Genomic DNA, 143375 nt, shown 5'->3' with positions numbered 1-143375 from the left:
TCATAACGGTTAAATGAACAGAACTCAAGAGCCTATACACTGACTTGTGATTTGAAAATGAAATATGAGCTATTTTATATACACAGCCAAGTCAAATGTAAGCTCAAGCCATTAAATAGTCTAGTTACACAACATTAAAGTGGTGACAATCTGCCATCTTCCGAAGTCTGAAGTATCTTCTCTTCAAAATCAGCCTAGTCTAGCCCTGGCTACCTTTGTCTGTGAGTGACATGAGCTCAGATGTCAACTGCCAGGTGCTGACATACCCTTATCAGAGTATTCTGGTCAATTGACATCCATTTACTAAACATCACCAGCCTGATATAGAGGGACATGGTTCCATCCTAGAGGCTGTGGGAATCCCTACCTAGTTGTGCTGGTTAGTGAAAGCCTGCCCAGGGCAGCAAGCAGTTGCTGAAGAAGTTGAAAAGGCAGACTGTGTTAGGGGCACTCCCTGGGCTGGACACACGGGGCAGTTAGCGTGGCCCCTTGGTTTCATGCAGGAATGAGTAGGTAGCTCAAAGGTCAAACACTGTGAGTCCCTGCAACAGGTCCACATGCAACAGCAGCCCTGGGAGAGGCTCTTCGTGGAAGGCAGGGAGGAAGTGCGTGTGGTATATGACTTCAAAGATGTCGTAACTCTGGGAGGGAGAGAAAACAAGCGCTTGATTATTCTACCAGAAAAAATGTCAATAACAGCAGCCATCCTTGAGAGAACATTCAGTATGAGCTTGGTGCTCTGCTAAGTTCTTGTCATACACCCGCCACATGTCAAGCTGTGCGTTGCTTTCTCATTGCCATTACTGAGGCTGTGAGAGGCCAGCTCATGGTTAAGAATAACAACTTATAAGGATCCTATTTAAGGTTCAAATCAAGGCCTGTCCTTTGCACAGCCTGTGCGCTTAACGTTTGCCCTGCACCTAGACCAGAGGCATAAAAGAGATGGTTGGGGGTGTTGGGAATGGAGAGAACGTCTATAGTGAGGCTGAGCTAGCTCTGAGATGTGGAATGGAGTTTGTGTAGTATTGTGGGAGCTTATCTTAGGAAGTGATGGTCAAGAATAGTGATAGGAAAGGGACCAAATGAGGGTGCACAGTCAGGCAGCTTCCCTATGGGTAACGAGCTGTGCATTCTACTGGGGACTTGAGGAGGACTGTGTCTTAGTGGGAAGGAGCTGTGGATATTTAATACCACACCTATCACTGGCCACCAGCTGGGGGCTGCTTCCAGGGGCTCCAGTTCACAGGAATACTGGCTTGCCTGTGTACTGGCCAAGCCTGCCCCAGCCCTTAGTAGGATGCTGGACAGCAGGCAGTCTCAGAGCTCTCGTTAGCAGTATCATGCAGGAGGCTCTGTGTTCATCTAAGTATCTCCCAGAGTCTGTGTCCCTGGTGATAGAGCTCCAAGGTCTGCAGAGAAAGACATGGCAACCTTTGTCCCCTTACTATGCCTGAGAGGTACATGCTGCTAACCTCTTTTAGTAATGGCAGATCTTTAGACTCCATCGTGGTAAACCTAAGCCTAGACACAGGGAGCCTCTTATCCATAGAGGACTGTGGGTACTTGGCAAGCCTTTCTCCATTGACGAGAGTGCTGGATGCCTGCCCTAGCCACTTGTGATCACCAAGCCATCGTGTAGGTAGTAAACTGGTGTAAAAGGGTTTTGCCTGTGAGTTGTTAAGCCATGTTGGACTCAGGGCAGTATTTCCAGCTGGATTTGAATCAGCTTTGCTCTGGCTATGTTGTAGTTCTGCAACTTTGGGGTCGTTTAACTTCCTCAAGTGTTACTTTTCTTCTTGTTTAAAGGGACTCTCATCGGAGCCAGCCCAGCCCACCCCGCCCCAGGTCCCTGTTGACTGGTTTTCCAGCAGCACCAAGATTCACCAGCATAGCTCTTGAGGCATGGGGGCCGATGACCTGCTGTTGAAGCTCTCTTCAGTTCTTGCATAGGGCGGTCAGCTTGAGGCTGCCCAAGTCAGTATCCTGGCTCTGGCTCCTGTCAACGGAAAAGCCAGGCTGGACCTAGTAGTGGGTAAGAGCATGGTCCTTGTGATCTATGGAGTAGAGTTTTGTCTCTGCAGCTTACTGACCGGCTCATTCCAAGCAAACCACTCATCCAGTTCCCTCACTTTTAAGATAGAGCTAAAAAAATCACTCAATTCTTAGTGCTGCCGAGAGTTAAGCCTAACTGAGCAAGCATAGCCTTTGAGATGATGAGGACTTAGTTAATATAAGCGTCCTGTTGTTATCATCTATCTCAGTGTTGATCCTGTTCCCACTCAGAGAGCTAGGAAGGGATGCTGGGTGCCCTCAGCCACCCAGAACCCCCATGTCACGGGAGCAGATGGTTCATTGCCTGTCTCTGTGATTGTCAGGCTTTGTTCCCTTCCACAATTAGATGTATCAGGTTCAAAAGGCACATTGTTTCTCCCTAATGAATAGATTAACAACCTCCCTCCCCAGATTCAGGTCTTTATCAACCTCTTGAAATGCTGAGTATCTCAGAGTAGGAGCTACAAGGAAATACCAATCCACCCAGGTATATCACAGTCCCTGTTTGCGGGAGGTAGCAGGGATCATGTAGCCAAGGCAATGTGACCTGGCTTGAGGCTCAGCCAGGGGACACATGGTGTGGGTGACCACATGGGCTGGTCCCAACCAACTATATAGGGAAAGATGAAGTCTTGACCCTAAAGTCAGAAGGTATAGTGAGAAGGAGCTAAAGACAGGAAATGGAATATCAAGCTTGCAATGTGTGAGTGTTGTAGACAAGCCTGGGACCAGCAGGATGCCAGGTCGGCTCTGACCTGGAGCTGGGAGGCTCTCCTCAGTGCGGTTCCAATGGACTCTATGCTAACTCCTGCTTACACAGGAGGCTCTGTAGCAGGCCGGCTGTGCCGCTCTTTCCTGACTTCAGGTGAGATCTAATCTTCTGTCCTTCATCCAAGGGCCCTTTGTTTCCTTTGTCTTTGAAGCACATCCCAGGTGGCTGATGCTCAGGGCAGGCCCCCACCCATTAGCCAGCATCCTCTGCCCCCACCTGCTGGGGAGCCCCACCTTGTCAGCTGCTGCTGAGACTTTCCCTGCAGGAGGCCAGCAGCCTATGGAGGAAGCAGGACTAATTTAGGGGAAAGATGTTTCTAAAACAAACATTGAGAGGCAGCAGTCTGAACAACCACTGAATTTCACATTTACCCCTTTGCTTTTGTAATGAATTTGACCTACTCTGGCATGAACTCTTAAAATAACTTGTCAGCTTTTCCTCTCCTCCAAATTAACATTAAAACTTTTGAGATAGAGTGAAAGAAAAACACTGGGACCAAAGTATCCAGTGTTTTCAGAGAAGCCCCTCAGCCCTGGCTTGGTCAGTTTGTAGGAAGTAGCCTTCCCAGGGGGATCAGAAGTCTGAACAAAGCCAACCACGAGCTTCTAAATTGATTTTCAAACCAAAATTGGAACAGTTCTCGAATGCTCCCAGGACTTGGGGCTATTAATACCGAAGAACAAGAAGGAGAAACTGAGTGTGTATGCGGTGATTTATGAGCAAAAGGAAGTTGCGAGCTTGGAAACTTGTATGTAACCCAATCATAGCCCCCTCTGGAGATGTGCCAGGGAAGAGAAGGAGACTGTAAAGGAAGAGGGTTTCTCAGGGCTGTGGATGCATACGGGGTGGGGGGTGTCATATGGGCTTGAGGCCTAGAATGAGCGAGCAAGATGCTGACCGTGGTGAACTTCTCATAAGCCCGGCAGCATCTGTATATACAGCTGTCAGCGGTGCCTGAGACACACCACTTAGCCCTTTCTTTCTTTCTTTCTTTTATTTATTTCTCACATTATTTTCTGTCACTGTGCAGTCTAAATGACAGGAAGAGCGTTTCCCCACCAGAGTGTGGGACTGTGGCCACCGCTGCTGCAGCCTATGGTCTTGTTTCAGGTGTCAAGTTCTGAAGTGTTAAGGTCACAGATCCAGCTGCTAACCGGTGAGACTAGCCACGGTCTGGTTGGAGCAGTGTAACATGGGGAAGTGAGGGTGGCCAGTCAGATTCTAGCAGGTGTTCTGGGAGCGGACACCCGATCTCATCCTTTATTTCTTATGGCTTTGCAAAAGTTATCATTACTCACAACTTCATTGAGTATATGTGCACTAAATACTCACATTTGAAGCATGCGGTTTGATGAATTTTGGTGTATGTGTATACCAATGAAAACCACAACGACTACAAACAAGTAAAAAACATAGGGGCTGACCAGATGGCTCAGTGGTTAAGACCACTCACTGCCTTTGCAGAGGGCCTGGATTCTGTTCTCAATACCAACCCCAGGCAACTCACAACTGCATGTAATTCTTGTCCCAGGGGATCCTGCACCCTCTGCTGGTCTCAGTGGACATTTGCATGAAAGTAGTGCATATAAACTCACGCACATACATACAAATAAATAAATATTTTTTTAAGGTAACAATTATACTCTTTAATCCTCAGAGTTCTTTCAGGGCCTTGTAAATATCTCCCCCCAACTCACTACCCCCGGGCAATAAAACCTGGTTTCTGTCTCTAGAGATGAATTTGAGTTTTGTAGAATGATTAATAAATGGAATCATTCAGGACATAGCTTTGTTGATCTGGCTTCTTTCAGCGTAATTATGTTGACGCTCACCCATGCTGTTGCACGTACCCAGAGTTGTTCCTTTTGAGTCATATTCCATTATGTGACTATTCCACAATGTTCATTCATTTGCCTGTTGATGGGTGTTTGGGTTATTTCCAACTTGGGACTACTACAGATAAAACTGTAATGAATGTTGTCTTAGGGTTTTATTGCTGTGAAGAGACCATGACCACCGAAACTCTTATGAAGGAAAACATTTAATTGGGGCTGGCTTACAGTTTCAGAGTTTTAGTCCATTTTCAGCATGGTGGGAAACATGGCAGCATGCAGGCAGACATGATGCTGGAAAAGGAGCTGATAGCTCTGCATCCAGATTGGCTGTGGATGTGACACACATTCTCCAACAAGACCACACCTCCTAATAGTACCACTCCCTATGGGCCTGCTGGGCCATTTTTTTGTTCAAACCACCACAAACTCCATGGGGAAGTCTTTTTGTGGAAGTGGGCTTTTGTTTCTCTTTGGATGAAACTGTTAGTTCTGAGGTCCTGAGAAATTGTTCAGCTGTGGTTTAAAGCATCCTGCACCATACTGTCCCCCACCTGAAATGCATGGGGATGTTAGTTACTTGCACAGTCATTAAAGCCTGGTGTGAACACTTTACTTTTAGCCATTCTGGCGGAGTAACAGCCTATTGAGATTTCCTCTTCTGTTTCTCTAATGACTAACATTGTCGGTATCTTGTCATGTGTTTGGCATTTCTTTAGTGAAATGCTGGCTCAAACCCATCCTTATTTGAAGCTGGATTCTCTTTTTATTGCTAAATTCTGAGAATTCTTTATATTTTCTATGTAGAAGTCAGATGTTTGCATTTTTTTTAAATTTATAGATTGCCTCTTTTATTTCCATAAAGAGATCTGTTAGTAAGCAAATACTTTAAATTTTGATGCAGTCCTATTTATTTATAAAAATGGCTTATGGTCTTTGTGTTGTGTTTAAGTAGTGCCCCCCAAGTCCAGAGTCATTCAGATTTTTTTGAAATTGTCTTCCATAGATTTTATGGTGTTAGCTCTTGTATTTGGGTCTGTTATGAGTTGGGATTAACTTCTGTGCCTGGTGAGAGGTTAGCATGAAAGCTTTGCTGTTGTTTCACCCATGGCTGTCTGTTCTCGTGTGACCTGTGGCAGGGCTCCCTTCCCTCACTGGATTGCTCTTCATCTTCATCAAAAGTGCATCAGTGGTACATATGGAGGTCTGTGTTTGGATATTTTATGCTTCACTTCTTGGTATATCTATATCTACCTTATGTAAACACCATACTGCCTGATAGGTATACAATTATATCTTGAAATTAGGTGGCGTAAGGTTTCCAATATTGAGCTTTCTCAAAGTTTTTGATAGTGTAGGCCCTTTGCATTTCTATACATACTTAACAGTTCCTACCCTGGAAATTTTTTTGAAAATTTGACAAGGATTAAAATGAATTTATAAATGAATTCATCATACAATTCAGAAAATTTAAAATATTCTCTTCCAGTGTTTTTGGTTTGTTTGTTTTCTTTGTTGTCTTTCTGGAACTACAGTTGCATATTCTCAGCCACGAAAGCTGTCTCACAACTCTGTGATTCCTACCTTTTCCCAGGCCCTTTCCCTCTGTTTCCCTTTTGATACTTTCAACTGGTGTGTCTTCAAGTTCACTAACCCTTCCTTTTGTACTTTTTCCCATTACTAGAGAATGAACTTAGACCTCACATACACAGGCAAGTTATGGTCATTGCCCTGTGGTGTCTCTTTTCTGTTGGCCTTATCCAGCATATTTATTCAAGGCAATTTCTTGGTACTTTCCAACTTGGTCAAGGATGAGGCATGGGAACGGCATCTGTGTTTCTATTTGTATGGACATGCATGATGGCTATATTTGTGTGCATATCTGTGTGTGAACAACACTAACCTACAGTTTCCATTTATCAATCATGGAGAAATAAAATGTGGATCCCAATGAAAATTTACTACAATTAAAAATATTTTTGGCCTCAAAATGGCCTAGTGAATGTCTCCTTCTAACACAGACAGAATTAATGCAGTCTGGAGCATAGGGATAAGGTGTCTAAACAAAGTTTGCCCTGGCACAGTTTTTCATATGAAACATGTGTGTCTAACCGTGATCTCATAGAGAGATGTAACATGCCTATATTGTTAGTATGATTGCTGTGATCACCAGTTATGTGCCCTGCTACTTTGAAATCACTTTATGGTTGAGTAGGAGGAAGCAGAGAGAGAGTCTGGTCACTGGTTGGTTGTGGCTGCTCCTAAGAGCTGACATCCTTTTGAGGAAGTCCTTGAAGGGTGGACCAAGGAATCCTCACACTGCTAACATTGCTTGCATTCACAGGATTGGTGTCAGGTCTCCATGGGCCTAGCCAGGCCTCCTGATAACACACATTGCTATCAACTAGGCAGGAATGGAGAAAGTACTGTGTGTGGGATCAGCGCTGGCCAAGGAATGGAGTGCAAAGAGGCAGGGGCCCAAAGGTCTGGGAACGAGGCAAACTCTAGTAACTGAAGAGACAAGTTTCTTAAAGACATCTTACATGTGGTCAGGAGCAGAATTGGAGTTTACTGCCCCCCAAACCCCACCCTGAGAAGCCAGAAAGTGCCTCCACACCCAACCTCGCCTTTGGCCAACTAGCATTCTTGATAACTGAGCAGTTTTGAGAAATTCTGCTCTTGGAACATTTCAATTCTATAGCCACAAAGGGGATAAGGAAGAAATTTCTAGAAGCAAAGGCTTGGCAGGTTGTGAAGGCAGCAATTCTGGTTTGGAAGAGACTCTGGAAGAACACATACCTGCCAAGTATGTGCTGACGGGCTGGGCGGTCAGCAGCGGCACAGCCGGGCAGGGCCAGGCTTCCAGTACCCTCCCAGAAGCTGGCCTCATGGGAGGGTCAGTCCGTCATCTCCCAGTGCTCCCGGCCAGAGGACCTTCTACCATCCTTTCCATTCCTCTATAATGGGAATGTGGGTTTTCACTGAGGCCCAAGGTTCCTCCATCAGCTTGGATTTTGGAAACATCCCTGTGGATTGCCCAGATAGAGAAATCCTGTGGGAACCCTTTCTTAATCATAGCCTGGCTTGACCCAGAATGTCCCTTAGGTTTAGCAACAGACAAGAAAGAAAAGAAAACATTTTTCTTGCATTGTCAGCAGCAGGTGGTGGATGACCATGACCTCTGGCTTCAGAGCCATGACCTGGATGTCACCTTGCAGAGGTTTATGCTGCCGGCCTGTGGGAGAGACCTAATGGCTTTGTGAGTGTCCTTTACCTTCACTTCTTTTTACATTAAAAAAAAGTGTGTGTGTGTGTGTGCGCGCACGTGCGTGCATGTGTGTGTATGTTTGTGTGTGCATGCACGTGCATGCCATGGTATGTAAATGTCAGAAGACAACTCATGGAAGTCGATTCTCTCCACCATGTAGGTGCCAGTTACCAAACTCTGGTCCTCAGGCTTAGAGGCAAGTGCTTTTACCTACTGAGCCATCTTGCTGGCTCCCCAATATTTTGATTTCTGTGACTTATTTATTTCACTTGGTGTAATATCCTCCAGTTTTATCCTTGCCAAGATAGGATTCTCTTCTTTTTGCAGCAGACTAATATTCTGTTGTTCACATGTACAATGTTTTATTTATCATTTATTCACCAATAGAAGTCTCGGTTGATTCCATATTTTTGGTCAAACCAACGTCCTCTTTTTACGTACTAGGCAAGTGCTCTACCACTGTGTTGTATCCTCGGCCCCTCAGATGTCTCCTTGACATACGGAGTTCATTTCCTTTGGACACACACTCAGTAGTGGCCTGTCTGGATCTCATGACAGCTGTGTTCCTAGTGTTCTGAACACCTGTCACCGTGCTGCCCACTATGGCCGTACTGATGACATCCCCACAGCAGTGCTGGGGAGCTTCACTCCCTCTGCATCATCTCATGTTTTATCTTTAATGTTGCTCTCCTTTGTTAAACAGCACCATGGATGCAAGTCCCAATTCCAATACTGGTTTGCCATGATAAACCAACGTTTCCTCCTGAGCTCTTGATTCTGGGAGGACTTTGCCGTGTAGCCTTGTAGGAAATGGTATCTGTTTTGCTTTTGTTAATGATTCTTCTCCTTGCAGTTTTTATTGCATGCCCCTGGTTGAATATCTGCCTTTACCCTGAGTGGGGCTTATTGTGTATGGATTTCCTGATAACTACTTCAAGACTCCTTTCCATTTTAATTGCAATAAAACCCACATACTACAAAATTTACCACATTAACTATTTCAAGTGTGCAGGACAGTGGTGTTAAATATAGTATACAACCATCTTTCTCCATCTTCACCATCCATCTCTACTTCCAACTCCACCATCCATCTCTATAGTTCATCTCTACCACCCATCTCCACCATCCAACTCACCATCCATCTCCACTATTCATCTCCACCATCCATCTTTACAATCCATCTCTATCATCCAACTCACTCACCATCTATATCCACCATCCATCTCTACCATCCATCTCTACTTCCATCTCCACCATTCATCTCTACAATCCATCTCCACCATCCAACTCACCATCTATCTCCACCATCCATCTCTACCATCCAACTTACCATCTATCTCCATTTCCATCTCCACCATCTACTTCTTTAACTCCTTGAAGCTTTAGGAAATTGTTATATCTCCATCTAACACCAACTCTTCATTTGCCCTGCTTCAGCTCCTTGTCACCACCATTTTACTTTCTCCTTACGAATTTGTCTCTTCTCAGTGTCCCAGGTAAGGGCACATAGCTTTTCTCTTGGCATACTGTGCTTGAGGCTCATCCACACTGTAGCATGCTTCAGACTTCCCTTCTCCCTAAGATGGGTTCCACTTAATGTAAGGTCCTCTTCTTATCCATCCATTTTCAGTGACTGTGTGATTTCTGTGTTTCTCTGTGGCTTTTTATAGTCTCTGTACCTAGTTGAAAGGTTGGCCTTATGGAGTCTGCATAACCCAGACATTCCTGTGGGAGACATGACTTTGGAACCCAGTACTCCTGACTATGCCTGGGACTGTATGAGTGAGTGTGAAGAGGTCCGGACACAGTACAGAAACCTGCCAGGGATAGATCTGCTGCTCTGCTGCAGCCGGGCCACATTCACACACAACTGAAAGGACCACTCAGGAGCTGATGCTGGGAGGGACCTAGGGATCACTACCCAGGGACTATGATTCCAATGCTCTGCTTGACTCCCAGTGTGGAAGCTGATGCTCAACCCACACAATGGAAGCTCAGAAATGAACATGTTTCTGTGGCTGACCTGAGTCCTTGGAGAGCCATCCCAGCTGTCACGGGCACAACGAGGTGGACAGCATGGGGGCAGTAGATAGGCACTCTCTGTGTCCGCCACTGCCACCTGCATCTGGCTGAGTTCTCTCGGAGTCAAGGCCACCTGGAGCTGATTGGTCCAGGCCCCACACCTGGTGGGTTTGCCCAGCTCCACTGTGAACCTACCCGGGCAGCACTGATGCTGACTTCTGCCCTTGTGAAATCAGAGAAACAAGGCAGATGCTCTCCCACTGTCCTTTGGCAGCAAGAAACTGAGGGCTCCAGAGTCCCCAGGGTCATCCCCCGTCCTCTCTGTCCAAAGGTGGGCCCACCCAAGTCTTAGTAAGGTGGCCTTTTAGCTGCACCCTGGGTAGCCATTGTGCCCACCCCCTCGCTGCTCATGGTTGTGGAAGAGAAGTGGTCAACGGAGGTTTGTTCTCAGTGGTACCCGCCCCTGGTGGCAGCATACGTACCCACATATTGAACAAACCTAAACTACCAAAGGGCCGAGGCAGCCATGCCAACTCAACTCCATGTCTTCTTCCATCGTGAAGGCTCGTCTCTGTTGATAAGAGGAAGAGATGTTCTCTGAAGGCTGCTCTCTCCATGCAGGATCGTGCCTTACAATGGGGCAAGGGCTGCCAGCTAGGTCATTAAAGGTGAAGATTCTGTGTTTTATTCAGAGCAGCATTATCTCCTCCCCAGCCTGTCTGGGTCCCCTCTGGCCTGGCTTCTGTCAAAACGGCGAAAATGGCAAAGCTTTAAGACTTAGCTGCTGTTCTTGGGAGTCCAGGTCTGCCCTGAACACGGCAGCAGAAGAGTGAGGAGAGGAACCAGGAGTGCTGGGGAAGGACCTGCTCATTCAGACGCCGACGGCCACCTGTCTGGGCTTGTGGATGGAGAGGCATCTCGGAAACCAGGCTTTGTGTGCTGGCACCAGGAAGTTTCTGCCAAAACACAGATCAGATGGGTCACTGTAGAAGGTTCAGAGCCTTTTTCCTTAGCTGCAAAAATGAGACAATGGTAGCGAACTCCCGAGGCTAACACAGGAGAGGACCATATAGAAGGACAGGAATCATCTGGGTTGGAACATTCTGAAGATGCACAGAAGGAGAATCACACAGGGTTAAGGAACACATCACAGAACAAAGCCAACATGAGGCAAGGGGACTTGAGGGAGGCTACCTGGGAGCCAGTGTACTCCGAGGTCCAAACCCTCGTGACTGTATAGGTGTAAAACAAGAGTAGCTGAAGAAATGACTGTCTCCACTTCAACTTGAGTTCTGCAGGGCTCAGCTACTGCTGGGCTATGCCTTCAGGACCCCCAGCTTTGGCCCCACTTTGGTCCCCTCTTTTCCTAGGATTCAGCATCCCTCCCCCAAACACCTGCTCATTAACTGATCACCAGCCCCTCCTCATGAGAGGTGTCTGGTGAGCCAGGATTAGGGAGGCTTAAGCTCAGAGAGGTTAAGTGACTTGCCAAGAATCACCCAGCAGATCAATTTTGAATCCAGAAACAGGAACCAGATGTCTACACCTTACGCTATGCTTGCTTTAGAGGGAGGAGGTGGGACTGGGAGCCCCCAAAGAGGGGCTAGACTACTTTGGAGGAGTCTAAGAGTTACAAGTCATTGTGTGACTTATGCTCAAGAGTTAGGGGCTCAAGGACAGCTCCAGTTTGCAGCTTTTGCTAGGGCACAAGTCTCTATAGGAAAAGATGCTGCAGAGAATGAATGAAATGAATGAGTGAAGGATTTGGCACAGGCTGTATCAAGTATCAAGTAATGAGCTTTCCATTTCCAGTCACACAGTCAATGTTTCTCAATTCAGCCAAAATTGGCAAGAGCAGAGCTGGTTATTAAAGGAAGGCTGGAAAAGGCAATTAAGTGCTCCTGGGGTTAAAAGGCTGAATCCAGTGGAGACAGGGCTCGTAAATTCTACTCACAGATATCCCTATTGCTCAGAGGCTATGGCTCTGAAGAGGAGCAGTGTGAGGCAGAGGGCTCTTCACCCAGGGCTGAATTCTGCCAGGTTTGCTTGCCTGACGGTCTTGCATGGTGCCCAGCACTAGGGTTGGGCTTCGGCAGGGCAGAGGGTCTGGAGACCCTTGAGTTGTTCCAGGTCCACCCTGAGAAATGCCACACTGTGAGGAGGGCTCTGTGCCTCTGCCTTCTTGGCTATTTAGACAGTCTCAACAGCTGTCCCAGTTTGCCCAGGCCTGGAGGGTATCCTAAGGTGTGCAATTCCTACTATAGAAACGAAGAAAGACCCAGGCAAGCTGAGATAGGCTGACCTAATTTCTAGCTTCTTAAGGTGAGGGCCACAGCCTCATATGGGGTCATGTAACTGAGTGTGGGGGTGGTGACAAAATTGATGGCAGGAAAATGGTTTAAACACACAGCATATAAAACTCCTAGTACATAATGAATGCTAGATGTTTCCATCAGTGTTCACCTGTGTTGCAGTAGGAGACATCACTACAGCCTCCTGTGTGTGCAGCAGGTTCACGTTGCACTGTGTGCCACACAAGCCAGAGAGGCTGACTGAAACAGACTCACCACTATTGTGTGTTACGCACTGAGATTTTTTTTTAATATACTTCTAGGTTTTTATAAATTTAGTTATAGGAAAAAAGAGTATTATTTTCCTATATTCATCCCTCAGCACATAAGTGTGGGAAATAAGGTGACAAGTGAAAATGAAGCAGTATTTTTGTGGGGGGGGGCGTTGAGATTTTTGATACAAGGTCTTACGATGTAGTTTTGGCTGGCCTAGAACTCATTCTGTAGACCAGACTGGCCTCCAACTCACAGAGATCCTCCTGCCTCTGCCCTGGATTGCTGGGACTAAAGACTCCTGCCACCATGCCCAGCATGAAGCAGTTTTAATGTATCATTCTGCAGAAAAGGCCACCAACATAGAGAAAAAGCAAAATGGTTGGCTTGTTGATTTGGCCCGAGACAGTGGCTTTAAAAGTCCCTCCCCACATTGTGAGATATTCCTGACCTCTCCTCCCACAGGGCAAGACTTACCCCAAATTCCTGATCAGATTGGTTTAGGACACAAAGCCTTATCTAACAAATAATTTGGGGCCTGAGACTGCTCCCTTTTCTGACCCTGCTCTCAGTAACATAGTAGACAACTTGTCACATCAAACTGTCAGTTTTGAGAACAGGTGCCAGAAACAGAGGGGCCTGGTGCCTCCTGCTCTTCTGAAATTCTTGACAAACTCTAAGTGTACCCCACACTGAAAATGGAGTGTAACAAATCATTTCTTACACAAGTATCAATTTAATTTATCTTTGGATTGTGTTAGAATTTTGTTAAAGATTCATTCACTTATTTTATGTATACAGTGCTCTGCCTGCATGTATTCCTGCAGGCCAGAAGAGGGCATCAGATCCCATTAGAGATGGTTGTGAGGTGCCATGTGGGTGCTGGGAATTAAACCCAGGTCCTCTGGAAGAGCAGCCAGTGCTCTTAACCACTGAGTCATCTCACCAGCCCTTGTTAGGCTCTTTTACTTTGAAAGTTGCTGTTGAGTTTCTGACTTGAGTTTCATTAAAATGATCATTTAAAAAAAATGGCACTGGGAGGTGGTGGCACACGCCTTTAATCCCAGCACTCAGGAGGCAGAGCCAGGTGGATCTTTGTGAGTTCAAGGCCAGCCTGGTCTACAGGGCGAGATCTAGGACAGGCATCAAAACTACACAGAGAAACCTTGTCTTGAAAAAAAAAATGGTTTGGGATTAGGATGGAATTTCTGAAAAATCCTAAGACAGTCCTCACATACTTCTGTCATTTTGTACAAGATAGATATGTAAAACAGCATTCTTGGCATTAATGATAATAACAAACATTCTGATCAACTCAGAGAAGTGTAGAAATGCTTGGTCTGACAATATTAAATACTGGCCAGGATTTAATTCCTTAGAAAAAAATATATCTTATTAATATGCACAATTATATGTATTTAATCTTGTCAGCCTTTAAGTATTTATATATTAAGCAATTGCTTAAATTTTTTTCCAGCAAATGTTTTATTTTATATGCCTATATAACCAGGGCCTCCTAAGATTTTCTTGGGTAAAGGGGATTTCAAGGAGAACAGTGTAAGCAGCCCTGTTCTATGTGACTTTGGTTGTCTTGTGAGAGTATTTTCTGTCCAACAGCTTCACAAAATGAAGATAGAGCTTGGATTGTTGGCTTCATGAAGACATCATGCTCACAGCTGAGCAGTGGGTGGCTCCAGGCTCACACCCCTGGGGCTTAGACATGGTTTGGGTGTGATGGGATGAGTGCCCCCGAGCCTAGGACAAGGACACAGACCCACTGCAGGGCCCAAGTCTGGCCCTTCGCTCACTTCCCTTCCATTCTGCAGTGGCCCAGAGGGTCGTTAGGAAGCACCGGAGCTGGGCATGGAATAAAGCCCTCCCAAGAGCCACACAAACCACACCATCCAAACTAATGAGTATTTGGGGAAAGGTGGTAATAACTCAGGATAGCTCTTGATCTAGCAATGGGTCCATTGCAGAACAGCCAGCAAGGAGGCCCTGAGTCATGGACCGTAAGATGTACTAACGAGAGTGGTTCTGTACCCCACCGGCTACCCTCCTTCCTTCCCTCCCTCCCTCCTTTCTCCCTCCCTCTACACCTCCCTTACTCCTCCTTCCCTCCCTCCTTTCTCCCTCCTTCCCTTTTTCTTTCTTTTACTATTTAGGCTGGCCTGGAACTCATGATGTAGTCCAGTACCAGCTTTCCTCCCTCTCTCCTTCTCTCCCTCTCTCCCTCTTTCCCTTTTTCTTTATTTTATAGTCTAGCCTGGCCTGGAACTCATTATATAGTTCCTGGCTAGCCTTAAACCCACAGCATCCTCCTGCCTCAGCTTCTTGAGTGCTGGGATTATAAACATGGACTACCATGAATTTAGAATACCTGTATCATTCAAATAGGAAAATAGGTATCAATAATTCAGACGGGCTATTGATGGACCTTTTCCATCTTCAGGAATTCCTTCCCACTTTGTCTTTTCAAAGGGCTACTGCTTGTTCCGAAGCATAGGAGGGCAAGGTCTGGGAAGACAGGAAGAGCAGCTGTGACTCCCCAGGTCTCAATCTGGAAAATGTTGCAGAGCAGAGTATCTCATGCCATATTTACATGCTGTGCAGCCATCTGCTGTCTTCGCTGATAATCTAACAATTAAAATAGACCGTGGCTGCTAATTAAGCCTGCCAGTCAACAAAGAGACCCATATTGCTTTCAAGTGAACTGGATCTGCCTCTGCCTGTCTGCAACTGCAACTTCAGACTGGAGTTTTGCATTAGAATGCAAGGCCCTCCAAATACCTTTAAATTATCCTTCTTGAGACAGGGTCTCATATAGCCCAGGCTACCCTCACTGTGTAGCCAAGATTGACCTCAAACTCCTGGTCCTCCTACCTCCTTTAAGAGTGGATCTTCATACCAGTCCAAGTCAAAGTAAATGCTCAAATCATGCCAGGGATGGTGGCTCACTCCTGTGACCCCAGGTCCGGGGAGGCTAAGGTAGGAGAATTGCCACAAGTTCAAGGCTAGCCTGGGCTACAGCGTGAGGCCCTATCTAAAAAAAAAAAAATGCTCAAACTAAATCATCTTGAATTTCAAAAGTTGTGTGTGTGTGTGTGTGTGTGTGTGTGTGTGTGTGTGTTGGGATGTATTTTCTCCAGTCTCTTAAATCAGTCTGCTTTTCCTTGTTTGATTTTTGAGGGGAACGTTAATAACTTGAAGTGTTCATTTTTTTTTAATTTAAGATTTTGAACTTTAAATTTATATTTAATTGAAATACCTACCCCCCAACTCCATTTGTGAGTAGAAATCTAAAACTGTCTTGTTTACTGTGGAGAATGCCTGCCCCAGAGGATTCTGGGTTTGAAACCTGTTTTAGCTGCCATGCAAACAGGAAATTTCGTATCAAGTCGAGGAATTAAGCCTGAGAAGTACTGGACAGTTCTTATCCTGTGAGCCTTGCACTGAGCTGAGCTGATCAGAGCATAAGTGACTCTGAGAGGTCTCTTCCTGATGTCCCCAAACGTACCAGCGTTGGATAGACTGGACTAAAGACTAACGGACACACGCCTCCCAGTCCTATACCGTGTTAAAGTCAGACATCACCAATCAATCACTCCGCCTTTTGAGCCAGGGTACAATCTAAAGTCCTATTAACACTGTTTCCACAGTAGCTGCCTTCAAATAAAGGACCTGGATACCAAATCCGAGCACAGGTGTGTCATCCTGAGAGCGAAGGAAATAAGAGCTGCCCAGGAGCGGCCTGAATGAGGCCTGTGGCGTCACATGTGGTGAGATGGGCCTCCCTAGCTTCCCAGAAAAGCAACAAGCCTCTTGGACCCTTTGTCCTGATAGTTTCTGGGTCATCTGGACAGAACATTCCAGAAAAACATTTCCTCAACAAATGGTTGAGGAGATATACTTGAAAGGGTGTTTAGAGAGTGGGGCTGGTGAACCCCAGGCCACCAGCTCACCTTTGCAGCTTGCCAGGGGTGTCTGTTCCCGGACAGTGTGTCTCAGGAAGCCAGACAGCCATAACAGTGGGCAGAAGCAACTGGCTGGCCCCTCACCAAGGCAGGGGAGACTTTCAAGACGACTCTTGGCAGTTGGATAAAACGCGCCGTGTCTCCAGGGCGGCCTAGTGTGCTGTGTGAAGGCTTTTTATTGAACCACTGAGTACACAGATGTGTCCACCCACACAGGCTGGGTGGGGGAGTCTGCAGAGGCAGAATCATCCGAACGGCCTTTGTCTTACGGTCTGCGAGGATAAGACCCGCTCATCTGCCGGGACATTCACTGTGTATCTAGAGATGTAAAAAGGCTCAGAGACAGCTGCGAACAGTATTAAGAACAGGAGTCCCTCCATCACCCTTGCTCGGCTGGACCTTTGCTCAGACAGCAGAATGATTCAGAACTGAGCTCTCCAAAGGTTTCCTGGGCCCCTCACTGGGAAATTCCAGGTTCTCAGAAGACGGGGTGCATGGCTGTAAGCTGACCACTGCCATCTTCACAGTTGACATTTTCCTGTTCTCCAGAGCCTTGCTTCACTCCAGCCTCTGGTGGCTGCACCAGCCTATTCCTCTGCCTTAGAGTCTTATGGGAGAAATACTGATGTCATATGTGGGTCAGCTCAAAGGTCCCTCCACACAGAAACCTTCCCCACAGAATCACCCTCTCTTCCAACTTATCTGAAATTGTCTGATACCTTTTCTTTGTCACCAGATCCCCTCTTACCCAAGAACGCACGATCTGCAAAGAGGCCAAGAGTATGTTGGCAATCGGCATGCAACTATGAAAAGGTCTTTGGTAGGACTTCTGGGCCAGAGGATCCTTTTCTTTCCCTGTGCTTTCCCAGCATGCTTTGTGGGGTGCTGGGCTGTAATGGGCATGGGCTTCCTGCAGCTGGTCTGTCGACGTCTTGTCTGAGCTGCCCCTGCTGGACATGACTGGACACCCTCCCCCACAGGGCCTCTCTGGCCGGCCCCCACCTCGGGCAGCTGTGCTGGCATCCTCATCCCACTGCCTGTGCTGGAGGTGGCTGTTTCCTCTTGGACCCCAGCCGGCAACAGAGGTCCCGGGGAGCCTGTTCTCTGAAGCTGGCCACATACATGTGTTTGCTCCTTCCCCAGACGTCTCCCCAGGACATGGGTTATTGGGTTCAGAAGTAAACATGTGACCAGCAGCTCTAGAAGTAGGGGAGACCATGATTTAGTCACTCAACAGGAGAGAGTTGCAGAGGCCTCTGTAAGGTCTGTAGGGTCGCTGCCCCTTTACAGCCCAAACACCTTGTCCCAGTCAGAAAGACACGTCAGCAGTTTCCCTGTCCTGTCCCAGCTAGGCCCCTCCACCTGCCAGTTCCAACTCATGCCACAACAGCTAATGAGGTCCTGGGTTGTCACTGGGTATAGACTCTGACCCTAGTACCAATCAAAGCTTACTCCATTCATTCCTTTGTCCCCATTGGAGACACCCAGAGTGCTTGGGGGCTAACCTGGGCTTCCATACAGGACAGCACTCTGGCAATCTGTGCCACCTCCCGCCAGTCTCTGTTCTCAGTGCAGACACAGGGGAAATGGGTCTACATTGGAGGGACAGGGAGATGGCCTTAGGCTGGGTACACTCCCCAGGCATGGGGGCACTTACTGCCTGGGGACAATTCTCTTACCTCCCAGTGTTTACCCCAGAGGAAGAAAGAAAAGCAAAAACAGGGTAATTGGAAACCCTCTTCAAAATGTTTTTTTGAAAGAAGCAGCATGCCTAAGTGTGTGAAAAGCTCCATTTAAATGTCTTGTCTGTAGCATATACTCCAACCTATAATTATGTCTTTGGAAAAAAAGATAATTATGAAAATTTCTGGGCTCATTAAAGACACACAATTGACATCCAGAATTATTTGAGTTATAAATGATGCTCAGATGACTCTCTTGAAAGAGACTCGGGGAGAAGAAACTTGGCTTTTTAAAAACTCTTAAGTCACAGATGAACCCAGAATGTCACAGGTCACATAAGGTAATGCTTCCTTTCTAAGGAAAGAGGTGACACAAGGCCGTCCCCCTCTGAGGTGTGGCCCGGCTTGACTCAGCCAGCTCTCCTGCTCCATACAAAGTGATGGTCACCACGTTTTAAGTTGAAGTCCATCTGAGACCTGAGCACTTTGTGTTCAGGACATTGAGGGTGTAGCCAGGCCCCTTGGACCACTGGCCTTGGGGTGTCCCTTGTTTCTGGAGTCAGACTGCCCAGACTCAGCTCCCCCCTGGGTGTGACACCCTGATCTCTCTTGAGTTGGACCTGTGCAAGAGCTGTCTGTATCTGGTGCTATCACTCACATTATCTTCTCAACTGTCAGCTTAGAGGCCCTGGGGAGCCACAGTTTTGGGGACTGGGGTTCCCAGAATCCTCAGTGCCTCCTCCTGGTGGTTATACTAAGCCTGGGACTGCAAAACTGTTGTTTCCTGGGCTACTGCTGGGCCACTCTGTGCTCATCAGAGTTTGTGACCGTACCTGGTAGATCCAGGAAAGGGGAGGAAGCATTTTGTTTGACCAGTGGTTGTGAAACCAGCCACGTGCGGCCTGTGGTCAGTCAGTGGTATCTCTGTGAATGGGTCTAAGCCATGATGGTAACAAAAGGCCTTTCTTAGGACTGAAATGATGTATTTAGCCTGAGGCTCAACTCAAGTCTAGTCCTGCAAAGAACTGGAGTGTTTCCTTAGTGTTTATGGCACCAGACAACCACCACAATTTTAAAAATAGTGGTGTAATGGATCATAAGTCTGAGTATAAAACATAGAAACAAAACAGCTTCCAGAAAACAAGCAAAATCCTACACTAGTTTCATAGCCCTGGGGTAAGCAAAGCTTTCTCAGGCAAGCTACAAAAAGCACACACTGAGAGATCCATTAAGAAAGTGAACACAGTACCAGCCACTCACAGTTAGAAAAAATTCTGAAGTGCATGTGCTGTGGGCAGGAGCCTGAGGCCTGGCTTGTTCCTCGGGGCCTCTCTCTGGATTCTTGGAATAAGGCTCCTTGTGCCTAGAGGCAGACTGGTCTAGTCATAGGCAAAGTGAAGACTTCTGCAGAGATTAAAACTGCAAGGCAAACAAGCGGCGTTTACAGACAAAAGCACGTCACTGGAGGCGGGCTTAGAGTGTTTAAAGCCTCCCACCACTTCCAGTCTGCGCTCTCTGCTTCATGTGTGTGGTTGAGGATGGGCGTTCTCAGCTTCTTGCTCTGGCTATCCCGTCTGCTGTTTGCTGCCACACCACTCTGCCATGATGGACTCACATCCCTCTGGAATCATAAGCTCAAATAAATGCTTCTGTACATCGCTTTTGTCATGGGATTTTATCACAGCAATAGAAAAGTAACTAATGCACACATTCCTTGCTTAATATATAATTTTGATTTTTTTATTGAAAATAGATTTTTTTCACATAACATATTCTGTTTATAATATAGCCCAGTGGTTCCACCCTAAATACTACTAAAAAGATGTTAGAATGTATGCTTGTAAAGAAATATTTACAGCAGTGTTCCTAGTGAAGTTACTTATAACAATCCCAAACTGGAGATGAATCAAATGGTTATCAACAGGAACAGAATAAATAAATATTTAGTAAGATTCTATGCACCAAAGAAAAACAACAAACTCAAAATATCTGCAACAACATGAATTAATCTTAAAACACCATATGCTGAGCAAAAACTCCAAACACAAGAATGGGGTCTGGGTGGGGTGGGGTCCCTGTGGGGATACTACATGGTACCGCTGTCTATAATGCTGGGACTCATCTAAGAGGCTACATCTGGGAGCAAGCAGGCAGGGTGAGGCTAATCTTTGCTGTCATCTGACACCTGGGAAGATGGGACCTCCGTTAAGGAATTATCTCCATCACACTGGCCTGTGATGCATTTTCTTGATTGCTAATTGATGCAACAGAGTCCAGCCCACATGAGGCCTGGGCTGTTTAAGAACTCAGGCTGGGCAAGTCAGGGCAGTGGGCCAGTAAACAGCCTTCCTCCATGGTCTCTGCTTCACTTCCTAGTTCTAGGTTCCTGCTTGAGTTCCTGCATGACTTCCCTCCATGATGGACTGTTACCTGTAAGGCCAATGCACCCTTTCCTCCCCAAGTTGTTTTTGGTCATGTTTGTCTTGGCAACAGAGAAGCAAATCCAGACATGGAACTTGAGTGGAAAGGTCACCAGGGGGCTTCCTAGGGTTACTGGAAGCATTTAACCGTGCTATCTGGCCCTGGAGATGGATATGCAGGGGACATAATTGCTAGATCTCAGCAACACCTAAGATCTGAGCTTTTATTTACACAAAATACAACTTTTTAAAAACAGTGTCCGTAGCCAACACTGGAAACGGTGTGCAAGTATGGTGGCCAACTGCACGAGCAGTGTTTCCTACAACACAGCCACCTAGTGGGGCGGGAGCCACAGAGACCTGCTGTGGGATGGTCTGTATGGCAAATGTGTTGCTGATTGGTCAATAAATAAAACACTGATTGGCCAGTGGCCAGGCAGGAAGTATAGGCGGGACAAAGAGGAGAATAAAGCTGGGAAGTGGAAGGCTGAGTCAGAGAGACACTGCCAGCTGCCACGATGACAAACAGCATGTGAAGATGCTGGTAAGCCACGGGCCACATGGCAAGGTATAGATTTATAGAAATGGATTAATTTAAGATATAAGAACAGTTAGCAAGAAGCCTGCCACGGCCATACAGTTTGTAACCAATATAAGTCTCTGTGTTTACTTGGTTGGGTCTGAGCGGCTGTGGGACTGGCAGGTGAGAGAGATTTGTCCTGACTGTGGGCCAGGCAGGAAAACTCTAGCTACAGAGACCTCATTTTGTCTCCTGAGGAATTAGAGACTCGGAGGGGGTTGCAAGGCCATGAGCAGTTAAGACAGACCTGGAACTCCGTGGGCCCAAGGACCTACACACAATAATTGTCTCTTTGGCTCTCACTTTGTGACCTTGGGATCTCCACTAGTGTTTGTCACATGTCCTGCAGGTACTTGGGAAATGGCATTGACTGAAATGTGAACCTCAGGGTTGCAAGGATGCCCTGAGCATTAAGCACCGTGTTAGGGGCATGGAGAGCAGCAGAGGGAAGCAGCCTGCCTCAGACCACAGCACCCTGCAGCAGCCAGCTGACACTCTTGCCTGTTGTCCCCAAACCCAGCACACTCTCTTCTAGGAACTTCTAAGGCTTCACCCTGGGCCTGAGGGGCTCCCTGATTGGAAATGCTTCCTTTGCTGGTACAGGTGCCTGCCTCCCCGCCTCTCCCCCCCCCCCCCCCCCCCCGCCCCAATGCTGGTTGCGGAAGCAGGTAGAAGCACAGACAGTTTGGGAGTGAGTTCTGAAGTCCCATCAGGCACAGTGCACATGGGCCTGTGCCAGTTCCCCCTCTCTGGGGCTCTGGGGACACACCTGCACATAGTGCCTGTGTTTGTGCACATGCTTGTGGCCTGGAGGCCAGACCTATTCCTGTTTCTAGCTTTTAAAGTAGGTTTGGTACAGGCTGAGACATCACAGGTCTCATAAATCACAAGAGCCAGGCCTCAGGGAACTCACATTCCTGCCCTGGAAAGGGAGGTATTTTCTGCGGGCCCTGCCCTGCATGCCGCTTTGTGATGGGGTGTCCCCACTGCACCTGCACTATGATCACCTGGGGACCCACACCTCTCCCTGCTCCTACGTGTTCCCAGCTCCAGCAGGGATGGCCAGAGTCACCTGTCTTAGCACCTTGTCATCTGGCTCCAGTCAAGACCTCCCGGTGATGTCTAACCTAGTCACTCTCCTGGATGTCTAACCTAGTCACTCAGCCTGGGGCACAGCCTCCCATCTTGGACCAGCTCTGTCACTGCAAGTCAAGGCTACAGCAGGCCCGAGGATGGCTCCCCATGGGGTCACAAGCTGACGCTCAGTATCTTCAGTTATGGAGGATCATCTGGGGCTTGTTCTCCTATACCTTGTCACCAAAGTAAGCTGAGATAGGGACTTGGTGACCCACTGGGAGCAGTACACTGAGCGACAGAATCACCCATTACACACACTTTCTTTAAACGGGGAATTGTATACCACAAAGCCTCTCTCTGCATTTTTACTTCATTTCTCATATTAACTGTCAGGGGTCTCAGTGAGGAACGGCCATTCCCACTTTGAGGAGAAAACGCCCCCCCCCCAAACTCTTGATAACGTGTGTGTTGTCTAGTGGTGGTGTTTGAGCTGACATAAATGGACAGACCATACTCAATGTTTCCCCATAGATCTCTACCTGGTGTACAGCTGCTGGCCACATCTGGCCAGATGGGCTGTTGGGGGATTTCTTCAGATGCACTCAAGATTGGGACCCAGAAAGAGAGAGATGATAGCCTTGCTCCTGCCCAGCTATCCTTCATACTGTTGAGGACTATCCTTGGAGACAAATGGCCATCATCTTCAGAAGTTCGGCTGGGCCTGCCCCCAAAAGATCGTCAATGCTGAGCTTGTTGGCTGTTTCTGTCCCCCGAGGAAGGAAGGGGAGGGTCATGGACCTCCTGCCTGCATATCCAGCCATCTCCCAGCCAGTTGTATGCAATCCTGCCCTAATTGCATGTGACCTAAGGGTTTTGGAGAGAGGCTAGAATGTATGGGACTCTGGAAGGACTAGGGTAGGGTTCCATCTGTGTGGCCATGGTGAGTTATCCATGCTGGGTGCAGACCTTCCAGTGTGGCGGCCTGTAACCTCTCTGCTTGTGACCCTGATAAACTCATGGGTTCCCTGGGGTGAACTTCGGTAGACTTGTACCTCAGTTTGTTATTGGGACCTGAGAAGGAGGGCAGACGTTATTTGTATGCCCTGCCCCCTTTGGGAAGGAATTTTATCATAAACACAGAAAAGGGATAATTGTTTTTGTTTTTCCCAAAGAGCAAATCTGACAGTATCCCATTGTTTTTCCTGGGACCCTAGGCTCTGGCTTTATGTAGACTTTACAAGCTCGGATCCTACAACCACCCTCCATGTTTGGTGTTAGGATTCTGCACACAGACACCAAAGATGAGCCTGGAGAACCTTTGGGAAATCCCATCTGAGGCTGCAAAGACAGATCCTGGCTTCAGAACTCTTCTGTGCTGAGCCCACTGGTTCTTCCCACTTTTCTGTCCTCTCCAGTCCATAGTGGGCTCGGTAATACCCCTACTCCCCCAGAGCAGATGTCCAAGTCCTGACCCCTGGGACTTGTCATGTTTGGAATGGGATAAGGGCAGGCGTAACCAAGTTAAGGGGAGGTGTCACTGGACTAGGATGGGCTGACGTAGGCCGTGTGAAGACCTAGGACTCGGGGAAGGTAAAGGCAGGGATGAGAGTGATTCGACATTCTGAGGAATGCCACTGGCTGCTGGATACCACTGGAGGCCAGGAAGGGAAAGAAAGAACCCTTCCCAGAGCCCCTAAAGGGAGCAGGACCCTGCCAAGCCCCTTAATTAGGACTCTCTGACCTCCAAACTGCGAGAGCACACCTCTACCATTTGACAGTAGCTGACCATGAGGGTTTATTATGATGTCCCTATGTGCTTCAGTATTCTCTCTTTCCTTTTGTGATATTCAGGATTGAGCCCAGAGCCTTGTATATGCTAGGGCAGTACTTACCACTGAGCTCTACCCTACAGCTCCAGGGTGCAGGGTGCGGGCAGGGCGCGGGCAGGGCGGGGCGGGGGGAGTTGTTTGTTTGTTTTGTTTTGAGACAGTCCCATTAAGTTGCTCAGACTGGCCTTAAACAGTCTTCCCGTCTCGGTCTTCAGAGTGGCTGGGGTTACAGACTTGCATTACCAGCTCTGCTATGCAATCTCGTCTTGTAGCATGAGAGCATGGGCCATGCAGAGGTTGGGGACTGGGGTTCAGTGCTGTCGGCATATGGGAGGGGCTGAGAAGGTCCACAGCCAGGAAGGCCACTCAGCACCCTTTCAGCCAGTGTTTCCTAAGCTAACTTGACCTGGGAGCCCTCTCTCACAGAACGCCAGTCAGTCAGAGTGGAGCACACTTGGAGAAATGCCGTCCAGCACCATCAGGCATTCCTGCTGCTTCTGGCCCTGCCACTTCCTGACCGAACGTGCTTGACTTATTCTTCACTTCTGACAGTCCCTGTCACTCTCATCAACTCTGAGACATGAAAGACCTCAAGACAGTTAATTATTATAGAAACGGCTTTGAAACTGCCATTCACAGTGAGCCATGAGCAAGGTGGTAAGATTTAGTATCAGGCCGAGCCCACGGGCAAAAATAGCAGAGGCAGATGTGCGGGCCTGAGCTGGTTCATCTGGTGTAATGAGATGACTGGGATGTGGAGCAGCTTGCTAGGAGCATCTGCTAACGGCATCCCTGAAGCCTTCAATCACTACTTAGGGACGTTCATTTGTGTTCCTTGACCCTCCACCCCACCATGTGTCCCTACTGCTCTCCCCTGTCCCCCTGAATGTCCTCCTTTGAGGCATTGGCACCTCACAGTGAAACGAGGGCCTTATGGCCATGTCCACATCTGCCTTCTGAGTGTCCCATGAGTGTCCCTTTGCTGTATGCCAGCCCCTGAAGGTCCAGGGCAGTGTCTGTGGAAACCTGAGCACCCCTGGAGCCAGCCTGTGCAGTGCTTGGAATCTGCAGCAGCCTCGGGCTCTTGCAAAAGTTTCCTCCAAGACACGCAGACATGTCTGCATCGGTTTGCACCATTCGATTAGTGTTCTGGCTGTGACATCCCATTTTGGACTTGGCTTGAGGCTGTGAAGAAGGTCAGGGCTTCAGTGGGCATACACGCTGTTCCAGGCTAGGCTGTGATGTGCAGGGCGGAGCCGACTGCAGCCAGGACGCAGGCAGCTTCGCTCTGTGACCGAGTCTCTGAAGATGCACGTCAGTGGTAAAGGCTGCTGCCCTGACCAGCTTGGCTTCTCAGTTCTGTGAGTTTCCTCAGGCCAGGCCCAACTTATCCAGATTCTGGGTTAGATGGGTAGAGGACATGGCAACTCTAATCCACCCCACCTAGCCCTGGTTTGAAGCTTTCTAAATATTTTCCTCATGTGTTGGCAGCATATAGCTTCTGTTAATAGTGAGCAGGATGGTGGCAACATCCTTACTTTAAGTAAGAGAGATCTGAGACTTGGAAGTGTCTTTCTTTGGCTAAAATTACAGGTTTGGTATTTTTGGCTGCCAGACTAGACTGGTTCATAAATTTGATGATGTAAGAAAGGCTCGGGGTTGACCATTTTTCTTCTTTTCTCTCTTTCTCTCTCTCTCTCTTCCTTTCTTTTTCGTTTGTCTCTTATTTATTGTGCTTCAGGAAGCATATTTAGACCTTTATGTGAATCACATCTCATTGTTCTTATCTAGTCCCTCTACTAACTCTTCAAGGGCAACATTATCCCCATTTCTAGATTAGGAAATGGAGATGCAGGAGCTGGGTAACTCCTGAACATAACGAGAGTAACAGGACAGGGCCAGGATTCAACCCCAGCACTGGGGGTGGCTGATGGCCACGTTCTCTTTTGAACTGAATTTTCTGACTTTGCCAAGCGTCTAGCTGATACCTGGTATCAGGCAGCCTAGAATGTTTTCGTGTCTTGGCTGTCTGCACGTTTGGTGGAGCTGAGGGTGGCTTTGATATGAGCAGGTGCGGTCAGTGTGGCTAGAGCAGACTTGTTGGCTGCCAGGCACTCTGGGTGGCATGCAGATGAGATTCACGGGAACTGTCCTGTGGCCTGTCCAGCTTTGTAGAGAATGGGCTGCTGCCTCCAGATGGTTCCTTTCACTGTCACCACCGTGGAGCAGTGAGAGGTTCATCCTGCTGTGGTGTGGGGCTTCGGCCATGAGTTTTGGTTCCTGGCTCTGCCGAGTGGAGGCATTAACATTTATCTCATGAGCCACTGTGAGGTGTCCGGGATGAGACGAGCAAAGTGATTAACACCTGGTAAAGTGCCTTCTAGGCTTGATGACGGTGACTGTAAGAGGGCAATGGTATTGACAGTGTGTGTGTGTCAGGTTCCAGACCATTCCAGGCTGTGCACTAGACAGAACCATTTGGAACCTGCCTAACACACCAACATAAAACTGTCCACGCAGGAAGTGAGTCTGCCCCGGTCTCTCAGGGTCACAGCCATCTCTGAGCCCACCCGCTCGGAGACAGTTTGCCTACAGAGGGAAGCTGGAGCCTTCCTCTCTGGAAGGTAGAGCCAGGCTATCACAGGACACAGGGAATGCCAGCAATTTCTGACAGATGCCTGGTGTCTGTGGCAAAGTCTCTCAGCTGGCCCTACAGTGGCTGGCAGAAGTTGTTTTGAGGGTGAGCAGGCCTGGCTGGTGCAGGTGTGTTTGAGCTGCAGCTTCCCACCTTCATTCTCAGGAGTCACTTTCTTTGAACGACTGCTGCGCTTTCTTTCCAAGCCTCTCTGTGAGAAGCTGCCCAGCCTCTGAGGCCAGAGCCCTGCCCATCACACCTGTCACCTGAGTACATATGGCTGTTCCTCAGGCAGCTTCTGCAGGGCAATGACTGGCTAAGGACTGGGCAACCAAGAAGAAGAGGGAAGTTGTGAGCCTCCAGGGCCCTGGAGATTTGTGCCAAGCATTGCTGTGTCCTCTCTGCTCTAAGGCTTCAAGAGGTCCAGACGTCTGCCCTGGAGCTACATGTGGACTGTATGACAGAATGAAACTATCCCCGGGCTCCACTCAGGTCCTCCTGCTGTAGCTTGTCTGTGAGTTTGGTAGGATGCTTAAGTCCTCTAATCCTTAGTTGTACCATCTGTAAGCTGGGTGAGCAACATCCCCTGCCTCAAAGGACTAAGGGTATGAGATGCCCTTGGCACCAGCCTGGAATGTAATGACAAGCCTTAAATGTTCCCAGCAACAGTCTGCACATCACTGTTCTGTTGAGAAGCCCCCATTTGTAGGAAAGGGACAAGCATAGCGACAAACCCGGGCTCCAAAGGTCCACAGACTGCGTCCTGCTGACCTTTGGGCATAGTTTCCCTCCCGTTCACCTAGCCTAGCTCACCTCAGGCCCTAAGCCTAAGCCCTCAGCAGCCTCTTTACTCAACTGTGTGGTCAACCTTCTACCCAGGGGCCTCTTCTGGGCTTCTGGGTCTCCTCTTCCCATGTCCCTTCATCCCCAAGCGCATCCTCTGCCCTGGAGCCTGACCACTCCTTCTGTTCCCCTGCCACCAGCTGGGTCCAAACTGTCTTTAGTACCTGCCTTGAAAATCATGTGGTCCCTGGTCAAGTTCTTTCTGGAAGGCTCCTGTACACACTGCACACTGGTGACATATAGCATTCCTTTCCTCCTGTTAGAGAAACATAAACTCCTGGGGGTGGGCTTTGAAGTCCCTCATGCTGGGTACTGCATACACCCCTCACCATCCTGGTTCCTCATCCTGTCTACTGGCTTCATTCCCATTTCTCACCCACCCCCAGCCCCCAAGGACACCCTTCAGTGCATTTGTACCTGCAGTTCACCTGGAACCCTTCCTCCACCCCCATGGTTGACTGCTGTCCCTTAGGTCTGTACATGTCACCTCGTCATAGCGGCGTCTCCACGACCCTCTTAGCTCAAGTAGGTCCCCGCCCCTTGCTCCCATTGGTCTGTTTCGTAGCTGTCTCCATCTGAAATGGTCTCAAGAATTCATTGTTAATTTTGTCTGCTTCCCCTCAGCTCATGTGTGAATTCATGAAATTCATGAATTGCTGCTGGACATGTGAAGGCTTCCTGGTCTGAAAAAAATCACAGTAAATATGTGTTTGCATGTTGAATGAGGAGAGCAGGGTATGGCCAGTCAAGGCTTCTGTGTCTTACAGACAAGGCCACACACACCCCAGCAAAATTCAAGGAGCATTATAACCTATGTGCTCATTGTTCTCTTTCGCTAGCCACTGTCCCTCGTCTGTCTGTTCACCTCACTCACCCAGGAGGGTTATTCCAAGGCTAACACAGGGGCTGTGTGTATGGTGGGTGGGTGGTGGGTAGCTTAGAAATATTCCCTGGAAAGTATTTCCCAGAGTGTCCCAGTTTCTCTCCTTCTGCTCTGCACCCCGAGTCTTCCAGGCTGTGTCTACTCTCCTTAAGATTATCCCTCGCAGAGGATCACTGAACGCTCCCCCCAGGTCCAGATGGCCGAGATTTATGGTCACTGAGAGACAGGAGTTCATTCTGGATTTGAATGGTGGGTGGGGCCTGGCTATCAGACAGGCAGAGATGACCAAGCTGTCCCAAGGTGGCTTGGTCACAGCTGGGCTGGACCCTGTGTTGCTGCTGCTGGGTGCTCTGGGAGAGTGGGGCTTGGATGGGGGCCGTGGAAGAAATGCTTCCTGAGTCAGCCAGGCCTCGGGGTGCTTTGGGGAGAGCTAATGAGTCTTGAGAATCACCCCTCATGACTTCTGGTGGAAAAACACCAGCATCAGCCCTCCTGAATACCAGCGGGTGGGTGGGCCATCTCTGTGAAACTAGATGGTCATGGACACAATGGCCAGACAGGCTCACATCCCAGGCCCTTACCTCTGCTATAAAACATGACTTTACTCCATCTGAAGTTCACAGAACACAATTGTGCTGGCAGGTTTTCTTCGGGTTGTGTAGCTTTGGCCAAGCTTCTTGTGCTGTTATTAAAGATGGAAATCCATTTTGAGGAGAAAACGACACGAAGCAGACTTTGCCTCACAGATTGAAATCTGTTCCCAAACTGACCACTCTCTGACAGTGACACAAAGATGCCCCAGCCCCTGAGTGGGAGCCACCAGTACTGCCACTGTGTCTGGGATGTGGGTCACTGCCCAGAAAGAAGCTGGACTCTGACTGAGCTCCTGGACATGGGCCCTAAGTTCTAGACCAACTCTCTGACCAGATTTCCTACTAATTTGTATGAGAAGTTTTGAAGAGTCCCTGCTCAAGGTCAGATACTCCTTTGGGGACCAGGAAACTCAGGAGAGAACTTGCTACAAATCCAGATTCTTGGGGCTGGGTAGATGGCTCTGCAGAGGGCTTACTGCTCTTGCAAAGGACCCAGGTTCAGTTCCCAGAACCCACATTTGGTACTCATAACAAGCTATAACTCACCCTTAGGGGATCTGACACCCTCTTCTGGCCTCTGCAGGTACTGCACATGGTGCACATAAAGTCACGAAGCCATACACACACATCCACATAAAAAAATAAAACAAATCCAGACTCCTGGGCCTCACCCCAAAGCACATGTAGCCAAGGTGCTGACCTGAAGAGTTTGTTCACTCCTGTGGCATAAATACTGAGAACATGGCCAATTTAAAGCTTGCCAGGCGATGATGTTGGACACATTGGGGAATAAATGTGTCACCGCTAGCAAGGCTGGCACAGGCTAGCTTCCACACCCCACCACAGGCCCCCTCTGTTCTGAGCTCTAACTTGGCTGCTGCCTCAGCAGGTGCTGGCAGGCACCTCGTTGTGAGCAGCATTGGTTACTCCCTCCTGCTGCAAGGGGAGGGTGGGGTATTCGACAGGACTTCGTCATTGAAAAGTTCATGTTTGAGAACACACACAAATAGCTCAGTCAGTAGCTGGGAAAACATGGGGGTCCAGGTTTGATTCCCAGGACCTATGTAAAAATGCTCCCTGTAAAACAAGTGCCGGGGAGGTAGTAACAGAGGCTCTTGGGAGCTTGCTGACCAGCTAGTCCAGTGGAATCACAAACTCCAAATTCAGTTGAGACTTGCCTCAAAAACTGTGACAGGGATTAAGGATGGACGATATCTGACTTCTGGCCTCTATAGTCATGCACATGCATACACACACACACACACACACACACACACACACACACACACAGACATAAAAAAAAATCACACTAAAGGTCTCATGTTTGTGTTAGGAACATTCATGGGTATCCTGTGGTACATGCAGCCCATGGGCAGGCCATGTGTGCCATAGCTACACAGGAAATGATTGTGACCTCCAATTGTAGCTCCTGAAAACCCCAGCCAGAAATGATTATCAAAGGCAGAGAAGGCTCAACACACTGACATTTCCCACTGGCTGTGAGTCACACGGGAGGGCACAGTGCTCTGAAGACACCGCTATTGCCTGGCTGCTTCTGGGTTTCTTCTTTTTAACGCTTTGGTCAGTGGCAAAAGCATAGTTGTGTCAGGAAACAAGCTGGCTCTCAGAGCCAACTGTTGGAAACTAATGCCTGTGCTGCCACTCGAGGGGACCTGTGTGACCTTGGGTCAGTTCCCCAACACCCTGCTTCTCAGGAAGACTGTGAATTAAGCATTTTTCATGTGCCTGGGATACGGGTGGAAGAGAAAAGCAGCCAAGTGAGTGGGGAGCAAACTCCTGACTCCTGGGAAGCCATCTTTATTCTAGGAGCCAGAAGCTGGCTCCCTGGGAAGGTAGACTGGCTCCCACAGGCGAGGTAGTGTGGATTTCATGACGGTGAATTTCACCATCTAGCCCCTGGGTGGTCTTTTCTATGTAAGGAAATGTCAGATTTCTTCCTATAAAACTCCTCATGTGGATTTTTTGTTTGTTTGTTTGTTTTTATTTGAGACAGGGTTTCTCTGTAGCTTTGGAGCCTTTTCTGGAATTTGCTCTGTCGACCAGGCTGGACTTGAACTCACAGAGATCTGCCTGGCTGTGCCTCCCAAGTGCTGGGGTTAAAGGTGTGCGTCACCACCGCCCGGCTGAGGATTTATTTTTTTTAATCTGGACGAATTTCTTGATGGACTTAAGATGTAAGGTAGCTCCTCTTAGCCTTCCTCCCATGACCACCTTCTCATTGTGTTAGGATGAAGCTAGGCTCTACCTCTCCAGACTCTCTTCACTCTCAAACTCCCCAGACCTGTGAGACAACAAGTTTCTGTCCATTAGACAGGTGTAACACTGTGTGTGTGGAGTGCTCGCATACAACCTGTAGGCATATCCAAGAAGTATGGAAAGTTCAAAGATGCTGGAGCCACAAGGCCCTAAGTTCGCAGTGAGGGTGCCCTGCAGGACAGGGGCCCTGTGGATCTCCCCGGAGTGACAGACGCAGATGACTGAGCAACAAAGGCTTGGACGCACACCCACTTAGGAGAGAATTTTACTGTTTTGAGGTTTGTGACTATTGGGAAAAAACAAACAAAGAACCCAGAGATGAACTTCATAGTTTACCAAAATATGCACACCTGAGAGGCCATTTGTGGTTGACGTAGATGTGGAGGTGCCCAGTTAAATGGTGGCTGCATACAGTTTACGGTAGAGGACGGCCACTGTGCAACCTGTAGCAGGAGTCTTAACAGGTCTTATTAATAAAATCAAACCTGAGCCAGGTATGGGGTGAACGCTGGAAGGTCAGAGAAACAGAACAAGCCACAGCTAACCTCACCTGGCCAATTCCTCAGCTGATCCTTTTTCCTCAGACTGGAAGTCTCTGAGTCCTGATCCAGAATGAATCTCAGCTGAACTGTGCTGCTCCAAAGCCTGAAACCTTAACCAGCTGAATGCTTCTAGTTTCTGGTCTTCACGCTTTATGTATCTTTCTGTTTTTGCCATCACCCCCTGGGATTAAAGGCTCACTTCTTGGGATTAAAGGTGTGTGTCACCATGCCTGGCTGTTTCCAATGTGGCCTTGAACTCACAGAGATCTGGATGGATTTCTGCCTCTGGAATACTAGGATTAAAGGCGTGTGTGCCACCATTTTCTAGCCTTTGTATCTAGTGGCTGTTCTGTCTCTGACCCCAGATAAGTTTATTAGGGTGCACAATATTTTGGGGAACACAATACCACCACAGCAACCTGTCTGTAACTGCTGCCACCAGCTCACATGCTGCAAGTCTCTGCTTAAAATGCCACCACCAGTGCTGACCATCTCTGCAAAGGCTCACTACCCTGTCCATAGTGTACACGGCATACTAAGTCAACTGTGTCATCACCAAGGCTGCTAGGGAATAGCCAGCTACTAGTGGGGTGTTTTTGACCAATGCAACACTTATGTAAATATTCAGATGGATGTGTTTGAGGGGGATGAGGTCAGCAGCCACACTCGGTGTGGTTCAAAGGTCAAATGTGGACCACTGATATTTTTGTTATAGCAGCTAGCGTTAGAAAATCCTAAGGCACTGTATAAGTACAATGCCCTTTAGAGAGCCTGGGAACTGCTCAAAGAAGTGTTCTAGAGTCAGTAATATTCCAGAACTGCTAAGCTGAGGCGCTGGACTCTTGTGGTACTGCCATTATTATGGGCATAGCAGGAAAGAGGCCAGCAGATTCAAATATGAACCGTAACTTCAAAAGATGGGTTCTGCATCATGGAGTGCTGTTCATAGGCAAGGCTGTGTGTGGCCAACACCCAGAAATGTTAGAAACTGCATACAGAGATGTCCTTTCCAAGCCACATGAGGCACCTGGGCTAGTTTAAGGAGCAAAGGCTTTTCCATTGTCCTTCACTCTCACCTGCTCTTCCTGCTGAGGAGTTCGAGGGGCAGAGGTGAAGCCTTGCAGAGAGCTGCTGTCATTTCCTGTCTTTGTGGGCTGTTAGTGTCTCCTGGCTGTGGGGAAAGAATTTCAAACTTTCCAAGGATCTGCCTCACAGGTGGCTTTGGGCCTCATGTGTTGGCACAAACTAACCAAAAGCATTTTCAGGGTGCCTTGTGACTTGTCATATTCATGTTTGGAGGGAATAAAGGGCACTGGAAAGAGGCCTTGAGAGGTGGGGTTCCCACAGGTTCCCCCTTCCATTTACATCATCCTTCTTGCTTCCTACAGGCCCAGGGGTGCATAAGACGTAAATATGAAAACAGAAATCTGCTTTCAAATTGCTGCTGGCCCCCACAGTCTTCACCTCAGGCCAGAATTGCTTGTGCCTTTATGTGTTTTTTTCTCATTGCCTGGACTATGCCTTTTAGCCCTTGGGATGGGTACCCCAAGACTGTATTCTCTCTTGGCCACTGTCACACCCTGGTGGCTTTCATGTGTCTATGTCTTTCCTGTCCATTTCCACTGCTGTCAATTCTGAAACCTCTGGGCTTCCTCCCCTGGACCACTGTAGGTCCTCACTGGCTCCCCTGTCCCTCTAGCTTACCCCTGCTGTCGCCTTCTGAAGCGTAGTTCCTAACTCCTCACAAGTAGCTTGAAAAGTTTGCCTCTTTTTGTTAGCCTTGACCCTGAATTGTCTGTAAGAATCTGAGTGTTCTTTGTTCCAAAGTTTTCTCATTGTTTTCTTTCCAATTGTAGAAAACATCTCCCGCCAGGCACACCCTACTGTTTTTGTGAAAATTATAGCCTGAAAATAACTGCTTAAGTCAACTGCCAGGCGAGGTGCTCTCTGCAGAGGGATGATTCCAGCTGCTGACAGTTTGTGGGCTTTATTTTGGGAACAGAGTTCATCAAGGAAAGCACAGGATTTTCAGGTGCCCTCACCCCCCATTTGTAGCAGATAGCACGAGAGTGTCTCTGAGTGGGCTTCTGCTTTTGGGTCCAAAGAGAAAGAGCTTGAGGAAGAGTCCGTACTCCAGCTGTGCCCTCACCCAGCTGCAGTCCCTGCTTTGCGCTCATGTTTGAAGCATTGACAGTATCATTCCCTTGTTCAGTTAGATGAGACCCACGAAAAGATCGGGGTACCAAAAGATGTTGTCCAAGATTTGTGCTCAGGCTGTGCCTACCCCTCGCACCTGGACAACTTGCCTCCCCAGGAAGCATTTCAGATTTCACTGAGAAGATTGTGAAGCGTTTTTATCTACCCCATGTCTCATCTGAAAAACAGAATGTCCGTGTATAGACCCATATATAACTCTGTCTGTCTGTCCCGTCCTCTCTCTAGCTTTCTCTGTATAGCTAATTGCAGGATCTATATCTAGACAGACAGGTAGAGAAGATATACAGCCCACCCTCAAGAGCCTAGTTGCCTAGTCTCAGGAATTTATGTTCCTCTCCCATCAAATCCTGCAACTAGGTAGCTAATTAGATCCACTGAGTTATATTTTAGGTTTAATGAACAGCAGTTGCTCAGCATTAGCCCAATAACTTACTATCCAAAGTGTGACATTAACAGATACCTGACAGTGGCAGTCCCTGGAGAGCTGGCTGAAATACAGTCTCAGCCTAGACCTGCTGACCAGCTGTGCAAGATCCTGATCGTTTCGGATGCACGCTGCGGTGTGGAGAGCGTTAACCTAGACTGTGTAATTTACCCCTCTCACTAGCATAATTACTTTTGATGCTAGGCATTTAATGTTGCCAGTAGTTTGGCATTTCACATTTTACAAAGCTTTTTCAAAACTAGGAACTGGTGTGGTTCATTTGAGCCACTGGACTGAGCTTCTGGAAATACTAGGGGCTCAGCAGATCCCTCCAGGGCAACCCTCGCTCAGGCCTGGCTTCTAATAGCTGTTTAATTAATAGCTGTACTAAGACAGAAGTGCAGAGTGAGCCCCTGAGGGAGACCATCTACCTTGTGAACATGAAAAGGTTACGGCTCCAGTAGACCAAGAAGGGTTTGTCTCATAGTGGTAGGACGCTCCTTACCCTCTAGGCCCAGGTTCTGACTTGGCATCTCTTAGTGACTAAAGTGATCATCTTTGGTATTAGATACCTTCTGACACGTTATAGCAGAGAAGTTTGTGGGTCTTCTCTTCTGCAATCTTCTTTGGACTGCAGTGAGGTCCTGTATAGAATGGAGCCGAGAGCGGGGGCACTTGGCACAGCCCAGTCCTAGCTCCTGCAGCCACAGGCCCACCTGCCCCCACCTGCCCCCACCTGCCCCCACCTGTCCCCACATGCCTCCAGGGAGAGTTGTCAGGCATGGGGAGCCATGCAGTGAGACAGGCTGAACACCTGCTGCTCATCCCCCAGCACTACCTCCCCAGGACCCAGTTTGAAGAAGCAGCCACAAAGGCCCGCAGAAATGCTGTGAGGCAAGGCTTATCCATAATGGTTTCCGGGTTGTGGGCTTGTGAAGTTGGAGCCATTTCCCCTGGCTCCCCATCCCGCAGGCGTTGGGTCCTGGCCATCCACCTGGAGCTGGTTAGATGTGTTCTGAATACAGAGAGATGCATTAGCAGAGGAGTGCTTGCCTCCACAGAGGCCACCAGCTGGGCATGATAATCAGGAAGGGCAGGGTGTCTGCGTAGGGGAACCTGGACCACAGGAATGCTCCAAGCCTCCCCTGAGAGCCACAGGAAGACAGGCAGATGAGGCATCTTCCTTTCCATAAATTCCTCAGCTCCTTGCCTGGCCTTGGAAAAGATCTTCTTTGGGGCTTGGAGGCCGGAAGGGCAGAGGTCTCTCCATGCAGACCCTCTGCCATCTCCCACACTCCTGGCCGCTCATCAATGCTGCTCTGCAATGGACCCAGCTCAGAGAAGGCAACCTTTGCCTGCCATCTCTGGCTTTCGAGGGTAGCTTGCTGCAGTGAGGCCAGCCAGGTACAGGGCAGCTTGGTGCAGTTGAGCTCAGGGTACATCTTTACCCACATCCCGACTTAGATCCTCTGACAGGAAACACAGGCGGGCAAAGGTGATAGACACTCTGAATGCTTCTTCTCCTGGGCTTTCTTCTAGACACGTTCCATATTTGAAGTCATTCCGTCTTCTAGCCCTAGGAGGTAGTAAAGTCCCACCATGGATCATGCTTCACAGATGGTGCTAAGGAAGCACAATTGCCTGGTGATCGCCAGAGGCCACAATGCTGGTGCGTGGGAAGGCCTTTGCACCCTCCTGCTGGGGTTCCAAAGGGAAAGGCTGCATGGCCTGTATAGGGTACAAGAGGACCTAGGCAAAGAGGACACAGACTACGGACTCTACCTGGGGCTTTTGGGAAGTGACACAGATGAGACAAATAGACGCATAACTAGATATACACAAGTAGATGTCTGAGTCTGTGACAAAGGGGACCGTCTGCCACAGGGCAGGTAAAAATGCTGTGGGCTGGACAGGGGAGAGAGGAAGCTTGGATGGATGGGTGAGTCGGGAGACACAGAAGGCCAGGAAGCTACGTTACAGGACAGAGGTGGACAGGGAGAAACAGCAGAGGTGTGTAGCTGGTAGAACATGACTGTTGAGCGGATGCTCACACTGCTTCCCTGTCCAGGCTGGACTTCCAGCCCAGATGGGCACTTCTCTGTATGAGCCACAAGGTATGGCAGGGACACAGTGGGTTAAGGCCGTGTTTAGGTCCTGGAGGGTGGCCAGCAGCCGCTACACTTTCCTGGGTGCCATGGCTCTTCCTAGATGCCTGCCAAGGTGGCTGCTGTGCTTCAGGGGGACTCCTGTTGGCTCTGATGGCCTTTTCCACCTCAGTCCCACCCCCAGCATGGCCTATCATCTCATCATAGGCCTTCCAGATGCTTGCTGCTGCTGGGTGGCCTGCTGCTCAGGTGGTGCTTGGAGGCTGTGACTACCGGAGGTGACTTCACCTCTCAGGACTCTCCAGAGCCTCAGGGGACAGATGGATGTTGGGGCACCAGTATATTGTCATGCACAGGCATTTGTAAGAGAAAACACATTTCTTAAATTACAAATCCATCAGTACTGTGTTAATGCCTCCTGAAAGAAAACATCCAAGTTGGATCACCCAAGCCGTCTTTTCCTGGAACTGCTTGTACCTGTTATCAAGGGTTTTGTCTAGCACTGTAGAGCAGGAGGGCTCCGCTTGCTCAGGAATGGCTCTCTGAGGCTAATGGGGGTTCACAAGCCTTTGCTGGGGTATAGTCTTGCTACCTAAGCTGGGAATCTCACAGTATATTTCCCAGCTTTTACTGGGAACAAGTTGGGTCTTGTATGATTTACACTTTTATTCCTAGCAATCATTACCCAGACAGTTCTGAGAGTCTGTTCTCCAAGGCTCTGTGACAGCCACAGCCTGCCGCCCTTGCTATCTGATGGTGGCTTCTACAGTGTAGAACACTCACTAGTGACGAAGCTTTTGTCACCAAGGCCTCCTTCGTGCAAAGTGGAAGCCACTTCCTGCTGTGGCAGGGCAAGACAGTGGAGCGGTTCCTCCATTTTGTATTCTTGCTGAGACAATTTTAGTTTTAACTAGAATTTGATCACCTTAATGGGAAGTCCTGTGGAAAATTACCCAACTCTATTCTAGGAACCCAGGGTCAAGATGCCTCAGCTAACTTAGCTTCTGTGTGCTGGATGGTTTATTCATGGTTGTCAACTTGACTCTATCTGAAACTAAAACCCCAAAATGGAGGGCACACCTGTGAGGGATTTTTTTTTTCTTCTTAATTTGAAGTAGGAAGACCCACTTCTAATCTGGATCTTTGAGTTAGAAGGACACATGCCTTTAATCCAGATCTTTTGAGCTGGGAAAAGACAATCTTGAGGTGGAAAGACACACCTTTAATCTGGGCCATACCTTCTGCTGGAAGCCTATATACAGACATGGTAGAAGGAAGCTTTGCTCTTTGCCTGCTTGCCCTCGACTGGTTAGCATGTCTATTCCTTCACTGGCATTAGAGCCTACTTCTTTGGGACTCCAGTGTATGCTGAAGACCAGCTGAGACATTCAGCCTTGTGGACTGAGCAACTACTGGATTCTAGGACATTCCGTTCACATCCAGCCATTGTTAGATTTGCTGGACTGCCTGTAAGTCATTCCAATAACCCCCCTTTGTATATATAGGTGAGAGATCCATTCTGTAAGTTCTGTTACCCTAGAGAATCCTGATTAATACACCCTGTTAAACAGCCTGCTTGTGCAGAACCTGCCTCTCCAGCTGCTTATCTTAACTTTTGTCAAACTGCTTGTTTGCACAAAACCTCTCCCTGCAGCCGCCAAGTGAGATGCGGGTTTTGCCTTAAAAACTCTTACTCTAAACCCTGGCACCACACTTGGGTCCCAAATACCCGAGTATATTCCCAGGAAGCTGAAATGAAGACTTTCAGTTGGCTATAGATGGTGTCTGAGTGGTCTTCTCTGGTGGACTCCCTGTAACCACCCAGAGACTAGGAATTAGACAAACTCCCTGGTAGGCAGACAGAAAGGGAGAAGGCCCATGGCCAGGTAATAAAGGGGGAGAATTTCCAAGATGGCTGGCTTCTTCCTCGCCCTCATGACTTGAGACAAAAGCTTGGCAGCTAAAACAAAGGTCTTGTAAGTTTTTTTTCTTCTACTAGCAGGCCACCTGCTGATGGGCTGGCTCAAGTTCAAGGCTGGGTCAGGACAGGTTATACAACAGTGTCCCCCACCCCCAATCAACCATCCTGTCTTTCTTCACGATGACTAATCTAAGTTAAGGGAGGAAAATTCTTCAGAGACTTAAAAAACCTCAGCCCCTAAGAAGAGACTGGCTTTTTTGGCTTCTGAGTCCCCCCATCTGCTTTGCAGAGAGTCTTTTTTTCTGTGTGTCTGCTGTGTGCATGCGCGCGTGCGTGCACGTGTGTGTGTGTGTGTGTGTGTGTGTGTGTGTGTGTGTGTGTGTGTGTGTTCCTCGCCCCCGATAAACACCTTTCTTCAGCTGTTGAGTCTTGTCGTGTTGGTCTCCACTGCTATCCATTCTGCTCCAGATGTCTCCTGCCTTTTCATTCTTTAACTGACAGAGAAAATGAATCTGCTCGAGAGCCCGAGACTGTAACACTGTGGGGGGAACGTGACCACCGTGTTACCTGACCTGGCTGCTGGACACCCAGCCGGACCCTCACAGGGCAGAGAGCAGAGCTAAGCATCATCACTGAGGACTGAGAGGAGAACTCCACAGCTCCACCTGCTTCGTGCGGGCTGGTGGCTGAGGCCCTGGGCTTTAACAGGTTTCAAGGAGAGGATGACTCTATTGCTGACTGACCTGAGTTGACTAGGGTCAGACCATACACACACAGCAGGCACTGATGGGTGAGTTGACTAATGCCCCCATACATTGAAATATCAGCCCCTGTACCTGTGGGTGTGACCGTATCTAAAGAAATAGGGTCTTCACAGGGGTAGTTGGTTAGGATGTGGGGGATATGAATCAGGGTGGGCGGGCCCAATGCTCTGAGTCCTGATGAAAGGAGTGTGAGAGTCGGAGGCAGACACACACAGGAAGTGTGACAGGGTGATGATGGAGATCGAGCCTCCGAGAGCCACTAGAATCTGGAGGAGCCAAGGGAGGAAGGCACGACCTGCCCTTACCTCATTTTCAGGCTCCAGCACAAGAGGACCAGAGAAGATTTTTCTACGTTACAGCAGACCCAGGAAGCTAGCACAGTGAAAGGAAAGACTGGGTGAAGGGACCCTCCCTTGCACCTGCCTCCCAGTATATAACCACACAGAGAGCATTCAAGAAGTCAGTTTTGTGGCCTGGCCTAGATTTGCAGGCCTGTGATCCCAAATGCTCCAGAGGCTGAGGGAGGAGGGCCGCTACTGCAAGGCTTGTCTAGGCTCCAGAGAGAGCTGAGCACCACTCTGGGTGATTTAGCAAGACCCTGTAACAAAATAAGAAGTAAAAGAAGGGCTGGGGGTACAGCTCAGTGGTGGACTACTTGCCTAGCGTGTGTAGGTCCTTGGTTCAATCCATGGTACCATGTGCACGCACACACACACACACACACATACACACACACAAAACCAACTTTCTGGAATGAATCATGGCCTGACAAGGAGTGAGCTCAGGTTTGGAGAGGGGTGGAGGCTGACTGATGCCCCATGGCTCCCAAACAGACTTTGTCTCATGGAATGTTCCGGAACCTTTGCTGCCTACAGCCTTCATGAGCACTAATAACCAGGCACTGTGCTCTAGCTTTACAAAACCTTATCCTTCCCATCAAGCCCATGACGGTGAAGTCATGAGCCTAGAGAGGCCCAGCTCCTCCAAACCAGCAGGTTACAATAAGCCAAGAGGAGCCGTGTTTTGGGGCTCACCCTGCTGCCCTCAGATTTGTGTCTGGACTGGGGGTTCCGTGGTGTCCATCTTGAGTGGAGTGAGGCCCTCGGAGGAGTTCATACAGTACCCTGCACACAGTGCTAAGGACTGTGAGCATGCGAGTATGGCCATGGTTCTGTCAACAAAGAATCTGCTTCTTAAAAAGAGGAGCTTTGCAATATTAGAGCAATAAGGGACAACGTGTTATTTTTGATGTAGTATTTTTTTTACTATTTTTTGGTAGTTTTGATGTATTTTGATCATATTCACACCCATCCAACTCCTACCCTTAACTCCTCCCACCTCCTTATTCTCTTTTTTCAATTATTGTTACTTGTATAAATAATATAAATATTATAAATAAAACCTCCTGTGTCCTTTTAGTGGTGCTTATATGCACGTTTTTAGGGATGGCTACTTGGGATTAGATAACCACTTACGGGGCTTATTTCTGGGGAAGGCTGACATTCCCTCTCTTAGCAGCCATTGATGATTATAGCTCTTCACCTAGGGGTAGGTCCTTGGGAGATTTTTATCATCCACAATAGCACTTCAACTGGTACTGTCATTGTTTAGGTCTTGTTGAGGCAGCCATATTACTGAGAATTTGGGGTGCAGCCCCCTTGTCCTGTATGGAAGAAGGGTGTCTCAGCAGACTCCTGATCCTCCAGCTCTCACAATGTTTCCACTCCTCTTCCATGAAGAAGGAACAAATTATCAGTCCCTCAGTGAGCTAAACAAATTCCCAAAGCACTGAGCTGCCCGACGGTCCCCACAGGTACCATCTGCACTGTTGAGGGACAGTAGAGAAGTGGATGCAGTTACAAAGGGCTACAGGAGGATCCTCGTCACTTTGGAATTGTTCGGTATCTTGAGCAGATTGGTAGACACATGAACAAGATAAAACTGAACTGCATGCTTCTCTCCCCACCCCACTTCCCTTTCCCCCTCTTGCCCCTCTCCCTCCCCCTCTCCCTCCCCCTGTACGTAGGAGAACAATGCAGGTACAACTGTGGACGGTGTGAACAAGCTCAGGATGTGGGACTGTCCTGGCTGCAATGGCTGGCTTGCTTTCACAAGTTGCCTTCGCTGAGGACACCAGATAAGGAGTACACCGACATAAAAATCTACAATCATGCCAGAATAACACATTAAAATGAGAAACATCGACTTTGGAAATAGAATGTAAACAAAATAAATCTGAGCTCCTTGGGCTTCGCAGCAATAAATCTACGATTTATTTCTCCCTTTGGGATTTTCTTAGGCCCGTTTTCTCAGTGCATGTCAAATTGACTTGAAAGATACATACATGAGGCCACTGTGTACCAGGAACAGTGCGGTCGCGTGTGCGTGTGTGTGCTTGTGCATGTGCGCGTGTGCGCGTGACTGTGTTGGGTCTAGGAGCAGGCTAGGATAGTGAGCAGGCAGGCTGGAGAAGTAAAGCACAGAGTGGAAACATGCCTTCCACACTGAGGAAGTCCCCAGAGTCCAAGGGGAGGATGCTGTTTGGGAGGTGCCTTCGCCTGGGGCTGTGCCTTCAAAGGAGCAGCAGAAGCGTTTGGGGAGGCCCCCTCAAGCTGCTGCGTGCAGGAGGATGGGTCAGTGCTGAGCCTGAGGAACCCCCAGACAGGGATGTGCCTCGACCTGCTCCAGATGCAGCTGGGAGTGCGACAGAGGTGGGGAGGACAGAGAGAGAGGGAGAGAGAAGCAGTGTCCACAGCTGGCCCTGGCCACAGGCAGGCCTGAGTCCTTAACCTTCTCCCCCAGGAGGGCTGGAAATAAACTCCGGATAGTGTTTCTGTGAATTGAGCTAACACTCTCCTGAATGCCTAAGGCTGCTGTCTCCAGCCGCAGCAAACACCATATTCTTTACTGATTGGGGTGGACCTCAACGAGTAAAGGCCTCATACAACCAGAGACAGGCCTGGCAGCCAGGAATCTCCCTTGGAAGCAAATTCTGAAGTGGTTTGTGGATGAGCTGATCTAGACCCTGCTAATCGTTTGCTCTAAGAATTGAGTATGTCCATTTCACTATTCCTTCACTCAAGAGTTGCTCACAATCCCTCCAGCCTCTGCCCATGATTGCAGGTCAGCTTCTTACTATGGGCTGGGTGGTAACGAAGAAACTCACCAAGGGTCCCCATAGCTAGCATCCTACGCCCACAGGAGGACCCAGGTCCCTTGTACCCCGGCAACCAAGTTCAGCTGTGTGCTTTTTATTTTCAGGTCAAGCTAGGCTAGGCTCTCTGCAGACAGAGCTCCTGGAGAGGGGCCACCACCTGAGACACTAGGAGTTGACAGCATGCTGGCTATCCTGACACCCATTCCACTGTGCCTCCACTGACACCCCACTCCCATGACCTACCAGCCTGTCTGACTCGGCATGTTTACAGAAGACTAAAATGACTCCTTATGGGAATGAGTAACCCCAGAAAATCCAATATCAATTGTCACTGATACTGAAAAGCAGTGGGTCCCTCACAAGGGTTTGATGCCCTGGCACCTGGCACCCATCTACCTGTCCTGTACACAGCCAAGAGCCAGCCCAGTCACAGAGGGTCCTGTTTACATGACCCATACATACTTCATTGCTCAAGGAGGAATATTAGCCAGGTATGAGGACGCCTTGGCTCGTTTATAAAGATGGGAAGGGGAGCAGATTGGAGCAGGGAAGAAAGACCACGCTGCAGGGTTCTCTGGGCCTGGGCACGCTCCTACCTCTGATGCTGGCTTACCCATTTTCCCAGTGTTCTTGGGTGTGGCGGGGCTATAAACGGTGCTGAAGAAAAGAGTGCTTTTAAGGATAGAAGGCAGAAGACAGACGGCGTCTTCTGTCTGGTGCCCTTCAGGATCCCACCTAGGAAAGATCTGTGAAAAGACTCAACAGTTGCTTAAGAGACGTTAGCTAGATATGAGAGCATAATCAGATAGATCGTAGCTTCAGAGTGAGGGAGGGGTGACAGGTGGAGCTCCCCAGGGAGGAGGAGGCGGGAGGGAAGAGGGCTGCAAAGAAGCTCCGTGTGCCTCAGGCACGCTGCTGACAGCCCTGCTCACCGGCAGGGAAGATGCCAAGGTTCTGGGAAGATGAAGATCGGAGATCGACCTGGATGCAGCCCAAGAAAGATGAGGTCGCCATGCTCTGAATTCCTCTTTGATTGTTGTAAGATGTGCTTGGGTGATAACGTGTTGTTGAAAGTCAGCAATGGCTAGCAGGGTGGGCACGGTGCCCAGCTAGGTGGGGCTGGGGCCTCCCTCTTCCCAGACTGCTCCACAGCACCCCTGACCAGCTCATCCTCCAGGGCTCTGGACCCCATGTGGACGTGAGTCTGTGTGCTCTGCTTCAGCTTTTGCTGTCAACAGTTTTAGAAGGCCCAGAGCAGGGAACAATTTAAATACGTTGATCTGCTGTATGGTAACTGTGTATACTAACTACCTGGGCAGCCACGGAGGGAGAAGCCTCTTCCCTCTTATCTGTATTTTAAATCTCTTGCATTTCTTGGCCTATGTAAAGATGTGAAGATAGCACTCTGTCAGGCTGTCAGGATGTCTGTTGGTCTGTCCACCTGAAGTAATAGGGAGCTTGTCTCAAGATTCTCCCACTAGTGGTGGTGGCTGGCACCCTCTGGGTGGGTAGGCCAGCTAAGGGACCTATGTATGTATATAGTAATGCAATTAAATCGCTACCAATCCACGGGATAGCTTAATGATTATAGGAATTTATTGGGTGGTTAACTCACGATACAGGAAACTCACAATACAGGAAATAGGGATTGTAGCAGATCCTGGAAAGATGAAGCACAGTCTAGTGCTGTTCTCTGGAGAGCTCTGCCCTGATCTGCACCAGCATCCAAGACCACGAGGTAGTAAAGAGAAGAGAGCTCACTTACATGCATCCCAGGTCTTAAGGGTCCTTCAGAACATGGCACAGACAACCATCCGCTACAATGTAGCAGAGTGTGCTCAGACTCAGTGTCCTTCCTCTCTCGGATCTCACAGCTATGCTCCGTTTTCCATGTGACAGAGAACAGGAAGGACATGGAATCACAGCCATTTACAAGGGTGTGTGGCTTTGGATGTCAGGAGAGTTCCATTTCCTGGATGCTTGGCTCTCACCTGTGGTGGAATTTAATCAGAATGAGTATATGACATCGTGGAGATTATGTGAACAATTCCGCCATAAGAACTCGAGTATAAAATAACTGTGGTTACCATCATTTTTCCTGACAGCCGAGGGATCCTAGAATATCCTTGAGGACGCCATCCTCATTTCTACTGTCTGTATTATCCAGCCAGGCTGGCCTCAGCTGGGCCTCTCAAGGGTTCAGCAACTCTACCCTGGCTGCACACAAGGAGTCACCTTCAGATACGACCAGACCCTGTCAAGAACCGCTCTGCTTGCTATATAGCACCCATTGTTCTGAGAAGCCTGTGTGGCCAGGTGTGTCCTGTCTGTAGAAAGGATCGGCCTCTCCCTGTATTTGCCCTCAGGGTGCCCAGCTTCCCATTGTGTTTGTAACACAACAAAACCTGGAAGTGGCTTCTCACTGGTTGATCCCCATTCAACCTTACCGACCCTTGTCTTCCTCAGAAATCAGGTGCCGCCCTCCCCAGTCTGTCTGCCGTGAGAAATGTCAGGAGCTCATGGCAAAGCTTCAGAATGATCATGGCCTGAGGAAATAGTGGCCTTTGCTTTCAAGTGTCATTTGATGACCCGGCTGTGAGAAGGTGCTCATAGGTTGTGATCTTCCACCTTCTATACCCCCTCCCACCAGGAAGTTGTCTCTTTAGGAGGTGAAGTGGCTTCCATCTTCCCATCCACTAGCTTGATATAAGCAATGTCTCTGCCACCACCTGCCTCTCTGGCGGTTGTCTTTATGCATGTAGTGGGCAGACCAAAACTTTGGTGCAGCAACAGATTCAGTGTTCCAGCTCCAACATTTTCTTTTAACCCCCACTTGGACAGCACCACTGGAGCTAGACTCATTCTAATGATAAGTTGGAGGTTGGGGAGCGGCTTGGGGGACCCCTAAGGTATGTGGACTCCATTTCAATTCTTACTCTTTTTTGCCTAAAACTGCACAAACCGCATGGTAACAACCGTAACCGAATGCGGCTTTAATCACCCAAATCCCATCACTCAACCAAATCAACTGTTTTTAATCTTCCCTAATCTCCCAGAGCCTGTGAGTAGACAACGGTTCTGTAAACAGCTATAATCACAGCACTTTGTATTGTGGCCCCTTGCTTCTCAGCCCTAGCTCCACGTTGCTACAGCCTTTCTTGGGAGTCCTTTTCAATGGGCCACTCACCCACCAGGTGAGGCTCCTGCAATCTGCTTACCGGTCCCCCAAATGTCCATTATGTCATCACTCAGAAGAGGTTAAAGTTAGCCAGGGATGGTCATCTAGAGTCCAAGAATTTCTCAGTGTTGCTGGACTGAGTCATCGGGCATTAAATATAAAATATTTCCCTGGGACAGGTACATCACTGTTTCCAAGGCTGGAACTCTTTTTTTTTAACTTACTTTTTTAATTACTTCTTTTTTGAAATTATAATTACATCATTTCCCCTTCCCTTTCCTCTGTCCAAACCCTTTCATATACCTATCTCCTTGCTCTCTTTCAAATTCATGGCCTCATTTTTCATTAATTGTTCTTACATGCACATGTTTATATGCATATACATACATATTCCAAAGTACATAAATACACCTGCTCCGTCTGTATACTGTTACTCGTATGTATGTTTCCAGAGCTGACTGTTTGGTATTGGAGGACAAACTGAATGCTCTTCCCTGGGGAAGACTGTTTCTCTCACTCTCAGTACTCCTTAGTTTCCTATAGTTGTGGGGGAGCCCCATGGGCTCCCCCAGATCCCATCCTTGTCTGCTTTGGTGTGTCTGTATTGTCATTATTCAGCTCATGTTTAGGTAGCCATGTTTGTGAGACGTTATGGTGTGCCTTCTGGCTTCACTAGAAGACAGAGTCTCATTGCAAACTCCTGATCCTCTGGCTCTTCAGTGGTCCCTGAGCCTTGGGTGCAGGAGCTGTACTGTAGATGTGTCCACTGGGACTGGATGTACAACTGCATTTTGATTAGTTGTGTTTTTCTGTAATGGCCTCCATCTGCTGAAGGAGAAGCTTCCTTGAAAAGGGGTGAGGACTACACTTATCCTTAGGTATAAGGACAATATCTGGAATGCAGTTAGGGATTGTGCTGGTTTAGTAAAGCAATGGTTGCAGGTTCTCCTCCAAGATCCATGACTTCACTAGCCCTGTGTAGTTGTCTGGATTTCCAATACCAAGCAAGGTTAGCTCTTGTTGAGTGGGTCTTAAGTCCAGTTAGAGAGCTGTTGGTTACTGCCATGGTATGCAATGCCACTACCGCACCTGACTTACCTTGTCAAGCTGGTCATTGTTGTGGAGCTTACATCTACTCACCACTTCCCTCATTTTCTAAGAAGTCTCTCACAGAGACCCCCCTGTACTGCCATGGCATTGTAACATAAGGAGAGATCATTCCTCTCAATGGACATTTCATCTTCCCCTTCATCCATCACCAACACTGCCTCCATCATCTTTCTAAATCACACGTCTCTGTGCCAGGCACTCAGTATTTTTAAAAAATGTATTTTTTGTGTATGGATGTTTTGTCTGCATCTATATGCGCCACATTTGTGTCCACAGAGACCAGAAGAGGGTGAAGTATCCATAGGCCTGGAGTTACAGCAGTTGTAAGCTGTCATGTGGGTGTTGGGAATTGAACCCCGGTCCTCTGGAAGAGCAGCCAGTGCTCTTAACTGCTCAGCCACCTCTCCAGCCCTGGTGCTCAGTATTTTTATGTGACTGTTTAATGCCATTGGCCGCTGGGATTACCCTCAGATTCAGAGGAGGAGGCAGGCTTAGGATGCTGGCTGTTCTTTCACAGCCAAATCTCGGCTTTCAGAGCCGCTTTGCACCATTTAACTCCCTTGAAGCCCACTCAGGGATGAGCAAAGCTTAGCACCAACCAGCTCCTCCAGTGAGAGCTTGACCTGTGGGCATGGGGTGGTCTTAAGCTGCAAGACTTCCCAAGCAGCCTTAGCATGAGGGATCTGTCTATCCGGGAAGCAGGCTCCCACTCCATCCTGCAGGAGCCCTGGACAGGGCAAAGCACTCCTGGCTGGGATGTAGACATTAGCGGCCAGAGTCAGGAAGGCTGGTCAGCCATTAACAGAGCCAGGCTAGGATCTGAGGGCCTTGGTTGTGACCAGGCTCGGACCCTCCCTGGGAACTGTTCTAAGAGACACGACTGCAGTTGAGGGGACAGTCAGAGCTGAGCAGCTGCTGTGTCCTCAGAAAAGGTGGAGAGCTTGGGGACCAGACTGCCAGGTGCAGCGGGAGTGCCCCAGCCTGATGTGGTGGGTAGAGATGGGCAGGGCAGGTGGCAGAGACTTGGGGCCTGAGAAACCAAGGCCAGGGTCTCATCAGCCTCCAGCTTGCTGCCCTGCTCTTTCAGGCTGATTCTTCACAGGGATTTCCCAAGAGCGGAAGGACTCACCTTTACAAACCCTGGAGAGGGACCTCTGAGAGGAACACAAAGCTCTCCTGACAGAATGAAGCCTCTGGGATGGAGGCAGGCCCCATCCTGCTCTCCTCCGCAGGCATTTGGTGAGCCTGGAAGAAAGGCGGGAACAAGACATACAAGCTCTTGTCTTCAGAACTTCCGCTTTGATGGACTCAGAAAGCCGCCAAGGAAGCAACATGCTTCCTGAGGAAATGCTTTGAGGAGGCAGTCAGGGGGATATGAAAGCGGACTGAGGTGGGCCCAGAGGCCAGTTTGGAGGGAGTGAGTCTTCTGAGGAAGAGGCAGGAATGGAAGAATCTACCAAGTACAGACCTGGAAGCAGGGCTCTCGGGCAGGGGACAGAGCGAGGACAAAGGCCCTGAGGTAGGACTTGGTGCCGTGAGTTCCAGGACCAGAAGGGAGGGTTAGGAGAAAGGATCTTATCTTCTGTTCAGCATTGGTTCTGTAGAAAGCACAGCCAGCCTCCTGCCGGGTCTGCCAGGCTCTCTCAGGTCTAGCCTTGGCTCTGTGGTCCATGCAGCTTTCCCTTCTGGCACCTGCCTTGGCAGGCTGCTTGCGTGACTGGTGAGCTTTTCTGACTGACTCACTTAGTCCCCTCAAACGGATGGCCTGTTTACATATAACTGTGTCCTCATTAGGAGCAGCTGACAGATCAAAATAGCATTTCTTGGACTTTACAGAGCGCTAAATCGGGTCATGTTTACTTTCTGGTTACTAGGCAGATGGCTACGATTTGCAAAAAGCTACCTGTGGTTACTTAATTGGAGAAGGCTGCTCTTGTTAAGGGCCCTGAGCTGAGCAAAGCTCACCAGCTCTGGAGAGAGCGTTAATTACAGGTGCCTGCTCATTTCCTGCTTGCTGATGGACATTGGCTGACTGCAAGATCTCACTTGTGTGGGGCAGTTGCATCCTGCCTCCCAGGGCTGCTTGAGTGTGCACTGGTCCTCACACCAACACTGGAGCCTGGCCCTGCCGCCTCACAGCCCTGCACACTCTGCCCAGCAGCTCTGAGTGGAAGGGGGAGAGCACTGCCCTCCCCACCCTCCTCTGCCATCCCTGTGACCAGCAGGCCAGGGCAGGGAGTATCCTCAGGACTTGTAGGGACGGGGCTGCCATTTAGGGACTTAATCGCTTCACCTTGTGGCTTATCACCCAGGTGCCTCCTGGGATGCACACTACACTTCTGACGTGACCACCCCATCTAGGTGCCCAGCAACTGTGAGGCTCCTGATGAAGCCCCAGGAATACTGGACACACATCCACATCTTCCAGTTTCCAGGGCAGTCTCATGCTCTGTCCTTTTTAATTAAACTTGGAATCCTGAGATCATGAGCGATTCACACATCTAAGAAATAATGCGAGCTGAGCTCCGCTGTTAGGCTGTTTCCCAGCACAAGTGAAGCCCTGGGTTCAACCAGCCCCAAGCTGCCTAAAGCCCGGCACAGTGGTGCATTCTGTAAAACCAGAACTTGCGAGGCAGAGGCAGGAGAATCAAAAGTTCAAGGTTACCCTCAGCTACTTACGACTTCAGGGTCAGCCTGGAGATCAGAAAACAACTTAGGAGTTATTTCTCTCCTTCTGCCATGAGTCCTAGGAATCAACCCCGGTCATCAGGCGTGGCAGCAAGTACTTTACCCCCTGGGCCGTCCTGTCAGCCTACTAACCAGGATATTGACGTTAATAGTCAATAGAGTTACTTCATCACCATAGGCAAACAGATTTGTTTCAGCTACGCTGTCTTCCGGTAGCTGTATCCACCTTCCTGTGTCTGAGCCACTCACCAGCTTGCAAGTTTAGGAGCTGAACTACTCTCCTTTCCTGAAATCCTGTGTTTCCAGAGTGTTATAAAGACGGAATCACATGGTGACATTTTGGATTAGCTTGTTTCCTCAGCTTGATTTCTGGCTGTGCTGAGGGTGTGCATTGTGAATAGTTCATTCCTTTTTATGGCCGAATAATACTCCATACTGTGGACATATCACAATCTATTTAACCTTTCACCCATGGACATAATCCATAACTAGATTATGTTTGTTTGGTGTTACTATGGATAAATCTGACATAACATTTCTGTACATTTTGGTGTGAATGTTTTCATCCCTCAAGGATACAGACATGCTGAGGAGTACAATTGCTGGATTCTGTGGGGATCACATATTTTGTTAAAGAGCCCCCCCCCACTGGCTGTCCTGTTCTGTATTCTCATCAATAGGGTCCTATAAATCCTATCATTTGCTGCTGTCGTTTTGTAAACAGACGTCTGACGTAGTGTGCCGTGTCTCGCTGGTTTTCATTTGCATTTTCTAAAGGCTGGTCATGCTGAACACTTTCTCAAGTGCTTACCGGTCACCCGTAGGTCCTCTGGTGGAGTGTCTCCTCTGGTCATTTGTCCACTCTCTAGTCGGGACACGGAGTGCTTTGCTGTTCAATTTGCCAGTCAGTTCTAGAGCCCCACAGGAACTCTGTCACGCATGTGCTCTGCAAGATTGTTTTTTTCCCGTTCCTGCACTTTTTTTTGGTGTTGTGTTTGATCTTTCAGCGGGTTTTTTTTTCAGAGCAGCTTCACTTCGCTGGGGTTCAGTTTGCCAGCTCTTCCCTGTGCATGAAGCGGTGATGCCTCAGACTCTTACCCTGCTCTAGTTCCTCGTGATTGTGTGTGTGTGTGTGTGTGTGTGTGTGTGTGTGTGTGTGTGTGTGTCTTCTTTAACCCCCTGAAGCTTTTGAGTTTTTATTTCTTACATTTAAATTTCATTTTGATTTTCAAATATACTGTGAGTTTTTTCTCTCATACACAATCATTTGTTAAAAGATTGTCTCCCAGCCCTGCAGACTCCTCTCACACGCCTGTCAAACCTCGGCTGTGTGTATCTGGGTGAATCTACTTCCGGTTTCTCGCTGCCTGTCCACGTGGTCCTGATCACTGTGGCTACAGTGAGTCTCCAGGCCAGAGCACTCATTTTACTCATGGCCCAGGAAACTCTCTAGTTCCTTTGCCTTCCGTGCGAACCTCGGAGAACTTCCTTCTTAGCCAGCTCTCCCTTTGTAAGTGGAACATTCTGGTATTTTCCATAACAGTAAACACGGGTCTATGTTGTCATTTTGCTGTTTTGTAATAAAAATACAGCTTCCTTTGTCCAACCCACCTTCCACTGTTGGATACTTAGGTGTTTTAAATAATTTCAACTTACTCCCCTCTCCCCCGCCCCGTTATTGACACTATCAATATCTGAAAGCCAGAAAGTCTCTGAAAACTTTCAACCGTTTCCTAAGGAGTAGCGTTGCTGAACTGTCGTGGTTTTTCAGTGTCTTGACCCCTGATGGAGATGCAGCTTCCTAGCCAGAGCTGTTGAGTCCAGAGCTGTGGCCACTCCTCCCCGAGAGTGCGGTGGCCATGATCAGGCTGGTCTTGGCACTGTCCTGTGGGTCACAGCTCCTGTCCTTTTGCTAACCCTTGGTGCAGAGCAGATGGGAAATGGGTTCAGTGCCTCCTCTTTCTGGAAGACTTCCCATCCTTCTAAAGGTGTCCCTGTCCTCTGGGGACTGCTTTCCTTTCTGGACCAGAGGGGCTCACAAGACCTGTGCAGCTCTACCCCCATGTCACAGCAAAGGCCTCTCCCCGCCCGGAGGGGCCTGCGACTACTTTAAGAAAATCTTTCCATGCTTCAAAGAGTAATAGGATAGCTTTCTGGAATGCTTGTTAAAATTCTTGAATATGTTTAAGGGATTTTCATGTTCAAAGAGAGCACACTTTCTGTTTGATGTCGACAAAAGATGGTTTCCCCCCTTTCCTGCGAATTTAAATAATTTGCCTGATTTCTGGTGGAAAGACCACAAGACTCTCCCCTCGTGGTCTAGATGTGGTATGTGTTAGAAGTCTCCATGACTAACTGCAGGGGAGGATGTGTGTAAATGATTCGGAAATACGTTTCCAAACAAAGAACCATCTGTAAGTTGTCAGCTGGAAAACAATGGCGCCAACCTTACACAAGATTGGATTTCTTTGAAACAATCACACACAAAGAAATAGAAATATCATTTTAAATAATCATTAATGATGGCCCAATGGGGACCCTCCAGAATAAATGGGAATCAGTCTCCCCCTTGTGGACAACTAGGGAAGCGCTGAGTTTTTGTCACTAAGCTGAGTTCTGAGGGAACCATGGTGTGTGGGTAAGTCCGCTGATCCTGATGTCCTTAAACTACGGGGTCCCTGGCATGGGGCTCCGAGAGGAAGAACGGAAATGCTATGAAAGATTCCCCTGGCAGAGAGACGCCGGAAGCATGAGAGAGGGAATGTCAAACGGCTCCACTCCTGATGGACGGTGGTGATCCTTGGTCCAAACAGGTTCTGCTAAATGCCATGAGCTGCTTCTGGGGAAACATGGGACTGGGACTGAGGCAAGGGGGAAAACTCAAAGGGTTTGGGGGATATTTTTCTCCCAGCATGGAAGCAGGCTGCAGTTGACTTCGCCCTGATGGCTCCAAGGTTGGGAATGCAGCGCAGCGGCGCCCACAGGGGCTCCTGGGCCTGGGCCTCCTCCGTGCAGCATCCTGGAGACCAAGGTGTGCATATTTGTCCCTTAGAGAAGTTCTGCAGCCTGGCCACAGCTGGCCCTGCTCCCTCCCACAGACCCAGCCTTCAGAGTCACTGGCTTCTCAGACCCTGCCTGCATCCAGCACTGTGAGATCACATGCTCCTGGAAATCAGGACAGCGGGAGTTTCAAACCTCCATCTTGGCTGTGTCCTTCAGTTTCGCCCCCATCCAGACAGTGTTGTCTCTCTGGCAGAGAACAGGGTTCCTGGCAAACAGAAGTTGAGAAATGCAGGCACTGGGGTCAGAGGGACCTGGCCCAGGCTCGGCTGACTGACTGAACTGGAGTGCCACTTCTCCAGATCTGATCTCTAGCCCTGGGATTCAGGATGTTCCTATGAAGACACAGTTTAAGTGAAACCTTGCCATGAGCCCTCATAGGGGCCCTGGCTCCACCATTCTCAAACCCTGCATGAGCCTTTTCCTACCCCTTATGCTGTTGACAGGGATAAACTGGCACAGATTAAGAAAAATGATAAGCAGAATTTCATAAAAATTAAACTTTTGGATCACAGAAAGACGTCAGTAATAAAAAGGCGCAGCTAAAAAGGAAATATTTACAATGCAAATTTTTGACAAAGGACTTGTATCCAGCATCTATAAAGTGTTGACAACGCAACAACATGAGCAACTGGGCCAGACGAGCCTGAGATGGTAACACAAGCCCAGCCCAGCCCGTTCTCACTGCGACTAGAAATTCTAAATAGAACGTACAAGCTGCTATGTGAGAACTCTAAAGGTGAGTGATTGCAGAGTGGAAAAAAAAAAAAAGAGGAAAAACTGAGCAGACACGTGCTGGGCAAGGTTCCTCTCTCCCTCCTTCCCTCCTCTCTCCTATTTCTCTTTTCTTCCTCTCCCTCACACCTCCCCCTTCTGTTCTTCTTCCTTCCCCCACTTCTCACAGAAGCAGCAGAGGCAAAAGGATATTCCCCAAGAGAGCTCTTCTTTTTAGTCAAAGGAATCTGATGGAGGGGCCCTTGTGGGAAGAAGGAGTAAGGAATATCCAGGGATATAGATAGCCAAAAAGTGGTTCCCTAATTCTGTGAAAACATGGCCCATGCACTGTGCACAAATCACACAGATCCAAACCAGCAAAGTAAAACCTTGGGAATGAAACTGAAATGCAGACCATGGGCACACCTTTTTAACACACTTGCTAAATACAGTGCGTGCTTGGGACAGCCCCAAATCAGTGCAGCAACTGACCCTGGAACCGCTGTCCACATAAGACAATGCTGAACCTAAGCTTGAACCCACGCAAACTGCTGACCTACGAGAGCAAAACCACCGTGTTCTTCAGACAGAGGAGTGTGGACTGAACCCAAAGTCTACACTCAGTGACATTTCCCATCTCTAAGACAGTCCAAATCTACCTAGCATGCAATGAGCCAGGAAAGCACGGGCAGTTCTCAGGGGAAAAGAATACATTCAGATCCCAAGGTGAGTCATGGCTGCTGGATTACCAGACAAAGACTTCAAAGAGGCTGTGGTGATAGCATGCTCCACCAGATCCAGAGAAATGCACAGAAGAGGACCAAGAAGATATTTGTGTACAGAGAACTTTAAAACACTTTTAAAAGAGCAAACGGAAATGCTAGGGTTGAAAAATAAAAAGCTGAAACTTAAAATTCCCTCTGCATGATCCAGCAGGGGCAAGAGTGAAGGGTGCTTGTGAGGTGAGGGAAGGTGCATGTGAGGTGAGGGAAGGTGTGTGTGTGTGTGTGTGTGTGTGTGTGTGTGTGTGTGTGTGTGTTAGGGGAAGGTGCGTGTGAGGTGGGTCAGAATGATTCAATCTGAAGAACAGGGAGAAAGGATTCTTTAAAATGAACCTCAGGGATAAACGTGGAAACATTCTTAGGATATAATGGAGTGTTGGTCGTTAGACTTCTGGGAGAAGAGGAGAAAGAGAGTGGGGGAAATGCTTGAAGAAATAAAGGCCCGAAGGTAGTAAAGGGCAGAACCTGGCACATTCGGGAGGCTCTGTGCACCCCAAGAGGGTGTGCTCTGTAAAGACCATGCCTGGATGCAGCATGAACTGCTGAAAACAAGATAAAGTTTCTGCTGGAACAAAGAACTGAGACACAGCTCACAGCAGGGCAATGATGCGTCCAATCCAGGGGCAGCACTACCAGTCCGGGGAAGTGGGAGGAGCCAGTGGTTCACTACCAGTCAGGGAAGTGGGAGGAGCCAGTGGTTCACAGTCCTACCAGTCAGGGAAGTGGGAGGAGCCAGTGGTTCACACAGCAGCAGGGCCACAGTCAGGAGCCAATAAACTGCACTCCCTGACCTTTTCATTACAGTTACATAAAGTTCTAGACAGTGTAAAGCCATGGACAGTGGTAGCAGGTGGCAGAGTTCTTGAGGGTGGTGAGGGAAGAGAGGAGGAGGGAGCTGGTGTATGACTCTTCCTGGGGAGATGTAAACAGCCATCTATTCACCCCAGGTAGGAAACCAACAACAGACAGTTTCATGAACCGATGAGTTTTATTGGTGTTGATTAGAGGAGTGTGGGTGAGGGGTTACTTACAGGAGCAGAAATGATTCAAAGGCAGCTGCATCAGCAAAGTCCACCCCAGCGCGGGTGACTGCTCACAGAAACTGGGAACCGGGAGTACACTGCACAGCCTGCAGACAGCTCGGCAGGTTGGAGGCTGTCCTTTCCAGGTGGCTCTGTTGGTGGGAGCTCCTTCCAGGCTGCACAGCTTGCCTGACAGTGTCTCTCAGCAGTCCTTACTGCTTATAGAAGCTTGAGGAGGGAGGGGCCTAGTGAATCTGGTCAGTTTTAGGGACTTTCTGAGGCTAGTGAGTTGTTTAGTCCTGAGTTTAAATGAGCTTCCCTGCAGGATGGAAGGTTCCACCTCCCCTTTGAACACCCTGTTGTTTCATTTCCTTTCCTGAGTCATAACAGCTTCACTTCAAGATGGAAGGTTTGAACCTCAGAGGAAACCGCCACACAATGGAAGGAAGAGAGGCTGGGAAGGAGCATGAGAGAAAATTGGCGACATTATAAAAGTACATGACAAAGTTTTGAGGGTTATAGAAATGTATCTTGACTGTGGTATCCTCTTCTGTTTGGATCTATGTATGAACTGACCACATTTATTCTTTGAACAAACCCAATTTAATGCACTTTAGTTACAATGAGTTATTGGGATGAACAAAGGATCTGAAGACTCCACAAAGGAAAATATGTAAGTTGGCATTGTGCACATGCAAAGTTTCTCACCTTCTTCAGCCATCCACATATCAGACACTTCTCTGCTACTGTGACAAAGCACTGTGGCCAGAAGCCACTGACAGAGGGAAGGGTTTATTATGGTCCCAAGAGGATTAGAGTCCATCATGGCGGGGAGGCACAGCAGCAAATGGCCGGCTTGGTGGCAGAGGCAGTGAGCTGGGTTCCCTCTTGATTGACAAGAGTGAAGTGGAAGGAGGGAAGTGGAAATGGAAAGATTTTAATTTCCAAGTCTATGGTGGTATTGTGTTCCCCAAAATATTGTGCACTCTAATAAACTTATCTGGGGTCAGAGACAGAACAGCCACAATATTAAACAGAGGTTAGGCAGTGGTAGCATATGCCTTTAATCCCAGCATTCCAGAGACAGAAATCCCTCTGGATCTCTGTGAGTTCAAGGCCACATTGGAAACAGCCAGGCATGGTGACACATGCCTTTAATCCCAGGGAGTGATGGTAGAAAGTAGAAAGGTATATAAGGCATGAAGACCAGAAACTAGAAGCATTTGGCTGGTTAAGCTTTTAGGCTTTGGAGCAGCAGTTCAGCTGAGATTCATTCTGGATGAGGACTCAGAGGTTTCCAGTCTGAGGAAACAGGATCAGCTGAGGAAGTGGCGAGGTGAGGTGGCTGTGGCTTGTTCTGTTTCTCTGATCTTCCAGCATTCACCCCAATAACTGGCCTTGGGTTTGGTTTTATTAATAAGACTCTTTAAGATTCCTGCTATACAAGTCTGCCCCCAGGGACATACTTCTTCCCCTAAAACTCCCCAAACAGCACCACCAACTGGGGGCCAAGTGTTCAAATGCCACAGACTGTTGGGAGAAAGAGGGAACATTTCCCCAACTACCACGATCAGGAAGACAGAACTAAACCTGACATGTGCTACAAGCCACAGGGTGGCAAACATTTTAAAGTGCCAGCAAGAGTGTGATGAAAATAGAATTTTCTGGGGGATATAAAGATAGTGAGTGTGCCCACTTTGGAAACAATTAAACCGTGTCTTATTTAAACATACATTAACTATATGATCTAATTAGACAAATCCTAGCTAGAAATACAAAGTACTTGGACACAGTGTCTCATATTCAGCTATTGGTTGCAATAAAGTTTGTGATGGAAACTGAAGTGTCTATGCTCAGGTATGTGGCTACAGAAACTGTGGCCTAGCATAGAGAGATGCGCTGCTCATCAGCAAAGAGGAAAGAAGAGCAGGCCTGAGGGGGATGAGACTCCAGAGTGCCAAAAAAAAGAGAACTCCGCACACGGAGTTCCTACTCCATGACTCCACTCCTCCTAGAAGAGGAAGGAAGGATCTGATAGTGTTCAGAAGCAAATCTGGGTGTGGTGGTGCACATCTGTAATACCGAGTGTGGGAGGCAGGGGTAGGAGGATCAGAAGTTCAAGGCCATCCTTGACTACATAGCGAAATCAAGGCCAGCCTGAGCTACAGGAGATCCTGTTTTAAAAGGGGTGGCAGTGGTGGACAGAGAAGTTGCTCAGCGGCTAAGAGCACTGGCTGTCCTTGCAGAAGATCTGGGTTCAGTTCTTAGCCCCCACATGAGGTGGCTCATAATTATAACTTCAGTTCCAGGGGATCAGTTGCCCTCCTCTGGCCTCTCAGGATACTGTGTGCACATGGTGCACATACATTCACTCAAACATGCATACATATACATAAAATAAAAATAATAATTTCTAGTTAAAAAGCAAAATCAGTAGTGTTTTGGGTCTGGGAATCAGTGGAGGCATTACTTGGGGGCTGTTCCATGGACATACCGATTTGTCAATATTTATTAGCCTTAAATAATGCTGATTTTTTAAAAAGTTGATTATATAACATGAACTAAAATAGTAAAGCTGGAAAAATACAAATAACATGACATTTGTACAAAGACAGTCGAGGAGATGGATATAAAAAATAATCTAAAGACTGATTTGAGCTTTAAAAGTTAATCATTTGGGTTATTTTGGTATTTCAAATCAATTTGGGGGAGAAATATTTACAAATGATATTGAGTCAGTTGGCCATTCCAGTTACAAAATTAAGGCCTATATTCACTTATGGAAAAAAAAAAAAAGAATTATACATAGATTAAAGAGTCAAGTCTATTTAAAAACATAGTCATCTTAGATGAGCAAGCAGTAGAGGCCTCCGAGTGAGTGTGTGGTGTGGCTTGGAAGAGCCATGCCTGTGCCCAGAGAGCCCCACGGGGCCACACTGTTTGGAGTCTAGTCCTGGGGAAGCCCAGGGTCCCACAGACAGGACAGGACAGGACAGGAGTTCCCAGGCTCCTGTTCACGCCCCCAAACTAGAGAGAACTTCAAAGCCTTCTTCCCCTTCTCTGCTCAGCCCCCTCTGGGAAATGGCACAACAGTGGTGTCCTTCCGACTGGAAAGCTTGCAGAAAGGACCAGGCAGCACACATTAGAGCGGCCCAGAGTGGCTGCAGACACTTCGCAAGGGGTCAGCAGTGCTGGTCACCTCCTCCTAAGGAGGAGCACTTGGAGTGCTACAGGGACCAGCATGGCCGTATATAATCAGTCCTGAGACCCGCTCCCTTTACAGGTGACTTGGGAAGAGCCATGGTGGGGTGCCTTAGCCATGACCCCGGGGCACTGAGAGGTTGGAGCATCAGGTGAGTAGAAATCCACACAGCACTGGGCAGCTCCCCTAGTCAGTGGATAGACAGGACTGTGGACCTTCCTCTTCTTCTACCCCAGGGCTGTCACCCTGTAGTCTCTGGACAGAGGTCTCCCATGAGTCACTGGCCCCAGAGGAGACCTGGTCTGACTGCAGATGTTTTCATTCTCTTTGTTTCTCTGGTCTCTTGGGGCCATCCGAATTAAGCTGAATGAAGAGCAGGTGAGGCGCACAGGTGCTGGGTGTAGGGCAGAAGTCTCCATGGCAACAGAGCCTTCTGGCTTTCCTGCCTGGCATCAGGCCTTGTGACTTCACAGCGGAATCTTCTCACAGTGGGCAGGAGGGGTTGCCGGGTAACGAGGGTGGGGGAGGGGCTTTGGCCTTCTAGCTCTAGTTTGAGGCTTAGGCTTCTTCCTGTCAGCATCTGGGGCTCCAGTCAACTCCAGTAGACTCCAAGTGGCGAGTGCTAGTGAGTGTGAGCGGCGTAGCACGTGGGCCATTCTCTGCTGAAGCCCTCTGGGGGATTGGAGGAATCACTCCTGGTTTCCTTCAATCCAAGCCTAGCAGGTGAAGAGGAGCCAGGGCCCCAGGAGGAAAGACAGAAGTGTGGCTCTTTCCCACCCAGAACAGCCTGTCCTGGTCAGCACCCTCTCAATGGCAGGAAGGGTAAGACAGAGGGGGAGTCGCCACAGGGGGCTTCCATAGGAAGCACAGTGGAGCCCTCCTACCCAGCGATGAGCCATCCAGCCCACTCACACGTGTTAGGTTCCTCAGTTGACTAACAAATCGCTGAAAACCTGCTGGAATGGTGGCAGTTCACCCCCACAGTGCTGGAGGCCCGAAGCCTGATGCCACGGTGTCAACAGAGTGAGTTCCTTCTCGGGGTGCAAGGGAGAAGCTGTCCTGTGCCTTTCTTCTGGCTTCTGGTGATGCTGGTGACCCGGCGTTCCTTGGCTGTGGCACCACCACTGCAGTTTCCACTCATGAGATCATGTATGACGTGCTCCCCAAGTACCTGTGTCCAAGTTTCCCTGTCAGAGATTCCGGGCATGCCCTAACCCAGTAGAACTCCACCTCTTGTATGTGCCAAGATCATACAGACAAGGAAGGGCCCAGTCACGGTGCCAGGGCTCAGGGCTGGGATGTACCTTACGGGGAGCATGCACAACACACACACAGAGTGCAGATGGGGCTCAGCCTGTTCCCCCAGCACAGTGCCAGGAGAGGCCAGTCTGGATGAAGGGTAGGATCGGGAATGTGAATGTGTGCTCTGGTCCCTCATCTCCAGGAGCTCTCGGTCCATGGACAATACTTTCCTAGGAGTTAGGCGACATTCAGGGAGTTAGGGACCTGCTCTGATTGTACCTGTGACAAAGGAAGGGGAAGCCAGAGCTGGGACCCCCTAGAGGAGTCAGGAAAACCAGGGGCTAGACCATAATAGACTTCCCATGAAGCCAAGAATCTATAAATTGGAGCAGCTTGAGGCCTCTGGAAATGGTCCCAATGAACATTGACAGAAATGGGAGACTCCAGGTCTCTGTATGTCCCCACCCCCAGCCCCCACCCGGCCAAGAAGGAATCCATCATTTCCTTTCTCTGCCTCTCCATAAGACATGACTCCTCCCCCTACCAGCCTGGGTCAGCAAGAACTTAGATCCTAGCCAAGCCCTACTTGACAGTCTCATTCTCTTACTCTCATTCTCTTCCCCTCTTCCCCCTTCTCTCCCTCATGTGAATGGGTGTTTTTCGTGTATGTGCGTCTGTGCACTTACATGCCTGCCTGGTGCTTGTGGAGGCCAGAAGAGAACATTGGATCCTTTCAGAAACAGGGTTCCCAATGACCGTGAGCCACCAAGTGGACGCTAGGCTTGAATCTAGATTCCCCTGGAAGACGGTTGTGCTCTTAGGCTCCGAGCCGGCTCTGCAGTCCCATCTATGTTCTTCCTTCCACACTGGCTGTCCTTTCATTGTCCACCACACACCAGGGCTTTTCTAGATCCCCTGGAGACAGACAGATGGGCCTTGCCTTGATGAGATGTGTAATTAATTCAAGATAGCCAAAAACAATGCCGGCAAGTGCTTCGGGGCAGAGTAGGCACACCAAAGGAGACGTGTCCTCAGCTGGGAGGGGGGTCAGTTAGTAAGGAGATGACTAAACCAGGATGGTAAAGAAAGCACCCCGACCAGGCACCATATGCAGCCATCACCCAGGCAAAGGGATGGCTCAGGCAAGCACACTGGTGTGTGCTCAGGACCTGCTAGGAAATGCCGAGTGAAGGCCTGTGTGGACCCAGCAGACCTAAGGGGAGTCCGAGACCAGGAGGTTAGAACAAGGAACTAGACCTTGATTTTTTTCTTGGAAAAGTATTGGTTGAGTGTCAGGGGCATGGACGCCTCAGGTGCAGGATAGGAGGAAAACCATTTCTGTGAGGAAGAAGGGGTAGCAGTCACTATGGGGAGGCTGGGAGCTGGGAAGACAGGGTCAAGTGTGGTGTGACCGAGGGCCTAGGGACCAGGGTCTACTGAGCAGAGCCAGTAGGGTGAGAAGTGAGGTGAGGCTGCAGAGCTCAGGGTTTTCTGAGGGCATGATTGGAACCACTACTGGACTTTCCCAGAAGGGAGCCCTGATCAGTTGTGGGCCCTACAAGCCCCCCAAATGTAGACAGGACTAGGAAGGAAGCAGGCAGTAGTGACTAATGGGTACCCTCTCTTCTTAGACAACTCAGAAGAGCCACGAGACTGAGTCCAGTGCCTCGATCTCTCTGAGTCTCCTGTTGGGGGAGGACCCAGGACACCTGTCCCAGCAACCGCAGGCCACCAGTTCACAGGACCAGGAGCCACTTGGCTCTCCCAGCCCCTCTGAGGTGGGCTCAGAATACCTGCCTTTTTTCCACATTCCTGAGCAGCCCCTGGCTATGGAGGAGCCACCTCAGCAGGTTCAACTCTGCCCAGGACACAAAGCTGGCAGGAGCTGCAGAGAGGGTCTGTTCCTCGAGGAGTCAGCGCCACCCAGTGGCTTCTTCCCGTACTACCGCTCTCAGGAAGAGCTGCTCAACTGCACCACCCCTCAAGGCTGCTGGTGTCTGGGCACCAGAGACCGCTTTCCTGGAAGTGGGGCACAGGATGGCTGCTGCAAGGTGACATGGGATGGATTCCCTGTGAATCTGAAGAGGCCACAGGAGGGCAGGCAGCACCAAACCTCTGGAATGCTCCAGATACCTATCCCCAGTGAGCCCTTGGCCGATTGGCACACTAGCTGTGGGCACAGAGGCTAGAGGGACTATACTTCATCTCCTCCCTTTCAGGAAAGTGGCTCTGGAGATCGAATTACACACAATAATTCAAAGAAAGGCCTGGAACCAGAGCTGAGCCCATACAAACACTTCATTACTTCTTGAAATTTGTTAGATACCCAGATACTGGATCTGTGCCATCTCATTTAATCCTAATGACCCCATGCTAATGCAACTTACAAGTGAGACAACATCTCTTTGAATATCAAAGGAACACGACCTCAGTCACCCAGGTAGCAGGTGCCAAGCCTGGGTTCTGGTCCAGCCCCATACCCTCTAATGTTATGAGCAATCCCCCTGGCAACCACACAGCTTGGCATGGGGTCTAGGGACGGCACAAGAAGTGGGGGTAGATAATAAGTTCAAATCCAGGATCAAACTTTCCCATGGGGGCCCCTGGATGGGTAGGCAATGTCACCAAGGGCTCCCCACTCTGCAGAACTGGCCTGGGTCCTGGCGCCCTCCCTGATTGCCCTGTAGAGTTATATAAGGCAGGGTCCATCTTGGCATCTGGGCCTGAGCCGGGCTGACACCTTGCTTTTCCTCACCCAGTGTGCTTTGGCAGGGCCTGACCTCCTCTCTGGCTTTTCATCCTCACCAGCCTGCTGCCACTTCCTGGGAGGGTTCATGCCTGATGGTGACCAGGATCTTCCCCTCTCTGGGGACCGTGCTCTTGATGCTTCAGGATTTGTACCATACTACAGAAGCCCTGAAGAGGGGCTTCACACCAGCCCGGTGCCTCCCTCCTCTGTGCTGGGGAGCTCGAGGGAGCGACCCCAACCTGGTGCTGCCAGCCTGTGAGGATGCAGCAGTGAAAGCCGCAGGGACTTCTGGGAGTGAACTTGCCAGTTGGGTGAGGGACAAAGAGAACTGGAGCTGAAGGTTCCACAGCTCAGTCCGTTTGCCCTGGGACCATTCGTCCGTCCTGGGGCAGAAAGAGGTCTTCTATTAGATCACCAGTGTGTGTGTGTGTGTGTGTGTGTGTGTGTGTGTGTGTGGGGATCCTCTCATCGCCACAGAGGCCCACAGGAAGAATCTACCCTCCCCCTCCACACCTTTTCAGTGCCCAATGACCTGACAGAACACACACACACACACACACACACACACACACACACACACACACAGAGGTCTGGGCTCACTTTTCTCATTGCAGCAGGAGAGGCCTGTGCCACATTCAGCTACCCAACGCCACCCCCGGAAATCAACCATCCTGCCCCATCTATCCCACTTTATTCTCCTAGGTGGAAAATCTGCCTGATGAGGTGTGGGGGTGGGCACCACAAGCGTGGCTGCAGAGGGATTCCTACTGTGCCCCCCATTAGAACCTCATTTGTCCTTCCGTAGCTTGTCACACACCTGGACACAGGGATTCCTGACACAGGGAGCAGGGGCCTCCTGGACAACTTAGAGGTACACACCCCGAAGCTGGCTTTGTAAATAAATCCTGTCAGCATGGGTGCCTTTCTACCTCAGTGTAGTGCTTCAGAACCGGCCCCCAACTTCCCTCTACTGAGCACTCATTATGAGCCGGGGGCCTTGCCAGATCCTCAGAGATAATCTCATTCTACAGGCCAAGAAACAGGCTCAGTGGGGCGGGAGACAGGCTTCTGATTCTTAGTACTGACATTAGCAGAGACCCATGGCTGGGGCTGCAGGGATGGCAGGATTGATCTGCTGGGAGGAGCTGAGCTGGAGTCCGACTGCACAGCCTGGAGATCCAGCCAGGCTCTTGCACAGCCCACTTACTGTGCCTGCCCATTCCCACCCTGTGTGCATCCAGGCCTGGTCATCTGCATCTGCTTTTCCCGAATCTTTTCACCCAGCCGTTCTGCCACTTAGGAAAACCTCGGTGTATTTTGTGGAAAAAAATCCATGTTGCTTTAAGGTTTTATTCTTTAACCACCATGCCCCACCCCCGCCCCAGCTGACCACACACACACACACACACACACACACACACACACACACACACACACACACACAACACACACACACACCCTGCTTGTTACTCAGTCAGAAGAAACGGTTCTGGAGTCCTTTGGAATTGCTCCTCCTCAACATGGGGAATTTGCCTGTGCGGTGATTACTCTGACCCTGGAGCAGAAAAACAGTGGGGGATGGGTGTGCTCAAAGCTGAGTGATCTCAGCCTCGACATTGGGTCCTGTAGGGCTGGTGGTGCAGGCCTTTAATCTCAGCCACTCAGGAGGCTGAGGCAGAGAGTTGTTAGTCTTAACAACTTGTGATACTAGCTCAGAGTTAAAGAATAAAAGAAAATAGGATGTCTGGGGGTGTAGGTAAGGCTCTAGGATTAATACCCAACAAAAAATTGTGGGTCCTAGTGCCCGGCCGTTTTTAGCAGGTGGTAAATGGGCATAGAAGGACTGGACACATGCTAAACGTGTAGCAAGTGGGCAGACCTTGTTTCACTGAAACAATGTGCTGATCATGTTAGTTCTCGGTCTCTTGTCCTATGCCCCAGACTTGACCTCTACCCCCAGAGGTTATTTGGAGAGCATTGGCTGATGCGCATGTGTGTCCAGGAATTAGGGGTGATAGGTGGCAAATCTATCAGGTCTCCTGGGAGCAAATGCTGGCTTGAGAGGAAGGAGCCTGTACTCCTGTCACCGGAGCACTGTGATTGTCTGTCACTCACAGCAGCCGCCATCTCACTGAGGACTACCACTGACCCGTGGGTGCCACTGTCCACATGATCCCGTCTCAGCTCTTGGCCCTGCCATCCAAGGTCCTCTGGAGTTAGGCCCCGCCCTTCAGCATCCTGACCCCCAAGGGAGCCGCGCAAAGGTCTGCCTAACCCTGCTCTCTCTCCACAGCCATTGCTCTGGTGCACCCTTGCCCCGTGCCATTTTCTCAATCACCTACAAGCTTAAACAGTCTCTCCCACAACTTCCCAGTCTACCCTCAGACTTTCTTTCTGCACACTGCTAGCCTCTGCTCCTTAGGTAGGTATGGGTGAGCCTGCAGCGAAGCCTCGAACACACACACGGAAGACAACCATGTGACCTAGCTGCCTCCCATTTAGGGCACCACAGACCCCACTTGACTCCCCAGTGAGGTTTCAATAGCAGCTGTGGCCCTGGTCACCCTCTTATACCCTCTTCTTCCACAGGTTTCCTTCAATTTCAGATCTCCCCTGTGCTACCCAGGCTCCCCTGATCAGGAAACCACCGTGTAGTCAGATTTTTCTTTGGGTTGCCAGCTCACAAATAATGACACAGAGACTTACTAATTAGGAAAGCTTTGCCTTAGCTTAGGCTTGTTTTTAGCTAGCTCTTATAACTTATTTTAACCCATTTCTATCCATCTACGTTCTGTCACATACCGCCCATCCTGCTTCCTCTGTGTCTCCTTATCTCTCTCCCGCACCCAATGACCTCCTCCTACTTCCTCTCTCTGCCCAGAAGTCCGCCTATTCCTCCTGCCTAACTCTTGGCCATCCAGCTTCTCATTAAATCCATCACAGCAATAGATCTTCACACAGTACAAACATCCCACGACACCTCTGCTCATCATTAATGCAGCCCACTTGTATCCATCACCTGCGGAGAAAACTGGAGGGAGTCAGGTGGTCCTCAGCCCTCAGGACCCAGTATGGAAGAAAATCCAGGAGCTCCAGGGTCCTGCATTGGTGTCTGGGAGAGATTTCTCCTTCTGATATCAGAGTCCTCTATCTAGGATGTGATGCAGTTGGCGTGTTTTTCCTGTCTCATGATGATATAGAAGCTGAGGCAGGGGAGTTAGGGCATTTATGTTGAGGGGTGGGACTATGGGCCTTTAGGAAAGTCACGTCCCTTATTGAGTCCTGGCCAGAAGAAGCATTTGGGGCTTGGAGTGAAACAGCTGGGAGCCAGCAACCATCACCTCTTCAGCGAACTTGTTTGAGCACCCCCCCCCCCCGAAAGTCAGGAGCTGCCTAGCAGAGCCGGCTTACAAGCTGCAGGGGATGCCGAAGGAAGCGCTTCCTCCTTGCAGCCCACAGCTCTCAGGATGTCTGAGGGTGCCAGAGTGGCTCTCAGTGGCCTCCCTGGCACCCTCTGACATCTCTCTCAGTGGCCTCCCTGGCACCCTCTGACATCTCTCAGTGGCCTCCCTGGCACCCTCTGACATCCCTCTGGACCTTTCTGTTTATACAGTCTGGCTCCATTCTGGTGACCTTTTCCACCTGAACGTTCCTAGTGTTGTGGAGCAGTGCCCTCTCCTGGCACATCTTGTCAAGACACAGTGGGTGTCTCCGTGGTCTAGATAATAAAATTCTTTGGGCGTCATCTAGGAAAGTGCCACCCCTGCCTTATAAAGACTGAGCCAACAGCAGCAGCCTCAACTCTGGTGTGAGCCCAGGCAGCCTAGCCCTTAAATGGCCAATCTGCCTTCACTCCTCAGCCACCCCCATGCAGCTTCTCAACTCTGTGATGGGCTGAGCATTCTCTGGACAGACCCCAGAGAACTGCCCATGGGGAAGAAGCCCTGTTCCCAATGACAGGCTCATACAGCACCCCCAAAATCAGTGTGGCCTTTTTGTCCCTCCAGTTACCTCCTGCAGCCAGCACAGGGACAATGCACACCCAAAGAAAGCATGTGTGTGGAGTCCTGTCACAGTCCTCAGTCTTTACTGTTGTACCCAGAGTCCCCCAAAGACCATCAAGAGACCAAATCCAATGCAAAAGCAAAGGGTCTTTTTACTACGAGTTAACTCAGGAGACTCTGTCCCCCGACTCAGCAGCAGAGCAGGAGAGACCCCGAGTAGCCAGAGGGTGGAGTTTTTAAAGCAAGGGGGACTTGGGGTCTGCAGACTACAGAGGAGCAGACTCAGGATTGAAGCACCTTCCGTCCTTGGTTAGTTTGCAGCTTCAAGAAATGGTAGTGGTGGCTACTACAGTTTTTATCACGACCCTGCTTTGCTGTGACTTGCTGGCTGCTTCTACTATATGGGGACATCTGGCAGGGTTTTCCTGTAACTAGAGCTAGGCCCAAGGTTGGGGGCTCAAGGGCACATCATGCTGTGTCAGGGGCCTACATTCTGTTGGGTGTTTTCCACAGTCTGTCATGGCTGCAGAATAGCCAAGGCAGGGGTCCAGGCAGGGGCCTAGGTTCTTCAATTACATCCTTTTATTCTCGGTGGTGGATGGGGTCCTAGTGGTCAGTACAAAGGCCTAGAGGCAGAAAAGCAGCCAACACTTTGGAGGCCCCAAAAGAAGCCATGATTCTGTGGGGCTCTGGTAAGGCCCATGGAGAGGTGTCACTACTGCAACTGGAAGGGAGGTGGCTGCCTCCTCAGCTCTGCCATGATCCAGACTCCCTCTTCTGCTGACATCAGGTGGCCAGCCCCTTAGTCACTGCCCCATAGCCTCCCTGTTTAAGGGACCTCTGAGTGCTGACTGAACATCAGGCCTACACAGGCCCAGGAGACAAGGTAGTGCCTGTTCTCAAAGGCTTCCCATCTGATGGACAGACAGACTATAGGCCAGAGTGCACAGGCAGGCAGGTGGCTATGTCTAGCACAGACAGTCGAGGTGGAATGTGGTGGTGTGCACTTCAGCAAAGGCCTGCCAGGCCAAGTGGCAGCCAAGCAGAATCACAAAGGAGTGGGCACTGGGCTTAGCCAGAGAGCGGAAGCACCCCCACAAGGGACTCATAGTCCCACACAGGGAAGGAATGTGGGGTGTGAAGCCACACTGCCTGGCTGGAGTCCAGCTGGACAAAGCTTAGGTAGTAGGAGTAAGACGTGGAAAGGCCACTGGACTCTGCCACACAGGCCTGAATGGGGAAACAAAACGTGCAGACTAGGCCACAGACAGTCACGGAGGACACTGCAGAGAGGTGGCTGCAGCAGAGGTCAGGCTTCTGAAGGCTGCTGTGGCAACAGTTGGAGAGGGAGCCCAGGACCAGATCAGAGGGAACAAAGTGGACCAAATCTATGTCCACTGTGCTGAGGCAGAGACAGCACAGGCGTGGCCTGGGCCGCCAGAGGACAGGGAGAGCACCAGGAGTTCCTGGATGGAGGGGTGAGGCCTGGGAGAGAGCAGTGAGGCTCATACCCACGTGTGCGTGGCAGCTCAGTGGAGGTGCAGTCTCCTGTGTGGAGGGGTTGGGAAGGAGCAGCATTGGGGGTTAGCATTCTCATGGACATGCTGGGCTGCGATGTGACCCTCCCAGGTGGAGGCCTTGAGTAGAACAGTGGTTCTGTGCTCAGAAGTGAAGTCTGGGGACAAGTAAAGTAGGGGGATGGATGATGGTGTGAACGGAGGAAGGCCCACGGAGGTCTCCAAGGAACCTTGTATTTAGGGATGGACAGGAGACAAAGAAGGGGAGAAGAAAGCCAGGCAAGAGGAGCTGCAGGCCCGTCATCAGAGTGGTGAGCAGCTGGCTCAGGTGTAGGTAGTGGGCACAGGTGCAGATGGAGGGCACAGGTGTAGATAGTGGGCACAGGTGTAAGTGGTGGGCTCAGGTGTATAGGGTGGGTACAGGTGTGGATGGTGGGCACAGGTGTAGATGGTGGGCACAGGTGTAGATGGTGGGCACAGGTGTAGATGATGAGCTCATGTGTAGGTGGTGGGCACAGGTGTAGACGGTGGACACAGGTGTAGATGGTGGGCACAGGTGTAGATGGTGGGCTCAGGTGTATAGGGTGGGTACAGGTGTGGATGGTGGGCACAGGTGTAGATGGTGGGCACAGGTGTAGATGGTGGGCACAGGTGTAGATGGTGGGCACAGGTGTAGATGGTGGGCTCAGATAGAGACTGAGTCCTTGGCCGAGAAAAGTGTTAGAGAGCTGGAGCCATGGCTAAGTAGACTGAAGGTATCACCAGGAGACTCCAAGCTGTGGAGCCTTCCCTGACTTCTGGAAACAACTCCTCCAGCGCTTTCCCAGGGGCGTCCATGTCGTATCCCAGACAGTCTCTTCTTTAGCGGCTTTCTCAAAAGGAAAGGCTGGCATATACCAGTACCCAGGAGCTTCTGTTGCCCTTGAAGGAGACACAGGAAATGGGTCCCTTTATCCAAGGACACCAGCACCCACCCCATCCTACACATGCCCCTACCACATAGTCATGCTGCAAGAGCTCTGTGTGGAAGAACTGAGGGAGATGGAATGGAATTTCTCTCTGGCCATGGCAGCCCAGGTAGCCCCTCTCTCTGAGAGGCTAACTCTGAGCTCTGGTTACTTTCTGAGCTGGTTGGTTGCATCCTAGCCCAGAAAACAGCATAGATTCAGCAGCGGCATCAATGCTGCCTCCAAGAGGGAAATCCAGGGATGGGTGGTTCCTTTGCTGGAACCAGGGTTCTGCCGGGTCCCACACCCCAGGGCTCAGGACTCTGAGGGCCTGCCTGCTCCATGCTGCCACTCCATGTAGGGTTCTCCGTACTCTTCTTGTGACATGCTTCAGGGTAGACTCACAGCGTGCACTCGGGAATGTGAGGGCTTCCAGTCATCTCAGGCTCATTGACAATCAAGCAGCAGAACCCTGGGCCAGGGAGGCCATCCTGTCTGCCAGCAGTGCTGCCTGCCAACTCAAGACCACCTAATGGGGCTGACACGGGACTGAGGAGCTGGCAGTCTGCCTGGAAGTGCTTAGGTGGTCCTCCGAGAGTGGCCTTGGGAACTGGCTGGCTTCACACTGGACGCACTCCAACAGTAGGCTCGCCAAAGGACCGCTCTTCAGGGACCTCTCGTCTCCCAAATGGTCACAGGATCGCAGGCATGGTAGAGCCTAGCTCCACTAGTGCTGTAGCCTCAAGGTTGAGTGGACCCCCATGTGCATATGACGTGAGCTCAGACACAGGCTGTGACTCTTCACCCCTCCATAGGGCTTTGCAAGACTCCCCCCACCCTGCCAGCCTGTGCTTCCTGCTTCGTCCTACACTCTCCCCTCAGAGGGGTGGTGTTGGCTCTGGAATTAAAAATCAAAGTCTGTGCACACCTCGTGGAGGATGAGGACAGGGCTACAGGAGGACCCACCCACCACTGATCCCCACTCCTCAGGAGGCTCTGGAGAGGTGCCAGTCGTCAGACTCTTGCTTTGGCAGAAGGAAGCCTGACCAATTGCTCTTACACACTGACCCAAGAGCACCAGTGGGACAAGAGCAGGCTAAGCAGAGGGACTTTCTCCAGGCCACACTCACCACCCCCATCAGCCCTGAGTGCTGTGGCTGGGACCCAGAGCTGCGCCCCTGCTGGAAGCTAGCTGGACACTGGTGAGCACAAGGTCACCTTCCTTAGAGGCAGGGGGAGGTAGGACATTCCAAATGGAACAAAGGTGCCTCGTGTGGCCAGCCTGGATGTCCCTGGACTGCAGTGGTGGGGGGTGAGGGGTGGGGTTGGCTGGATGTGTGGTCTACCTGCAGAGGAAGGTAGACCACACTTTTGGCTAGGACAGTGTAGGTTGAGTTAGCACCTGGTAGGGATCCCCACCACACCATACCCCCAAAAGAGAGATACTTTGGACCCCTAGGTGCTCTGAGCTCAGGACTTTGAAAGGACATGGCTAGAGGAAGGGCCTCAGTTGATTGGAATCACACTGTTAAGCCAGCACAGGACAATACCAGCACCTGCCAAGTGCCATCTCAGGCTGGGGGCGGGGTAGATGTGAGAGCAAAGGGGTAGAAGAAGAGATGTTGAAGGGAGGTGTCAGAAAAGTCAGGTAGCATCTGTAGATTGCCCCTAGAATCATGCCACCACTTTGTAGCTGTGGGATAATGCTCCTAGCTTGATAGGATCTTGTTTGCTCGCTCAGTACCTCTGTTTCCACATCTGTGTTTGAAGATGTGCACAGTGATGCGGAGTACCCATCAGGGTTCTACCTGAGAAACCAAAGCCCCTGTGTGCAATGTCAGAGTTGACCTGAGCTAGTCCCATTTGTTGGATGGACCAGAAGACTGAAACCATCTGGCAAGAGCTGACTTCTTTCAGGACAGCATGTGGTTTGCTTTTAGAGCGTTTAAAATGGTTGAATGAAGCTTTCCCAGGTGATCAAGGTTCAGTTGACTGTGGTGCTGGTCATACATATGCATATACATATACATATACATATACATATACATATACATATACATATACATATACATATACATATACATATACATACATACACACATTCACAGCTAGCGTGTTTAAGACCCTGGGTTAACATTTCTAGTAACATCCACCATCACCCACCCATACTCATAAACCTACCCCTCGTGGCACCACCTGGATTAGTGTTTGGTTGAATCACCCTGTCCTCCCTGTTCTGAAGGCTGGTCAGGGTGAGCTGAGCTCTCCAGGGCTGTGGTGTGATGTCCTCTAAGACAGCCTCACTTATATAGAAGGTTCTGTGGAGCTACTGATTGATCCATCAGCATGTGTGATTGTGGGATGTTGCAGACTGAAGCCAACATTCCCTTCTGTTTCCTTAGCTATCTTTTTTATCATCCATGCCTGCATCTGACTAACACTTGGGCTGTCAGTAAAGCATCTGGAATGTGTTGAGACCGCGGGTTTCCACCAACACAGAAGCCGAGGACACATCAGAGAGCATCTGAGCTGCAGTAGAGTTTCCGCTGCTTTACTGCAGCCTGACTGCTGGAAATGTTTTCCTGTGTTCCCATTGTAGTGAGGAGGCTCTTCTGTCAATACAGGGGTGCCCATTCAGGCCAGACCTGTCCGCAGGAGGGGGCTGTGTGCACACTTCAGAGGAGGCTGCAGGATTTTCCCTTCTGGGTAGGACTTGCCTGGGCTTTTCCCTGTGGAAGCCAGTGTTGGGGGAATAATTTAGAATCTATTTTCAGACCAGGATCTGGACATGTTCATGCCCTGCTTTGGCCTCTTTTCTGAAGGATTACCATTTCTGTGTGAGATGCATATACATTTTATACTTTAAATACACAATGGCTTTCCTGGCCCGTGGAGTGGGGTCCACAGACTTGCTGAAAAGATTAATCAAGAACTGGGGGAGGGGGCTTCAATTAAGTGCAGGATAACAGACTCATTCAGAGCTGGCTTGAAGCTGATTTCTGAATGAGGTACTCCCATACCTTATTCAATTACTCAGTGATAGATGGGACTCTCAACCCAGGGCATGCGGACAGTGTATGACCTGGAGGAGGAGAGGCAGTCTCTTAACTCTAGAACTAGCTTGGAAAAATTGTGTGTACTCCATCTTATAGTGAAATGGTCCATGGCTTTCCATCAGCCAGTCAAATCATTAAGAATTTCTGGTTTGTAGATGCTGTTCAATTACAGTTTGTGTGCATGCATGCATGTGTGTGCATGTGTATGTGTGTACACATGTATGCATGCATGTGTATATGTGTGTTGAGGAGACGAGGACCTCAAGTGTCCTACTCTGTTTTCCACTAGGCTGACTGTCAAGCAAGCCCCAGCAATCCTCTTGTCTCTGGGACTTCTGCCCCTGTCCTCCAACTCTGACGTTCTAGGCACCTAAGGATGCCAGGCATGTGGGTCCTGGGAACCCAAATTCAGGCCCTCATGCTTATATAGCAAGTGCTCTTCCCCACTAACCCATCTCCCCAAACTGTCCCAGTTACCAAGGGAATTCCCTTGGTATGTCTGGCCACTGCCCTCACTCTTCCCAACAACACAGCCTCAGGCTCTTCCATGTCTTCCAGGTGAAAGCAGCAGCTAGATAACCTTCAATTAGTTATTGCAGGGCTGTGTGCCCTTCCACACAGCTGAGAGTCTTGCCGGGTGGGTCCTACTGCAGGCAGCGTGTGGTGTTTGTAAAGCCTCCCTCCTTCACTCTCTTGAACAACTTTGCAAGCGTGTTCTAAACAGGTTTTGGCTCCTCTGGCTGCTGCTTTCACCTGGAAGACATGAAAGACCCTGAGGCTGTGTTGTTGGGAGGAGCGAGGGCGGTGGCCAGAAGTACAAGGGAATTCCCTTGATAACTGGGACAGCCTCCTGGATCACGCCTCTTGAGTGCTGTGCCTTTAAGATCCGCTGGGGGCGGGTTGTCAGCCACCCGCCTTCATTCGCTGACTGCCCAAGCGCGGGTGGCTGGAACACTGAATTTGGGGAAGAACTTGCAGGGTGATCGAGTCGCCTGCGCTTGTGGACACCGGCCATGCCCGACACACACTGAGCGGACGTTGCCCGGGCACAAGTCGCATTGGCCATGGGCAACTTCCAGCTGGAAGACTTCGCGGCGGGCTGGATCGGAGGTGAGTGTGCTTGCAGGACACCGCCCCCCTCCACCCCTGCACTACAGGGCAAGCTGCGCGGTGGCCCTGCGCCAGCTGTTTGCACCTGGTGTTCTCAGCGTGCTTTGCATTGCCTGGTTTCATCACAGAGCTTGGCGTGAGTGACGCCTGCAGCACCCCGCGTCCCTAACCTAGTCCGCTTGGCTGGTCCTGATGTCTGTCCTAGCTTCTGAAGGCAAGCTCTTCAGATTCACAGTGATTTCCTCGAGCTTCTGATTTGCCTCAATGTCAGGTCCCAAGGAACTTGGATCCCATAATGATTAAACCGCTGGTCGGGGCAGACAACCAATGGAGCCACCTCAGTGTGTGCACACCCTTCAGTGACCCAGAGCGCACCTGGGTTTGGGAACATTTCTCCAAGAAACTTTTGCTTAGGTTGGCGCTTGGCTTGACTCCTGAATCCCGGTCTCAAGGTGGCCAAGAACCTGGACTTTAAGATCAGGTTGTTCTCAAGGGCGTTGCCCCTGGAGGGAGCAGAGCCGGTGGGGCAGGGAGTGGAGTGTTACCGGTGCTTTTGCCTGAGACAGCTGAGAGGAATCCCTCTGATCCCCCGCTGTCACCTATCAGATCTCACCTTCTTCAATGTCCTCCTCAACAGCTCTTCTGGACTCCTTGGTCCCTGTGCTTAGGGGTCACTACATGCATCATCATTTTACTGTAGCAAAGCAAAACATGACTGGAATAGTTAACAAAACGGCAGTCTTAGAGTAAAGCCCAAGCCCACCCGCTGCTGCTAGCTGTGTGCTGAGGTCCCTGTCAAGTGCCTCTAGTTGTCTTCCTTAATGACACTGTGCAACAAAATCTCACCACAGTGTCCCCCACGTTTTTCTGAAGCCCTACAGACTTTCCAAGCTCTAGAAACTACTGCCCTAGTACCTCGATTTTTATTTCGCATCCCTGCTTTCAGGCATGTGGGCTGAGTGTGAGCAGGGCGATGCTTGTCCTGGGCTCTGAGCTGCCGCTCCAGACCTGAGGATGGCTGCCCCACCCTGGGGGAGACAGTGGCACCTGGGCTGAGCTGGACCAGCAGATCCAGGCTTTCTTTGACTGCTGTTCAACTCCCTGCTGCCCAGTTCAGGGGAGAGTGGAGGGTGAAGAAGACAGGAAGTTCTAGACCAAGCAACAAGCGTCTCTGTTGCCTGGCTTGTAAGACTCCTCTGCTGGGGGAGTGTTGCCTTTTTCACCAGTGGGGTGGAGGAATTTGTCCTGGAAAAACAGCCCTGTGTGAACATCAAGTGCTAGGGACCACAAAGGCTTCTTCATCTAGGTGACTTTGAGACTTTGTGTAGCCAGATGTCCTGTTCTCTCTCTCTTCTCCCTCCCTCCCTCCTTCCCTCCCTCCTTCCCTTCTTCCCTCTTTCCCTTTCCTCCCTGCCTCCTCCTTATCCATTCAATTGTCACTCCTAACCTCCTCCCCTCCCCCTAGCCCTGGAACCTAATCTGTTTTCTGGGTTCTTTTTGCCTATTCTCCATAATTCATTTAAATAAAGTTGCACAGCTTGTTTGCCTTTGTGTCTGGCTTCTCTTACTTAGCATACTATGTTTTTTAAGGTTCACCCACATTGCAGCAGGGTTCAGTACTTCCATTCCTACCTGTTTTGTGACTTTACCTGGGTAGATATGAATTGTTCACCCCCCACAGAGCATCAAGGTCTAACTTAACTGGTCAGGAAGTTTACTAGAGTTACTGTCAGGAGTACACACAAGGGGTTAGTTAGAGGAGCATGGGAGACTTACTGAAGAACCCACCACAGCATGGCTGACAGCTCCTAAAAGCTGCTGTACACCTGGTCTCAGTTTAACTGGACAGAGAGCATCTCCTCTCTCCAGCAGCCCTTACTGCTTGTATAAGTTTGGGAAGAGGACCCTGTAAATCTTACAAGTTTCAGGAAGTTCTGAGACTTGTGAGTTTTACTTCCTGAGTCTTAAGGATCCTTCTTCCAGGATGGGATGTTTCCATTTGGAGGAAATGGCTACACAGTACTACTGACAGCTAAGTAGCTATCCATTGTTCTGTACCACATTTATTCATTATATGCCACTTGATGGACATTGGTTGTGTTCCCACTCTTTGTCCCCTGTGATGAATGCTGTGGTGACCATGGTATGCTTGCTCTTATTTGAGTTCTTGCTTTGAATTCTTAGGTATAGATCCAGGGTCGGAGTGTTGAGTCGTGTAGTAATTCTGTGTTTAACTCTTGAGGAATAACCAGTTTTCTGCAGTGATGGCACTGTTTCGCATTGCCATCTACAATGTACAAGAGTTCTCAGGGCTGGAGAGAGAGAGGGTTCAGAAGAGTCTGCACTGTTCTTCCAGCGCAGTTCCAAGCATTCGTATACTCAGAACCATCCATCTATATGTGTGATTTCAGGGAATCCGACATCCTCTTCTAACATCTACGGGCACCATATGCATGTAGTGTACATACATACACAAGTCCCAATTTCTTACCCAGGCCATGATGGGGCACGCCCTTAATCCTAGCACTTGGGAGACAGAGACAGAGGCAGTTGGATCTCTGTGGGTTTGAGGCCAGCCTGGTCTACAGAGTGAGTTCCAGGACAACCAGGACAAAAGTCCAATTTCTTTATATCTTTGTCAACACTTTTTATCTGTTTTTCTTTTAAAAAAAATTGCAGCCATCCTAGTGGATGTGAAGTTTTATTATTATTTTGATTGACATTTCCCTAGTGACCAATGATGCTGAGTATATATGTTCATGAACTGTTGGCCATTGGCATGTCTTCCTCAGAGATGTCAAATATGCCACTTAAACAATGTTTTAAGAGTTCTCTGTGTATTCTGGAATTGAGACCCTAGCAGATAGGTGATTTGGAAACAATGTCTCCATTTTTCAGCTGTCTGTCTTCAGTTTCACGAGAGTATCTATTGTGATGTCTAGTTCACCTATTAGTCTTCTTCCTTTGCTGTTTGTGCCTTCTTTATTGTAACTACAAATGTTACAAAACCCGGGTTGTAAAATATTTTCCACATATTTGTATCTTTTAGAGTTTTAACCCTTTGGTCTGTTTTGGATAACTTTTTGTATGTGGTGTGAGGCAGGATCTAAATCCATTCTTCAGCACGTGGATATCCAGTTGTCCCTGAGCCGTAATTCTCATTTTGGGGTACTTTAAAAAATGAGGCCCAGGAAAGCCGGGCGGCGGTGGCGCACGCCTTTACTCCAGCACTCGGGAGGCAGAACCAGGCGGATCTCTGTGAGTTCGAGGCCAGCCTGGGCTACCAAGTGAGTTCCAGGACAGGCGCAAAGCTACACAGAGAAACTCTGTCTCGAAAAACCAAAAAAAAAAAAAAAAAAAAAAAAAAGAGGCCCAGGTTTGAGTCTACTCTCCATCTTCCTCAGTAACTGGGCCAGCCCTGTGCACCGGAAAAACCCCTGGCGACTCATGATTGCCATGCCTCGGTCTCTAACCTCCTCTAGGGGATGGCAGGAACAACCCAGGAGTCCAGAGTTTGGCTGACCAGTGTTGTTCTTTGACCTACAGGTGCAGCCAGTGTCATTGTTGGCTACCCTCTGGACACAGTCAAGGTATAGTCGCTGTGTTTTCATGACCTCTTCGGAAGGTACCTGGGTGGGTCTGCCCCTAGGACCGTGCCTCCCTCTGATCCCACAGGACTCTGCAGCCAAGGGCAGGTCTTCTGTCCTGGGGGATGTGATGCCAGGAGGCTTGCTTTATTTCCATCACAGTCTCCTGTCTGCCTGCAGGATCTTCTGTGTTGGTGAGGAAGGAGCTAGGACTGATGACTGCCCTCCTCCAGGTACCTAGGGACAAATGATTGTCCTCCAAGTCGCTGGGGACAGATGATTGTCCTCCTCCAAGTACCTGGGGACAGATGATTGTCCTTCTCCAGTTCCCTGGAGACAGATGACTGTCCTCCTGCAAGTCCTTGGGAACATATGACTGTCCTCCTCCAAGTCCTGGGGAGCTGAACAATCAGAAAAGGTTTCAGATGTGAGATGGGGTCTGAGCTTGTGGGACTGCGTTTCCAGTCACTGGAAATACATGCCAGGCACAGGGAGCAGCATGGGAAGGAGTGCTGAGGTGGGGACCATGCTTGGCAAAGGCCAGCAAGACAGTTTGCTGATGCACTGAATCTGCATTACAACTGTGGACTCAAATGTAGGCAGGTCCGCACTCAGTCCTTAGGGTGCGTGGCTGTCAGGCTGGGGCTTTGGACCTAGGCTGGAATAATTTGAAAAGGCACATAGGGTATGAGGACCCTGCAGCCAGCAGAGCCCTCCTGACATTCACAGGTACCCCTGAAGGAGTAGGGGAGCTTGTCTCAGATCATGTCATGGAAAACAGGAATGAAGGAGTGAGATGCCACAAAAGGACAGTCTGAGTCCCAGCCATCCCACACATGACCCATGCATGGCGAGCGGGACCCAGCCATGGCCCTGAAACATGGCCACCAATAGAGCTCCAACCCTTCCTAAGACTCCCTGGTCTGTGCACAGAGGAAGCTCTGAGGCCCGACTCAAATGTCTGCACTTTCTTTTCTCTCTGTCTTCCTCTGAATGTGCCAATGGCCCCTCCTAGGTCAGGGCCAGGCTTACTCTATGCCTGCTGTATACCTCTCCAGGGTGGGGCTCAGCTATTGTTCTTTTGTCTGGAGGGCACTGACTACTCCTGCCTCCCAACTTGCTCAGACTCACCAAATTCCTTCCCAGTCTACCCCACCACAGGTCCCTCTGATAATCAACGCCAGTGGGATCAGTTGGTAGGCACAACTCAAACTAGAAATCCTGGGCTGTGGAGTGGCACAGCGTAGGTCTAAGCCCTGATTCCGGCATCTCCTACTTACACAGCCTGTTATGCAGGCTTAAGTTACTCTGCCTTGCAGGGGATGATGAGAAAGTCGTTCCCGATACCCACTAGACATTCTCAGCTGGGAGCTGTTGCTTTAATACCATCAGTGTAAATTAATCTTCTCCCCAGTTACCACAACGTTTTAACCAAATTCAGAGAATGTGTTTAAAGGTTCCCAAACTAAACAGTATACATTCATTTCTCTTTGGGATGATGTGGAGGCACTTTCGAAGTCCTTCTCCCAAGTGGCTTCCCCAGTGGACTGGCCATGGACGTGCTCACCAAATGTGTTCCTCTGTGTCACAGCAAGGGAATATGCCACTATGTCTCTAGTTGACCAGATAAAAGTGAACTCAACAAATTATTGTTGAATAGGATGTGACACACTGACCTAGAAAAAGATGGCTGGGGTATTAGTTTCTTGGATTGCTGTAGTAAATTACCACAAATTGGCTGCCTTAAAATCATAGAAATTGGTGCTGGAGAGATGGCTCAGTGGTTAAGTGGCTGCTCTTCCAAAGGACATGGGTTCAATCCCGAGTACCCACATGAGGTGGTTCACAACCATCTGTTCAGGGGCATCTGATGCCCTCTTCTGGCCTCCACAGTAACTGCTCACACATGGTGCGCAGATACACATGTAGGCAAAACACTCATACACACAAGGAAAAATAAATAAATCTTTTTCAAAATTCCAGAAATTCCAAAATTCCAAACTCTTGCAGTCAGGAAGCAGAAAGCAAAATCAAGCTGTTGGACCCCTGTGGAGACCTCAGGGGGCCTGTGCCCCATGCCTCCGTCCTGGCTTGTGCTGTTGCTACAGTCCTGACCATGGTTTCACCTCTCCAACAACTCTGCCTCTGCCTTCACATGGCCCGTGTCTTGTCAAAGATGTGTCTCTTTTCTAAGGACATGAACCACTGGATTCATGCCATTAGGGAAGTGAATCTCCTTGTTCCCTGCGTAGGCAAGCCTTCCCCCACCCCAGCACACACGCTGGAAAAGCCTGGCCTTGTCCTCTTCCCATCCCATTCTGCATCTGGAAAAACCCTTCTTGTGAGAAGATCCAGGTGGTATCCAGTCAGGAACCCTCTTGCTGAGGCCCCCAGTGTGGCAGCGGGCTCCTGTGGCTTGCCCTGGATTTACCAGGGCACATATCCTTGTTTACCCTGGAGCATTCTCCTCCTCCTGGCTGGCATTTTCTCTAGAGTTCTTGCCAAATGAAAAGGCTCAGGCAAGCCCCAAACAGGAGTCCAGGCAGGGCCAGTGAGATAGCTCAGTCAACAAAGCACCGGCCTTGTAAGCACAAGAACCTGGGTTCAATCTCCAGAACCCATGTGAAAATGCTGGGCACAGTGGCACACACTTCATGGTGGCACACACTTGGAACCCCAGCTCTGAAAAGCAGAGACAGAATCCTTGAAGCTCACTGGCTACCCAGTCCAGTCTAGTTGGTGAGGTCTAGGACAGTGAGAGACCTCATCTCAAAGGGAGTGGGTGGTGTCCCTGAGAATGATACACATGTGTGCCCCCATGTATATGTGTAACCACAAACACAGTCAGAAGAGTCCAGTCTTAGCCACACCCTTGTCCTCTGTGGTGGTTTGGAGGAGAATGGCCCAATAGGCTCATGTTTGAACACTTGGTTCTCCCTTAGAAATGTCTGAGAAGGATGAAGAAGCATGGCCCCATTGGAGGAGGTTGCCACTGGGGGCAAGCTTTGAGGTTTCAAAAGCCCCCAGTTCCAGTTAGACTCTCCGCCTCATTCTGTGGGTCAGATGGGCTCTCAGCTGCTGCTCCAGCACCAGGCCGGCCTGCCTGCCTCCGTGCTCTCTGCCCTGATGGACCTGTAAGCCCCAAATTAAATGTCTTCTTTTTGTTTTGTTTTTTTGTTTTTGTTTTTGTTTTTTTTTTTGAGACAGGGTTTCTCTGTGTAGCTTTGCGCCTCTCCTGGAACTCACTTGGTAGCCCAGGCTGGCCTCGAACTCACAGAGATCCGCCTGGCTCTGCCTCCTGAGTGCTGGGAGTAAAGGCGTACGCCACCACCGCCCGGCCAAATGTCTTCTTTTTCAGTTGCCTTGGTCTTCACTGTTTTGTCCCAGTGATAGAAAGCTAGCACACCTTCTCTTGGTGCTGAACTTTCCTCCCTTTGTCAGTAATGGGCAGATAATACCTTCCTAGTGAATCTGTCATGAGGATTGTCCATGGAGGGGCTACAGACAGAGCAGGGACAATTCATTCCTGCCGGACAACTTGCAGGGGTAGAAGAGGTAAACCAGGGGCCCAAGACTCATCCATGGAGCACCCTGCTCATCAGGCCCTGGGCTGGCAGCCTCAGGGAAAGGCTCCTTCCCCTGCAGTGAGGAACTGGGATGGCTGATATCTAGAGCTGTATGACAGTGACAATATGCTTGGGCTGCTTCAGGCAATGGTGGAAACTAAAGCCAACAGTGTGCTTCATCTGTAAGGTGTGGCACTTGCAGGATGCAGCTCAGTAGGGGCTTCCAGGTGCCCATATGCATGCGGTCTGCAGTTGGTGTAACCAGGGCCAGGAGCCTTGGCTCGGCTGCTGACCTCAGCACTCTACCAAGTGTTCAACGTGTCTGGTGGAGGCTCTGGGATCCAGGTTTGCTCTAGAGTTACGTCCTCATGGGCTTGAGTGCTTTAACTGTTCAACCTTGGGGGAACTTGTTCCTCCATGGTCTCTACCACCCTGTGGCAGAGCTGGGGCCAGGGAGAGATAGTTTGGGACCTCATGCCAGCTTTAAGTGGGGTATGGAGAGAGGCCTACATCACCTCCATAGTCCCTATCATCATCCTGGTTGGGGACACACTACCCCAAGTTTGATTTCTGTGGCTTTCAGCCCCCTACTGCTGCGAATTCCAGAGTGTCTCTCCCACTCAGCAGCCTAAGTTTCCTTCACCGCCACTCAGCCCTTCTTAACATGGGCTTATTTTTTTTAATATAACATTCAGCTAGCAGATATACTTTATTTTGAAATTATTATTTCTCAAAGCTTTGAGGTTTACTGTCTGCTTATATTCCAATTATTTTTCCATGCTTTGTTTTTTTTTTAAAAGAGCAGTATTTTATGTATTCTTTGAGTATTTCGATCTTATTTATTCTCTTCCCCCAACTCCTCCCAGATCCACCCCCTCCTTACTACCCACCCTACTCTGTGTTCACTCTACATTTTCAGCTTTATTTTTTTATTTTATGTGTATAAGCATTTTGTCAGCACGTGTGTCTGTACAGTGTGTGCAGTGCTCTCAGAGGCCAGAAGAGGACAGCAGATCCCTTGGAACTGGAGTCACAGCCAGTTGTAAATTGCCATGTGGGTGCTGGGACTAAATCCAGGTCCTCTTCAAGAGCAATCAGTGCTCTTACTGATGAGACATCTCTCTGGCCCCTCCTTCTGCCTTTAATCCATCTAGCCCAGTATAAGTTGCTCAACTACTCTTGGAGATTTTTTTTCACTATATTTTTCCAACCCTACTAAGCTATGTTATCCACAAGGTCTGAGATTTTGCTGTCTTTATTGCTGAATCTTCTGATGGTTGGAACAGATTTATAATATTGACATTTAACAAATGGTGTCTGAGAAAGGCAATTCATCTCCCTAATTATAAACCTAACACTTATGAACAGCATGATAGCATTTCCCATCTATTATCTGTGCTACATACGTTTATTAATGTAGGTAGATGTCAGTCAAATTCTTGGTTTTGCTATTGGCCATGGCTGCTCCTTAGAGAAAGGTGAATGAGATAGGGTTGGGGGAGGCTCTGAACTTATAGTGAAATTTTTATTGACAATGTATTCCCATATTAGTTGCACACTTAGAATTATTATTATTATTATTATTATTATTATTATTATTATTAGCATCAGGAGGGCTCTGAGTCAATACCATAGTCGCCCTGAGCTTATTATTCACAGCCTTTTTATACTCAAAGCAAGGCAGACAAAAGACATCATGGTTCAAAGTACACAAACAAGTGTAAACACCTCCTTAGTACTCAAGACACCTGGTAACCACACCTTTGGCAAAATATCCTGTTATGTAGCCTTGTGGGGCAAAACAAGCTCAGATTCTCTTGACCTTGAGTCAAGATGGAATAAGGCAGGATTCTTATGGATTCTCTGTGGGCCCCCACACTGTACTTTGCCTGTACTTGATATTTTGGATACAGTCAAACATGCTTTCTGTGTTTTAAATATGATTTGTGAAGTTTCAATTTAAAATATAATTGGTATTAAGTTTTTATAAACAAGACTAGACGCAAAAAAGCCATTAAATTTAAAAAGATATTTAAAAAGTTATAATGTGTATAGTTGACTGGGGCAGAGAAAGAGGACTTCTGTTGGTCTTTTCTGTGTCGAACACACAGATTGCAAGCCCAGCGCCACTTTGAGATCTTTGGCAGCAGTTAATTCTGCCTGTATGATAATGAGTATTCAGAGATGGGTAATGCCTGGGGGGCGCTCACCAACTTAAGACAGAGCTCTTATGTGGCCTGGGCAGGCGTCTCCATGACAGATAAGGTGACCTGCTGATGTCCCACAAAACCTAAGTCAGAAGCTCATTTTTTAGTAAAAGGGGGACCTGTAGGGTCCTGGCCCCCGTTTAGGGTAACTGTTGCCTTGCTTGCTGACCTTGACCTTGATATCCTCCCTATGCTAATTCCTTGCCGGGTTCCACCCTCCTAAATGCTTAAGGGAAGTTCCTTGTCTGTGTATCCTGCATAATGGGTGTTAACAGCTTAGATGCAAGATTGTAAAACATCGGTAGTGAACTTCTGCCCTCTGGGGTTCTCCCATTGTGCTGTAAGCCTGTATTTAAGACCTCTTCCCTCCTTCAATAAACGGCATTCGGCATTAGAATTATTTTTAAAATGATACATGCTAGAAGATACCCTTGCTTATCACAGAAGGTTGGGGCTGCAGAAAGTTGCCAGCTTGGAGCCTGTCACTGTCATGGCTTGCTTCTGAGGACCTTCACTCCTTGCTGCCCACTAGGTGCTGCAGGGGGCAGGACCACTCTGGGCCCTCACAGCTTCTAAAAGAGACTTTCAGTATATGTGTAAAGAAGGGACCCTCTGAGGCCAGGGCAGACGCTCTTCTGAACAGTCCTGTGAGCTCTGTGCCTGTTGCCTCCTGCCCCTGGTTATCCAGACTTCCTAGAGGATGCCATATGCCTTAGCCATGTAACTTCTTAGGTCCCTGCAGAGTTGTTACTGTGCTAAGGCTGTTGTTCTCAAGGCAAGGACAAGAGGAGAGCAAGATGGGTGGCCCTGTCCTGGTAGGGAATCCGTGTACTAAGCTTATGTGTGTCTTAATCTAATGTGAACCCTACACAGTCTACAGAAGTTCAGACCCAACAGAAGAGGAACGGGAGGGAGTTCCAGAGGACCAGCAAGAGCAAAGGTTGGAGGCAGGAAATGTATATGTGGTTGGCATGGGAAGGAGGATGCCATTGGAGGAAATGGTGTGGAGGGTAACAGGCAGGCCAATCCCCACCCTCAAAGTGCCTGGGCATTGGTAGCATTTGATAGAGGGCCCTGGAGAGTTGTAAACATGATTGCAGTGATTTTGAGAAACCTCAGCCTGGCTGTGGTGTAGAGGAGGGCCGGAGACCTTGTCTAGGTGAGAGAGGGACATAAACTAGAAAGATGGAAAGATGGGCAGGTGTCCCCAAAGACATCGTCAGAGGTAGGACAGAGCCACGGTTTGGCTTTTCGTACTTGAGGCGAGCCTCCTAAATTCAGCAGCCATCATCGTTACACACCTAACTGATCTGGGTCATTCTCTGACTTCAAGCAGCCTTCTGCTGTGTGGAACTGGGCTGGATGGATATCAGAGCAAGTGTCCCTGAAGATCATGTGGCACCAAGCTGGCCAGGACTGAGCCTGGTTCTCCTCCCTGGCTGGGTCACTTTGGGCATCTTCGTGGGCTTGTGACCTATCTCAGAGTGTGTCTCTGCCCTTGCCTCTCTCCACAGACTCGCCTGCAGGCTGGTGTTGGCTATGGGAACACATTCAACTGTATCCGCATGGTGTACAAGAGGGAGAGTGTGAGTGCCCTGGGACGGGTGGAGGGTGTCTGCCAGGCTCTCCCATGGGCGGGGGCCCGGGCCACACTCCTACACCAGCGCAACAGACATGAGGCAGCTTGTTCCTGCTTATCACCTAGTTTCTCGTTTTGTACCACATGGCATTGCTGGGGAGAAACTGGTGTTGTACGGACTCTCTGGAGAAGCTCTGAGGGCTTAGAACCACAGTATGGGAAGGCCCACTGTCAGTTTCCTGAAACAATGATTGCTGGGTACGCTGAGTCACAGCAGACTTCCCTTTATCTGGGTGCAGAACCTTCCCCATGTGATTAGGCGCTGATTTTCAAATAGGAAACAGAATAATATTTTATAACACCAGCTCCCTTTTAAGAATTAGTGGGTTACTTTCTAAGACTACCTGTTGGGAATCTGAAATAAAAAAATAAATAAATTGAGGATGAAATGACCTAATTTAAAGAAATGGTCAAAGGCAGTTTGTGGCAGCTCTTCACTTTCCTGAGTCCTGGGAATGCACCCAGTTGTGACTGTTGGTGCCACAGGCCCCATCCTAACCAACGCCCTACGGTTGTGTGGCCTCCTGCAAGTACCGAGCTTGTCAGAAGACAAGTTCGTCACTCTCTTGATTGGCTGCTCTGAAGTCAGAGTGCACACCACCAACCTCATACTTGGCATTCCGAGGTGGTGGGTGTGACTCCCCATCTCCTGAGAGAGAGCCGTTGAGTCTCCTTTTTTGGCTCACATCCCCTGCAGTACTTGCCAGCTAGTGTCCCACTGCCAGGACTCTGTGGGGACTTCAGGTGGTGCCTCTGGGGCAGTGTAGCTCGGCGTCCCAAGTTATGGAGGAAGAGCCTGAAACAAGACTTGCACGTGTGTGTGCACACACGTATGTGGTGTGTCCTACCCTGTCAGGAGCACCAGTCTGTGGCATAGCTTTGCACAGTTTCAGTGTGTGAAGCGGCCTCCTAGGACGTTCTCATCTGCGGCACGTGTGTACTGTTTCCGTTCTTCCAACGGCTGTGGAATTTTCCAGTTTTCCTTGGAGCAGCTGTGGTCTTATTGAGAACACAGTTATAAAGGAGACCCTGACCCCAGCATGAAGCATTGTTTCTCAGCCTCCCCCTCCTCACTCTACCCTCTTCTCTCTCTATATATGTGTGTATGTATGTGCACATGCATATATATGTGTGTGCATGCATGTTTGTATGTGTGTGTATTTACATGTGTCTGTGTATGGAGGGGATCCCATTCTGAGGTGCTGTCACCTACAGGCTGTTCCTGACACCGTTAGGAGATCCCTTTGTTAGCCCCTTACCACAGACTTAGTGAGTTGTACTATATTGCCTGTCAGTTTGTCTGTACCCTCCACCCCATCCTCATCTGTCCTACCCCCAGACCATGAGTTCAGTAGGGTGAAGACTGTTTTCTTATTGGTGTCCCCGAAGGCTTGACACACAGAAAGCAACCAAAGAGAGAGCGCATGCTTCGCTTGAGAGGCAGTGAGGAGGTGTGTTGGTGCTTGGTCGTGCCCACTACTCCTTAGGGCTTCTCAGATGTTCTGTAGCATAGCCTGATCTTCTCCAGCTCCAGAGACTGCCATTTGGGACACACACACACACACACACACACACACACACACACACACACACACCATCTTAGCATCATATATGATACCAAGGCTGCATTGTGCAGAAGGCTCCTCTTTGGGTCTAGAATGACTGCCTGGGTTGTGTGTGGCCCTCCTCCTCTGTCTTTTCTGTGCCATCTAGACCCTCTTTGGAGCTCTTTTCTAAGACAGTGGATTATTGACTCTGGATGTCTCCAGCATGTATTACCCAAAGCTCCCAGGAGGGAGGCCCAGAGCATCAGGGGAGTCCCACACCTAGTATGCAGACAGAGCCCCTGGGGGAGTGGTTTGGCCTCACACTTCCTCCCACTGGATCCCCTTGCCAGGTGTTTGGCTTCTTCAAGGGCATGTCCTTCCCCCTGGCCAGCATTGCTGTCTACAACTCGGTGGTGTTTGGGGTCTTCAGTAACACCGAACGGTTCCTCAGCCGGCACCGCTATGGGGAGCCTGAGGCTGGCCCTGGCCGAAGTCTGTCTGACCTACTCCTGGCTAGCATGGTGGCTGGTGTGGTCTCTGTTGGACTGGGCGGTCCCGTGGACCTCATCAAGATCCGACTGCAGATGCAAACACAGCCGTTTCGGGAAGGTAAGCGGCCAGTGGAGGGAAATTTGGTGCTGAGGACCTGTGACCTTTTCGCACTTGGCTGGATCTGGGGTACCATTGTCCATAGCCTTGTTAGTGTTCAAGGTCACCCTGACCCTGTTCACCACAAGTACCATCTTTCACTTTCTCTTCCTGAGAGTTTTCCATGCTGCTCTTAAAAGTGGCTTTGGCCGAGGAGGAAGGGAAGGAGGAGGGGGCGCACGCTGTGTGTTGTCAGCCTTGGTGGAGTTGGGTGCTGGAGGAGGGCGCACGCTGTGTGTTGTCAGCCTTGGTGGAGCTGGGTGCTGGAGGAGGGCGCACGCTGTGTGTCAGCCTTGGTGGAGCTGGGTGCTGGAGGAGGGCGCATGCTGCGTGTCAGCCTTGGTGGAGCTGGGTGCTGGAGGAGGGCGCACGCTGTGTGTTGTCAGCCTTGGTGGAGCTGGGTGCTGGAGGAGGGCGCACGCTGTGTGTTGTCAGCCTTGGTGGAGCTGGGTGCTGGAGGAGGGCCCACGCTGCGTGTCAGCCTTGGTGGAGCTGGGTGCTGGAGGAGGCATATTTCAGTGCCTCAGAGTTTTGTTCCTGGTTCTTTCACTGAATTTTTACCATTCTCCAGATGAGGTGTTGCCCTCTTCCTGCCTCAGTTTCCATTTCTGTAGAATGGAGGGGCTGGATCACTGGTCTTTCCTGTCATATGTATATAAGCCCCTTTTTGCTGGTAGCCTTCGAAATGCTCTGCTCACTGAGGCTGGGGGTCAGCTGTGTAACATAATGGGAGACCCACAAGCTTACTCAGGAGCACCTTGGCCCAGGTCTCTAGCTCCCTGTCCAGGTAGTGTCTAGTGCGGGCCCCAAGTCCTCTGAGTGTGAGGCTGATACTCCCCACTAGGCAGAGGGGAGGGCCTGTTGCCCAGCTGCCATGAAGATGTGTCTCTCTCCAATACATAAAGTCAGTGTCAGGAGAGAGGAGATGCAGGGTCACAACAGAGCCACCAGGGAGGTATGAGGCAGGCCCATCCTGTCCCATCCCAGGGGTAAAAGCAAGGGTATGTGGAATGACATTTCATGAGCAGGCACCCTGCCCTGTCTGCTTCAGAAAAGCTCTCTAGTCTGAAATTACAGGGACTCTCCTCATTGGGTCCAGATGGTAGAAGATATTCAATGAAGACACACATTCCCCAGACTTATTTATTTATCTACTTATTTTTGAGAGAAGATCTCACTAAGTTATCCAAGGCCTGGAACTTGTAATCCTCCTGCTTCAGCTGCCTAAGCAGCTGGTATTACAGGTCTGAGACACCAGGCCCAGAAGTGGGGGAAGTTTCTAGGATTTGATGCCATCCTGTTTTAACTTCTCCTACCTACATCTGCCCTGTGGAGGACGCTGGGATGATGGTGGGGTAAAGTCTGAGCCATGGGGATCTGAAGGCCCGGTTGGAACTGTCTAGAGAAGAGGAAGGTGGGAGTCAGCCAGGGAAATGGATGGACCCCAAAGGGCCTCAAAACTGGGTAATGAGCTATGGCAGTATAAGGTAGACATGAGTACCGTCTATGGACCTGTTGCATAATGCACTCAGGGCTCTATGCTGAGGACCCTGGAACAAGACTCCATTCGCCTCATCTCCAGGTATATCATCTAAGAGCTAGACAGAAACTGGATGGATTGTGGGGAGAATATAAGCTCTCATCTAGGCTAGATCTGAGAGGGCTTGGGGCAGAGTTCAGAGCAGGGTATAAGAATTGTTAACCAGAGTGAGAGCCTCCAGGAAGCACCAGGGTGTGTAAAAAAAAAAATCCACAGATGTGGCAAGGGCTAGACTTTTTCTATCTGAGGGGAAATAAGGAAATACACGCTTTCTGATGGTAACTTTCTCTTTTACTTCATCTTGAAAAATTCTCTTTCTGAAAATCTCTCATCTCTACACAGCTACATTCTTTATATACAGCTACATATCTCTCTTTACATATATACATCTCTCTCCTGCACAGCCATACATCTCCCTCCATAGTTACATCTATTTTCACAGTTACATTTCCGCACATTCTCCACACAGCTACATATTTCTTTTGCACAGTTATATCTCTTTTCTATACAGCTTCATTTTCCCTGTCTCCACACAGTTACAAATCATCTCCACACAGCCTCAGCTAGACATCTCATTTATACAGCTCTTTCACCATATAGCCACATCTCTTCCTTCACATACATCTCCCCTACATTCACGTTTCTTTTCTATACCTCTCTACCCACTCAGCTACATCTCTTCACACTTCCTTCTCACTTCTCTTCTGCACATTCAGCTGTATCCCTCTTTTAGCACGCACACACTCACACTCACACACATACACTCACTTCAACAGTTAAACTCTGGACAATACTGAGTTACATATACAGGGTCTGACCCATTCTCATAACACATGATAAGTCATGCAGTTTCTCTCAGGCTAGAGATGTCACACTGACGGGCCAGTGAGTAACACTTGGCTGTGCACGTAGCCTGAGTGGTCAGGGTTCCCAGACAGAAAGTTATATTGAAACCAAGGACCTAAGCAGTAAACAATTAGTTGGCTAAACCTAGTCTTGTATCATAAACCGAGGTTAAGAGTACGTGCAGAAAGTCTATCACTGCAAGCGGTTTATGTCCTAATGCTGTCAGCTTGACTTTGGTTCAACGGACACTTGGGAATTTGTCCTTGAGCAAATTGTCTCCAGGAGCAACTTAGTCTATTTTTGGATTTGCTCTGAGACCTTAGCAAAAATGTGTAAAAGATTGTCTTTGTAGCTGAGTATTTTCCTATGTCCATCTGAATAATGAAAAATATCCTAGTATTATTTCTATTCGTCAGAATTATACAGCTTAAGCAGAAATCATCTTCCTGACCATCCACAGCTGTATGTGTGTCCAATAGATGGAATATATTCATAAGATAAACACACAAGCAGAGGAAAAATACCCAGAGCAGTTCTTAGGGGAGAAATGTAATGGCACACAAGAAAAATTACAGACAGAAGCAACCAGTCCAGAGTCTGTGGTTCCGTAAGCCTTGCTTGACGGGATTCCTCCATCAGAGGATTACCCCTCTGGTGGGTCGACCCCTGAATTATTAATTGCCATCTGTTGTATATTTCTATAGTCTCTGGTAAAGCCATTGCTACCAGCAGCTCTGAGTGGCCCAGCTTGAAGGACAGAACCATATACCAGTTAAAAATATTGGAGAGGGCCACCCAGTCCTGCTTCACCTGCAGTGTGAGAGCCTGTGATATGGCCCACCTGGGTCAGGACCCTTTGGATCTACCCATCTAGGAAGTTCAGATTTTCCTAGCATACCACTTTCTAGGTAATCCCTTTGACCAGTAGGAACACAGAGACCACGAGTTCCCAACCCCAGGTGAGGTATTATAGGAGGGCTGGGCTTCCCTGACCACACCTGTGTGAGCACCCACCTCTGGCCTCATGCGTCAGTTCATCTGTGGTTCTAGGGGAAACTTGCTGTCTTAAACCCCTTGAGGCAGCAACAGAAGAGGAATGTGTGTCTGTCTGTCCTTCTGAGCGTGCAGGAGACAAGTCCTCTAGGAGCCCAGGGAGGCCTCTGTAAGTGTCTGGAGGGCTGACAAAGTTCTAGTCCTCAAAGTCTATGTCCGGGTCTTAGATGATAACAAAGACAAGGAGAGCTTACCTGAGTGAGTGGAGGGAGGGTTCAGGCTGGATTGGAGGTATCACCTCAGCAGTGCCCACAAGTCCACTGAGTTGGGCTTACATGGGTCACAGCCCTGGGGGCCACATAGCATGGAGTCCTGTAGTACATTAGACTCAGTGGCAGGGTTCCTGCTTGTCTGGGCACCTGTAAAGGGGAAGTTGAAGTGCACAGGCCTCTCAGCCTGGGGTCTTTGCCCAGCTGGAGGTACGGCAGAGAGCCTAGCATGGGTCTCACTCTGAGCCCACCGGTGTGCTTCTGGCTTACAGAAGGAAGGTTATAGTGACTTTGGAACTCCTGGCCACCTAGGACTTTGAACAAAATCTTCACATACAAAGCTTCAGATTTCGGGGAGAGCTGGGCTAGGGGTATGTCTCCAAAATATTGCTTAATATGGGCCCAGTTCCAAGTTCCTGGACTCTGAAAGGGGGCTTTGAGTGACATGAGTCAGGCTGTTCACATGGGCATCCCCTCTTCACCTTTCGTCATAGCTACTTGGGACAAGGCCTTGGGTAACCACAAATGTCAGAGGAATTCTGAAGAAGGGTTGTGGCATGCAGAGTGTCACCAGATAGGAAACTCTCTAGAAAATGAGGAAGGATGTGGTTTTCACTAACTTGCTTCTTAGGAACTCTCTAGGCTAGAAAGAGAAATTGCAGGCAATTAAGACCAAGGAGGTAACATGGGTGAGCAGAGGTCCTAGGATGTGCACCCTCTCCCATTTGTCGAGACACAGCCTGACTTTCCTGTTTCAGTTTTCCTCTGTTTGATTGACACATGACCTCGGGACACATCTCACTGCATGAACTCCCTCTGCTGTTGGGAAACCACAACCAGGCAAATAGGGCAGCACCACTATCTGGGAGTGGCAGGAGCAGTGGGGCTGTGGTGACCTGCGTGGTGTCCTTCCAAGGGGGCAGCCGTGACACTGTTTCCACATGGCTGCTAGCCTGGGGCCTGAAGTGTTTGGAGCTTCTGATTTTTTTTTTTGGGACAAGACAGAAAGCTGGACTTTACTGTAAGATATCACAGTTGAAAAGCGTCAGGTACTTCAATTACAAGTAAACTCAGCAAGCCCCCACTGTGGCCTGATGTGCACGAGGCCAGGGAAGACTGAGAACTCAGTCTCAGCTGCAGGTCAGGCCCTCATGAGTGATGGCTTTGCTCACCTGAGCATTCACAGGAAGTGTGGGCACCACTTGTGAGAGCTCCCTTGGTTTGTGATTTTAATTCAAAATTGCCAGTCTACTTCCAGAGTAATGATCACGTGATATGAGAGGGGTGGCCTGACATTCTGAAGCCAATTGCCAGATGACTGTGTTCTCTACTTTAGGAAATGTGACAGATTTGGAGGTCACAGTGAGGTGATCCAGCTCATCTTTTTGGGAGAACTGGTGACTTCCTCCTGAATGTGTATTTTCGGTGTCCCATGGCTGAAAGCTGACAGAACACTGAACGTGCCCTGCTACCCTGTACAACCTACCAGAAACACACTTCTGACTCACTGAGGTGCTTTCTTTTGCTAATCTTAGGTTAAGGATTTTAAGAGAAGTCACTCAGAGTAGGCACAATTGTATATCCTCTGGTTCTCCCTATAGACGCAGACACATTTTCTCTGTCATTCAAATAGCATATTCATTTATTTAAAATAGGTGTGATACTTAAAATAGATGTGTACTGTTCCCTCAAACACACACACACATGTACACACATACGTGTGCATGTACACAGACAGGGCCAACATTCTACGGTAAGAATTCCATTTCTGGAGTTAGACTGCCAGAAACTGAGAACGTTAGGACGAATCACTTGGTGTCACCAAACCTCAGGAGTGTCACTTCTCAGCGAGGGCAGATGGATGTCCATGAGGCTTTTAGCACAGTGGCCGGCATGTAGAAATTGTGAAATAATTGTCACCTGTGTGGTTGGTAACTGTGCTATTTAGAAGTCTCCCTGCTGGTGACCGCCTGTTAGCACTCTGTCTTCACCCCCAAGCAGTGAAGTTATTAGCCAACTTGTTTATAAAGCAGTGCCTCATTAGGATTATTTCCCTCAGCGCGTGGGCTCTCGGATCTATGAGTGGGCCCGAGGGTGTGGCCATTTTTGAGATTCTTGGTACACATTGTGAAATTGTTGTGCAGCCAGGCCTTGTCATTTACATTGGCAGCTGCTGAAGTTGAAAGGGAATTCCCTGCCAGTCAGCACCCAGGGCCATTGCATGTCACACAGCCTTTAACCTTCCTCCAAACTTCCGGATCACCAGAGCTAGTCTCCTGGGGCTCCTGCCCATTGGTAAGCATTGGTAAGCTTGGGTTCTTTCAGATGTGCCCCTCACAGTGACGAAACATGCTTTCCTTTCAGCATTATTACTGGCATGAATGAGCTGACCTGGGTGCCCTGTTGGGTCTGACAGGAAATGGAGGTCATTTCTTAGGTGTTGAGGCCAGCAATTGTCCTGTTGTCCTGTCCATTTGTATCTTAGAGGCAGATGGCCAGTGATGCTCTCCTCTACCTGGAAGCTCTTGGGTGTGTACTGAAACACTGAAGCGCAGCTCCCAAGGCCCATGTGTAGCAGGAGGAGGTTGACAGACCTGAGGGGACTCAGCTTTGGCCATGATCCCATCACTCCAGGCCCAGCTGGAGCCAAGTGTGCTATGTTCTGCCTGTTGGCGTTTGCTCTGGGACTCGGTCCATCCTTCACAATCACTTCCTGAGCCCCTCTGAGTGACTCACAGGGGGTAAAGCAGAGCTGTGGGATGCATAGGCCCCTGCCTTCAGGAATCTCCGGTCTTGGGGAAGTCACACATACATGTGTCAAGGGCACTTTCTGGAACCCTGGACTCTGGCTTTGTGGATCAGGAAGGCACTGAGGCAGCAGCCACGATGAGCTCTCTGGGCACTGAGTAGGATTCAAAGATAAATTCTGGAGTGGGAGTGTTTTTCATATTGAGGGAATAATGCAGAGCAATGGTCAATGGCAGGAAGTAGTATGTGGTGGCAGTGTGCAGAACCTGGGAGAGCAGGAACTTGGGGACAGAAAGGGTGAGTTGGGAAGAGTTTGGAATTCTTAGCAGAGGATGTGAGAGTCTAGCCCACAGGGAAGCAGTTTGGACCCTAGGATGAGCCCACCAAGTGACAGGAATGGTAGGATGAGTAGGACGAGGTAGTGGCTGCTGCCCTAGCCCAGGGTCACAAACTTGGGGACACAGGAGTGACAGGAGTGACAGATCAGATGCATTGATCATGCAGAACCGACAGCCCAAGTTTGAGGAGAGAAATGTGTCAGAATTGACCCAGGGTTTCAAAGTTGGGTGATGGGCCATGAGGGCAGCGGAGGCTTCCTCACAGAAGGCAGCAGTGAGCAAGGGGGAGTTCAGTGGCTGGCGTGCAGTAGTGGTCAGTGGCTACTCTCCGTGCTCCGTGTCTGGAGCCTGGCGGGTGGGTAAGTGTGGCTGGGTTGTGTTGTAGGGGGTGTGTGTGAGAGCAGCTGGTAGTGTCAGGCTGGAGAGGAGCAGGAAGTGTGAAATGACAGCTGGACTTTGGCGTTGGAGGCAGGAGCTTGGGTTGTGTGACTCAGTTTGTTTCCCGCCCCTGCCTGTTCGAGGTGACACAGGTAATTAGCTCAACTGTGCTACTCTATGACATCTAGGAGCAGAATCCTGAGACACAGGGGTCACTGAAGTGTGGTGGGGGTGTTGCTGAGGGAATGAATATTTGGGGAAGATATGGCGTAGAGAAGGGAAAGGCTTTCTTCAAACTGGGAGAGATGGAGGAAATACAGAGGGATTTTTGAGGGTGAGTGGAAGGCCACAGAGGCAGTGCTGGGGGTGAGTGGAAGGCCACGGAGGGAGTGCTGGGGGTGAGTGGAAGGCCACGGAGGGAGTGCTGGGGGTGAGTGGAAGGCCACAGAGGGAGTGCTGGGGGTGAATGGAAGGCCACGGAGGGAGTGCTGGACCTGGTGCCACCATAGGGAGGACACTCTACCTGGAGCAGGGGGCAGAATATAGCTGGGATTGGAAGACATGGCGCTGCTTTTGAGCTTGCCAATAGCACATGAGTCATGCTGGATGGTGAGTGGAAGAGAAGGCCAGCTGAGGGCTTGAGCTAGGCCAGTGGTTCTCAACCCGCAGGTCATGACCCATTTGAGGATCACATATCAGATATTTATGATTCATAACAGTAGCAAAATTATAATTATGAAGTAGTAATGAAATAATTTTATGGCAGGGAGTTACCACAACATGAGGGACTGTATTAAAGGGCTGCCGCATTAGGAAGGTTGAGAACCACTGCTCTAGGCAGTGTGGGCCTTTTAGAACCCAAAGCCATTAGAACCAAGATCTGTATGGCAACAACGATGGGAAGAGACCCATTTGCTTGCTTCACCGGGTCCTCAGAGGTCCCCAGGGGGATGGACATGACCGGTGCTCCTGTGGTCCTGGGCGCATTAGTTTCTTTTTCACAGCATGGCTGGATTGCTACCATACAGATGTGTGGCTACCAAACCACCACACACACACACACATGCATACCACAAATGCACACTTCACATACACATACCACAGGTGCACACCTCACACATGTATTCCACACATGCACACTTCACACACACACACACACACACACACACACACACACACACCACATATGCACACTTCACATACACATACCATATGTGCAAAACCTCACACATGTATTCCACACATGCACACTTCACACACACACACACATACCACACTTGCATACCTCACACACTTCCCATTCTTCTGTTGGGGGGAACAACAGGTTTTCTAAGTTCATGAATTACTGATGATACCTCCATTCACTTCCTAATTAAGGGAATTATGTGAAAAGTCAGGACCCCTGGGAACACAAGAGACACAAAAACCCAGAGATGTTCCAGGACTTTGTACCCTGGCTATGCTTCTCTAGGAGGTTCTGAGAAGCTGAAAAGAAGTGAGGGCTGGGGCTCTGGCAGCCTAGAAGCAGAGGGAGGAGGTTCATAGAGAGGCTATGCATATAGCCATGCACTAAGCATAATCTACCTTTGCTAAAGTTGCATGCAGTGGAGGTACATCATGGCGTTTGTTTTTTGTTTTTAATCAATGGACAAGACTAAGTGTTGTCCTGGTTTCTGGACTTGAGATCAGTCTTGAGCATTCTTGGTCCCAGAGTTCCTACAGGCTGGACTGCAGGCAACAAGGCTGACAGGTGTGTCCTTTGGGAATCCAGACTCCTATAAGCACAGGACAGTACACGTAGGAATGGTAACAGTTTCCCTTGAGCAAAAGGCATTCCCACAGCTCCCATCTCAGTAAAGTGCCGTTTGTAACACTGTCTAAATTACAGAGCCAAGGAAGTGAACTGACCATTCATCTTTGCCCCCACTTAAGAGATGAAGAAACCAGGGTCCATGAAGTTCAGTCCCTTGTACATGGTTGTACAGTAAATAGCAACTGAACTAGAACACACATTCTGCCCTGCTTATAATGTGGGGTTCTTTCTGCAGAAGCTCCTGACTCTTTTGGAGCCCCTAGGTCCTGGGGAAACTGATGGACTCCTGGGAAATAATAGCTAGCAAAGAGTGTCCCAGCTGAGAACTTCCCAGGCATGTGATCTGAGGGGCCTGCCATCCTGCTCATGGCCAAACCCAAATGCAGTTTGTCTAGAGAAAACCACTGGAGCCTGTTACCTTAGACTTGTGGGTGAGAACATGATTGAGGGAGTTTTTAGTGTTCAAAGCTTCAGGCCAAGGTCAGTGTCAGTCCTTATTAAATGGCAAGTGTGTGACCCTGTGGAGGCCTTGATGTGAGGACCTGCTCAGGGGCCCAGTAACTGTTTGGAGACAGGCTACATGTCAGAGTCCTATCATGAGGAAGCTTACTTTTCCAGAAAGGGTGTTCACCTTCTGTTACTGTGATAAAACACTGGTCAAAAGCAGGTTGTGGAGAAAAGAGTTTATTTCCTCTTATATCTTACAGTCCATCATGAAGGGAAGTCAGGGTAGGAACCTCAAAACAGGAACCTGTATGTAGGAATTGAAGAACCACAGAAGAACACTGCTTACTGACTTGCTCTCTGTCTTAGTCAGGGTTTCTATTGCTGTGATGAAACACCATGACCAAAGCAACTTAGGGAGGAAAAGGTTTATTGGCTCACAATTCCGCATCACTGTTCATCATTGGAGGAAGTCAGGACAGGAACTCAAGCAAGGGTTGGAACCTGGAGGCAGGAGCTGATGCAGAGGCCATAGAGGGGTGCTGCTTACTGGCTTGCTCCCCAGGGCCTGCTTAGCCTGCTTTCTTATAGAACCCAGGACCACCAGCCCAGGGATGGCTCCACTCACCATGAGCTGGGCCCTTCCCATCAATCACTGACTAAGAAAATGCCTTATAGCTAGATCTTATGGAGGCAATTCCTCAATTAAGGTTCCCTCCTTTCAGATAACTCTAGTTTGTGTATCAAGTTGACAAAAGACCACCCACCATACTCTCTATGGCTTGCTCAGCTTTTTTTTTTTTTTTTAGACAACCTAGGACCGTCTGCCCAGGTATTGTACCAACTCACAGTGGGTTAGGCCCTTTCCAAATCAATCAGTAATCAAGAAAATGACCCACAGGCTTGCCTACAGGTCAGCTTGATGGAGTGAGTCATTTTCTCAGTTGAGAATCCCTCTTCCCAGATGACCCCAACCTGTGTCAATTTGACAACAACAATGAAAAAAAAAAACAGCACAAAGGATAAGACAACATACTCAGAAAACAGAGGTACCAAATCCAGGCCTCGACTCCTCCCCACCCAACAAAAGCACCTGCAGAGGGAGGCACCTGTCAGAGATGAGGCCAGCAAATAGGACACCGACACTTACAGAAGAGCCATGGGACCAGTTAGCCGCAGTCTTCTGTCCAAGGAGTGGTGACAGCTGATGATTCGGGGGCCTGTAGATCTACACAGGGCTCCCACCCCAAGGGGAAGGGAGTCTCAGGGTAGGGCCCATTCCCTTATTTCAAACATCCTGTCCATCTTGGGATAGAGCACTTGAGCTGGCACTGAGGGAACCATAGGCCTTCTGAGATGCAAAGTGAAGGTAACATGCTTTTGATTTAGGGAAGGCAGTGGTCTTGGTAGCAAAGCATTCATGATAAGAAATGACCAAAAGTTGACTTTTATGTATATCCTCATTATAAAATAAGAATTATGTTAGAGAAATGGAAACATTTCACTTTAGAAGATATTATTGTTGGATGTCAATCCTTCTACTCATATGTGCCCCCAACTCCTACCCCAGGACCAACCCTGGAAGGTTCAGGGTGTTGGCGGGGCATCAGTAGTTTAGTGAGCCGAGCACTGTTCTAACCTGTAACTTTCCATAGCCTCCTTGGGCAAACTGTATGCAAGTCTAGGGAATTCAAGCATGCATATTTCCAAGAGCTGCTTTCCTGTTATCACCCAAATCAGTGTATAAGAATCACTCACTTTTGGCCTTCACCAACCACAATTGGTCCGTGCTAGAGTTGCAGAGGACTCTCACCCAGGGCTTACCTGCAGCCAGTGGCTGGGACTCCAGACCACACCCTCTGGGCCTGGGCATAGAGCTCATGGTGCTGCATGGCGTACTGATGGGAGCTCCTGTTGTTTTCTGGAAGAAAGTTCCAGAACCTTTTCAGCAGCTGTATATTGACCAGGCACTGGTTTCTTTTACTCCTACCATAGCTGCAGAGTTGATAAGTATGGTGTAAAGTCTCCACCCTTGTAGGCCTTTATGACCTTGGCCTAGCCATTGTTAGCATTGTGATGTATTTTATGTGGGCCTAGACTTGTAATATCCGCAGCTGACGATATGCTTCGTGGTACTAGTGTGAGTTGTGCATGCTGAACTTGTGAGGTGGGCCCAAACAACCAGTGCTCCAGAGATGCTTTGCTTCTCGGTGATTGCCTCCTTGATGGAATTGTGGTGTTCTTTAACGGTGAGCATCAGCAGAGCATTGCAGCTGTGGAGGCCACGGAGGTTTGCTGCAAATGTAGGAAACAATTCCCATGGTAGGTGTGGTTATAGAGGTGCACTCCACTGACAGAGCTCACCAACTGTGCACTTAGGAGCTAACCTTTTCATTAAGTGTAAACTTAGAAACAAAATGACTAAAAAGAAGTAGGAGGCAAGACAAACAGGGAAGAAAAACGAGGAGCAAACCACTCCAGTGTAAGCACAAGGAAATCTGACACGCCCTGAAAGAGAATGTTCTACAAGCAGAGACTGCCTGTTTCCCTCCTGCATGTCGGTGTCATAAAAACCAGCTGAAGACTGTGGGGATGTCATAGATGGAAAGACTAGATTCCTTCCTGGAGGAGAAAAATGCTATCGAGGATGTCATGAGGTCAAATGACAGCTTTACTATAGATGGTAGATTAGATAAAGGTCTAATCAATGTAGAGTTTGAACCTGGTCACTAAGGTAGACAAGATGACATCTCAAACTTTAGGATACGTGTTCAGAAGTATTTAGGGTTAGACATTCAGTGCATGCAGCCCACCCTGAAAGAGTTTCTGAACAAGTTGTGCAGCCAGGGAGGACCACTGCTTAGGGGGTGGGACTAAGGGCCAGATGCACTATGGGTAGAAAACCTAGGGCATGGGTCCTGGCTGTGAAGTCTTGGGCTCCAAGTGTGTGCTGTGAGCTGAGGTAGCTGAGGCCAGGGGGACCTGAGGCAGAAGGTCCCATCCCTTGCCTGTGCTGATGCTGAGCGAGGTAGCTGAGGCCAGGGGGACCTATAGCAGAAGTTCCCATCCCTTGCCTGTGCTGATGCATTCTGAGAGCAGGAGCGAGAGAGTGTCAACACTCTGGTCTGAGAACTGCACACTCAACACGGTTACACCAGAAACTCACTCTGAAAGGGAATTCTGTGAATTCTCCTGGGCAACACACACTCCAAAATCTGCTTTTATAGCTTTGAACTCTAATTGCAAATTGTGCTTCCTTCAATTAGCAGTTTGCCCCAGGAAACATCACAACAGGGAAGGAATTCAAAACCCATCCCACCAAGGAAGAAATAGAGACTGATGTGGTATTTTTAATCTAATGGACTTTTATATGCTGTGTTTTTATTTTTGTTACTTTTAACCTTTGTTAATTTATAATCTTAACTCTTGCATAATTACATCACATTCATCTTTGAGTTTATATATTGCTTGGTTAGGTTTTAGATTGTCCTGTACTTTTCCAACCTGTCCTAATGCCAACAATCCACTGTTCTTTTGGTGAACAGCCCATGTATTGTCTTTTATTCCTATTTCATGTCTTCTCTTTAGTTCCCTGCACTTTCTGTTTTTACTTCTTAACTCTAGCCTTCCATAACTCTAAAAATCTTTGAGCTCCATGGGCCCTAAAACTATTCCAGCTTCCCCTTCTCAGCTATTTTTCCATTTCAACTTTTATCTCAGTAATTGATGTAATACTGCTACCCAACTTAATTCTTTCTACTCCTAATCTTAGCAACTAATACCCTTAGAGATGCCGTACAAGCCTTGTTCTTTTATTCTTTGATACTTATTGAGGTCAAAGGGATAGTTATTTTCAACCGGCTAGGATGATATTGGCATAGTGGTCCTATCCAACTGCTGAGGTTGTTTCTGTACTTTATATTCTTGGAGTATTATAGGGGACCATACCTGTGCCTTATGCACATGGATTGAGAGTTTAACTGCTAAACTGTCCCCTCAACCCTACCATAGTCTAGCTCACTTTGAACACTGCAGATAATTCAACAAAAATAATGCAGCTGACAAAATCCAATGAACACAATATGCATAAGTCAGAACACATAATATATTAAAAACATGAAGGACAGCAATGGGTCTCAATGAGAGAGCATTGCATTAAATCCCAGATAAAGAATTCAAAGGAAGGATTGTAAGAAAGTTTAATAAAAACAGAGGATACAAATAAACTATCAAATGAATTGAAATAGAATCCAAATAAATAAATGAAATAAGAGAATCAAACAGGATTTGACATAGGAACTCAAGAAAGGGATAGATATATGAATGCAAATAAAATTGAAATTTAAGAAATAGAAGTTCAGTAAGTCAAATAAACTCTTTACAAAGCTCCGCTAATGAATGGCTCAAATAAAAGGCAGACTATCAGGGATGAAAACATATTGATTCAGACATTGACAAAGATAAAGTGATAAAATATGAAAAGAATACATGAGCTCTATTTGACATCTTTTTGTGTGTGTGATCTATTTGACGTCTTTAAAAGATCAAATTTCTAAGCCATGGAGTGATAGAACTTCAGTCTAAGGGTATATACAATATATTCAACAAAATAGTAGCACAAGTTCCCCAAATGTAGAGAAGCAGCTGGCATCTAGAACCAGGAGGCATTTAGAACACCAAACAGACAACATGAGAAAAGAACCTGCTGACACCACAGTATAGTCACACTAAACAAGAGAGCAAAGGAGACACTGAAAGCCGAGAGAAGCACCAAGTCTTTTATACAAGCAAATGCATGAAAAGTCCAGAGTCACTCTTTACAGAAATAGAAAAAGTCTTAAAATACCCATGGAAGCGCAAGACTCCAGAAAACCAAAACAGTCCTAAGCAAAACAAAAAATGCTGGAGGCATCAGCATATTTGATTTCAAGTTGTACTATAGAGTCACGGGAACAAAAACCAACATGTAGCCCGTAGGGTAGGGTAGGGTAGGGTAGGGTAGGGTAGGGTAAGATAGGATAGGGCGGAATAGAATATGATAGGATGGAGAACCCACATTTAGACGCTCACAACTATGGGCGATTGAATTTTGACAAGCCAAAAATCTATATTGGAGAAAAAGACAGCCTCTTCAACAAATGCTGCTGGTGAAACTGGGCATCGACATTAGAAGAATGAATTTAGATCCTTGTTTCTCACCCTGTATGAAAATCAACTCCAAATGGATTAAAAGCCTTAATGTAAGATCTGAACTCCAGAATACATTGGAGGGAAAATAAGAGGAAACACTTTAAGATATCAGCATGGGCAAGGACTTTGATTTTTAAACTCTATTTATTTAGTGTTGGAGGAGACACATGCCATGTACATGTGTGGAGATCACAGGACAATTTAATGAGAGTTGGTTCTCTCTTCCATTATGTGGGTCCTAGGAGATCCAGCTCAGGTCATCAGGCTTGGCAGCAGGCATATTTACCCACTGAGTCAGCTCAGTGGCCTGCCAAAGACTTCCTGAATGGCACTCCAGTCACTCAGGAAATAATGCTAACAACTGTCAAGTGGGGTTTCATGAAATTAAAAAGCTTCAGCACAGCAAAGGAAACAATGGAGTGAAGAGACAGCCCACAGAAAGGGAGAGGCTCTTTGATGCCTAGATATCTAACAGGGTTAATACCTAGATTATACAAAGAGCTCAAAGAACTAAGTAAGTCAAACAATCTAATCAATAGACGGCCTAATGAAATGAGTAGACACGTGTCAATAAATGCATGGGCAGTAAACATGAAAGAATATTCAGTGTCACTGATCATCAGAGAAATGCCAACTAAACTGCATTGAAATTCCATCTCCTCCAGTCAAAATAGCAATCATTAAGAACATCACAGCTGGGCAGTGGTGGCACATGCCTTTAATCCCAGCACTTGGGAGGCAGAGGCAGGTAGATCTCTGAGTTTGAGGCCAGCCTGATCTACGCAGAGAAAACCTATCTTGAAAAACAAACAAAAAGAGAAAGTAAATAAAAATGCTAGAGAAGATATAGGGGTAGGGAGGAACTTTTGGTAGGGGTATAAATTAGTCTAATCACTGTGGAAGTCATATGGAGGCTCCTCAAAAACTAACACCTAGCTACCTGTGCTGCTCCAAATCATCACAACACAGAGATATCTGCACATCAGTACTATTGCAGTGCTCATCACAGTAGCTAAGATATAGAACCAGCCCAGGAGTCAGCACAGAGTGCACTAAGGAAATGTGGTTGTACACACAGGAGAAGTGTTTCAGCCATAAAGAATGAAGTTATGTTATTTATAGGAAAATTGATTCAACTGGATATAACCTAGTAAGCAAATTAAGTTGTTTCAGAAAAAATATTGCATGTTTTCTCTCATTTGTGGTTCTCATATTTTATATAGGTGCATGACATCATATATATATATATATATATATATATATATATATATATATGTCATGAAAGAAGTAAGGCTGAGTAGGGAACAGCGGGAATGGAGAGGTGAGAAAGGGGTGAGCAGCAGGGTGTGGGGCACATATGCTCAAAGTACGTTACACACTTGCATGAAATCATTTTATGTAACCATGGTGCACTGCCTTGCTACAGACCCCAAACAATGAGGCTAATTAATCAGTGAAAGAACAACCCCTCAAACTGAGAGCCAAAAGAAACCTTTTCTCTTCAGAAGATAATTACCTCGGGTGTTTTGTGATAGAACTGCCAAGTTGACAAGTATTAACAGTGTGAGTTTGGTTTGGTCCGGAGCTGTGTCAGCATCCAGGTGGGTGTTTTCATGTCTAGGGTAGTCCATTGCACACTTTACTGGCTATTATATTGGTTTAAGAGCCACGGATGAGTAATCATAAACCAATAAAAGCTAGATTGCTTATGTTGCTAACTTAGAAGAACGTGAGAGAATTTTCTTATTGCTTACTCAGGAGAGATAATGGAAAAAAAATACAGGGGTTTATTGACAGGGCTGCTGGCAGTTTGGGCAGTGTTCTTTCAACATCTGCACTGCCAAACTAGCAGATCATTATCTGGACACGGCCTTTCAATCAGTAACTCCTGAGAGCCACACTGTAGAAACTGATTTAGGGGAGCCTTGACTCCTGGGTCAGGTCAGCCACAGCTAGAGAGGAGCTGCCTAGCCAGCGTTTACACAGCCAGACAACAACACCTATTTGGTCTATGGCAAATTTCCCAGGACACACTGGTAATATCGTCACAGTTTTGGGAAAGAATGTATAATGATCTCTTGGGGCCTCTCAAGGGCCACAATGTCTGCTCTTGCTCAAATGAACCCCAACGTGGCCTTTATCCCCTCACTTCCCTTCCGCTACACAGGTGGAAATGCATACATAGGAGTTTGCTCAGGCATGTTTCTCAGGCAAGTGCCGCCTCCCCTTGCTCTTGTGGAATTCTAGGATGAGTTAAAGTTCATGTCCTTTAATCTCCACTTTGAACTACACAGCCACAAGGCTGAATGTTCATTGGAGAAAGATGGGAACATTTGGGGACTTGGGAGTTAGCTCCCAGGATGAAAGGCCACTTCCTGTTTACAGCATGTGTGAGACCAAATCAGACCTGGGATCAGGTGGCTCAAACAGTGTTGTGGTCATGGGTGGCTTTCATGCTTCATCCTGGTCCCATCATGTTAGTAGGAGCCTTCAGAAGGGACATTTTTTTCGGTATCGGAAGGCCTACCCGACCAAGAGCCACAACAGAGAAGATGAGCATAAGGAAAGGTGGAGGGTGCTCTGTGGGAGGACCAGCTGGGAGAGAGACCAGTCTGCTGCTCTGTGTACCCCAGAGATGCTATATAGAGAGAAAACCACCAGCATAGTACCCCCACTCCCCCACAGCCTGAACTTGTGGGGATGCACCAAAGAAGACTGCTTAAACATGGGTTTAAGCCATAGGAAGTCTTTATTAGCCGGCTGGTGACTATACTGGGTATTTGGGATCCCAGCATAGCCCCAAGCCTTTCTCAGGGTGAGCTTTTAAGCACAGCAACCATATCCTGGGTTGACATACTTGAGTTAACAAGAACAGTCAGAAGCAGAACTAACTACAGATGCCAAAAAGCAAGGTTAGGGCATTTAGAGACTTCTCAGAGCCATGGACTTTGATGGATTAGGCCTTTGTTCTCATTTTGGCAGGTGGTGCTGTCTACGTGCTGAGTGTTACTTCTGTCATGGAGTCAGTTGTGCTGGGCCCCTGAACTTTGAGGGTCCATTGATACTGCCTTATAGCTGTTTTGGGGCACAACCAGGCCAGGGCTGGCATGAGTCAAAACATGTCTATTCTCTAGCCAGCCAGTGGGTCCTCTCACTGACCACCATTTGCTAACTTATTGGACCCAACACGATTCCAGCTACCACATTGAGGACTTGGCATGTTACCTGACTTGTATCTGTGACAGCAGTCTGTCAGTCTTTTAAGGATCAGAAAACAAAGGTAGAAAATGCTAACACCTGTAAGTGGTGGAGGAGGATTTGTACCCAGGACAGCCTAGCTTCAAATCACATTTACTTTACCACACAGAGTACAGGCATTCACGTGCATGTTCACATATTTGCACACACACACACACACACACACACACACACACACACACACACACACACAGAGTATTGGGAGAGACAGGTGTGGGGGGGATATGAATGACTATCAATTCCCCATCAAGAGTGAGCTTGACTTGACAGTCTTCAATGATCCTAGGCATTCCACAATCACAGCTGCTTAGAAATGCATAGTGATGGTTGACCAGAAGGCTCTGGGAATCCCAGGGCAACTTGGCTGGGAGTGTCTTCAATCTTGTGTATAGGTTGCCAGGGCTCCTGATTGGAGCCTCAAAACTCTGGTATAAGCTGCCAAGAGTGACAGATAGCTTGGTAAAAACAAATGAGCCGTGTGAGTGGAGACTGTCAGTGGGATGGACCGGCTGTGGTGCCAGGGGCTGGCCAGTCTCTTACCTGCCTGGTCACTTGCTACCATCTTTCTCCTGTCTTTTCAGCCAACCATGGATTGAAGACCAGGGCAGTGGCTCTAGGGGAACAGGCAGCATACCAGGGACCAATACACTGCATCGCAACCATTGTGCGGACTGAGGGCCTGGCAGGGCTATACCGGGGAGCCAGCGCCATGCTGCTGAGGGACATCCCAGGATATTGCCTCTACTTTATTCCCTATGTGTTCCTGAGTGAATGGATCACACCCGAGGCCTGCACAGGGCCCAGCCCCTATGCTGTGTGGCTGGCAGGTGGCATTGCAGGTAAGAACTACAGCATGGGAGTCCCGTCCCTGGGTCCTGGGCCTGCCACAGTGATGGTAGAGTGCAGAGGAACCCACCATGACCTTCCCACCTCTGAGAAGGCAGGACTCATCCAGCCATATATGCAGGACCCTTTATTTCACTTACTCTGTGCCATAACTAGTAGGGGGAACAGTCCTGTGACCTCTCGTGTCCTTCTTTCCAGGGTTGTGAGTCTCTGTGTGAATTCACTGGACTTTGAGGCCCTCGATGCACTCCGAGCATGTTCTCCGTGGCAGGCATTGCTGAGCTTTGGGGAAAGCTATTAGTGCAGTTCACCTTCACTGGGCATCAGACTTTGTTAGGTGTGGGAGAGGGGAGTCAGTCTCCACACTACACTGAGATACTCAAGGCCACAAAGCCAGTGCAGACAGGACGGCAGGGGCTCTGCAGTCAGAAAGAGCCAAGTGGGGCCACACCTGCTCATTTTGTCGCCATGGACTTGTTACTCTCCTACCCTGCACCACAGCCGCGATTCATTCAGAGGGAAGGTCAGCATGCGTTGAGTGGTTTGCCATACCTACTTTGATATGACTCCCTGCTACCTCTCAGGCATCTTTTTTTCTTGCTTCTCCTCCTCCCCTTCCCTTCCTCTTCCTCTCCTCCCCTTCCCCTCCTCCTCACCCCCTCCTCCTCAGAGCTATCTGTGTTTTAAACTCACAGCAGACATACACAAAGCCCATGCCTTGACCATACAGCAGTGGTGCTCTGCTTATGCCGTTGTGTGTCTGAGGCCCATCCCTGGACCTATTCCTAGGAAGAGCCCTTAAGTTCCTATCTGTTCTCATTTGTGTGGAGAGCAGGTACCAAGGGCCTGAGGACTTCATTTCATGACGTCCTCACTGTGACTGAGGGACACACAGGGAGGCAGCTAGGAGACCTGGCAAGGTCAGAAGTGAACATGGAGATAGACTTCTGGAGGCCATGTTAGAAAGCTGGAGCACTGGAGGCCTCTGTGTCCAGGATGTCTCTTTGGAGAGCTGCTAGGCAGCAGTTACCAAACCTAGAAAGCCAGCTGCCCTGGACTTTGACATTGGAGTGTTGTCTCTCCCCAGCCAAGAATGTGCCAATTTCTGCGTTAGTAAAACAAAACAAAACAACCACTGTTTTCCTAACCCTTTAGAGTCACACTAATGCTTAAACGGGGACTTTTGAGCTGATCCAGTGATGATGACCCCAATATGTGGTCTCTCAGTTTTATGCCACAGATTTAGGAAAGTTTTTACACAGAAAAAGACTATGCTGAATCTTGCCTTGCAGTCGCTAGGCTGGCCCTTCTCAGTGAGTGGTCTGTGTGACAGGCTTTGCTTGGTTTCCCAGATTCCAATGAAACCCTGCCTGTGGATAGCTGCAAGCCTTTGGTCACAGGTCTCACCCTGAGCTCTCTCTCTGCTTAGGAAGGGCTGCAGAGCCCTGTGAAGTAGTTGCTGTCCCATAGATAAATGTTGCCACACGTGGAGCCTCACTGTGGCCTGGTCTCATCTTCCAGGCTCCCACAGGCATCCGTTCACATGTCCTCACAGCCGCCTCACGAACACAGCACTTCAGCCCCAGTCCACAGAGCAGGTGCAGGAGGCTCCTTTGAGGTCCAAGAGTGGGTGGAGAGAGAGGACCAGAAGTCCCGTTCCCAGCCCACATCCCTCGCCACCACCTATGGGTTTTCTGAAGGACAACATCCTCAGGGAGCCACGCCTTGAAGACCCAAGACAGCCAGCTCTAGCATGCTTTTCTCTGACTTTGCAGGGGCCATTTCCTGGGGGACAGCAACTCCGATGGATGTCGTGAAAAGTCGACTCCAAGCTGATGGGGTCTATTTAAACAGATACAGCGGAGTCCTGGACTGCATCTCCCAGAGTTACCGTCAAGAAGGCTTGAAGGTGAGCTGCACACAGGCCTCCCCCCTCCCCCCCAGGTGAGCAAAAGGGTGAGGTCAGGGACTGAGAGAGCAGGTATTAGAGGTTACCAGCCTGTCCTTGAGATTATTCCTGGATACTTTCTGTTTTAGGAAGCAGTGTGGATGGGACTTTTTTTTTTCCTACCTCCTGATTTCTTTCTCAGCACGTTTGTTACTGGTGTACGGGAAAGTTACTAGACTTCGTGTGTGGGTTCTGTACCCTGCTACTTTGCTGAAGCTGTGGATCAAGTCTGAGGGTTTTGGAGTCCTAGGCTTTTAAGAAAAAGATGGTGCTATCTGCAAATGGGGTGGCCTAAATTCTTTCTTTTCTATTTGAAGTCCTTTTATCTCTTCTCTTGTCATGTTTCCCAGCTAAGACTTCACATGCTGTATTAAAAGGAGAAGAGAGAGAGTGGACACCCTTGTCTCATTTTAGATTTCAGAGAAAAGTTTTCAGTTTGCCCCTATTTGGTATAGTATTGGCTTAGGTGTGTCGTATAGCCCTTGGTGTGCTGATGTGTGTCCCTTCTAAGTTTCTTCGAGGCTGATATCACGAACGAAAGTGTTAAGTGTTGTCAAAGGCCTTTCCTGTAGCTATTGGAATGGTCATGTGATCTCTGTCTATTTACATTAATTTGCATATGTTCAGTCAAGCTATCCATGAAATAAAACCAACCTGGTCATGGTGTCTAGCTTCTCATTGTGTTCTTAGGTTTGTGAGGTTTTATTGAGAATTTTTGTGTCTATGTTCATTGGGGAAATTGGTCTATAATTCCCCTTTGTTGTCTTTTTCTCCTGCTGGTATCAGGGCCATGCTGGTTTTGTAGAATGAGTTCGGTGGTGTTTCTGGCTTTTCTATTTTATGGAAGTTTCTGGAGAATTAGTTTCAGCTCTTCTTTAAATACTTAATTTAATTCAGCAATGAATTTGTCCAGGTCTGGCCTTTTCTTTGATGGAGCCATTTTATTACATCTTCGATCGTATTGATTTTTCTATATCTTTTAGATTGTTTATATCCTCTTGAACTAATTTAGTAGCCATAAGTGTCCAGGGCCTTAGCCATTCCTTCTGGACTTCCCTGTTGTTTGGAGCATGGATATTCTAAGTATTCCTCAGTGAATGCCTGGGGTTCACTGGAGTCTGTGGCAACGTCAGCCTTTCATCTCTAATTTTTAATGCTAGCATTCTCTCTCTCTCTCTCTCTCTCTCTCTCTCTCTCTCTCTCTCTCTCTCTCCTCTTTTTCTCTCTTTCAATTAGTTTGGCCAGGAGTTTGTCAATCTTGCTCATTTTTTCAGAGATCCAACTCTTTGATTGACTCTACGTACATTTTTTAAAATTTCCATTTCACTAATTTCTGCCCTGATCTTTATGATTTTTTTAACCACCACTGCTTGGGGTTTGGCTGATTCTTTTTTTTCTAAGACTTTGAAATGTACCATTGGGCAATTCCTGACGATCACTCTGGGTTGTATATGTAAGTATTCATAGCTACAGATGTTTTCATTTTCATCTGATTCTAGGAATTTTTCAATTTTCTCTCTGATTTCTTCAATGAACTTTTAAGAATTATTGATGAGTATATTGTTTGGTCTCCATGTGTTTTTACAGTTTCTACACTTTATCTTGTTATTGAATTTTAGTTTTATTCCACTAAGATTTGATAAAAAACAAGAAATTATTTTTATGCTTTTGAATTTGCCAAGATTTAATTTGTGTCCTAGACTGTGGCCTGTTTTAGAGAAGGTTGCTTGGCTGTTTAGAAGAATATATATTCTGATTCTGTTGGGTGGAGTATTTCATTGATATCTGTTAAGTCCATTTAGTCTCTCATGTAATTTAGGGTTCAGGGTCTTTTTTTTGTTTACTTTTAGGTTGATGGTCCATCTTTAGATGAGAGTGGGACACTTAAATCACCTAGTTATTATGTCAGGATTGGTATGACCTTTTATGACCTTTAGTGTTTATTTTAGAAATTAAACATCTACCATTTGGTGCATATATATTTACAATTACTGTTTTCTTGATGAGCTGTTCCCTTTCTCCATATTTAGTGACCTTCTTATCTCTTTCAATTTTGGTTTGATGTCTACTTTATCAGATACAGAACAGCTATGCTAGTTGTGTTCATCTTCCACTCTCTTATAGGTTGCCTTCCACCTTTAAACCCTGGGTGTGTGTACCAGTGGGGTGTGTTTCTTGCAGACAACAGACAGCTGGGCTAATCTTTTAATCCAGTCAGCCAATCTGAATTTCTCTATTCATGAGTTGATGGCACGTACATTTAAGGTTAATATTGAGAGAAGTTTACTGATTCCTGTCATTTTTATTGTTATTGTTCTGATTGGTTGGGTTATTGTCTGTTCTTGTCTGTCTCCCCTGTTAGTAATGGCAGTTTGCTGGTTTGCTGTGTTGGACATGATGGATTCTTTCCTAGCTCCCCTTTCTGCATCTGTTCTTTCCTGTCATTTATTCTTTCCAATGCTCTCATGATCGAGACTGTCTTTTATCCTCTTCTATGGGCAGTAGTCCTGTCTGTGTCTTCTGTGTGCTGCCTCAGTGGTCTTCACGCATGGAAGTGCAGGCCAGTTGAACTTGTGACCTCGTGTCTTGCCTGTGGTGTATATTGTTGCTTACTCTGTATTAGACAAGTGTCTCTTGTCCACCAGCACTGTCTTCACTTTGCTATTTTTTATTTATTTAACTAATTAATTAATTTGTTTATTTGTGCACCAGAGGCCTCTGCTGGCCATATTTAACTTTTCAGTCTGTGGACTGGGTGGGTTGTCTCACTCTCCTAAAACACCCTAGACTGTACCCCCGGAGTGGCTATAGTCTAGCTAGGGGATCTCATCTTTGTGTGTTGGCAGCCTAGGAAGTGAGCACAGCACTGAGACCTGAGCAGGTGGAGGACTTGTCTTTGTAGTTTCAATGTCTCCTGGGTATTAATCACCTGCTGGAAGGATACAGGTGTGGGTCAGAAGCAGCTTCTAAAGCAGACAGGTGACCAGAAATCGGGAGTTCACTGACCTGAGATTTAGGACTATTGAACTCCATGGACAGTAGTTGAGATCTGTTTCCTGCCATCCAAGGATGCCTCCTTGAGGCAAACTGTTGCCCATGCCCTTCTGACTGTCAGCACTTGGCTGTCTTGCTCACCACAATCTCCCCGGTCCTTTCCTAATCCTGAGGCTATGGTGGAACAGAGGCTCCCTGCCTGAGGATATCCTTTATTGCATGCCCCAGGGCTAGCTCAGGCTTTTGTTTTCTTTATGTGTACATGTGGGGTTGAGGGCACATTTGAGGGCCAGTGTCCCTGGGGTCTAGGAGGGGATTATCTGATACCCTGGAGCTGAAGTTACAGGGAGTTGTGAACCACTTGATGTGGGTGGTGGGAGTTGAACTCTGGTCCTCTTGAAGAGCAGCAAATGCCCTTACCCTCCGAGCCAGCTCAGCTTGGCTCTCTGTAGCCTTGCTGGTTCAGTTTTTAAGCAGTAGTCTTCCTTAGAGCAATACCCAGCCACTGCCCTCTGAGCTATATTACCATGACAGAAACGGGACTTCTCTCCACAGCTGACCAGAGGAATCACTGCCTTGCCCAAACCTGCAGCTAGGTTTGAGACTTGTGCATGCAGAGGCATGCTCCAAGGCAGATATGCCTGCCTCACACCTAGCTCACCTTTCGTGTACACCTTCTGCTTCCCCGTCCTGTCATAGGGCCACAATACTAAAGCTCTTTTTCTGGTTCTTTTTCTCCATAGTTTCCAGGTAGCCTTTCACCCATTTGTGGATTTACAACACCCTTCCTCCTTTTTGCTTGGAATAGAATCTATTTTGTCTGTTCTTTCTCCTTCATGAGGACACACAGAGGCAGCTGCTGGCCCACACCTCACCCCGAAGTTCCCGAATGCTACTTTACTTGAGGTAGTTTGATTAATGTATGTTCCCATAGGGCCTGTGCCTGTGCCCATGTATTGCCTCTCCACAAGCCCTGCCAATTGGTTCCACCCATACCTCCATGCCTGGCACACCTTTGCCCAGTGACCACTGCACTTCTGTGCCCACATGGGTGCTTCTCACATAGCACCATGGGCCACAAAGCTCTCTCTACTGCCTCTTCTCTCTAGAGAAGTTGAGTGTTCTGTCTCCTCTTCCGATCAAGGAAAGATCCAGAGCTTTGGCTGAGCCAGAGGTGAGCTAGCATGCTGTATGAAAGGATGTAAGATCCAGGGGACTCCCTACCATCTAGAGGGAGACCCACATCTAAAGGCAGAACCGCTAGAATCAACATCACATCTAGCCCTTAGCAGTAAAGAGTTAGTTGTCAATCAAATCTGACAAAAGCTCCTGGAGAAAATGCCTGAGGGGTTTCATTTTCACAAGTTCACCATTAGTTTGCCTAATTTTAGAAGATTGGGCTAGGTCAGGTGCAATTTTAGGAGTCAAGGACAGAGCAGTAAAGAAAGAGGAAAAGCCTACTCTGATGGATCTGGCAGGGGAACAGGATGCACTTGTAGAAGTACTGGAGAGGACGAGGGGGTTGGAAGCCTCTGCCCTGAGCAGACCACAGCTGGAACACTGCATCCACCTCCAGTCAGTTCCCATTAATTAATACACTGATGGGACCCAGAGCGCGTGCAGAAAGGCCGGGCATTGACATCTGCCTGGGATACAGTTCAGGAGAGCCTTTCTGTCTTTAGGGATGGATACATTTGGAGCTTTACTGTCTTCGCTATTTTATTTAATGGCAGCCACTGAGAGAGGGTGCCACTCAGGCACAAACTTAATTTTTTGTTTGTTTGTTTGTTTTTCAAGACTGAGTTTCTCTGTGTAACATCCCTGGCTGTCCTGGAACTCACTTTGTAGACCAGGCTGACCTCGAACTCATAGAGATACAACTGCCTTTGCCTCCTGAGTGCTGGGATTAAAGGTGTGCACCACCATGCCCAGCTTTTTTTTTTTCAGAAGACAAATGTGTATGACTCCATTAGCAGTTACAGGACCCAAAGAGATTCCTTCGGGATGCTACTTTTTATTTGAGAGTTTTTGTCTACTTCTCCCAAATTAATGTGTCATAACTAAAGAAAAATCTGTAGAGGTAAAACAAATTGCTGCTATCCTCTCCCCTCCCCCAATCTCTATACTTCATAGAAACAAAGACCTCAGGACAGCTGAGACTAGGCAGTTGCTTTCCTAATCCCAGCAGTATTTCATCTGCAGTGCTTATTCAGAGATAGATTTTATTTGCTTTTTGTGGTGCCAAGAATTGAGCTTCATTAAATACAACACAGTGCTCAGTTGATGAACTGCTTCACCAGCCCAGTGATTAAGATTAATCTTTAAGTCGTGTACTAGTTGATGAAAAGGTCAGTGCTATGTGAAAGCAGGAAGCTTCCAAACACAAGGACACCACATGTCTTAGTGTCCCACCTGTCACCCCATCCTTTCAAAAGCTGCTACCAGTTTGAGTCTCTTGTGCTATATTCCCCAAACACACAGCACACTTGCAAACACACAAGTGAGTGGATGTCTATGTGTGCTCACACATACAGCATTTCATATTGATATAACAGTAGTGTGCACAAGCAATACCCATGGGTTGTCTCGAACTTGGCAACCACCAAGTGGGAAGAGTTCCTTTAATCTAAGACCAATAGTAACTGCAGTCCCCATGACGTGGGCTCTGCTTAGTAGAGAATAACTTCTAGAACATTCTGCCTGTGGCTTATGAAAACCCTGCACACTCCATCAGCATACCCACACTCATCTTTCCATGTGGGAACTCAGTAGTGACAAGGACTCAGGAAGGACCATGGCACTGGAGGCAGGGTGATCCGGTCTTTGTAACTCAAAGGTTGCTGGGAGAGGGCACACCCAGAAGCTCATGGTTTAGGGACCCATCACCGAACTAGAATCAGTGACCCCCGGTGCTGTGGTCCTTGACTCTGCCCACTCTGAGGGTTTACGTGGGCCACATGGGCTGAAGTGAGGAGGCTGGAGTTGAGTCTTGCATTCCTAGTGGTGGGACAAGGCTGGCTCAGGCTTGGACAGGCTTCCTGCACGGCTGAGGTCAGCTGCCTGGTGGTCTTGCCTTTTGGGGTCTCAAGTCCTAACCCTACTTGAACCCTATAGCCACCACCACCAGAACTCCCTCGACACAGGCTCTTCTGTCATTCATTCACTTGCTCATCCTTCGTGGACTCATTTGACTAGTTATAGAAGGTCTGCTCAGGTCCCATGAGTGTTGAGATGGGGGATGGGGAGAGTACTACACCCACAGGCTCTGCTCCTTGTCCTGTCAGGGACTCATGGGTCATGGACCGTGAGGAACAATGGGGGCATGGTGTGATTAGGAAGCTACTCTTGTCCACTCTGGGGTGGCCTTGATTGGATGGACAGAGGCTGCAAGCATGTCTGGAGAGCATTTAAAGCAGAGGGGACCAGAGATGTCCCAGGGTGACAGATGAGACATGCAGTCAGAGAGAACTCAAGGCTTAGACAGGAGGCTCATCACAGCCCAGTGAGGAGTCTACGTAGACATGTCCCGGGTAGTAGGGAGCCATGGAAGCTTCATGAGGAGGGTCTTAGCTCAAAAGTTCTGAATGTTGTTTTATGGGACAGGAGGCTGTGTGCCAGGCTGGGCCCACCTGTAACCTGGTTCTCCCTGTAGCCTTGGAGCAGAGTCAAGCCAAGGTTACAGAGAGTCTGGGAACCCAGCGTGGAATTTTCCCCTTGGAGCTGAACCCAGCTCCTTGCTATTACTTAGTCACTCCGGGTGAGCCTGAGGAATTCCAGTGTGGTTAGGCATTAGAACAGAGTGCTAATGTTACCCGGATCCCGTGTGGGTCTGCCTGAGTGGTGCCAGCTTTTATTCTATCCGCTCCTCTCCTAGGCCAAACTGTGTCCTGTGGCTTCCAGTGTCCCCTGAAACTGGACGAATATACAGGCTGGCTGCCTCTTTCTGAAAATGACCCACTCTGTCTTTGCCATGATTCTGTGTGAGACAGTTCACGTGCCCGACAGCTCTCAGATCATGCTTGGGGGAGGGTTTACCTCTTGATTATGTGCAAGTTCCAGAGAACACCGTAAGGAGCAGCTCCCTCCCCCTGCTTCCCCAGCCCCCTCTCTGTTCCCATCATTGCCAGGTAATATTGTCATTGCTCCAGAACGTGCTTAGCTCATCTAAGAGGGTATAGGCGGCCCACTTGACACCAAGTAGAAAGATGTAGGGAGTCAGGAGCTCATGAGAGCCACGTCATAGCATTGCCCAGAAACAAAACAAAACGCAGGTGACAGATGGTGACAGAGGCAGAGGCTGCTAGCTGCTTCTCCATTCAGACTGCTACCTCAGCTTCCACAGGCCATGACTGTTGAGAATGAGGATGGCAGTCAGTCATTGGGTACCCACTGCTTCAGTGGGCACTAGGAGAAGCCTTAAGAAGCATTGTCTGGGTTGTTCCCTGGATCTCCCATTAGCAGCCCAACATTGCCACTATAATTAGAGATGCTGTCACCCACCCATGCTGTGACCCTATCCATGGCCTTCGATTTTAAGCATTGTCCTGCATCTGTACTGTACCACTTGGGAGTGTTGTAGGCAGCACCTGTTGCTATCACTGAGTGGGGCTGAGTGCTTTATATAGAGATTCCAGAACCCTGAGGGGCGGGGTGGGAAAGAGACCGAGAACAAGCACAGGTGCATCCAACCATACCAGCTCAGAATTGCTTGGATCTCAGCTTGCTGAAGCCTTATGTACAGCAGAGCCCATGATGACAAGTGCCATCACAGGTACCATGGGTTGGGGACAGGCCAGAGGCTGCCCACATAGAGATCTTTTGGGCTCTGGTCAAGCTAGGGCTGGTCTAGAGTGCGTTTGCAGTCTTTTCCCTCACCGTCAGAAGAGTGTGGGTCGGCACTGTAGAGGGCTAGCCCTGGAATAACGACCCCCCCTGCACAAAGGTGTTTTTCAGGGGTCTCACTGTGAATGCTGTGCGTGGCTTCCCCATGAGTGCGGCCATGTTCCTCGGGTATGAGCTCTCCCTGAAGGCACTCCGTACGACCACACTGTGACAAGCCCATGAGTGTAAGGTGAGTGTGGCTTCTAGCCAAGGACGAAGCTGGGACTCCGTTCTTCCTTACAAAACTGTCCTGAGCTTCTGAAATGCCCCTCTGTCCCCTGTGGTAAGTTCGGTGGAGAAGCTTGCCTTCTCACCAACATGCTGCAATTCTGAAATACCCATGGCTGACCGCGGCATGCTGGGCCCCTAGTCACTCAACTGGGCACAACTCAACACTTCACAGCCAGTTCACCTGCTCTTTCCCATCACAGCTCCCACAGTCCTTGGATAGAAGCGCTTTTAGCCTCTTTCTTAAAATGTAGTGATCCGTGATCTGAAGATACTGACCCCAAAGGCCACACTATGCCAATACTGACCCCAAAGGCCACACTATGCCAATATGGGGTCAGCTCCCCACTTCCTACTAACATGCTCCTTCGCAAAGCTCCAGAGGGTCGGCCATTCCTTGCCTCCCACCGTTAGAGTCCTCAGGCCCTTTCCTTTCTCATTGTGGAAGGATCGGTGTAGCACCGTGCATCTGACTTCCTGCTCAAACGCTCTCAGCAGCTCTCTGCCTCACGCTACCCGGGAGTCAGTCCTTGATGCCACCGCCTCCAACCTGCCCCCATCCTGAACATTCTACTCTCTCTCTCCTGGGGTCTGTGACCTTGCTGTGCCTTGAGCCAACTCCCCTTGGTGTTGATGTCACTCGCTTTGTCCTCCAGACCTAACTGTTGGTTTCCTCCAGCAAACGGCTTGATTTCTTAGCTGAGATGTGGCCTGCCTACCACAGACCCCTACCTGCCTGCTGTTCCCCTCCATCCTTCCCAGTGGAGGTCCTCTGCACAGCAGCTCCCCCTCCTCACCCTGTTCCTGATGGAGACTTAGCACAGCCCCTGGATGAAGAGTGGTGGACCTCCCATGTCCCTCTGTCCTGCTGCTATTCCTTCCTAGCCTCAAGCTTGTCACTTGCAAGCTCAGAAAATGGAGTGGCCAATCATTGGACTTTCTCATCAACCGAGAAACCATTCCACTCTGCCTCTGTGACTGCCAAGGAGGATGGCCACCATCAGGGAAGCCTGACTATTGACCTCTAACTCCATGCTGCAGTGGATTCTGGGAAGCATAGACAGTGTACCAGGATGGAGATAGAGAGAGCCATCAGTCAGGCTGACCACAGCAAACCTAGAAGCTGGCTTCAATAGAATTCTGACACTCACAGCTTCTCTGGCTTTTTTCCACCTTTTATACAAAATGAAAAAGGGTAGTGACACATTTTTCATAGTTAAAGCATCTCTGTATTTGGGTAATGTCCATGACAAGGCTGGGCAGGACACAGATATTGTTTTATTCCTAAAGCTGTGCTTAGACATCCCCTTTAACAGGGAAATAAAAATTTAAAAACCTGTAACAAAATCATTGCATTTTTATATTGTAGGAAAATATAGAAACTACAGAAAGAACATTGTACAACTTCCCACAGTCACCATAAAGTCCAACTGTAGCCTCAGACCCAGAACCCACTTTGCATGATGTAGTTGCCTTCCTGCCTAATGGCCCAGAACTGCATCCCATGTGACTAAATCTTAGATACAAAATGGCTTCAGTACCAAGACTTCAGATCTGGAGTGGCTGGGCACTTGCCCTAGTTGTCATACTGTGCTGCTCTTTGCCACCCTGAGGACTGGCTCTTTAAGGAGGCTGGAGGAAGTTTCTAGAGAGCCAAGTCAGGACTGTCCTAGATTTGGCATTTGAGAACAGTAGCCGAGCCAGTTGGGAACTTTTCATTCTGAATGTCCTCTCTCTTGCAAAGGGCTTGGAAACCCATCTCCTTAGAAAAAAAATCATTAAGGGTGGCAGTGGGGCTGGGCAGTGGGAAGAGCAGGTCCCCTTAAGTGGGAATGGGTGGTCCCAGCAGCTTTGTCTTGAACAGGCTTCACCCGAGGTGTTTAACATCCTGCTTAGTCTAACCAGGAGTCATGAACATCAGGTCCTCTAGCAAGCCTGGGCTTTAACTTACAAAGGTTTGGAGCAGGCTACAATCTATGCAGCAGAAACATGAACTCTTTGAAGATATGCACAGCAATGCCTCCCTTCTCCTTTAGACCCCAATGGAGGAGACAATGTATCTCAGATTGCCCTAGAACACTGCAGACCCTAAGAAGCTGTGGGGTGGTGACTGTCTCCAGAGTCCTAGGCACAAGGGTCAATGAAAATTGTTTCCAAATGTATGCATGGGATGGAGGACGCATCTCCCCCGAGTCTCAAGGAGACAGCACCTCTTCCTTCCTTGTCATCCACCCCTTGTTCTGTTTCCTTCCAGGCTACTCAGAACAGAGGCGTGGAACTCAGTGAGAACTGTGTGAGGTAGTTATTTTGTCATAGGGATAATTTGAGAGAAAAGGTCCTGGTCACTGGTGGGCAGTCGGTTCTTAGGTTTGTTCACGAGTCCTACTGTGTCACCCTTCCCTGCCTTTCCAGAGTCCTGGTTCCAGAACCCTCCTAGAATAGTGCTGTTCTATGTTCTGCCCTGGCGTGCATGCTCCAGACCCAGGAAGCCTGCTTTCCATTTGCAGGGAGCTTCATACCCAAAGAAAGGAGATGAATTCTTTCCATGCTGCCTGGTTTGAACATTTACAAATGATCTCAGACAGCTCTCCTGACTGGCCGCAGTGTGTTGGTGATTACTACCCCGTCTCTGTGGAACCAAAACCATCTCCATGTGGGTTGTCTGAGCCTAGATCCTGCTGGCCACAATTCAAAAGAGGATTCTTCACATCCCTTCTCTCTTCCCAGGGCAGACCAGGCCTCATCCCATGGCAGGCTGGTGCTGACCGTGCCTGTAGAACCAGCACCAGTGAGTTATTGGAAAGAGAAAAGACCCGGCCTTCCCGGTTCTGTGCTGGTGGGCCACAGCCGTCATACTGAGCTCAGAGTCACTTCCTTCAGGATTGCAGGCTCTCCGTTTCTCTCCCCAGCCCAGAGTACTGGAAGGAAGCAGCAGACCATAGACCAAGCATCCACCACCATCTCTTTCAGCTCTGGATTAGAACCTGTGGAAAACTGGAGCAAAATGCCTGTGCCCCTGGATGTTGAAAACTCAGCAGAGACTTGTGGAGAAGCTTGAGCTGGCTCCATGCTTCCAAATAAAAGCACTGAATGCCCTTTGGGTTATTTCTGTGTCACATGCCTCTACCTGGATTTTGGGATGCCTTGGTCACTCCCATCTCTGCTTAGGTTAGGTCTGTGGAAATGTTGCCAACTCAGAGAGAAACCAGCTGCATGCAGTCTGGTAATGGAACTAAGGGGGTAGTACCATTTTCTCCTGGGTCCTTGGGGTGTGTAGGGAGGGCACAGTGGCTGGAAAGGATCATGTAGGAGAGAGAAATCGGAAGGTTCTCAAGCCTGAGCTTGCAGGAGATGAGTGTTCTCTGGACCTGACTTTTATATGGAAACCATAATAAAATGCACATGTCATCTGCACTCTGCCTTCCAGTGTGATTTATGTGTCTGTTTTATCTCCTACTGAAAGCACATAAAAGATTGCGTTGCTATGTGTTCATGATGTCACTTCCGATTGTGTACCTGCAGCAGCCACACCTACTTCACTGCATCTCGGCACACTGCTGAATGTGACTTCAGAATTGTCCAACACTGTCACCTAGACAGCTACCATCAGCCCAGCAGAAATGCCATACAAGGTGATTTTAAATCCCAGCAAGGGAACTTGTCCTCACAGTCAAGTAAAAAACAAACCTTTACAGGTCTTCCTCAGTTTCCCTTATGCCCCATCTGCTCCCACCTCTGTGTGATCTGGAGCAAATTCCTGACAGAGCCAGCACCAAATCACTGCTGCCCCTCCGAGGCCGACGGGTCATTCTTCCCAGTGTAGCATGTAGCTCACAGGTACTCCCCTCACAGTGCTCTCCTCCATCTCCACTCTCCACAGTTCCTGGGGCTGCAAAGTCCCCCGGGCAGCTCTGAGCCCATGGCTATGGGGCCTCTGGTCACCTAGTCATCACATGATTGCTGTGCACCTGCCTTGTGTAGGCACTACCTCAAGGTTGAGGATGGAGGAGCCCCAGCAATGCTTTCATGCTAGTTTATTAAACCCTTTAGCAGAAAGAGACTGGATTCCTCCCCTCCTCAGCAGCACGAGCAGGTTCTGAGGATGCTGGGCAGGAGATGCTCCTGGTGTGTTAGATAATGCTGAGGTGAACCCAGAGTACCTTCTCGATCATGTCCCGGGGTGTGTTAAGTAGGTATGCCCTAGCGCCTGCCCTGGCTGCACAGTTAGATTGGGAGGGGTTGTATGTTCGGAGGCCAGGCAGGGTCTGCCACTGTGTGCTCCTGGCTAGGCTGAGCTACTCCTCTGTAGTGAGTGGGTGGGGGCAACTGGAGACCTTCTGCTTGTCTCGTGACATCACTGGTTGTGCAGCCTTTGGAAACCCCATGTGCACATGAGAAGATGTTAGTGCAAAGGAAGGGTCTCTCAGAGTCATAGGAAGATGATTCTGGTCTTGTGGGTCACTTTGAGGACAGACGCTCCACCCAACGGAAACACTGCCCCTCAAAAGCGTCTTAGGCTGATGTATCATAGAATTGCCACTTGATGGCAGCAGAGGTCAACTAAACCCCTAGAGGCATCACTAGCTGGTGACCTAGGTCTGGTGGAGCGTGGGGTCCTTGATGCTTCTCTTCCTGTCTCTCGGTTCTTTGTGCTACTGGGGGCTGTCATTTTCTTGGATTCCAGACTCAGTGGCTATCTGAATAATCTCAACAAAGTCTGCCTGTTTGGACCTCAGTTTTCCTCATCGCCAAACGCCCACAGTCTTCTTTTACCTACTGTTGGAATCTTCAGTAAGAACTAAGGACAGAAGTAGGTTTGGGGACTGTAAAGTGTCCTGTAGAGGTTGGAAGACAGTGTGTGTGTGTGTGTGTGTGTGTGTGTGTGTGTGTGTGTGAGAGAGAGAGAGAGAGAGAGAGAGAGAGAGAGAGAGAGAGAGAGAGAGAGAGAACTTTTTCTGATGTGTCTTTGTTTCTGTCTGCCTTCCTCTCTGAATCTGGGCTGCTTAGCTTTCGTCAGGAGGTTGACACAGGGTGGCTGCATCTGTGTTTCCTGAGCCTGGTCGCTGTGAAACCCTGAGAGCCATAGCTGCTCCTTGGTGCCTTCAAGTGAACATCTCATAAAGCATACTTGCAGTGGGGTAGATGCAAATCCTGAGCAAATCTTTGCATGCTCAGGGCACATGACAGGTTATTAGTTCAGGTTCTAACTCCCATAATCCCCTCTGCTAAGCTGATGTCAAAGAAGATTACAGAAGCATGTGATCCCACAGTGGAATCCAGAGAGCCAGACATCCAGAGAAGTGTGGTTTCTGGCCTCTGGCTAAGCATAGAGAGAGCCCACTAGGCTCAGTTCTTCTGAGCATGGAGGGGACCCAAACTGGGTTTTGATCCCCAACAAGAACCATCATTTTAGCCTCCTGCCAGAGTACTTCCTAGTTCCACATCATCTCCCTGTCCTGCTCAGCTGGCACCTGCATGCTTATGATGGCTGCTGAGTCATCAGATCACATCCTCAGGTGTACAGGATGTGGGTGCCCCTTGTCACCCACCCCCAGCCTCCGTTCTACCCAATAGCTGGGGAAACGTGATTTTGCCACTTCTGGGGAAAATTTAGGAATTCCAAGTGAAATGTTCAGCTCAAGATTATTGGTGAAATTATTAAGGCAACTCCACGTAGTTAAAAGGGAGGTTTATTTTGTGGGGTAACTCACAAGTGAAGGGATAGGTAACAGGGTCTGGGAAAGGTATAGCACAGTCCGGCGGTGTTCTCTGGAGAACTCTGCTCAGTCTACCTCCAGCATCCAGGGTCCAGGAGAACCAAGAGGGCCAGCGCATCCGGATCTCGGGTCTTCAGGGCCCTCTCTCAGCCCTGCCTTGTAGGCGTGACAGTTACCAAAGCCTCAATGGGGGTTGAAACTTCCAGATCAAAGCTGGAATGGCTACCCACTACATCTCCCCCTTTTGTCTAAGTAAGAAGGTTCTAATCTAATACAAGACTACATACCACAAGATGGCCCCCTTCTTCCCCAGAGGAGACTTGGGGTTCTGGGGTTGGGATGCAGGGAGCCGGATTCTCCAGGCAGTCTCTGTTGTATCCTCTGGGGTTGGGAACAAATTTGCCAGTGACGTAGCCACCTGTGCAGGGCAGCAGCCTCACCCATTTGAGCGATGTGCTTCTGGGCCTCAACTCTCTCATTGTCCAATGAGAATAGTCATGCACAACTGTTAGTGAATACCCCATGGGGTCAACGTGAGGATCCAACTTGCTATCCTACAAAACACACTTAGTACCGCCTGACGCCCAGCAAAACAAAACACCGTGTTTCTTCTCCTTTCTCCAAGGTGCTTCTTGAGAGAGTCCAGCTCTCCCAGTACAGCCCATCTCTCTCCAGGTGAGCCCTCCTCAGAGTTTGCTGCTGGAGTGGAGTCTTATCTCACACAATTTTACAGAAAAGCCGAGGGGAAGCACCCAGCTGGCAGGTGGTTTTGATGTGGCGATGAGCTCCAGTTGACATTGCTCAGTTCCTCTCCTGAAGCAGCGGCTGTGTTGTCGGGACCCTCCCCTGCCTGCAACCCCACTGAGGTCAGTGCAGACTGCAAACCACGCTGAGTGGTCTGACTCAGAAGACCCAGATGCAGGGGAAGCCACCAGGGTTGCCACATGGCCAGCCAGCCAGGGAGTTTGCAGAAAAGCTTCCGTTTCTCCTGGAGATGACCCAGAGCCAGGTAAAACATAAGTGCGCTTTGAGTGGGAGCAAAGCGTTTTGTTCACGCAGCAACTCAATCCTTTATCACCTTCCTGAAACCTAAACAGCTCAGCCAACTCAAGGTTGTTGTGACTCATGTGACTGGAGACCTTGACCACTCTGTGTGAATGTTCTTTGGTTTCACTGCAGAATATTATTGATGCATTTAATCACATAATTTTGCCCCAGGCCCTGCTGTGAGTGTTATGTAACACGTGGCAGACGAATTGTGCATTAACTTTTGAAAGGGCTAAAAATCTTGAAATCTGAACCCTGCCTGACTCTTGACTTCTGCATAAGTGGGTGGCTTTCTGGATAAGTGGGTGTACATCGGGCTGTAGTCAGAGGAGGCGGCATGGAAATCTTACATAGAAGAACAGAACAGGGTAGGCAGAGCGATGGCTTGGTGAGCAGAACCAGCTGGAAGTGACTCTCTGCTCTAAGGTTTCACCAGCTGAGGGATCTTGTGAACATCTCCAGCCTAGAAAGCTTCTATGTTCATGCTTATAAAAAAGAAATACTAGTGTCTACTTCCTACCAGTCTTGGGTAATTAAGTAAGGTTCTTTCTCCCAGTCCCAAAAGAATGCCTAATGTTAAGTACTCAACACTAACGGTTATTCTAAGTGTGTGGCTTGTTAGACTTCTCAGCATTTTCTGAGTTTCACACTTTGAGTGGTAAGTTTGGAAGGGGTGAGGAAAGGCACCTTGTTTTAGGGGATCCACAGGCCAGACACCAGACATGACACACATACTCAGACACCCTCCCTATTCATTTCACTGTGTAGAGGCAGGAACCTAGTTTTGGAAGCTTCACTCATGAAGAGTGAACCCGGGGTTCCCCACATCCCTCTGTATTAGCAGATGGAGGGGGAGAGGGCCATTCTCTCTGCCAAAGACTTTCACCTGACCTTAACCCTGTGTCCATGAGTCCATCAGTCAGTGCTAAAGGGGCCAAACAGAAGATCTGAAGTCTTTTCCATCCTAGGTAGGCAGGTAGCATAAACTGACCCTTGACCTGCCTAGGGATGTTGCAAAGATACCCATAGAATGTTCTGGGTCCAATCTATCCATCAGGCACGAATATTCCTGACTCAGTTCCAATTGCATCCTTGCATCTGGAGACCCATCATCCATTCAGCCCATATTCACACAGTGCCTGCTCCAAGACAGCTCAGTACTAGTGCAGGAGTGAACAAACCAGGTCCCTGGAGAGCTGCACATGATCTGGAGAGCTGGCACTGCAAAGGCTTTGTGGGATAGAGGCCAGAGTGGACACTGGATGGGTAGAGTGTTCGGGTGAGGGGAATGGCTTCACCCACACTCTGCCAGAGTGCAGTGTTGTTTGAGGATTTCTGGGGTTTGCCCATTAGGCTTTGCGGGTTGACACGTGGTGGGTGCTCCCTGAACAGCTTCGGGTAAACAGACCATGTTGATCGCACACTTCTTTGCTTTGAGCTCTAACCCGAAGGCCCTACTCTGTGACTCATCTCCAGGCCCGCTGCCAGCCTCTTATGTAAGCCATGCCCACATTTATTTTTATTTTTAAAAATTATATGTAGATGTGGGGGGGGGCATGTGCACGTGAGTGGAGGAGCCCTTGGAGGGCAGAGGCACCATATCTCCTGGAGCTAGAGTTCCAGATGGTTGTGAGCCTCCTGACAAGGGTGCTGGGAACTGAACTCTTTGGATGAGCAGCAAATGCTCTTGACCACTGACACATCTTTCCAGCCCCCACATTCCCAAGGAGTCCCTCAGCCCTTGGACTCACCAAACAATGGCCCTTCCCACTTTGGGTCCACAGTTTGTTTCCCAGGAACAACCCCCCTTGGTAATTTGGTGTGTCCTGTGCCTCCCCCAGGCGGTTCTTCGCTTCCACTACTGTCACCTTTCAGACTGTCCCCCATAGCTGCTCACCCACAGGCCAGTCAAGGCTTAAGCCTCTAGTTCTGGGCTTGGGCTTATGACTCTGCTTATCACCAAGTCTTTGATCTGTCCACCTATGACAAAGTCCGAAGCTGTTCTGAGCAGCGTGAATGAGTAAGCAACAAGAAAGCACCTGGAGGCAGCTCGTATTTCCGCTTCCCCGTGGATCTCTATTCCCAAAGCAAATGTGGAACAAGAGCGCAGCTGGGTTTGGTCTAGAATAGCTGAGTTTATTTCTTCATTGTAACAATTAAAGAGGAAAGGCCTTATAAATTCAATAAATAGAATAAATAATATTCATCTTCATGCTCGGCGTTTTGGCGCTTGCTCCCCCGCCTTCTGGAGCGTCTGCTGGAGACTCTTCAGAAATGATAATGTGTTGCCTGCCGTGGTCTGGTTGCAGGGCTTTTCACAGGAGAAAAACTGCAGCGAGGGGAGAGGACAAGAGAGAGTGAGCAACTGCAGTAGTGTGTGCCTAGCAGCCCCAGGACCGTCTCCCCCACGCCTGGGACCGGCTGATGGGCAGGGGAGAGAGGAGTGAGATGTGGGGAAAATAAGAAGGTGATCCTGGGACAGCTAGTATGTGGAAAGACTGTGTAGGGTTAATCTGGGGTCAGGATTCCAGAAGTCTGCATGCATGCGTGTGAATATGTCACACACACACACACACACACACACACACACACACACACTTTCCTAAATGTCATTAGGGAAAATTTTCTTGGGATTCTCTGAGAACTAAATATCTATACACTTTTTATCTCCCCCCCTCCCCACCCATCCTTTCAAGGTCACTTTATAACACAGTAGTTCTGAGTGAGGCTTTGCGTTCACATAGACCAGAGTTTAAGTCCCAACTTTGTCTCTTATTAAACACAGTCGCATCCGAAAAATAACTCTCCTGGGTATCACCGTCCTCCTTTAGCAGGGGTGACAGAGCTCAAACTGGCCTCTATGGCAGGTGCTCAGCCTAACAGCACATGTGGCACAACGGGGGCAGATGCCACTCTGGGCAGATTTATGTGGCTAGACTGGCCAACCACAACACTTGGTGCTGCTGCTCTCCTATGCATACCAAGGCACAGAGGCCCACCACTCCCCAGGAACCAGGGCACATGCTGACCGTGTGGGGTGGGTGGCAAGTACCTACCTAGACCTTGGTGCCTTTTTTTTTTTTTTACAAACCTTTAGAGCCATTCAACAAACAAACAAAAAATCCTGACTTAGAGGCTACCACATCCTTGGTTAGTATGTTGAGGCATAGTCTGACTCTAGAGAGCATCTTTTGATTATAACAGGATGAATTCTTTCATCATCCAACAGGCAGAGAGAAGACATTGGCCACACGGGTGTCGGTGGTGGTTCCATTTAACCAGGGGAACCATGGAGTCCAGAGCAGCTCCTACTTCTGGAGTCTTGTTTCTGGTTAGATTTCTTACCTGCCCCCTTCCAGCCTGGGCTGCCGACCCTAACTACCATCCTCTCTCATCTGCTCAGAGACAAGCCGTCCTGTTGCTTCACGTTTTCTGCTGCAGCTCTGATCCGAAGGCCCTGCTCCTTTGGTGTCAGCATCCACTCAGAAATCAGTTGTCACATGTGAACACAGAACTCACCGGACACTGGCTGCTCTTCAGGCCTTCAACTGTCCTTTTCACCCGAGTGAAAAAAACGGAGAGTCTGGATTTCCGTGTGGCATTGGTCACTTGTGACAGGCCCTCCTGGAAGCACGGAGTGGTGCAATCATCCTGGTAAATGACAAGGGCTTAGGAAAAGGGTTCGTGAAAACTGTCTAGGACAGCTTTGAGAAAGAATCACCAAGAGAATTTTAAAGAGCGTCTTCTTCCAAACGGTGTCACCCAAACTCGTGCGATGTTCGCATCTGTTCCTCGACAGTCCAGGAAATGATCTTAAGTAATTTAAGGTGAGTCATTTTTCTAGGGACACCCCCGGAGGAGATTCTGTCCAGGAAACGTGGGCCTGATGCCCTGACAGAGGCCATGCTGCGTCTGCCTTGCACCTGGTGGCCCCGGCCAGGTCCAGGGGCTGCGAGTTTGAAAGTCCAGAAAAGGAAAAGCCTTTCTCACACCAGCTGAGGCATGCCATTGGATAGGGCTCATGTTTCAGACAAGCTAAAATCCTACCCTGAGAAAGGAGGGAACAGGCTGGACCCTTCCCTACCACAGACCCCAGAGGATGGGGCGTCTGACCTCCACAGGGTTCCAAAGTCAGCTTCTCCCAGGCCCAGCTTGCAGGGTGAGCCCTGCAGAGGTCTGGCTGACTGCTCTCTCATCCTAAGCAGGAGTTAGAGCAGGACCACAGCCTCCCTGCTCCTCCTTCACTGCCACAGTGGCAGCTGCTCTCTTGGGGTCCCATTCGGTCCCCAGCACCAAACTTTGATGCTGTCCTCCTAGAGGACAGTTGGAACCATTTGAAAGCCACCAAAAGCCAGCAGGAAGATGAAGGAAGAGAAAGTGGTGGGGGCAGGGAGGAGGAGGAGCTAGAGAAAGGAGAGGTGTGTGACATCCAGGTAGTCCACATCTGGTGCTGTTACTTTGTTTCACAGACTGGAGTCATCAGCACATGAATCAGAAAGCAATATCCATTTTTTTTTCATTTTGTGAATGACCATTTATCTCAAGATAGTCAATAAATTTTAGACTCTGAAAAATATTCAAATTTCTCAAGGGCCATGAGGCTAACTCAGATATATAGATATATGTATAATGTACACATAAACATACAAGTTTAAAAGGTGGGGTCTATACTATAACAGTTACACTAAATAATAATTTAAAATTTAGAATGTCAAGTTAAATTGTGTTACTTTTCTTCAAAGCTTAAACAGAGTCCCAGTGATCTTTTTCAATTATACTTACAGATGGGATGGGAAGACACAAGCAGCTGGTCACCTGCAAGAGAGAAATCTCAGCATAAGCGTTCCAGCTGTGAATGTTAAGACAGGTTTGGAAGGCTCTTAAGAAATCATTCACTCACATTGGTGCTGCAACTGCATTTTGAGGCTGGGTCTCCCTACAGTAGGCAAAGAGATGATAACTCAGAGTGAGTAGAGTGCCCTTCCTCATTCTCCAGGGATGGCTCACACAGTTGCCAGCTCCCCCCAGCCCCATAATCTACCTGCAGCTTCTCAATAAGGAAATTGGTGTCTCTGATCACCCATGTGGTGTTGCATTTCCGGTCCAGCACAGAACCAAGAGAACCGAAGAGCAGGGCAGAGGCAAGGATGGAGGCCACAAACATCTTGGCAGGAGTCTGGAGCTCAACCTACTGGCACCTTCCAGGCTAGCCGTATTTAAAGCTCTTCAAACCGGGAAAAACCCTGACATCAAACTGATACCCAGTGCCCACTTTTTCTCTGTAAAGTTGAGGCCAATTGATATTGAAAAATAATCAGTCTGAGTCACTTGACAAAGACTGTTTTGTGCCAGGAAATACCATTCCTCAGAAAAGATGCTTTTCAAATAGTTGGGTTCTGAAATGCTAAAGGAAAAGTTAAAGATCTACCCCCACCCCCTTCTAAAGGCAGGAATTCTGGTTGTGAGACTCAGAGCGCTTTCCATGAAGCCCAGGCCTGTGTTTTCCCCTTTGCATTAGTGGAAATGCTGATAGACAGTTCTAGTGTTGTAATAAAGGGGTCACACTGGGGATATCAGGGGAAAGCAGGGCACCCCTCTCTCTAATTGGGGTTTTCCTCGGGTCATTGTAGCCTCAGTTTACTATATGGTTGCTTAGTTACTCAAAGTCTCTCAGGCGTAGGAACATAAGCCTCTGAGAACTGAGTCTATGAAGGCTGTGCTCTATAAGCGCAGGAATGCTGCAACTGTTCTTGTTAACATTGGCCTTGGACTCTTTACAGACCATGTGTAGCCCTGGGTAACACCAGGTCAAAAATACAAAACAAAATTCAGTACTAAAACAAGGTAATGCTTAGTACCTGGAGCACCTACAGCGAAACAGCCTCCATCCCAGGTACTTGATGTAAATTAAGTCTTCCAATGAGATGGGCACTAATTTGCCGTCCTCATCTCTCCTCCTTAAGCCACTGTAAACATTTTAGCTTCCAGGTTCCCGTGTGTGCCTATGTCCATCCACCTCTTATGCAGTTATGCTTATTCCTATGACTGGAAGCAGACGCTCTTTGGCCACGGATGTAAATACAACACATTTCCTCAGTATTTTATCCATAGGGAAAATGAGGCACAGAGAAGCAAGTAATTTTCCCAAAGTCATACAACTAGGACTCTGTAGATTCTGTATTGAAAGTTACAAGTGCAGGTTTTGGGGGTGTAAAAATAGAACTCAGCTAGGCAAGTGTGCTGCACCACCAAGCTACACCTTCCCAGGCAAGTGCACTGCCAGGCTACACCCTCTTTGGTCCCTAAATGCATCTTTATAAATCCTTTTACAATGTATTTATTGAATATTACTACTGTGGTGTATGTGTATGGAATCAGGAGACAATTTGGAGGAGTCAGTTCTCTCCCTCTGCCTTGTCTCTGAGGCAGGGTTTTTTGTTTTTGCTCTGTTGCTCCAGGCTAGTGGGCCCTCAAGTTTCTGGACAATTCTCCTGTCTCTTGTCTCGCTGTAGGCATTCCGGGGTTGCAGATGAGCACCACGGCATCATGCTTTTTCACGTGGTTTCTGGGAATCGAGCCTGGGTTAGCAGGCTTGTGGAGCTGGTGCTTTTCCCAGATGATCCACCTTGACAGTCCTAAGGGCTTCCCTGTCCTGCCCACGCCCATGTGTATTCCAGAGTCTTCATGGTCTGGCTCTCCAGTCCAGTCTCCACGCTGAGACACCTAGAGACTCAAACCGACTAAATGCTTGTCAATTGACTTCAAACATTAATTTGAAACATTCTTTTTAAATGGAAAGGTGCATTTAAACAATGTTCCTGAGAGGTCTCAAAGCTAGTTCTCCTTGGAGGTAAGTTCAGATAAGAACGTTGCCTTCTGTACCATCAGATCAGCAGGCGAGAGCATGTCCATTCTTTGTCAGCAGGAGTGAACTCCTAAGCTTTGTGTGGCCTGTTATGTGAGTGGTGGCAATGGTGGTTTTTATAATTTCTTTTCTCAGGGGAGAGGGGTATTGCCTGCACAATGGGAAAGAGGGCCATCTTGGAGGTTAACAAGTTAGAGATGACTTCTCCATACATTTCCCAAATCTCCCCACAGCTTAGTCCTGCATACCTGCCTTTTACAGATCCTTGATGAAACTGATGGCCTCCTAGCCTATGGGAAACACTTTGTTTCTAAGTCTAGATTTGCACCTCTCTCTGGTAGGATGCTGGAGAGTTCAGTGTGGCAACACAGCCAGCCAATGACCTACTCTCCCCCGCCACTTTGCTGCAGTGGGAGCTGTGTGTCTCATTTTAATGCTAGCTACTTATACCCCCTGTAAAGTTCTACCCTGACCCATAGCCCTTGGGTCACCTCCCTGCTACTACCCAGAAAAAGAATGGTGTAAAGATGGTGTCCATACCCATGGGTGCTTCTTAGGCTGATCCCCTACCTTTTCCAGCTCCGAGGAATCAGGGTGGAGGCATCATCCACAGAGTCCTCCCTCCCAGAGGATACACTATTTGATTTGGAACACAATGTCCAGCAGTTAACCACAGTTCCGTTTGGAAGTCTGGTCTGATCTGGTCCAGTCTCACTGGGTGCTGACCTCCTCTTTCAGACCACCCTCCAGGCTGTGTTGCCATCTGTTTCTGCCTCTGTGCCCTTATCCTTGCTAAGCTCTGCCTGGGATGTCCCTACTCAGCTGTCCCGTACAAGGCCTGCTCTCATTCTCCAGGATTTCCCTGACCAGATAATTATTGCAATTGTATGTCTCTATCTCTCCTTAAAATAAATTCATAATATTTGTATGTATTAGTGGGATACAATGTGCCAATATTTCAGTGCATGTATACAGTGTGTCCTTTTTAACCAAGGCAGCTAGCTTTCCGTCTCCTTATCACTTGCCTATATTTGGAGCCTTTTATAAAAAGATGTATTTTTATAAAAAGATGTATATATATTTTTATATGTATATATAAGTGTTTTGTGTGCATGTATGTAAGTTCCCACTTGTGTACAGTTCCCATAGAGGACAAAGAGGGCATCAGATCCCCTGTAACTGGAGTTACAGATGGTTGTGAGATATCATATGTGTTCTGGGAATCAAACTCAGGTCCTCTGCAAGAGCAGCCAGTGCTCTTAACCTCTGAGTCATCTCTCTATCCCCAATTTAGGAACCTTTGGGGTCCTGTGCATTAGTGAACTATAACCTCCTACTGACGCTGATAATGTGCTGGGACTCCCTCCCTCCATCTAACTGTGTCTTGGTACTTACTATCCAACATCTTTTAATCTCTCCTTTCTTTCCTCTCCCTTTCCAATGCCCTAGGAATGATTACTCCACTTTCGTCTGCTATGAGAACAATATCTGTAGTTTCCACGTGTGAGACATCCTTGCTTAGAAAGGATGTGGGACGTGGCTTATTTCACCATGGTGTCTTCCAGTTGTGTCCATCCTGCCGCAGATGTTTTGTGGTAGGACCATACTCCGTTGCGCGTGCACGCACAACGCATTTTCCTCTTCTGTCGTAGACTTGTAGTTGATCCTGCATCCGAGTTGTTGTCACAGTGCCACACTCGGCCTGCAGGGTCGCCTTCAGTCATTGCCTTCGGATAGAACCAGAAGCAGGATTGCCGGGTTCTTTGGATAATCTGATTTTCATGTTCTGAAACCTTGACACTAAGAAGTCTCCACTGATCTGCGTCCCTCCAGCGGTGTCTGAGTTCACCCTGCAGACTTCCAGTCAACATTTGCTATTTTTTATGATAGTTATTTTGAATTAGATATCAAGTAAAATAAATCAAAGGTATATAAATAGGAAGAGAAGAAATCAAATTGCCTTCTTGGAAATGATATAATATATAGGTAAAACAGACAAACAATAACAACAACAACAAAAAAAACCCCAAACACTGCAAACTCCACCAAGAGACACAGATAAGGGAATTCAATAAAACTGAAGGATATAAAATCCTTCATAATCCAATATAAAAGTCAGCCATATTGTATATACTAGTAATGAACTTACTCAAAAGATAGAAGAAGCATTCTATCTATTCACAACAGCAGCAAAATTAAAGCAAAAGAAAAAATAAATGCCTTGGAATAAGCCAGGTATGAGAGTGGAAGTCCATAGTCCCAGCTACTCAGGATGCTGAGGCAGCAAGATGGGTCTAACCTGGGAATTCAGGGCCAGCAGCAAACAAACAAGCCCAAAAAGCCTAGAAATAATTTTAAGCAAAGAAGTAACAAGTCCTATAATAAAATTACAAAACACTGATAAAAGAAATTGAAGATGGTTATGTGCACACACAAGGGAAAGACCACGTATGCTTGTGGACTGGGAAAATTAATATATTTAAAGTGTTTATACTACCCAAAGTAGCTTATAGATTCAATGCAATTTCCACCCAAATACCAATTACATTCTTAGAGAAATAGCAAAACAAATTCTGAATTCACTAAGTGCTCAGCAATTACTGACTAAATGACTAACACATTGCCCTTAGACATATATATCATTAGACATATATATTATTAGAAATACTCTGTAAAGAATGAAACAGAAAGAGGACAGGTGTTTGATTCTTTATCTTTTGTTTCTGCACCCCCCCCCCCAACACACACACTCAGTTATGGAAGAGGAGCAGGTCCACGGTGAAAGCACTCCAGGTGAACACCATTGGAACGGCAGGCACCGGCCAGGCCGTGTGCAAGCTCTGAAGCTTGGCTTCTAGGATTTTTCTCAGCATCAGAACGCAAGTATGCAAATAACCAGCAGGAAATGCGCCCAGCTAAAAAAATGACTCACTGACATTAACTATCAGGGAGGCTGGGGAGCAGAACGCAGGCCAAGATCGAACACAGATAACATCTTTAGCAATAAGTGACAATAATCAGCCATTTATTTTGTTCCAATGATAAAGCTTAACATACTTATTTTGTGATTAAAAAGCTCATGTGTCATGGATTATTTCTCAAGGGATACAACAAAATGGTTATTTGTTCTAGGAAAACACAACACAAAATGACCAAAAACTTTTTTTTTGTTTTAAAAAAGCTAAATTTCCAAGCCAAAAAACCCATTCCACGTTTTACTTTAAACAGTAAAGAGATAACTAGTTCCAAGAATCTTCTAGCACTAATTTCTTCACCAAATGGTAATTTCTAGATCAATATTTCTCACCAGTTATGATGGGGGTAAGGCTCCTCTGGATATATTTTCCCCTAAAGAAGGATGCTTTTTAACTGCACACCATTGACCACTACCCTAGAATCTCTCCTAAGCCAATTCTTCTCTTCCTGACACAGGGACACAGGGACGTTCTTCCCCGTTTACCTGACATAAAGTTCTCCCCAGCCCGAGACCTAGGGTCTGTTCCTCTCCTTCTCACTCCCTACCACTGTCTAATAAGCACCCAGCCTACCTTTGTTAGTGGCGTTCTCACATCCTGAATCAGCATAGTCTATCACTACTTGAAACTTGTCCCATTTCTCAGACACTGCAGGGACCCCCTTGGCTCTGGCTGGTTCATTGATGTCCATGTGACTCAGAAGTCTGATGACTCTTGTGGTCACATTAGAGATCTTAGACTCAGTCAAACCTTTAATTATATAAGGTAATATATTAAGCACTGTTCTATATTTGATCACACTGGGCTCTCTCAACATTTTGCAACTGTTTTTATATGGAAGACCAGATGTATTTATATATGCTGGAGTGCTCAGAGGCATATCTTAGTCAACAGAATCCACAGCTTGAACAGAATGTAGCAAATCCCAAAGCTTGTGTGCGTGTGGACAATGCCAGGATTCATTCTCTGTTTCTGTTGACCCATTTCACACAGCCCATATCCCAAGATTGCTTAATATAGTCAGAAAGTCACTGTATCCATTTAGGACAAGAGGTATGGTAGTTAGTGTTCACTGTGAACTTGACAGAACCTGGAGTCACTGATAAGACAAGCCTCTGAGAGTGACTTTGAGGGACTGTCCAGGTTAATTGAGATGAGAAGACCCACACCACGTGTGGAGGGGTCTAGACTGAGTAAAGAGAAGAAAATGGGGCTGGAGAAATAGTACAGATATTAAAAGCACTGGCCACTCTTCCAGAGGACCAGGATTTGATTCTCAGCACCCCCATGGCAGCTCACAACCATCTGTAACTTCAGTCCCAGGGGATCTGAGGCCTTCTTCTGGCCTCTGTGGGCACCAGTCATGAACATGGTGCACAAACATGCATGCAGGCCAAACACCCATACATACAAAATAAATACATTTTTAAAATGCTTCTAAAAACTGAGCTGAGCACAAGGAGTCATCACTTGTGACTTCCTGACTGTGGACTCAGTGTGGCCAGCTGGCTTCTTGTCGCTGCTGCTATGCTACTCCTTGTCAGGGTGGAAAGTGTCCCCTGCCACCATCTGCCTCCATAAGGCAGAACAAATCCTTTCTTCTTCAAGTTCCTTTCTTCAGATGTCTCGTCACAGTGAGGCAAGTAACTAATACATGGACATAGATTCTAGAAAGATTAACTGTGTCACTGTCCCAAAGCTGCCATCACAACATCCTAGTAACTTGAGGGGAGAAGGATTGATTTCAGCTGACAGTTTGAGGTTACAGTTTATTATGGTGACAAGGCACAGGGCAGGAACAGGTGACTGGACACATTGTATCCACAGTCAGAAAGTAAAGAGCAATGTCTGCTAGTGCCCAGCCTGCTCTCTTTTTATTTAGCCCAGGATCTGAGCCTAGAGAATGGTGCCACCCACATTTAGGGTGGGCATTCCCATGTTAGTTAATGCAAACTGGAAATTACCTCACAGATATGCCTAGAGATTTGTCTAGGTGAATCTAAATCCCATCAAGTTGAAAATCAGTATGGATGGTCACAGGTTTGTTTCTGGATTTTATTCTGCTCCAATGAAATGACTGTTCACACTGGTGTTGCCAAGATTTTATTTCTGTAGCCTTTTAAATGTCTTAACAGATGGAAGAGAATACAAGCCTACCTATTTATTTTTAGTTCTAAGGAAGCATAGGTCCTCGCACAGGATGAGCTAGCATATCCCCAGCATTTACTATTCATTCTTACAAAGCAGTTTAGATAGTTGTAAACATTTACATGTCTAAATTGTCCTTAAGATCTATTTAATGATTCCTCCACTAAATACTCTAGGGAATGTGTTCAATTAAAATGAATTTGAGAAGAAATTATATCCTTAAGGTATTGGCTCTCTCTTCCTAAAGCTTACTTATCACTATATGTTTCAGCATGTTTTTTTCTATCTCCCTCAATTCAGTTTTAGATTTGTTCTTCTATTTCATACAAGTTCCATGAGTTTTTACAAAAATTCTGCCTAGGTTCACCTATTTATTCAACAGTATTTATTGAGGACTTATATCCTGATCATTGTTCTGGGCTTGGGATTAAGAAGTGAACAAAAACCAAATCCCTGGTGTGTGCAGCCTGCATTTCAGAAAGTGCAGAAAGACAATGCGAAACAAATAAAAATACTGGTACTATGTCAAGATGTGCCGAGGGAGACAAAAGCCAGTAAGAAGGTGATATGGGAGGAGAGCAGAGCTATGGTCTATTGTGCAGCCAGTGAAAGCCTCTCCAGTGATGGTGATTTGGGCAGATGCTCAAAGAAAGCGAGTGAGTCAGACAGATTGTGAAAGAGCATTTCTGGCAGGGAAAAAAGGATGGGAACACAAAGGCCTCATGCCTCCAGTGTGCCTCCCAGGCAAGAGGGACAGACAGCAAGGCAGCCAGTGCTCCTATAGGTTGATGCAAAGGGTTGGGGATAGTTATGGTCCGAGGCAAAAAGACAAATCTCAGGAAGCCCTGCAGGCAGTGAAGGTGGACTCCAGACTCGACTCTGAGGAACTGCTGGTGGGTGTTAGGCCTGGGAACAACATGAACCGGTCTGTACTTAGGAAGGCTCCTTTGGCTGTTGCATGGAGAAGAGCTGGGACAAGGGACACAAGGATAGAAGACCAGGTCCTTTACAGGTCACAGGTCTTACTTATAGTGTGTGTCTTCCAACTGGTTATTACTGATGTTTAAATACCACAGTTAGCTTTTGCTGTGTAACAAACAATCCCAACACCTCACCAACTTCTAATGATAGTCATTAATTTTACACACATCTATGGGGCTCAGCTGGGTTTTCCCAGAAGGATCTGTTGAACTTCTGTGGACTTAAATGAAGTACCTGCTGCTCACATGCCTGAGGTCGGTTGGGTAGCCCAGATATATTCATCCCATAGTAATAGGGTAATAGTATTTCAAGCTCAAGGCTAAGAGTCATATCAGCTTCTACTCTAATTACATCTACCAATAGTGCAGAGCCAAAGCAAGCCATATGGCTGATCAATGACCAAAGGAGGCCACTTGGCCCACTGTTCAGAACTTGGATGATGACACAACCAAGAGCATGCGTGTGGAGAGAAGTGAGTAGTTAGAACCAAATGGAACTGACCACATTAGAAACTTACTAGCATATTATCTTCTACCCATAAGCCCCCACTTCTTAACTTTTTTGATATTAATTTTCTTAGAACATGACCTAGAATTTGTTGAAAATCAAAATTAACAAATTATATACTATACCTAGTTTTCTCTTTAGTAAAACACTTACATTTTGTTCTTTACAAAATTTCAAGTTCTTTGTAATTTCCTAAATTCTTAAAAACTCTCTTAACTTTCACTGTAGACCTGCATAAGAGTGATTACTAATAACAATGAGACAGAGTGAATATTAGGTTGTCTTGAATGTTCCCCTGCTAAGAAAATTAATCCAATATGTAGCTAGAATTTTCCTGCCTGGCCCACAGTCAGGACAAATCTCTGTCACCCGCTAGTCCCACAGCCGCTCAGACCCAACCAAGTAAACACAGAGACTTATATTGCTTACAAACTGTATGGCCGTAGCAGGCTTCTTGCTAACTGTTCTTATATCTTAAATTAATCCATTTCTATAAATCTATACCTTGCCACATGGCTCGTGGCTTCTTCACATGCTGCTTGTCCTGGCGGTGGCTGGCAGTGTCTCTCTCCTTAGCCTTCCACTTCTCAGAATTCTTCTCCTCCTTGTCCCGCCTATACTTCCTCCTGCCTGACTACTGGCCAATCAGTGTTTTATTTACTAACTAATCAGAGCAAAACATTTGCCATACAGAACATCCCACAGCACCAATACATTCTAATTTAGCCTCAGTCAAATTTTTAGGATGAGGGCGGAAAACAGCCACATTCTTTGCCAAAATATCCTAAGTATGGTCTCTAGCCTGATTGCTAATATTTGTTCCCTCTGAAACCTCTTGAGCTGGGTCTCCACAGTCCACATTGCTCTCAGTACTACCATCCTCCAAGACCCTACTAGGATGGACCACTAAGCCCTTCTCCCAGAATTTAACTGCTTTTCTAATCCAAAGTCACAAAGACTTCCATAGTCAGCTTTTTACAGCAGTAGCCTACCCTGGCACCAACTTTTGTCTTAGTTTTCTCTCTTGGTTACTTTTCTATTGTTGTGATAAGACACCATGACCAAGGCAAGTTATAAAGGAAAGAGTTTATTGGGGGGATTACAGCTTCAGAGTGTTACAGTCTATGAACATCATGATGGGGAGCATGGTGGCAGACAGGCAGGCATAGTGCTCAGAGCTCACAACTTGAGAGACAAGCATGAGGCAGAGAGGCACTGGGAATGATCAGAGTCTTTTAAAACCACAAACCTCAGTGACACATCTCCTCCAACAAAGCCACACCTCCTAATCCTTCTCAAACAGTTCCACCAACTGCAGACCAAGTATTTAAACACAGAAGACCACGGGGCCATTCTCATTCAAACCACCACACTAATTTGACATTATATATCTTTCCTTTATTTATTCTCTATTTGATTTAGATTTATTTTACCATTTCTTTTCTAGCTCTGTGGGCTGCACATTTGTTTTATTTTCCACACAAATAGACCTACAGTTGTTGATCTTTTCACAGGTAGAGCCTCACATTTAAAACATGTTATTCTACTGAGTCCTCATAGCATCCTGAGAGGCATCATAAGGGGTCTTAAAGCATGGTGGCTTTGGGTATAAACTTGAGCCGGAGAACCTCTGCCATTGTATATCTGGGTCTTTATGCATGGAAAGGGTATGATAGAAAATCTGTATCACAGGCTGTCCCCATTGAGCCCTGTCATAGAGAGAGGATCAATGAATTTGCACATATGAAGCCCCTACAACAGTGTGGGACCCACTCATTACCATGGAAGCAATTGACACCCTTGTCTGAAGATGAGGAAATGAGAGCTCGAAAGGCCCAGTGCTTTGCACAAGGCCACACAGCTGCTCCCAGAACACAGCCTACAGAGTCTTGTGAAATCCATCATATGGTTTACTCAGTCACACTCCTTTTACTTTGAGATTTGTTTTATTTATGTATATGTGGGGAGAGGGTGTGTGACATGTGTGTGCAGGTCCCTTGGAGGCCAGATAAGGGTGTCAGGTCCCTTGGAACTGGTGTTACAGCTGTAAACTGCCAGACATGGATGTTGGGAACCAAACTTAGGTCCTCCAGAAGAGCAGCAGGTACTCTTAACCACTGAGCCGTCTCTAGCCGCCCAGTCCAGTCTTTAAAGTCTCTGTCTTCAGTTTCATCTCTCCTCTGATGAAACTACTGTTGTTTCCTCTCTGCAGGAAACCCCTCGACTCTTCTATCTACATGACCTTCTCTATGGAAATTCAGAAACTGTACCAGAAAGTGTTTAGTTATGGCTAGTTAGTTTAGTCCTTGGCTATTCCTGACTAGCATGAGGTTGGCTCATTTAATCTTAAGATCACATTCTCTACTTTAGTATTTTTTTAAAAAAACCTTTTAGTTCTTTGACTTCAAAGGTACATATTGTCAACGTTTTCTCTCACTCCTGATGTTGCCTTGGTTGCTCAGCTGAGGTGGTCCTGCTGCTTCTCTGTTGTGAGGTGAATCTTTCCCTACCCCTAACTCCCCATAAGACACTCTTTGGAAGAAAGCCATGGCACACTGGCTGCACGTGGGCATAACCAGCCTCCTCAATAGCCGTGTGTCTTCACAAATGGTTTAGAAGGCTTACACATGGGAATTTGGTCTCCCAGTTTACCTAGTAAAATATTATCAATATAGATTTGTGGATATTTTACATTTCATCTTATAATCTGATGATGTTTTACTTATTGCTCACATCGCTCCAAGTTTGACCCTAGGAGCCTGTTGAAGTTGTCTTCTGGGCACCCTTTGAGTTCATCACTATAGCTTTTTAAATTCAGTAATCCTTTCCCTCCCTCCTCTCATCCTCTTCCTTCCTTTCCTCCTTTCCCTCTCTCTGTTACAGAATATTTGATCACACTGTGTGAAGATCTGTTTCTGTCCTTCCTTGCCTGATAGGCACCTTTTGATTGGTTTAATAAAGAGCTAAATGTCCAATAGCTAGGCAGGAAAGGATAGGCAGGACTTCTTGGTAGAGATAGGAACTCTGGGAAGAATCTGGAGCAGGGGATTCACCAACCAGACCCAGAGGAGGTCAGACATAAGGTACTGAGGAGAGGTAAAGAGCCACATGACAGAACATAGATTAATATCAACGGGTTAATTAAGTTATAAGAGCTAGTTGGGAGCAAGCCTAAGCTAAGGCCAAGCTTTCATAATTAATAAGAAGTCTCTGTGTCATTATTTGGGAGCCAGTGGTCCAAAGAAAGACCTGCTACACCTCTTTTTTCCTCTCTTCCTCCGTTTCTCTTTCTTTTGCCATGAGATTCTCCAGGCTCATATTATCTGTTTTCTGCCCCAGTCCTAGATGCTTCCATTTCTCTAAAGAATTCTAGTTCCTTTTACAGGAAAATGACATTAGGCACCAAGATGGCACCAGGTGTGCTCACTGCTATTAGAGTCCCACTGAGACTTGTCTTTGGTGATTGTTTGAACACGGTTTCCTTTCTTGAACAACCTGCCCTCACCGTATTGATGCAATGTGACAGTAAGAATTATAATTAGCATAGGAAGTAGATGGGGCCCACTCTTTAGGAAGAGCCTCTGCAGCGAGAGTCATTTGCACGAAATGATCCATTTAAACTGCTGAGTATTTTATACATCTGGTAATGTTTTGCTCTGTTAATGCAAATGGGTTTTTGCTCAGAAAGGTAATAAAATCAGTATTAGTGGCTGAGATAACCTCCAGCTGGGATTGTGTAAACCAATATAATTTCTCTCCATCCTTAACAAGGAGAGAAAAGAATTTACATGGGTATTTTCAATTTCCCCCATTTATTTGGGGAGGGTTGTGTACACACTGGAATGTGGAGACAAAACTTGTGTGAGTCAGTTCTCTACTTCCACCCTGTGGGCTCTGGGACCGAATCCAAGTCTTCAGTCTTGGGGGCCCCAGGTGTACCTTAGCAGCTTAGAGACCTAGGAGCGGGGGGTGTAAGATCTGAGAGCTACTTGTGTGAAATGTCATCCTCTCCTGTAGAAGCTGGAGGCCATTTGAGCAGCAGCCGTCACTAGGTGGCACCTCGGTCATGGCTGATCTCACGGAATCCTCTGGCTGCTTTGATGCTGTAAGGACACAGCTTATGAACAAGGTTGACAGTCCCGCTCTGCTCACCCTCCAGGATCTTCTTTGGGTACTTGAGGAGGAAGATTCAAAGACATTGAATTTTGTTTCTGCGCCTCACTTCCTCATGACCTGGTCACGTGGCCAGGACTCTCGGGGCGTGAAGATGGCTCAGGTTTGGCTCTTACCTACACCGGTGAGACTGTGACAAGGCTGCTCTGGTAGTTATTTGTGGCCATGTAACAAACGACTTCAAAACTAGATGTTTAAAACAACACTTGTTTGCTGTCACATACTTTGTATCTCAGAAATCAGCCATGGCTCAGCTGTATCCTGTGCTGCAGGCCTCTCACAAGGCTGCACCCTGGTGTCAACAAAGGGGATGTACTCCCACCTGACGGTCCTCTGGGAGCAGGAACTGCTTCCTAGCTTATGTGCATCTGGTTCCTCACCAAATGTTGGACTGAGACTGTTGGCTGGGGACTCTTTTCAGAGTCTATCATGAATTTCTCTCTATGGCAACTGGCTTCATCTCAGCATGCAAGTCCAGATGCAGTGTGAGCATCAGCTAGCAGAAGTCACCATCACCTATATCCCATCACAGAAAAGGCATCCGGCCACCGAGTCTATCTCAAACTCCTGACAAACACAAAGAGGGATCACGTGGAAGTCTTAGGCGTACCCACTAGAGTTAGGAGTGAGGCGCTGTCACAGCATCCAGTGGGCTCATGTTTTCCTTTTGGTGTAGTCTGGGCTGCTGGGAAAGAGTACGTACCAACAAGTGGCTTAGTCCACTTGCTTAGTCTTGCACAGTGAACCTGATTTTGAATATGATGATGCAGTGAGTAGCTGTTCCAGCTTTGACCTGGAAGTACTAGCCCTAGTGAGGTTTCTGGTAACTGCCACGCCTACCTATGACCTGCCCCTGGGGCGGGGCCAAGATGGGAGCCCTTAAGAGCCGAGATCCAGAGATCCAGCCGGTTGGTTCCTCATGATCCTGGATGCTGGAAGACAGACCGAGTCAGAGCTCTCCAGAGAACCCCTCTGGACTGCACCTCACCTCTCCCGGATCCTGTAACCAACCCCTTTACTAGCTGTAAGTTACCCCAAAATAAACCTCCTTTTTAACTACGTGGAGTTGCCTTGCTAATTCCCCACATTATGATAAACTTGAAATTATGGATTTTTTCATAAGTTTGAAATGCACAGGAAAGTTCAAGTGACGAGTTTTTGGGCTGGTGAGATGGCTTAGTTAGAAGTACATGCCAACAAGCCTGGTGGCCTGGGTTGGGTCCTGGGCCTCACATGGTGGAAGGAAAGAACTGAGCCCTGCAAGCTGTCTTCTCACTTCCACAAACTGCCATGGCGTGTGTCCCCAGCTGCCCCCAGAAGTAAATAACAATTAAAAATTTTTAAATTCCTTTAAAACTTTAAGTTCTAATTAATTAATTAGTTTATCTTTGAGACAACATCTTACTATGTAGCTCTGGCTGTCCTGAACTCACCATGTACATCAGGCTGGCCTCACTGCCTCTGCCTCATGAGTGCTGGAATTAAAGGCATGCTCCAGAGCTGGTGTTACTTGGGCATTTGGACCTGAACTGGTGTCCTTTGGGAGAGTAGCAAGTGCTCTGAATTGCTAAGCCAGTGAAATCTATTGTTCAATAATAATTCTCTTAACTTTTTCTATAAGCTAGCTCTTAACTTACGTATCATCCATGCACTGACTCATTATAAACCCACATCAGGTCTATGGGGAAGACTTTGCCATCACCTGATAAGATACCAGAGGTCTAGATAGAGAGAGGGTGAACAGCTTCTCAGAGTCTGGCCGTCCAACACCCTGAGAAGCTCCCACACGTTCTCATGAGTTGCTCGACTTTCTCAGTTGTGCCCTCCATCCCAAAGGCTCTGTGTTGGGACAATGTGTTGTGGGTAGAGCAGAGTCCACTTCCTCATCTCTCTTCAGATCTGCTGACTCCTGCTGGAGTTGGCCCCAAGACAAACTTCTGGCCTCCTTTTCTATCCCTACCTCTCACTGTGCTCCCTTGGACGGACTGCAGCCCAGTGACTTCCTGGTTGGTTCTAGCTCAATTGGATTCAATAGGTCAGGTGGGACGGGAGACGTGAATAAGACATCCACAGTGGCCACAGTCACAGTTGGGAGTTGAGGTCAGGATAGGAGAGGTGGTTACCAGGATCTCAGAGCAGAGATGGGGAGAGGCAGAAGGATGTGGGCATCTTTTACATCCCAAGATTTTATTTCACTGGTGGAAACTGGGGATCTATCTCTGGTGATATTCCCACCACCCACAGTTTACCTGAGACACTGAACATACTGTCTGCCTCGCCCACAACTGAGCATGTCAGGGTATGCCTGAAAGAGTGATAGTGTTTCCCAAGCTGATTTCAGAACAAGATAGGCAAAGCAGGGAGTCACCCTGGTGTGTGTGATGCTCAGTAAGAGCAGACAGTGGGTCCCCTGGAGTGCTTGTAGATGTTTCTCAGTAACCACAGGGACTCTCCGGTGGCCAGGATTCACTGGTACCGTCAGCTACTGGAGTTTCAGTTTGGCTCAAAGAGCACAGCGTTTGCTTAGGAGAGCATCATCTTTCTTTAAAATGGTGGCATGAGTTTGTGCATTTTTCCTGCCAGGGGTTCTCTTTGGTCAATTGAGTTGATTTATGATCTGGAAAAGGCATCTCCAGTTTCTTTCAAGGAAAACTTGAGGCTCTGAGTGAGCATCTGTCTGAGGTAGGATCAGAGTATGTGTTGGGATCTTGTACCAGTTGGACCTTCCAGCAGCCCTTGATTCAGCTGAGTGCCCCTCCCTCTGGAAATCTGCTGTCTCCTGGACTCCAGGTCACCACATGGTAATTTTGTGCCAGTTTCATATGAAACCTTGTTTCTGTGGGCTCTGAGGCTCCTTCATGTTTTTCTGGTACTTGTAACAGGTTGTCCTCAGACCTAGTCCTGATCTTTCTGCTCATCTCTGCTGTGACTGAAAGTCTTTGTCCAGCCCCCAATGTTACTCAGTCACATGCCAAAGACTCATATCATGTCTCCAGCCCTGAGAGCTTCATGGACTACAGACTCATGTTATAAGTATGATATGTTTTGGGATGAAAATAGCATATTTTTTGTATTTACAAAAACCAGATCCTTCCTCAAACACTAAGGTATAGTGACAAGATTGGAAAGAATTCTTTAATTCCTTCACCTTATGTAAGATTCTGTATATAGACGGCAGATTGCCCTCCTGAAGGGTGACTGGGCTGTGAGCCTAGATGCCCCAGGCCAGCAATATGGAGTAGGAAGAACTCAAGTTGGAAGTCTACCTCTTCTAGTGCCAAGGGACTGTGGGAAGAAGGGCAGAATGGAGCAGAGGGAGACACTGGGTGACTGACTTCTCTCTCTGAGCCCCGCCAGTCAGGGGAGACGTGCTCTCAATCTCTAGAGGACGAGGAGAGAGCTTTTTGCTTGTTTTGCTTTGAGGGCCCTGAGAGGCCATTATCTCCCCATCTAGTCACTATGCCACCCACCTGGGCGTTGGGAAAGAGGTGTTGGCAGCATACCTGAGTACAGTCAATGGTACAGTTAGACAGAGACAGAAGGCGGCTGGAGCTAGATGAAGCTCCACTCATTTCCCCACATAGGGATGAGAGTCAGAAACTCCCGTGTTACAAAGGGTTTCTATACCACGACTAGGTAGAAAGTTAGCGGACATCATGTATGAGGGACAAGGTACTTAGGACCACAGAGCTAGGATCTGGATATACTGGTCCAGAAAGTATACTGGTCCAGCTTGTATGGAGCTGTGTCCATCAGGAGTCCCGGGAATTTCACCAGTCTCCATCAGATCACAGTTAGCTCCCAGGTACAGCAAGGAATGTCAGCGGGCTGAGCAGTAAAGACCTCGAGAATGTGCAGGGAGAGGACATGTATGACAACTCCCTCCCTGGGTTCTGTGGGTGCCCGCCATCATGGGTAAGGGAAGGGAGCACTGGAGAGGCTGTGCCTTCCCTGACTGAAGCGTCCCAGACTGAACTAACTCTAGTTCCCTGCCACCATCTCTCCCTAGTAGGCCAGGAATCATGGCACGGTCCAAAATGCAGCTACAGCTTTGTGCTTCTTAGGTTATGTTTACTGAAACTGTAAGTTTCTTCAACTGGCATAGGTGCTACTTGGCTTTTAACATGCTGCATTTTTTTAATTGTAGCCTCAAAATATTTTACTCTTTCCCCAAAAGAAAAACTCCTGGTTTCCCTCCCTCAGTCATGGTCACCAGTGCTCCCTGCAAACCCAGTGCTCA

At 48.3% G+C, this 143375-nt stretch overlaps 3 protein-coding genes across 4 annotated transcripts; 2 read left to right on the top strand and 1 right to left on the bottom strand.

Annotated features, from left to right (window-relative positions):
- Positions 1-58843: 58843 nt before the first annotated feature.
- LOC131910275 (uncharacterized) lies at positions 58844-62591 on the top strand. 2 transcript variants are annotated; one of them, XM_059262248.1, is made up of 3 exons: positions 58844-59011; positions 61063-61482; positions 62240-62591. In XM_059262248.1, the coding sequence occupies exons 1-3, from the start codon at positions 59000-59002 to the stop codon at positions 62516-62518; spliced, it is 711 nt and encodes a 236-aa protein (XP_059118231.1). In that variant the 5' UTR covers positions 58844-58999; the 3' UTR covers positions 62519-62591. The 2 variants fall into 2 exon arrangements, with proteins under 2 accessions (XP_059118231.1, XP_059118232.1); XM_059262249.1 differs by having other exon boundaries at positions 62191-62591.
- Positions 62592-72680: 10089 nt separating this feature from the next.
- Positions 72681-114677, top strand: Slc25a48 (solute carrier family 25 member 48). Its single transcript, XM_059262247.1, is given in 8 exon segments — positions 72681-72814; positions 76361-76404; positions 83689-83760; positions 85711-85969; positions 104407-104664; positions 106447-106580; positions 114556-114649; positions 114652-114677. Coding segments are annotated over 8 exon segments (933 nt in total). The 5' UTR covers positions 72681-72768.
- A 9018-nt stretch (positions 114678-123695) lies between these two features.
- Il9 (interleukin 9) lies at positions 123696-126650 on the bottom strand. Its single transcript, XM_059262246.1, has 5 exons — positions 126528-126650; positions 126387-126422; positions 126269-126301; positions 125006-125137; positions 123696-123815 (listed from the first exon to the last, which is right to left on the bottom strand). Exons 1-5 carry the CDS (start codon positions 126648-126650, stop codon positions 123696-123698), a joined length of 444 nt encoding a protein of 147 aa, XP_059118229.1.
- Between the last annotated feature and the right edge of the window lie 16725 nt (positions 126651-143375).

Source organism: Peromyscus eremicus, chromosome 5 (genome assembly GCF_949786415.1).
Source record: "Peromyscus eremicus chromosome 5, PerEre_H2_v1, whole genome shotgun sequence".
Taxonomy (NCBI): Eukaryota; Metazoa; Chordata; class Mammalia; order Rodentia; family Cricetidae; genus Peromyscus; species Peromyscus eremicus.
The sequence above is the reverse complement of the archived record's forward strand: the minus strand, read 5'-3'. Positions and strand labels throughout refer to the sequence as shown.

Bases quoted from the DNA above. Each gene is read 5' to 3' on its own strand.
- Il9 (XM_059262246.1), bottom strand. From the start codon at position 126,650: ATGTTTGTGGCCTCCATCCTTGCCTCTGCCCTGCTCTTCGGTTCTCTT. The intron at 126,423-126,527 runs GTAGATTATGGG...TGCCTACTGTAG, and splicing joins TCCTTATTGAGAAGCTGCAG to GGAGACCCAGCCTCAAAATG. The intron at 125,138-126,268 runs GTAAGTATAATT...GTCATTTACCAG, and splicing joins TGTGTCTTCCCATCCCATCT to GATGATTGCACCACTCCGTG.
- LOC131910275 (XM_059262248.1), top strand. The intron at 61,483-62,239 runs GTGACATGGGAT...CATCCTCACCAG, and splicing joins CACAGGATGGCTGCTGCAAG to CCTGCTGCCACTTCCTGGGA.